We start from the raw sequence: 144,179 nt of genomic DNA, 5'->3' as shown, positions 1-144,179 counted from the left end.
TTGTGTAGGAAGTTGCAATTTTACAATCTTCAAGATTTTAAAGCAGTTTTGGGATGTATATATCTGCTAAACGTTTGCTCCTCTGGCAAAATATCTGCATGTGCATATGTTTGACACGTGGCCTGTTTTCAGAAGTGTGAGGACCCTGTTGCCCATCCTTGACTTCATGGTTTGGTGAGGGAAGAGCAACACATTCTTTAGCATCTGTGCGGCTGGTGCTGCAAATGGGAGCACTGTACGATGTAAGCCTTCTTTTCTTCTTCTTTACATTTTCACAGCATGCAACAACTTGCATGCATAACAACAAATTGGAGGAAGCCAATGCCTGCAAACTTTGATAGAACTAAAGAACTTCAGACCAATAAGGCTGCTTAAGTTACATCCTTGATGATATAGTACAAGACAAGAACACAGGAAGCGTGGTCTATGGCATTGGTGCTAATAAATCCAGTCCTTTACACTTGGTCGTTTGAAAGTGCCACTGCATTGGTTAGAGACATGAAATTTATAGTCAGGCATTATATAGGGATACTTAAGTACTTGTCTCTAAAGAGCTTGAGATAGCGTTGATGTATTTTCTCAAAAATGCTCTTTTATAAACAACAAAATAATTATGCTAGAATTTGTAGCATTTGGAACACTGGTTTTACTTTTTGGAAGACTTTCTAATCTTTTGTGCTGGCATGGTGACATGAACTTGTCTGGAGTTTCCGGGACTTTCTTGCTTTGTCTGGAATGAGCTTTTGTCCTCCAGCACATGGTCTGAGAATAATGGAGTGGAGTGGGGAGAGACAGAGCCCAACGTGGAGCCATACTTTCGTGACTTTCCAGCACACGGGCAATCTGCGATGCTTCCCCTGCCCGCATATTGAAATTCTGAAGGACTCCACATTTCTATCTGCACTTTGTACGCTAAATTTGAGATCATTAAACATATTTCTTCAGTTTCACTCTTTGGAGAACCTGTCTACTAAACAAAGTACAACAGGACCATGAAAGCTAATAAAAGAAAGTGACTTCGGGACTCCATAGTTAATTTTAGAAATAAGATATTTAAAAATATTCCACTACGTCTTTCTTAGAAAGGCCTGTCTTTTTTCCAATGACAGTACATTTTACACAAATAAATTAAAATAATTGCATTTAAAAATTTTTTTCCAAAGTGAAGCTTCTGGAAATGACAACATTCAGGCACTAATTTTGATAATGTGCAATTTAAACAACATATGGTAGCATTTACAAAAGTGTATAAGTAAATGATCCAAATTAGTGCAGTAGACATTTATATTTCTGTCATCTTCTTGCCTAAGTGTTCTCTTATTCTGTGAGGCCAGTGGTTTTTTTGGTGACATACTGTGTAGCAGATGGAAAACATTAACTACTATTTTCCATACTTGTCAGAAATATTTTGCAATCATTACCCCAATTTTTAATATATATAAACATTTTGTACTAAATCCTAGTGAGGCAAATAGCTATAATAGATAAACCATTGGTGTGAAATAAAGTAAACTTTAAAACAAAATAAACATGCATTTTTTTCTCTCTCCTGGATATTTATAAGGCAATTCTATATATTTTTAGCATTTAACAAGTGTAAGTTATTTCTTATAAGGCTACCTCTGAGAGCTGGTAACAATTTATCCTTGACACATACTTGTTAGCTAACCAATAAGGAACGTTCTAAAGTGGGTCACTCTGATTGTATCATTGGAACTAAGTCAACCTTAAGACTTCCGTTTTTGACAGTTAAGTTCAATAGGAAAATAACTTTGGTCATAGTTTCAGAACTTAAAAAAACTGTGAATAAATTGATATTTCTTAACATTAGGATGTGATGGGGGCTGGACCTCCTAGGTTCTGCTAGCTGTATGCTTGTACCTTGGGGGACTAGCTCAAGTTTGACTAAATAGCAGTTGAGTATTGCTTCCATTTTGAGTCTGACATTAAAAATCAGGTTCCTGAACAAGATGTACATTTGGGTTCCATTTCCCTTCCAATGTTAAAGAGACTCCTCATTTAGAAACATTTGATCAAGAAAAATGATCATTATGTCCCACAATATTTTTATTTCTATAATCACAGTTTAAAAGAATAAATCAATCTACAGTTTTCAATTTTTCTTTCTTAGAAAGGCTGTTTTTTTTTTTTTTTCTGAGATGATGTACTTTCCATTTTGGGGGGAAGAGTTCCCTTCCTCTTATGAAATTATTTAAAAGTCCCTTACAGTTTTCAAGGAACTGTTCTAGGTCCTAAGCAGTTAGCTGTGAAGAAAGTACCGAAAATCTTCAGCTACAGAGCAAAGTCTAGGAGACAAAGGAACAAGCACGTAATGCCATACAGGGATAGTAGGCACTACGGAGAGACATGGGTCAGGATCAGAAGTGCAGATTGTGGGGTCCTGCCTTAGGTCAACACTGAAAATTCCTCAGAGATTTGAAATCCTTGGTCTCCCCTGGAAAGATACTGCTTTAGTCGGTCTGGAGTACCACTTGAGTGTCTGGAATTTTAAATACCTATTGTGGGTCTAAAGTGCACCTCAGTTGAGGACCACAATCTTGGAGTGACAATGAATGCTATTTGAAATGAATGTTAAGAAAATGCCTTTTTAGGGCCGGGGATGTAGCTCAGTGGCACAAGGCTATAAGTCTGATTCCCAGTACCAAAAACAAAAGAAAAAATAAAACCAAGAAAAGGCCTTTTAAATTAGATTACTTGTAAGGAGATCTAAGTGATACTTGGGCCCAGAGCAGGCCCCAAGTGGCTTTCAGGTAGACTGGCCACACAGGCCAGCTGAGTCCTAGGATGAGTGGACGCTTGCTTTGTGCTGGACGTGGGAAGTAGATAGGTTTGGTGAAGCAGAGAGAGAGTAAAATAACACAGGGTTGGAGAGGCAGAAGAGAGATGACAGAGAGCCCAGTAAGGTCTGGAAGGATTGTGGCTTATTACAGTGCAATAACCACAATAGAACTCTGAGCAAGGAGGTGAGACAATCTAATCTGTATTTAAAGGATTACTCTTGTAGGTGTGTGGAATGCAACATGAGATGTCAGGTGCAGACACAGAGGCAGGGGCCAGCTTGGAACATCCTGCTGACAGTCAAGCTAGAGAAAACAGTGGTTCAGACTGTTAGCAGGATGTTAGCAGACTGAGTGAGGTCACAGGCAAAGGCTGACGATAATTAGGAAAGGAAGATCCAAAAATTCAATTGAATGTTGGCTGTCTGAGAAATAAAGGAGTCTGGGGTTAACTTCCTCTGTTTAGGATTGAGCAGACATTTCAGCAGATGCTCCATTTACTAAGCTGAGTGATACCAGAGGAAAACCTTTGTTCAGGCAGGAAGGTACCATGACTGTTATCTTGGGGCACATTAACGTTTGAACTGAAAAGATGTTGCAATGATAAATGATAGGTTTAGGTTTTTAAAAATAACCTCAATTGACAAACAGTTGGTAATGTTGGTACCTTAATATTAATTTAATTTTATTAATTTACTTCTTTGGTGCTGGGGACTGAACGCAATGCTTCTTGTGCACTAAACACACGCTCTACCACTAAGCTATACCCCCAGTTAATTTTAAATGTTTTCATAATCCTAAATAATTTTAGGCTGTGGATTCACGCTACATAGCATGATTGGAAAATATATTAATGTTTGTAATATCTCCTGGTAAAAGATGTGTGGAACAAGTTGAAACACTGACAGTTGCAAGAAATTAATGATATTTCTCCAACCAGGTGTTTGAAGTCAAAAGTTCTTGGCCTTAGTGATTCCCTGAAGTAAGTATATTACTGTAGAATTAAAACATGAGTTTAATGTTAGATCTGAGGGATTTATATACAATAAGTTCTCATAGTGGCTTGACCAAATGCTTTTAATTTCATGCCATGACCTCCAGTAAGATATTTAGAATAGTATAAGACTACTTCATCAGCATCTCAGAAGATGAAAATTAAGGTTTTTGTAAATCAAAAAGAATACTTCCCTTCAGCATCATGGCTGGTACCAGTATATAATGTGTTATAAATATATAGATATTTGTTAATATTTAGTAATCATATTTACTGTCTGAGATTTTACCCACTACTTGACCAGTAGAATAATAAAATACTTCCATATAGTTGTTATTTATTTTTATTTTATTGTATTTTTTTTTTTTTTTGTGGTACCAGGGATCAAACTCAGGACCTCGTGCTTGCCACACACAGGCACTTATGCCACTGAGCTAAATCCCCAGCCCTAGTTTTTCTTATAGAAAAAAGGAAATATTAAAGAACAAACAAGTTATAATTTCTAAGAACGTGGATATCTTTTAAGGAAACCCATTTCCTAATATCCAATGATTTATTTAATCATTTTAACGAGGTATACTATTTTGTACATTGAAAATACACCTGGCAAAACTGATGCAAAAGCAATAAAACTGCTCCTTGGGGCAGCAACCACATTTTATAATTTCACAGGTTGCTAATTTATGTGAAAGTAAGTTAGAGTGCTATATGGACGTTAATGAATTTACAAACATGTTCCTATTTGAGTTACCTTTCAAGTGATTTCACATGTCTTTTATAAGCATAACTCATGCAAGCAGGCAAACATTAGTGAAGTCCCTGTGATTTTTACTGTTATTTCTTTGTAGCTTTATAATATGTCTCCCCGAACAAAGCAGAGTGTCTTTGTTGAGAAACTTTGGAAAAATGCAAAAAAGCTTAATCCCTTAGAGGTCACCCAAGAGTGTTTTCTCCTGGACTAATAAAGAGTTCTTGGTGATTATTGGAGCTAGGAACGCATAGGGAGCAGCAATGCCAGCGCATTCTTCCTTTCTCTCTGCTACTTTTTTTGCAACAATTATGTAAGGAGTCTAAAAACATGACATTTCCAACTCCAGCCAACAATGAAATTCTGCTGACACACAATAAAACTGATCTAAATGCAGTTTTACACGAATTAGACAGAAAGACATCTGATAATAATGCCTAACACGTGTTTAGCATTTACTTTGTGTTTCTGTCTCTCTCGTATGTATATATGAGCTATATACGTATATCTCATATATATGTATGCCGTTTAAAACCTTACAAAAAGCTCTATGATGCAGTTTGTTACTGTCAGCTCCATCTTACAGATGAGGAATTAGGCCTTCCAGAGTAAGTAACTTGCCCCTATTTATCCAGACCAACCAGCCACAACAACTGGAAACTCTATTGTGTCTAAGCAGTCCTGTCCATTATACCTCCACGGTGTCACCTGCGTGTTCTCCAGGGCCTCTGGGTTTGTGATGAAGCCCAGAGAAGACCCATAACACCTCCTCTCCACCTCTGTAGGAAACCCACCACATTGCTAGGCCCTTGGGTTAGGGACTCGATACGTATCATTAATAAACAGTATGTTAGAGTCCTGAGAACTAATACTTAAAGCTGTGAAGACTTAGCCAGCTGACACTGTTTATTCACCTGGCAAAATTAAGCTGATTGGAAAAAGGAAAAAACAGTAACTGTCTAATAAAACTTATCCTTCCTTTTCTTGCAAGATGATTTGAAAAAGGATTGAACTTTTGGTGCGATAAAAGCCTAGACTTGAAGGCAATCTGTAAAAGCAAACAACACATCAATACTGTTTTCATTTTGTTTCAAGTAAATTCTTGAACATGAATCTTTGTTTTAACATTTTTTTTTACATATTGAAAAGTTTTATAATAACCAAATAGGGCTGGATTCCAGGTCTTAAGCTTCTCCAGTAGGAAAAGTCTTGTCTTGAAAGCATTTCTAGTTAAAAAGCCTCTGCAAACTCTGGCAAGAGTTTGGAATCATGAACAACCTTGTTCTTTCTCAAACTGTTCCACTTGAAAGTCATTTCTGCTTACTCCTTGCCAAATGGCTGGGCTTCTCTAAACCCCGCTGCCTCCCAGAATTCATCTCCAGTCACTTTTGCCATGTCACCTATCCCGATTAATATGGGCTCCCTGCACCCGAGCAGGGGTAGAGGCAGAGGATGGTAATCCAGTGGGGCAGTATTTTCCCTTTGGACTGCCAGCCCGAGGCAGGCCCAGGTGGGTTGTGATTCAAGCTGAAACTCACTTTGCTCTGGCCCAGCTTTTGGTTTTGATCTGTAGGAACACTTCCTTGTAATGTGTGCCAGAGAAATGCAATTTAAAAAAATAATAACACACAGGGAATTGTTATGTAAGGGTAAGATTGCACTGTGGTTCCTCGGCTGAGAGGTTTCAAATGCTGTGTTACAAGAAGAAAATGGAAAATAGGAAAACAGGACAACCAAGGTTTACATATGAAACAGCCTTACTAAGGAGACTGGAATTTAAGTGCTTCTATTAAAGGACTTTGAGGCCATCTTTGTGCTTCTTAAGAAGTAGATCCACTCCCCGCTGCCTCTGCTTTTGTTCTTTCCTCCCAAATCATGAAAATATTTGAAAATGATGAATCACAAGACCAAGAACAATTTTCCATTGTTGTTTTTATCCTCAGGCATGAGACTATATGACTATATAATATTCTTTAAAAATTAGCTGCAAGAGCTCTGGAGGAACAGCAGGGTGGTAGTGTTTACCTACCACTGGGTTCAGTCCTTGACCTGGAAGAAAATCCTACCAAAAGAGTTCTTGAATTTTTTTTTTTGAGTCCTTGTATTGTAAGATGGAATTATATTTTAGGTAAATTTTACATGGGAAGCTATAGTCCCCAACTGACACCAGGTCACTTTACTTTCTTTTATACCTCCCAGGACTAATTTTTATCAATGGAACCAAGAGGCTAGTTGTAAAAAGTTACTCAATGTTGCTGTCACATGTTTTATTTTAAACATGAGTTACTAAAATGAACAGTTCAGTTTTCCATTAATTAGTATAGTGCAGACATTTCCCATTTACATGTTACCCTGTTTTTATTTCTCTTGGACTATTTTTTATTTTGAATATTTTAGAGCATGTCTAATGGCTGTAGGTTGTAGGTTGTATGTATAGGAACAACCTGCTTAAATTAAACAACAATCTATTCTAATGAGTCTCTAAAAATTAAAATATATCATTGAAAACAATACTTTTGGTAGAATTGATTTGTAGGATATACTGTGAAATTTTTAAAACTTTCCTACCTATATGAAAATTATGTAATAAACAGGAAAAAAATTCAGACTAGACTCACCTGATATGATCTTACTAACTTTTCCATTAAAATTCCCAAGAAAGAAAAACAGAAATAAAAAACTGGAAACAATATTGGAAACTAGAGGGGAGAAAAGACTGCAAAATTGAACACAAGTCCTGCAATTTTCCTTATCATACTAAATATTATTTAAAAATATGTTATTTACACTAAGAAAATTATTGCAAGGGCCATTAATCCCCTCCCCCGCGAAAATGCCCTCCCTTTGAACGCCCTTCTCCCGTCTTTCACGACCTTACTTACGCTGTTGTTGCTGCCTCCATGTCCTGAGCTGACTCACAATATTTACCTTTCATAGTCATCTTTGTCTTCAGTGAAGGTTCAGGACTCAGATGGTCTCATGCCTGGTAAATAGGTGAATATGGACGCATCGTCATGTTTTTATAAGCCTGAGCCTCACTGGATGGCACTCCACAGCGGCATTCACTGAATTTTTATGAATCACACTTGGTAAAATATGTGAGAAGGCTTCCAGAACTTCCTCAGAAAGTGCCAAGAACGACAGGGTGAGTGTGTGAAAGGGAGGAGTCCTTGAGGGGAGCTCATGCAGTGTGTCTTTTACTGCCGCTTTTTATGCAAACATTCACCTCTATGTTTGATCACCCCCTGTATCAGCAGGGTAGGTGAAGGCACTCTGTGCTCTGAATTCTAAACCAGAGCAGCAGGCACAACAGCAATAAGGAAAGAGGCCTTGAGTCACCTCTGTAGCCCGCCCTGGCAGGGGCTCCTGTTGGGCTCCATCACCCCATAAGCATTCACCCTCTCCCTTCTGCAAGGAGGCTCTGCTGTGAGCCCTTTGGAGCCAGTCCTCCACCACCTACCCACTCCCGGTCCCACTGTAACTGTTCCCTTTCTAAGTCTATGTAGACACTAAAAGTCCTAGCACAGTGGCCAGTAGCCTTGGCACAAGCTTGTAATCTCAGGACTCGGAGGAGGAGCCCTGTGAGATCAAAGCCAGCTTGGTCTGCGCGGTGAGGGCTTAGTTTCAAGGTGAAGTGATTTTTACAAAAGAACTGCAGTTGAAAGAGCAGTATGTCTAGTAAGTAGTCTTTAAAATATTAAAGGAGGAGTTTGCACCTGCTTTTTATCTGCTTCAGGTCTTCAACGGTGCTCTGGTGTTTTTTGGCTTCCACTGCTTTTTGCGGGGAATTCAGCCGTCTTTCTCACCATTGCTTCCCTGAATGCACATTTTTCTCCTTGGATCCTACCCCAATCTGCTGTTTGTCTTTGTTTTTTAGCAGTTGTTGTGTCTGGACATTTTTTTAAATCTTGCTTGCAGTTGAGTAATATTCTTTTTTTTTTTTTTTTTTTTTTAAATTTAAGAGGAAAAAGAGAAAAACACAAAACAAACCAAAGCGGCGTAAGGGTACACGCAATACAGAACTACAAAACAAAACAAAACAAAGCAAAACAAAACAAAAAAACATAACAGTAAGAAATTACCTGCTAGTAGATTACACACTATCTTCTTGAAAATAGTTCCTCAAATCACAGTATCAAAGAACACAAGGTGGACATTCAAACAGGGAGACTGCAAACAGCTGTGTTCAATGTTCCAAAAACATTGATAAAGTCAGCTATTTAACACCCCCAAACACACTTGCTGTTATATCCGTTAGAGCTCTTTTTCTTTTTTTTTTTTCCCTCTCTTTTTTACAACAAAATTTACACATCTTGGATTTTATTACTCCTTAGTGCTTATTACTTTCTTTGGGGGGGGGGAAGAATACAGTCAAATATGGCAAAACAAAGCTGTCAGTCAATACCAAGGATAGACATAGCACATGGTGTAGAACAGAGTACAAGTTTATCAACAATGGTTATCAACGTTGTCCCTTGTTTCCTTAAAAAGAATTGTCTATCTTATTAGATATTATAAAGTTGGACAAAACAGTAGAGAACAAGACCAATAAAACTTAGGCATTGTAAACATTACAGGACTTCCAAAGAAGACAATAGTCAAACCAGAATGGGTATCTTAGTGAATCTTATTGTCTTCAAAGTAGTTGCCTATGTCTTCAAACTTGATACTATCATATAGAATGGAACAGAGTCTAATCAGTCAAAACAAGATCGTGGGAGTACTACAGGACTTCAAAACAAGTTAATAGGAAATCGAAAAGAGTTACTATTTATATATCCTAATTTTTTTGAATTTTTTCTTTAATTAAGACAAACATAAGAAATGACTAAATAATTTTTTTTGAAACAATAAGGGGGAGATTGAGATAAAACAGGACATAACAATATAACAATAGAGGTCACAGCATGACTGTTTCAACAACCTAGTACTTCACCACCTTATAACCTGACTTAATAGTAGTTACCATAGTGTCTTTTTCCTTGAAATATTTGGGTAAAACTTCATATACTCTAGCTTCAAATATTTTCATATCAAGAAGCCCAGAATAAAGCCTTTCTAATTAATGAGTGAAAACTTTATAAGGCTTCAAGGCCACCTAATGGGGAATCATGATTACCACATATTTTTATATATTTGAATCATTATTTACATTAGGGAAACTATTCAGTATTCACACATGCGAGATTGATTTATTTCACTAATGAGTATGGTCTCAAGCTGCGCCCATTTATTGATAAATATCTCAATGTGATCCTTCTTTATAGCTGAATAATACTCCATTGTATAGAAATACCACAACTTTTTTATCCATTCCTCAGTTGATGGGCACTTGGGTTGTTTCCAAGATCTGGCGATTACAAATTGTGCTGCTATAAACATAGGTGCACATATATCACTGTGGTATGATGCTTTCAGTTCTTCTGGGAATATGCCTAGAAGTGGAATAGCTGGAATAAATGGGATTTCCAGTCCCAACTTTTTGAGAAATCTCCAGACAGATCTCCACAAAGGCTGTACCAGTCTACACTCCCACCAGCAGTGCAGGAGAGTTCCTTTTTCCCCACAGCCTCTCCAGCATTTGTTGTCGGTTTTCTTGATCCTGGCCATTCTTTCAGGAGTGAGATGGTATCTCAGTGTGGTTTTAATTTGCATTTCTCTAATGACCAATGATGATGAGCATTTTTTCATGTATTTATTTGCCATTTGCATTTCTTCATCTGAGAATTGCATATTCATCTCAGATGCCCATTTTTGGATTGGATCTTTGAATTTCGGAGGTCTGAGTTTCTTTAATTCTTTATATGTTTTAGACAAGAGGCCCTTGTCTGAGAGAGAGTTCACTAAAATCTTTTCCCAGTTTGTGGGTTTTCTTTTCACTATGCTGGAGATTTCTTTTGACATGCAGAAACTTTTTAATAAGAAGTGGTCCCAGTTATTGATTCTGGGAAGTATTTCCCGTGCGGTTTGAGTCCTGTTCATGAATTCTTTACCTACTCCTATGTCTCCAAGGTTTCTACCTATTTTGTCTTCCAATAGATTTAGTGTTTCTGTTTTAATATTCAGATCTTTGACCCATTTAGATTTTAATTTAGTACATGGTGATAGACATGGGTCTAGCTTTAGTTTTCGGCAAATGGAGAGCCAGTTTTTCCAGCACCATTTATTAAAGAGACTGTCGTTCTTCCAGTGAACCTGCTTGGCTCCTTTATCAAAAATAAGGTGGTTGAGTGTGTTCGTAGTTGTGGTTGTATCTTCTAATCTATTCCACTGATCTTCGGCTCTGTTTTGATTCCAATACCATGTTGATTTTACTACTGTTGCTTTGTAGTATAACTTCAAGTCAGGGATTGTGATGCCTCCTGCTTTGTCTTTGCTGCTTAGAATTGCCTTTGCGATTCTAGGTCTCTTCTGGTTCCAGATGAAATTTAGGAGTGATTTCTCTAGATCTATAAGGTATGTTGATGGTATTTCTATTGGGATTGCATTGAATCTGTATAACAGTTTTGGGAGAATGGCCATTTTCACAATGTTTGTTCTTCCTATCCATGAGCAAGGGATGTCTTTCCATTTTCTGAGATCATCTTCAATTTCCTTTTTCAGTGTATTATAATTTTCACTGTATAAGTCTTTCACTTCTTTCGTAAGAGTAATTCCTAAATATTTCATTTTTTTGCTTGCTAATGTGAATAGTCCAGTTTCTCTTATTTCCCTCTCTGTAATTTTGTTGTTCGTGTATAGGAATGCTATTGATTTCTGAGTATTGATTTTGTATCCAGCCACATTACTGAATTTATTTATTGTATCTAAGAGTATTTCAATGGAGTTTAGGGGGTCTTCTATGTAGAGTATCATGTCATCTGCAAACAATGATAATTTAACTTCTTCTTTTCCTATCTTTACCCCTTTTATTTCTCTTTCTTGCCTAATTGCTCTGGCTAGTACTTCCAGTACTATATTAAATAGGAGTGGTGATAAAGGACATCCTTGTCTTGTACCCGATTTTAAAGTAAAGGCTTTCAATTTTTGGCCATTTAGTATGATGCTGGCTGTTGGTTTGTCATAAATGGCCTTTATTATATTGAGGTAAAGACCATTTATTCCAATTTTCTGTAAAGTTCTTATCATGAATAAGTGTTGGACCTTATCAAAGGCTTTTTCTGCATCTATAGAGATGATCATGTGATTCTTATTTTTGGCTTTATTGATATGGTGGATTACATTTATTGATTTGCGTATGTTGACCCATCCTTGCATTCCTGGGATGAATCCCACTTGGTCATGGTGTATAATCTTCTTGATGATTTGCTGGATCCTATTTGCCAATATTTTATTGAGGATTTTTGCATCTGTGTTCATTAGGGAGATCGGTCTAAAGTTCTCTTTTATAGTTGGGTCTTTCTCAGGTTTTGGTACTAGAGTAATATTTGCTTCCAGGAATGACTTAGGAAGGATTGCTTCCCTTTCAATTTCATTGAATAGTTTGAGGAGTGTCGGCATTAGGTCTTCTTTATATTTCTTGTAGAATTCTGCAGTGAATCCATCTGGGCCTGGGCTCTTCTTGGTGGGCAAGGACCCAATTACATTTTCAATTTCATTAGCAGAGATTGGGTTAGTCAACAGTTTTATATCCTCTTGATCTAGCTTTGGTACTTCATATGCTTCTAAGAATCTGTCTATTTCTTCTGTGTTATCAAACTTTTGAGAGTAGAGGTTTTCGAAATAGGTGTTGATGATCCTCTGTATTTCTATTGGGTCTGTAGTGATTTCTCCTTTTTCATTTCTTATTGCATGAATTTGAGCTTTTTCTTTCCTTTTTTTAATAAGGTTGGCTAGGGGCTTATCGATTTTATTTATTCTTTCAAAGAACCAACTCTTTGATTCGTTGATTCTTTGGATTGTTTTCTTAGTCTCTATTGCATTGATTTCTGCTCTGATTTTTATAATTTCCTCTCTTCTTTTGGCTTTGGGCTTGACTTGCTCTTCTTTTTCTAGCTGTTTGAGGTGTAGCATCAAGTTATTTATTTGTATTCGTTCTGTTTTCCTGATGTGGGAACTCAGTGCAATAAATTTTCCTCTCAGAACGGCTTTCATTGCATCCCACAGATTCCGGTAAGTTGTATCTGCATTTTCATTTTCTTTTAGGTATTGTTTAATTTCTTCTTTAATTTCTTCTGTGACCCAGTGATTACTCAAGAGTGTGTTATTTAGTTTCCATGTGTTTGCGGAATTTTTGCAGTATCCTTTGTCATTAATTTCTAATTTCAGAGCGCTATGATCCGATAATATGCAAGGGATGATTTCAACTCTTTTGCATTTGCTTAAATATGTTCTGTGAGCTAATATATGGTCTATTTTAGAAAATGATCCATGTACTGCTGAGAAGAATGTGTATTCTGATGTTGTTGGGTGGAACATTCTGTATATGTCTATCAAACCCATTTGTTCACAGGTGTGATTCAGTTCTGTTATTTCTTTGCTCATTTTCTGTCTGGTTGATCTGTCCCTTGGTGTCAGTGGTGTATTAAGGTCTCCTGTTACAATTGTGTTACTGATAATTTGAGTTTTCATTTCTGTTAATAATTGTTTTATATAACTGGGTGCTCTGGAGTTTGGTGCATATATATTTAAGATAGTTATCTCTTCCTCTTGGAGTTTTCCCCTTACGAGTATGTAGTGACCTTCTTTGTCCTTTATGGTCATTGTTGGTTTAAAGTTCACGTTGTCTGCAAACAGAATGGCTACTCCTGCCTTTTTTTGGACTCCTGCTGCATGAAGAATTGTTTTCCATCCTTTGACTTTCAGTCTGTGAGTATCTTTCTGGGTTAGATGGGTTTCCTGTAAACAGCATATGGTTGGATTTTGTTTCTTGATCCATTCTGCTAGTCTGTTTCTTTCGATTGGTGCATTGAGACCATTTACATTAATGGTTATTACTGTTAAATGCTGGTTAATTGTAGGAATGTTATCTCTCTGCTGTTGCATCTTTATCTTTCGGTTCTGTTTAATTATTTGCTTTGCTTAGTGGTTTTTTCCTTTGTGTATCTAAACTGTCTTTCAATATTTTTTGCAGGGTTGGTTTGGTGTTCATGAAGTTCTTCAGCTGTTCTTTGTCATGGAAGTATCGTATTGCACCATCTATTTTGAATGATAGTTTTGCAGGATATATCAGTCTTGGTTGGAAATCATTTTGCTTTAGGATCTGGAATACTTCACTCCATGCTCTTCTTGACTTTATCGTTTGTGCTGAGAAGTCTGCTGTGATTCTGATAGGTTTTCCTTTATAAGTGATTTGTCTTTTCTCTCTGACAGCTTTTAATAATCTATTCTTGTGTTGGATTTCTGGGATGGTGACTATTATATGTCTGGGTGTAGTTTTATTTTGGTTATGACTGTTTGGAGTTCTATATGCTTCACTGATCCTGATGTCAGTTTCTGATCTCATGCTTGGGAAATTTTCAGCTATTACTTCTCTAAATATCCTCCTGACATCCTTCATGTTGTCTCCCTCTCTTTCATTAATCCCTATCATTCTTATGTTATTCTTCTTTGCATCGTCTTGCAGTTGTTGAATTGTTGTTTCCTGGTTCCTTGTTATTTTCAAAAGATCTTTCCTTTCCTGTTCACTAGCTGCAATCCTGTCTTCAAGGTCTGAAATTCTATCTTCACTTTCATTAAGGCAGTTTTTACAACTTTCAGTGGAGTTTTTTATTTCCTGTATATCTCTGTGCATCTGCATTATGTATTCTGTTTGTTTCTTATATTGCTCGTCTAGGGATTCTATCTTTTTGTTTAGTTCCTCCAATTTTTTATCTGTGTTTTCTTTAGATATATTTAGAATCTCTTTCATTTCTTTTATCATTTCTTCTTTTATCTGGGAGATTATTTCGAGTTTGAATTTCTTTAAAGCTTCCTGGAGTTGCTTGTCAATTTCAGTGGCTATTGTGTCCGATATATGAGGTGGATGGGATATATTTTCTTCTATATACATCGCTCCTAGGGTTTCTTGAGATGGGCTGGAGGTTTGAGGTTGTAATTTGGTCTTTCGTTTTGTCATTTTCCTATATTTCTGTGTTTCAAGTGTTATTTGAAAGCTTCCTCAGGATTTGTTGAAAATCCCCTTCTATGTTTGGAGCTACTGAGACTCTGGCGCCGCGCTACCCCAAGCCATTAGGCCTACAGAACCAGTGGCCCTCCTCTGCCTGCTCAGAACTCTGCAGTTCCAGACAAGCTGGGCCTCAGGGACACTGTGCGCCCGCCTGCCCCTTGGAAGCTCCACAGTTCTTCAATCGCAGCCGGGTTAGGGTACTGACCACAGGCCGCAGTGCTTCAGGAACCTGTGGACCCTCCCTGGTTGCAGAGATATCCACAGTCCTCCAGACACATGGAGAGGCCGATGCAGGCACCCCAAATCTGCCCAGCTCCTCCTCTGCAGACCAATGGCCAGGCGCGGCAGCTAAACAGGCTGGGCTAGGCTGGTAGTGTGGGCCAGCCCACCTATCGGGAGTTCAGCAGGTCTCCAAATGAAGCCGGAATGGGGAGGCTGATGTGGAAGCCTCAAACCCACCTCTCCCCTTCACTGCACCTGGAAGCCTGAGGGAACTCCAGCAGTCTGGGTGCAGATATCCAGAGTCCTCCAGACACGCAGAGAGGCCGGTGAGGGCACCCCAGATCTGCCCAGCTCCTCCTCTGCAGGCGTATGGCCAGGCGTGGCAGCTAAACAGGCTGGGCTAGGCTGGTAGTGTGGGCCAGCCCACCTATGGGGAGCTCAGCAGGTCTCCAAGTGAAGCCGGGAATGGGGAGGCTGATGTGGAAGCCTCAAACCCACCTCTCTCCTTCACTGCACCTGGAAGCCTGAGGGAACTCCAGCAGTCTGGGCGCAGATATCCAGAGTCCTCCAGACACGCAGAGAGGCCAGTGAGGGCACCCCAGATCTGTCCAGCTCCTCCTCTGCCAGTTCAGTAATATTCTTGAGTCAGTGGGTTGATATTACCAATTTCTCAACCATGATATCTTAGAAATTTTCACATTCTCAACTCTGTCATTTACTTTTGGAAGTCAGTTTACATAGACAGTGTTATACCATTACTGCAGTTACAACACAGAACTCAGATTCTGTTTTAAAAGCCCACCTGTCTTAGTTACTTTTTACTTGTCACTGAGACAAAATACCTGATGCACCAAGTTGGGAAAGGAAAGGTTTGTTTCTTACAGTTTTTGGAGGTCTCAGTCCATACTCAGTTGGCTGCAAGGCAGGGTGGAATGGCAGGGCGCAGTTCATGGCGGCTGCAAACAGCAAGGCAGAAACAGGCAAAAAAGAGCAAGACACACCTTCCTGCCATTACATTACATCATGGCTCCACCACTATGTGGGTGTAGCACTGACACCATTAATCCAAGCACTAGACAGTGAACCAATCACAAATGCGCAATGCAAAGGCATGAGGCCTGGGGGCCACCCACATAACCCATGACACCACCCCATTTAGTTTAAGTTGGGTATCAGTTGTCTACAAACTCACCAGTTTTCTTCCTTTGGACTGTCCAGTCTGCTAAATTCTCTGAATGATTCTCATATCTATTACTGTATTTTTAATTTTTAATATTTCTATTCATTTTTTTCTTAATTTTTTTGCCATCAGTCTGTGAATAGTTCCCATCTGTTTTATACATGTTGCTCATTTTTAGTCTTTGATTCTTTAATAATTATTATAGCTATTTTAAGTTCTTGTTTGATAAATCCAATATTAAGTCATTCTGATTTGTTATAATGAATAGTTACTTTTTAACTTGTCAATTTTTACTGTTTTCTCACCCCTTGAGAAAGAATATATTATATATCATATTTTATAATGTCATTTTGCCTATATAATTTTTTTAATATCTTAGATATTTTACATTTCCATTATTGATGTCATTTCTTTACCTCCTCAGTTGCTGTTTCCAGAGATTTATAAATTTAAACCTTTTTTAAAGACTCAAGTTTGGAAAGAGGACCACGAGATGGAGGGAGGGTAAGGAAGGAAGTGAGAGGAGATATAAAATGAATTAAGTGTCTTACTTACATGTAGAAATGTTGTATGCCGACTGTAGTCACTATGCACTGCAAGAAATACTAATAATAAAAATAACAAAAAATTCCAGTATTTTAAAATGTTCTCTTTCATTTTATTAACCAGAATCAAAAAGATCTTTATTATCTGTTCACAATCCATTTTATGAATTTTACTTTGTTTTGAGACAAGGTCTCACTATGCAACTTAGGATGGCATTGAACCCACTGTGGAACCCAGACTGGCCTCAAACTCCTGGAAATACTCTTGCCTTAGCCCCCTGAGTGCTGGGATTACAAGCTTGTGCCACTACACCCAGGATATTTCATTAATTTCTACATACTTATTTTTCCTTGTTTAGCCTTATTTTGATGTTCTTTTCCAATCTTCTTTAGACATAAGCTTGTATAATTGATGCTCAGCATTTCTGCTTCTCTATATCTTAGGGCTGCATATGACCCTGTAAGACTACTTCAGGTGCGTTCCATGATTTTAATGATTTATATGTGCTACTAGGAAAGTTCATAATCCCTACAAGTCTTATTCATAGGTAAGTGTACATCCATCCATCAGCTCTACCCTCTAATCTTTCACTGAGGGCACAGAGTTTCATAAGACAAAGCCTGAGCACTGATAAGGTGAACTGAGAGAAATCTTCTCTAGTAGCTCACCCAATGTAAGGGGTTAACTTGCAAATGCTTATAACTAGAGGGGAAAAAAAGGATGTGACAAATCCCCTGTGCTCTCTGGGCCTTTACTGGATGTGTCAGTCCATTTTCTGTTGTAACAGAATACCCAAGGCAGGTTATCATTTTGAGGCAGATTTCTATATAAAGATGTATATACAGCTCACAGTTCTGGAGGATAAACTCTCCTCTGGTGAAGTCTCAAGCTGGATGGCATCACCACAGCAAGAGTAAGTGTGGGAGGAAGATATCATATTTCCCAATAGGAAGCAGAGAGAGATGGACAGCCTATATTTCCTTCTGAATGCAAACCCACGAGCACCTTCCACCATGCTGCACCTGTTGCTCTGCCAGGCTTCAGACTAGCCCTCTGATAATGAACGTGGTGGGTGGAGGGACTGAAACCATGACACTGGGTACCCAAAAGTGGCTTTCCAAACCCTGAAGAAGACTGCAGAGAGCTCTTCTGAAGCCCGCTAAGTCGGGGCTAGAATTGAAAACCAAAAAGCATTTATCAATAACCCAAGAGAAACAAGGTAATCTGTAAAGTAGAAACTCAATATTCTAGTATAGAGGGCCAACAATCAATGGATTACAGATAAATTTAAACAATACCTATAGTTCATTGAAGAAGCAGATACAACATATCAAAACCTGTGGGATGCAATGAAAGCAGTCCTAAGAGGGAAATATATAGCAATGAATTGTCACATTAGGAAAACAGAATAAGAATGAATAACCTCAAGCTTCTAGAAAAAGAAGAGCAAGTCAATCCCAAACCTCAGAGAAGAGATGAAATTAATGCATTTGAGACTAAGAACACAATACAAAGAATTAATCAAACAAAGAGTTGGTTTTTTGAAAGAATAAACAAAATTGATAAATCTCTAGCCAATCTTACCAAGAAAAAGAAAACTCAAATTCATGCAACAAGGAATGAAAAATGTGAAATGACTAAAGATCCCATGAAAATTCAGAAGATCATGAATATCTACTTTGAAAATCTTTACTCACATAGAGAAACACACAGGAAATGGTCATATTTCTAGAAATGTATGAATTACCAAAGTTGAATCAAGAAGCTATAACAATTTTGAATAACCCAATATCAGCTACTAAAATTAAAAATGTGATTAAAAACTTACTAACAAAGAAAAGCCCAGGCCCTGATGGACTCACAGTTAAATTTGACACCAATGCTCCTCAAACTTGTCAATGAAATTGAAAGAGAAGCAAGTCTCCCTAACTCATTCTTGAACTCATTGCTCTGATACCAAAACCTGAGAAAGACCTTACCAAAAGGGAGAACTGTAGGCCAGTCTCTGTAATGAACATCAATGCAAAAATTCTCAATAAAATACTGTCAACAGCCTGGGGATTTAGCTCAACAGCATAAGCGCATGCCTGGCAAGTGCGGTCATGAGTTAGATCCCCGGTACCAAAAAAAAAAAAAAAAAGGAAAAAAATACTGACAAATAGAATGCAGCAAGCCATCAGGACCAAGTGGCATTTATTCCAGGAATGCAGGGAAGGTTTAACATACTCAAAACAATAAATAAAATACACCACATTAACAGAGTCAAAGACAAAAATCACATGATCCTCTCAATAGATCCTGAAAAAGCTTTTGTTAAAGTCCAATATTTGTTTATGATAAAAAAAAAAAAAAACCCCTGCAGAAACTTGGAATAGATGATATCCACCTCAATCTATGAAAAACTAACAGCCAACATTATCCTAAACGAAAAAAACTCAAAGCTTTCACTCTGTAATCAGGAACAAGACAAGGATATCCACTATCACCACTCCTATTTAATATAGCTCTGGAAACCTTATCCAGAGGAATTAGACAAGAGAGAGAAATAATAGGAATAAGGACAGGAAAAGAAGAAATTAGATGATCACTATTTGCGCATGACATGATATTCTACATAGAAGACCCCAGAAATTCTATCAAAAGACTACTAGAGTTAATAAACAAATTCAGCAATGTAGCTGGATACAAATTCAACACTCAAAAGTCATTAGCATTCCTATACAGAAACAAAAAACTCACTGAGAGAAATTATGGAAATATCACCATTCAGAATAGCATCTAAAAAAGATGAAAAACTTAGGAATCAATCTAACAAAGGATGTAAGAGACTTATATGTTGAAAACCACAGTAGTCTTAAAAAGAAGATTGAAGAGAATGTCAGAAAATGGAAGGCTATTCCTTGCTCTAGGTTAGGAAGAACCAACATTGTGAAAATGGCCATACTCCCCAAACTGTTATATAGATTTAATGCAATCCCAATCAAAGTACCATTAACATATCTTAAAGATCTAAAGAAAACACTGTTAAAATTCATTTAAAAACAGAAGGAACCTAGAATAGCCAAGGTGATTCTGGGCAACAAAGGCAGGGCAGGAGGCATCACAATCCCTGACTTGAAGTTACTTTGTAGCTACAGTGATAAACTCAGCATGGTACTGGCAACAAAACAGACCTAAGGGTCAATGGAACAGATTAGAAGATGCAGACTAAACTACAAAGGCATTCAGCCACTTTATCTTTGACAAAGAGTCTAAACATGTTCACTGCAAGAAAGAGCCTCTTTAATAAATGGTGCTGGAAAAATTGGCACTCCACATGCCAAAGACTGAAACTAGACCCATGTCTATCATCATGCACTAAACTAAAGTCAAAATAGATCAAAGATCTAACTATTAAAATAAACTAGCCAGGGATTTAGCTCAGCAGCTAAGCATTTGCCTGATAAGCCTGAGGTTGAGTTCAATCCCTTGTACCAAATAAATAAGTAAATAAATAAAATAGAAGCACTAAACCTAATGAAGGACAAAGTAAGTAGAAACCTTGGAGACCTAGGGCTAGGCAAAGAGTTCATGAACAAAATGCAAACCACACAGGAAGTTATTCAAAGAATCAACAACTGGAATCTCTTCTTATTAAAAGGTTTTTGTACTTCAAAAGAAATCATCAACAGAATGAAGAGAAAACCCATAGAATGGGAAAGAATTTTAACCAGCTGTCCCTCAGGACTTATATCTAGAACATATGAAGAATTGAAAAAAATCAGTTCCCACATATTCAAAGACCCACTTCAAAAATGAGCATCTAAGATAAACACACACTTCTCGATGAAGAAATACAAATGGCAAATAAGACATGTTCAACATCACTGGACATTTGAGAAATACAAATTAAAACAACGAGATTTGATCTCCAGAAAAAATGGCTGCCATCAAGAAATAAAGTGAAAACAAATGTTGGTGGGGCTGTGGGGAAAAAGAAACATTTCTCCACTGTTGGTGGGAGTGCAGACTGGTGTAACCACTGTGGAAATCAATGTGAAGGTTTCTCAAATAACTAGGAATGGAAGTTTCATTCAATCCAGCTATTCCTTTCTGTGTATTGCCCCAGAAAAATTGAAAATGTCATGCCACATATATGTGCTCCCAAATTTATAGCAGCACAATTTGTAAAGCTAAATCTTTTTTTTTTTTTGGTACTGGGGATTAAACTCACAACTGCATGCTTGTAAGGCAGGTGTATATGCTGCTAAGCTAAATCCCCAGCCCTGTAAAGCTAAATCTTGGAAACAACCCAAATGCCCATCAACTGAAGAATGCATAAAAAGATACAATATTTTTATACAATGGAGTATCACTCAGCTGTAAAAAATGATAATGTTGAGGATTTTATAGGTAAATGGGGGTAACTTGAGACCATACTCATAAGTGAAATAAATCAAACTCACATTTGTAAATATCATATTGTCTCCCTTGTATAAAAATAGTAAAAAATAAAAAACTGAAACAGTAATCAGATCCAATATGTACTACAGATCCTGTATTAAAGAAAGGAAAGGAAAGTGCTCAAAAGGAAAAAAACAAATGAGACAGGGAAAGCATAAAAGGAATAAAGGAAAAAATTATATGTATGTAGGTATACATATAACCGTGTGTATATGTGTGTATGCAAGATAGATAACTACTAATAGTTCATTGAAATGAATGGCTGTGCTGTCACTGTCTGATTGTTTGATGATTTTTCTGCATAAATCTTGTAACCTGAACAACCAGTTCTAAGATAATATGTAATATATTAACTAATGCTAATTTCCTACTTTTAAAAAAAATTCTGAATCATTTGTATCCTTTTTTTTTTTTTTTTTGGTTTGTTTTTTTGTTTTGCTTTTTAGATGAGACTAGGCACATTCAGGGTAGTATGGCCATAGACTGTTTTGTTTCAAAAAAAAAAAAAATTCCTAAAGAACTTTTTTAAAGACACAATAAGCCTGCATACCAGGGCTCTTGGCTTGTCCTTTTCACCTGTAAATAACACTTTCTCAGGTGCTAGGGATTTAGCTCAGCAGCACAGGTGCCTGATTTAGCTCAGCAGCACAGGTGCCTGCCTGGCATTCGCAAGGTCATGAGTTCAATCCCCAGTACCAAAAGAAAGAGAAAAAAAAGAAAAAAACTACTGTAGTAAACACTTTCTCCACCATCCAGGAATTAACAATATTGCTGGACAGCAGATCTCAACTTGGTGCAAATGTAGACAGGCTTGCACTGGGATATAATCTATCAGACTGGTAAACCAACCCACAGTTTATGTCACTCATCTTGAAGCCACTCCTTAAACATACACAGCTCTGGCTTATAATAGGACCCATCTCTAAACTCTATTCAATAAACCCTCCTGTTTTCTCTTAAAAATTTATTTAATAAAACTTAATTCTTGCATTGTTTGATCAACCTTGCAGGCCTAAAGCCAGTAGTCTCAGCTCTGTTTAGAGCATAACAATATACAATATGGCAACCATGGGGTTTTCCTACTGTCTTCTTTTTGAAATCCAATATTGCTCACCGTTTTTTTTTTCTGTTTATTTAGTTTTATTACCTTTAAAATAGAAAATTTTAAATATTAAGGTAAAATAAAATAAAACCTGACAAAGACAAGGGAAAGGCAAAATTATTTCAAGCAAACCAAATTGAGTACTAAGAAAAAGATAATTTATCACTACCAAGGGCTTAGGAGGAAAATGCAAATTCAACATTAGCAAGTTAATACATGCAACTTATCAGCAAAGTATATAAATCCTACAATAACTACAACTTAACAAAAAATTCTAAGGAAGAATTTAATAAAAGTGTTACCACTTAAAACTGAAAACGTTCAGCAATTGTGGCATAGAAGGAAAAGTGTATATAGTCTACCAAAAATTTTCCATATCGTCACATGAAAAAATGAATCAGTGAAAGCTTTCCTTGGCCTTCAATCAAAGGCAAGAATGTTCATCATCACCTCTTCGGTCCAGTATTTTAGTAGTGACCCCAGGTAGTGCGATAAAGCCATGAAGAGACCTAACTTTTGTTATTGTGTGGAAAGAAATAAACTGCCAGAATTCATACATGATGTCAGTGTGCTTGTCGATGAAGTGAAACAATATACTGGTAAAATATTAGAATTAAAGACAGTTTTGCAGGAAACCAGAAAAAAGGTTAGAAAAAACATTCTTAAAAACATATGCTTTAATACAGCATCAATGATAATTATACAGGCATGAATCTTACTAAAAATACCAAATTGTTTTTGTAAAAAATTTCCAAAAAATATGAGGATAAAATTGCAAAATTTAAGTGAAGCATTTACAAAAAATAATTGAAGAGAACACTGCGTTCTGTATTAAAAGGCTCAAAAACACAAAGATGAAATTTTCAAAGATATGTATACAATAAAAATCTCAAAAACATATTTTTTCAGTGAAATAGCAAGAATAATTTCAAAAGATGTATTGCGTACTTTTGAAACTAGAAAAAACAGATTCCAAAATTTTTGTAGAAAAGAAGACTAAATTTTAAACTGATATGAAATTTTTAAAGACCCAAAGTAGCCGAGGTATTCTGAGAGAAGAAATGCAAGGGGTAGGATTTTTTCTATTACTGAGATAATTTCTAAAGCTCTAGTGGTCAGGAGAGCATTAGTACAGCAATAAATGAATGGTAAATGGGTCAAGGAACAAAGTTTATAAAGGGCTCTCGCATATATGGACCTTACTATGGGATGAAATAATAAAACAGTAGGAAAAGAAGACTCATTCGGTAAAAGTGCTGAGATAACTGGATGTGCAGATAGCATGAAATAAATTAATTTACTTGTTTCACATGCAGAAATTGATTCTAATCAGATTAAGATCAAAACAGGAAAGAAAAATTATAAAATTTTAGATGATAATAAAGGCAACTGCTTACATTGCTTCAGCAAAGAGAATATTTGACCAAAAAGCCAAAACTTACACACAAGTACAAAACTCAATTATATTGAAATTATTAGTCTCATTTTTAAAACCTCAAAAGCATTGGAAATATATTTTCAACTAGATAGCTGACAGAGGACTAGTACTCAGGATATTCAGAGAACCCTAGAACGAGAAAGAAAAATGTTAAAAATGGGCAAGGACTCTAAATAAGAACTTCAGAAAGGGGGCGTCCTGATGGCCAGTTGTATCGGTTACCTTTCCATTGCTGGGACAAAACGCTTGATTCCAACAAACAAAAGGAAAAGTTTATTTCGGCTCACAGTGTGTGTTCACTCCACGGCAGAAACAGCTTCGTGAGAGGGCAGGCTGATGGAAGCTGTGTGTCACGGCGAGGCAGCAGAGAGCAAAGGGGGAGCTGGTGAGAAGACATCCCCCAGGGCCCCAGTGACCAGCCTCCTCCGACTGGGCTTTACCTCCAACAGGAGCCCTCCTGGGGACATTTCAGATCTCACCTATAACAAAAACAGATATCAAAATATTTTCTATCTCACGGGGACAGGAAACTGCAAGTTAAAATCATAGAGATACTACCACATGATCAAATTGCCTATTTTGAACTTTGCTACTTGGCTACTTGGTGGGTTCATATACTTTCAATATGTAACCATATGATAGGTACAGCTTACTTTTCTGGAAATGCTAGCTAAGACTGAGGACATAGGACTATTCTGGCAAATAGTTCTCAATTTACAGAAAAGTTAAAAGTATGGTACCTAGAACTTTGGTTTCTCTTGGGTCATTTAGTTACCATATCTAAATTTCTGCATGATTTAAAAATATCATAAGATCTCAGCATGTTGAGAGTTGACAGGGAACAAGAACTAACATGAATACATTATGAGAGTTTAAGCTGGTACAACTACTTTGGAAAATGTTTTAACACTGTATGATAAAGTTCAAGATGTGTCTATCTGTGACCGAGAGGATTCATTCCTAGGCAGTACACGAGATAAGTATGTAGCAATGTTCACTGGAAATTTGTTGATAAAATTGGCCCAACCAGAGAGAAATTTGTCATCAGCAGAAAGGACAACACAGTATAGTAGTTTTTTATAAAGTTGAATCTTACACAGCAATAAACTTGGATGAATTAAATCTTCAATATCGCAGATTCATTTTACAAGCAAGTTAAGAACAAGTACATAAAACTACAAAACTATACAATACATACATCTACCTATCTGTCTGTTTATCTATGCAAAAATGATTAGTCTCAAAAGTTGGGCTAGCAATGACTTTTAATGGAGGGGCAGGAGCTAAGTACAGGAAAAAAAAAACTCACGCGAGTTGCTGTACTGCTAGAAAATGTCAGTTTTGTGATGACCTATTTTTAGATGATTTGTTAACTATATATATATATATACATTTTATATGTGAGTAATGCTTCACAATAAAACATGCATGTTTGTGTGTAATGGTGGGGATGATTTTTAGTTTCATTTGTGTGGTCTCAATTTGTCTACCAAAACAGGAATCTTTGGGCCAGGAATATAGCTCGGCAGCACAGTGCCTGCCTGGCAAATGTCAGGTTGTAACCTCAACTCCTGGTACCAAAAAGAAAAAAATAAGGACTCTTCTAGCAATGATAAAATTTTTTACCATCTTTCAAAAAGAGATCAAAGATCAGAAAATAAGCATTTTATTACAAGAAGCCTTAATTTATTGTGCAAATATAGACAAGGAATGAAATGCGGAGGGCTGGTAAGCACGAGCAAATCAGCTTCAACCAGTGACAGCTCTGTGCTTCTCTATGTGTGCTGAATCTTCATAAATTAATCCCGGCTCCTAAAATAACTGTCTTTTTGTATTCTCCTAGAAGATGACATAACAGAAAAATATTTTTCTAACTGAACCTTTATTTATTATGAAGTAAAGAATGATTCACATGTACTTATTTAGTTAATGCTATGTATTTGAAGTTATGAATTTCCATAGTACAATAGCAAAAGAAATAATAACATAACTTTGGGTTATGTTTTAAGAAGTTAAAAGATATACATTTTAATTAAAGTGTATTTAATTTAATTATACATTGTCATAGGAATACTGTGTTTTAGTTTTATCCGTCATGGTTACAAAGACAAGCTACAATTCTGTAACTGACTATTTAAAAGTTCCCAACTATAAATAGTACCAGGAGTTAGTTGTGAAACGTTTAACTCCTCCAAACATAAACAAAAGTAAAATTAAAGTAATGCACATAAATTCAAGTGACACATATCAAACCCTCTTCAGAATTACTTCTTATAACTGGAGCAAGCATAAGTCCATTCTCAGAAAGAGAAAGAAGTGTTTTGTGTTTTTCATGAAAACAGCTATAGAGAATATTCAAGTATAGGGAATTCAAAATCCTTTGAGGGAAGAATGAATAACTAAGACAGTTAATGCAAGGAATAATGATACTTGTCTTGTCTACATCACTGGGTTTTAGAAAGTTCAAATAAGTAACACCTAAAAACATCAAGTAAATCAGAGAATAAATATGACTCTCAGATGATGGTTTTACCCTGCTTTCCAGTGTCCTTTGCCACAGACCCAAGTCTGAACTTCTTACTGGACCTCAGGGCCCCATCATAGAGCAGTGATGGAATAGCAGGAGCAGGAGAAAAAATACGAGGAAATGATTAAATTGAGCAGAGCATGCCATGGCCCCAGGGTCTCAGGTCACCAGCCATACCCTCTGATTCATAGCTAGGAAGAACATTTCTAAAAGTTACTGTGCGGTAACAGAAGTGTTTCTAAGCAGACTTTTCAGTAGCTCTGAATCCTCTCGTTCTGATTTCTTTCAATTAAAATTTAGGACTGATCTGAAAGAGGGCTCTGACTCTAAAACAATCCCCTTCTCCATCAGAAAGTGCTCTGTCAATGATGTTGAGTCATGGAAGGAGTTGGGCAGAGTAGAGTCTGGTTTACTAAATACCGCTTGAGACAGGCAGGACTGTTCAAGTCTTCCAAATGGTAGCACTTTTCAAAATATACTGCATCTCTTTACGGGGTGTGGACAAGGTTACTTCAAAGTGCAGAGAAAACCATGCAAAGGGTGATCTTTTTTAGCAGTGCTGGACATCAAACCCAGCTACTCCGGAAGCTGAGGTGGGAGGATCACTTGAACCTACAAGTTCAAGACCAATGTGGGCAATACCCCCAAAAAACTCATTTCCAAAAATAAAATGCTATTACTGGGTATCCTTTATATCCAAATGAGTTCAAAGGAAGTACTCAAACAAATATTTATATATGTATGTTCACAGTAGCACTTTTCATAAGTCAAAAGAGGGGCAACATCCAGATGTCTTCTGACAGGTGAGTGGGTAAAAAAGATGTGGATATACACCCAAAGGAACATGACTCAGCTTCAAAGAGAAATGAAATACAGGCCCAGGTGGCAGTATGCACACACTTTAAGCACAGTGCTAATTGAATCATATTACAAAAGGACAAATATGGAACAATCCCACCTCTGTGAGGTACCCAGAGGAGCTGAACCAACAGGGACAGGAGCTGAGGAATGCAGAGTTGTTTAATGCATGCTAAGTTTCACTTATGCTAGATGAACGATGTCCTGGAGAAAGGTTATGCAATCCTGTGAATGTTGTGTATAGCTGTTGTTAAGATGATGACTTTTATGTGTATTTTATTACAATTAAAAAGCAGAGGCAGAGCCGGGCATGGTGGCTTATGCCTGTAATCCTAGCACTCGGAAGGCTGAGGCAGGAGGATCATTGTGAGTTCGAGACAATCCTGGGTACAAAGTGTGCTCAAGGCCAGTGTGAGCTGCATAGCGAGACCCTGTCTCAAAAAAGACAGGAAAAAAAAAAAAGCAGAGGCAGGGCTATATCTAAGAGGTGTAGTGTCTGCCCAGTGTGTGTGAGACCTTGGATTCTATCCATAGCACCAAATAATAACAATGATAATAACTAGGGGGAAAAAAGCAGAAATTCTCCCACTCAGTGACACTAGGCAGGTCTCAGGTGCTCAGTGGACCCTGTATCCTACAGTACAGCTTCACACTTAGAAAAAGGAAGGCAGGATATGGCGGTGCACACCAGGAGGGCTACATGAGTTTGTGGTCAGTCAGGGTTACACAATGAGCACAAGGCTAGCCTGTACTACATAGCAAAACCTGGTCTCAAAAGAAGAGGAAGAGGAAGAAGAAAAGATACCTATAATTCCAGCACTTGGGAGGTTGAGGCAGTAAGATCACTTACAAGTTTGAGACCAGCCTGGGCTATATAGTGAGACTCTGTCTCAAAAACTCAAAAACAAAACAAAATAATAATAATTATAATAATAGAGGATATGGAAAGAATGTCTATTGAGCAGAACACAAGGTTTGCACTGATGGAACAGGCACATTCTTTATGCATTTGATGTAAGCACGGGGTCACCTTAGAAGTGAATCTGCTCATTTTTGTTGAGGATTCACAGGCTAAGGAGGGAATGCTTTCATGTGAAAGAACGTTAATATGTCCATGGGGACTCAACACAACTGAGACCAAGGCTAACTAGACTAACTTGTCCCACCACCAAAACAAGGTCCCTTCCTTCCCCAGTGCCAGTGCTCTTGCTTGTGAGTTGGAGTCATTCTTTGACGTGGAAGCCTGGCCTCTGCAGTGCAGAACGTTTAGCAGCAACCTAGTCTCTGCTCACAGTTGCCAGCCGCATTCCTCAAAAATGTCTGTCGACTTTGCCAATGATCCTAGAAGGCAAGATTGTTCCTGTTTGTGAATCACTGCACTGAAATTACTAAACTTATTGAACAAAAATTCTAAGATTTGTCATTAAGAAGAAATGTAATTTGCAAATAATCAGTCAACAAATTTTAAGTATACTTTTCCAACAATTATCGTAACGTTACTTTACAATGTATAGAGTATTTGTATGTATGATAGGTATACCTTCCACTAAAAGACTTACCTGAAATGTATTTCATTTAGACCCAGGAGAATTTCTGCAGGAAAGTATCTCTCTGATTTTATACGGGAGGGGTAAGCTGGAGATGTTAAGCTGCTTTCCCCAGGCTCACAGTTATCCCCCAACTTGGTTTTGCTACCCTTTAACCCCACATCGCAGCTGTCATGAGACACTGACTTTTACACTTGAAGGTGAAAGTAGTAATTATAATCCATGTGTCATAATTAGCCGCATCGTAAGGGTCCAGCTCATTTTTATGGTGCTGATGTATTTATTCATTTCATAGTTTAGTAAGAGTCTATCCTGAATCCCCAGTCACCATTCCAGGCATTTACTATGGTTTGAATGTCTCCTCCCTGGGCCCTGTGAACTGAGACTCAGTCTTCAGGGTGGCAGTGTTGGAATTTGGTGGTAACCTTTAAGAGGTAGTGTATGGCAGGAAGTAGTTAGGTCTTAAAGGAAGGAAGGAACAAAGGAAGGAAGGAACGAAGGAAGGAAGAAGTTGATACAGTTCTCATGGGGCCCTTGTGAGCTGCTATGAGAAGAAGAAAGGGCAAATCTGGCCCCTTCCGGCTCTGTCTGTGGCTTCCTGTCTTTTCCTGCTGTCCTTCCTCCTGGCCTGTCCTCCCAGCAGGGATGCCATCTAGCACAAAGTCCTTACCAGAGCTGAGCCACTGCTGGCTCTGTGAACCTGCAGAACTGCAAGCTAAATAAACCTCTTTTCCTGTAAAGTACCCAACCTCGGGTACTCATTGGAGTATTGGAAAGCAGACTAGTATATCACTAATCACTAGTAAAGGAAATTTAACTCAGTGTTCTGTGAGAGGCAGTATAAAATCAGAAATTCATTTCATACTTTTTCTGACAACTTTAAGTATCCTTCCATCAATCTCGTTTGAATTGAGGAATAATATAGGGAAAATATTATGGGTATCAGAATATGTAGGGTAGTAGTTGATGTTATAGGATATTTGGAGCAAATTTGAAATTAAATATTAGATGACCATTTTCTTAAAAGTTCTTTGGCTACCACATCTTGGGAATGCATTACACAGATCTTTCTGTACATTTTATTCCCGGCCTGCAGCCTGCCATCACACAGCATAATCCATCCTCTCCCCAGGTAACCCCACTTCTTCTCTGATTCCTTAGGTCCTTCACCTTTAGCTCTCCCTCAGTCATTTGCAAACTAGAAAAGTTAGTTCACCATTCCTTCCTCGTGTCAGAATCTACTTTTTCATGTTTGATGGCATATTTGCCACTTTGCCACACCAAAGGGCACCGGCTCACGCTGTGTAGCACTGAAACTTTACAATTTCTGTCTTCTGTAATAACCTCCATCTACAGGGATAACTACCCTGAAGCTGTGGAAGTAGAACTCAATATAGACATTTTACTTTCCGTTGGTAACAACTACCGAGACCTCCCACACACATACACACATACGCCTGCAGTGAAGCAATGGTTAGTCAGTTTTTAACTTTTTAAATACTTTATATTTAAGTATAAAATACATGATGAAAAGTGTACAATGCAAAGTGTATATCTCTATTAATTTTTATGAACTGAGCATGCTCACGTCAACAGTATCCAGAATGAGAAATAGACCATTACAAGCATTCCAGAAGCTCCTTTGTTCCCTTTACTTGTCAGTGTAATTTTGTTGAGGACAAAGAGTTCATAGATATCAGTGTATGTTCTCTAGCCAGAGCTTTACAATGAGTAACATGTTTTATTACTGTTTCATCCAATCAGAAGTTTATATACTAGCCACAATTACTTATATGTGTGTACACAACTCATTTAAAAAGTAGTGATTATATTACTACTTGCTTCAGGGGCTCAAGAGGGAAGAAAGAAATCTCATCATTATTTATGTTGAGATTTCTGAGAATCCACCAGTCCTTCCTAGATGGGGTTCTGTCCCACCTAAGGATCCCTGGTCTTCCGTAGGGGTTAGTGTATTTTCCATCACTGTGACAAAATATCTGAGCTAGTCAACTTAGAAAGAAGAAAGGTTTATTTTTGCTTATGGTCTGTTTGTTTGTTTGTGCAAGTTCATCCCTGCACCAGCTTTCCATCTTCCTGGAAGACAGAGGTTATCCCACTCCTCATTTCTGAGAAGTTTCTGTGTTTAGTCAGAAAAGGCAGCCTCTGACCAGGATTCTTTCTGCATCTGTTGCATGCCAAATGCCTTCTGCTCAAAATAATCCTTATGCAGAAGGGTTATGTTCCAGGGTGATGTATTTTTATTTCCCTACAGAAGCATCAAGGAGAGAGAGAAGTGATGAGCATAAAACTTTATGCATACAGAACAAGCACTTTAGGAGCTGGGGGTTTAGCTCAGTGGCATATGTGCCTGCCTTGCAAGTGCGCGATCGTGTGTTCGATCCCTAGTACCGATTTAAAAAGAAAGAACATAGCACTTTAAATGAGCTAACTGCTGCCTATCAACACAGATAAAATCCCAAACCCTAACACGAGGTCAAAAACCAGGTTGCAGGAGTATCTGTCTAGTTTGACAAAAGGACAAAGTTTAAAAGATTTTGTAGGATAGATGTATGGATATATAAGCAGGAAGTAAAATTTAACACCATGTGTAGACACAATAAATACTGAATTTATGGCTGTAACTTTGTATGGGTGAAGGGAGAATCTGTGTGGAGCTTACAGGGCTCCTCACACTCCTGATAAATGCTTCATGCTTCATATTAAAACTAATGTATGATGCTTAATACATTTGTAAAATAGTGTTCATCAATCCAGTGGTTCATGTCACAGAAAGACCTGAGTATAGCTGTCTGATCAGCTCAGAGCACTGTCAGGAGAGCTCTGTCTTCATGGCCTGGTTATACTGTCTAGTCTCCAGGTTCGGTGCTTTATTTAGATTCTTCATTTGTGGTAGCGTCTGGGCTTCTAGTACCTCTAGGCCTGTGTCTTAAGGTTTCAGTCTCTTTTGTAAAATTAATTTTTTGTTTCTTACAAAAAACAAACCAAAATTTCATAACAAAATAGTAGGAAAATGATAACAGTTAACATAGCATTGTCTTCAAAAATAGAGTACAAGACATAAACCAAAAAGATACTTACAAAGAAGAAACATAATGACACAAAACTTTGTTTTCTTTTCAATGAAATGAGATAAACTAGTAGTATAAATGAAATAATATATATTAAAGTATTTTTGAAATAACAAAATAGATGACCTGGAGCGGCATTAGAGCTTTTCTCTACTTCCTATTTATAGTTTCTCTATTTTGCTATGTATTTGTGTGTGTCTGTATAATGTCACTTAAGAAAAACAATGCCATATTTAAGCTTGAGTACCTCTGTTATTTTGCTTAACATTACATTTGCAAATTGTGTGCTTTTACCTACAGATGCCTCAAGTTTATCTTTCTTCATGGCAATGCAATACTCCATTGCATACAAATACATTTTCCTTACTTTTTCATCTGTTGATGGACATAAATGCTCTTTCCAAATATAGCTATTATAAATTATGCTATTATAAACACGGGTATATAGTACATATATTTTTTAATATGACGATTTTTAACTATTTTGGAAAGAGTTATAAGGATGGGGTCAAGAACTCTCTTCTAACAGTGATAGTAAGAGTTCTAGAATTTCTGTCCATTGACTCATGTTCCCAATGTTGGATTAAAATCAGCTTTAATAGGAGCATGAACTGGGAAGGTGGCCTGTGTTACATGCTGCCCCAGAAGTTGGTGATCCAGGATACGTTTCCCTCAAATGCCATTAAAGGGGAAGTTTTCCAAGAAAAATAAGACAGTTCTAACTTCAAAAAGAAATAGATTAAGAGCAATAAGAAACAACCGAAATGTACCACGATGAGTTCCTCTACGAAGACGGGCTGTGTACTCTACCTGTGGCTAAATGGAACAATGCCTGCTTTGTTCTGCCATCTCAGAGACAGTGATTGATAGGGAAATATGGTTTAGACTCTTCAGAAACCCTCAATAAATACAAATTCATAAATAAAATGCCAGAAAATATAATGTTATATCATATATAAAGAGTTAACCTAGTCAGGCTTGGTGGCTCACACCTGTAATCCCAGCACTCAGAAGGCTGACGCAGGAGGATTGCTGAGAGTTCGAGACCAGCCTGGGGCTACAACGTGAGCTCCAGGCCAGCTGAATTGCGTAGCGAGACCCTGTCTTAAAAAGACAAACAAACAAACAAACAAAAGAGTTAATCTACCAAGATCAATTAAAAATCTACCTAAAGATAATAAAATCTGATATAATACATTGTTTTAATAGATTATAAGAAATAACAAACCATAGGTGAAACTCTATTTCTATTCCCATTCAAATTAGGATTTAAGTACTGAGCCTTGGTGGCAAGCACCCAATCTCAGCTACTGGGGTAGCTGCGGCAGGAGAATCTCCTGAGCCCAGGAGTTGGAAGCCGGCCTGGGAAACACAGTGAGAAGCCTGAGGCTTATTTCCTCAAAAACAAAAAAATAAAAAGTGAAACAAGGCAAAAGTGAGGCTCACACTGTTACTATTATTGAACATTTTCTTCTAAAATGCTGCTCAGTGTTTTAAAGGAGAAAGTTTGTTTTTAAAGTACCATAAATAGAAAGTAGGAGAGTTACCCCAGAAATCAAATACTCAAAGTAACAGGCATGGACAATTCACTCCAGCTTATCAGTGAAGAGACCTTGACCTAAAAGACAAGCACATGGATTTTCTTGAGAACAAGGAAGCAGGAGGGCTAGGTACAGAGCCAGGTTATTCTAAGAATTATCTCAGAACTGGAGAAGAACAGGACACAGCCCCCAGGCGAGGGGCTGGTGAGAATGACCTGCAAGTATGAGCCAGCCAGCAGGCTTGAACTGCTGGGACTGCACTCCTAGCAGCAGGAGCTGGGCAGCCCTGAGTCCCTAGACAGGAAAGCAGGAGGTCCAAAATGTGTTCTGTGTTTGCCAACACTTTCTGGTGCACCAGCTACACACAGTGCAACACAAGCATGGTGAGAGCAGCAAGACAAGAGATTTTGATGTGGCGCTGGACTGACCCCTTCCTGATTCAGGGGAGCCAGCTTATTCCCACCGGATTCTCCTTGGACCACATAGCAATACTGAGGATAGGATGAGGCAGACTTGATGAAATCTGGCATGTGCATCAAAGATTGCAAATACTACATGTTTTAGATGTATTAATAAAAGTCATTCTGTTCACATTTGAAATTTTGACATCGTGGATGATTATAACTCAATGAAAATAGCCCTGTGAATGGACTAGAATTGGGTAAGAAGAAACAATACTGTCCGCTGTGTCTCCTCCACTAGCTGAAGCTATAAATTGTACAAAGAAAGCTGCGGGTGGTGAATGATACCCGAGACACAGAGCAGAGCTGGGCTACATAGTGAAATTCTGTTCCAAAAACCTAGGGGAGAAAACATGGAAAGACCTATTTGAGGATTCAGAAACCTGCTTGTGTTTTTATGTGACTGGTGCATGCTTTGAATCATCTGCCATCGTGGGTGCTTCCATGTTTTATTTCAAGAGTCCTCTTGCTCGCCAGAAAATCTTACCCTTGTTGAAAGGAAGTGAGCTTCCAATTATAAGAAAGGTGCAGGCTTCCTCCCTACTTTCTTTTCAATTAGATTATGTACCTTCTTCTAACAAAACACAGATAATCTAAACTGCCTGATGGCCTAAGCAGAACAGCAATGAAACAAACAAACAAACATAAAACAAAAAAAACTCTGTCAAATTTAACTCAAGTGACTATGGATCATTCTTAAACTGTTAAATTTTTTGTTATAAAAGAAGTTTCCATTTTTACTACATTAAACAAAATACTGAATTTTTACTATCACGGTAAATACAAGACGTGTTATTTGTAAAATGGCTCCACTCCACCTAAGTAGAACCATCAGTGACTCAAAATGCCTAAGAAAGTCCTCAGATACCTTTTCTCAAGTGACTCCACCCTGCTTGAATCGAGCTGTCAGGTGACTTAGTGTGGCTAAAGCAATTCTGGTGGGGAAGGAAAATTCACCCAGAGGTCCCAGGAGTTTCAAAGGACTAGGTAGAGCCATCCTCTTCTGAATAAGTTGTTAATGGGCCCCAGTATGGAAAGAAAAAGCCCTCAAGAGGGTCAGTGAAAGTGAGCTTCTGTGACAGATGCCAGCATTATCCTGTCTTTGGATAGAGATGTTTATAAGTACTTGAGTCTCACAAAGGACATTTTGTGGGTTCATCAGGTCTCTTCATTTTGCACAGGACACCATCTTAAGTACCAGAGCCGTAGTTACCTCTCTCCATAGGCTCAAAGGCAAGCCATGTGAAACTTCGTGGACCACACTCCACAGATCCACTGACTTTGCCATATGATCAGTGAGATGTGTTTGACCCTGCCAGTTTGAAAAAGGAACAGTTTATCTACCCCTACAATACAATACATGAACCCAATGGCAAGTGTAGGGTGCAGGAAGGCAGTTTAAACTATGAGATTAATTTCTAGTTAAATTGTTTCTGCTTAAAACACAGAAGGCTACATGACATCTCTTATGTTCAGGATTTTGTGACCCTTCAGAAAAAGCTCAGACACTAGTATTTAGAGTGGGCCCTGAAGAAGAGATGTCTTTGATGATCTTGTCCTCAGACCCCCAACTGTCTTTCAAGGGAAAATGGGTCTGTCATCTATTTAATGAAGAAACTCCAAATGGGACCTTAACAGAGGCACCCTGACAGTTGTCACTCAGTTATTAGATGTGCCCTTTTCTGTATTCAACAACTGGGTTCTGCAGTTGTTCTCTTACTCCTTACCCTGCTGCATCTTGGAATGGTTCCTATGCGTACAGCCATGCCCGGAGGAAAGACTGGTGACCTCAGGCAAGGCTGATGTGACCCTCAGAGTTGTCCTGCACTCAGACCTGCAAGTTCCATCTAGCTGCAGCTCTAGGGAGCAAGGCTGGCAGAAGCAGCACGCAGCCATTGCTGTCATCAAGACTGAAGTAATAGAGTCAGGGCAGGGCAGGAGTGTGGGGGTGGGGCAGATTCCTCTGCAGCCTCCATCAGGCAGAGCAGGAGATCACAAGACCAATGCGGCTTTTACCCATCAAGAGGCCCAAGAGAAACAAGTTGTAACACCTTTGAACCCAGGGCCACCACACCACCTACCCAACATTTCTGTGCCCACACTGTCACATGTGAAGGTACTGGGCTTTTCCTTGTTGATGTCTGTAATGACAGAACGATAAACATTGAGGTCCAGGAGGGAAGTGAGGGTGTGGGTGTGCCCTCAATGCCACTGTCATCTCTCTGCAGGCCAAGTCCCTTCGGGGAGATCTGCTGAAGAGGAGCAGAGGCTGATTCGTTCCATGCCCCAGGAGAACAAAGACAGAAGCCACCACATTCACTGAGGGAAAGTATGTATTAGGAAGTAATAGATGCTTCATCAGGTAAGGCCATTAGCACAGAATCTGTGCTTCCAGAAGACACACCTTATCTGTATTCAAATTGTTATAGAAAACGGTTTCTTATAAGTTATGGTGTGAGAAAATGTACCTGAATGGCTGGATAAGGCATCTTGTGAAGACAGCAGGCAGTGTGATGGCAAAGATGACCTTTCATTCCTGGCTTCCACTTAAAGCAACTGATGGAGGAGGAGCTATCTCTTCAGGAACCAGACCGTTTTGCAGGGCTCACTGCTGATAGGACTGTGGTACTTAGCACTGGCTTGTTGATCATCAACCGCCTCTCTCATCTCTCTCTTTTTGTCTAGCCTGGAAGTAATTCTGTTATAGCAGGACCTCTTACTCACAGGTTTCTGCCTCTGTAGGTTTGATGGACGACTTGTAGGGCAGGCCCCTAGCTTATCCATGAGCATCTCTTCCTCAATTGTCCTGATTTGGACTGCATCCTTCTCACCTTCTATGAATCCCTGGTTTTTGATGAGCTCCTCACAATGTTCAGTAATGGATAGGATCCTATTTTGCTTCAACTCTTCCAGCTTCTTATCTTTGTTCTTGGATTTATGAAAGTTAAAGAGATTCTTCCTGCTTTTCTTCTGTTTGCAGGGTGGAGGAGCCTGTTTCTTCTTAGGCAGATGTAAGGAAGAACTTCTTATCAAGGGTGTCATTTTCAACAATCTCGGTGGGAGGGCTTGGCTCAAAACCATGGGAAGCCCGCTTCCCCTCATCTCTCTCTTCCTGCTCTTCTTTTTTGGGCTTACCACAGTATACTGTCTTCTCAGGTGGATCAGACATGTTGACTATTGAGAGTTTGCACCCTACTGTGGCCTCCTGCATTGCCACACTATGGCAAGTTTCTTCTGAGAGCATAGCTTTGCTGTCTTTCTGTGGCTTATTGCTGGCCATTGTTGAGTTTGGAGTGGAACCCATGGTGCCTTGTCTGGTCCTTAAGGCACTTCTGTTTGACCAGATTTTGCCCAGGCCCTTAGGGAGGATGCTGGGAGAACGATGGCCAGCTTGCTGTGTAGTTGGTAGGGCCATCGAGGGCTCCCAGTTGTAACAAGCTAGGCTCTCACTGAAGGTGCTCTGCATGTCCTCATGTGTATCTGACAAAGCAGGGAGGAGACTGTCTAGGGTATCCAGTGGGATTTCTATGAACTCCTGTTCTTGAATTTTCTGAGGATAATCTTCAACAGCAGTTCCAATTTTAGCAATTAAGTTGGTCCTGGAGTCCCAGGAGGCTGTGCTGATAAAGGTAGGCAGATCAGGAAGTGAGTCTAGGGCCTTACCTTTGTGGACCTTTGTGGGTGTGGGAGCCTGTGAGTGTTGCTCCCACCTGTGCCTTCTCCAAGATCTTTTAATGTGTGCTTGAAGTAACAGCTAGTTTTGTTGTCCAGGAAGAGAAGCTCCTGAGAAGTATCCATGGGGTTTCCTGGCCCTTGGAAAGTGCTGGGTTTCTGGACTTCGTACGCTTATTGCACATGGGCAAGATGTGAGTGGCTTCAAGTCAGGATTTTTGCACATAAATAGGCACTAGACCCTCACGCAGTTGCCTCAACTTCCTGACCAGATGTTCTTGCAGGCGTTCTTGGTCAAGACTACTAATCTTGTAAATTCCTAAGTCATTCTTCTCAGGGCTCTTGAAGTCACTTTCTGAATACATGCTATCATCTTTCTGAACATTGTGGGAGGTCTTTCCTAAACACTGCAATTGATCTTTTGATTCTTGCTCTAGAGCATCACTTACATCTTGTAGCTGAAGGAAATCAAGCCTTTCTTTGAAAGACTGTCAGAGCACCAGGACTTTGTCTCCTGCACACTTCTGCTGCCTATAGAAGTAGGTGTTGAGGGCTGTGTGGGCACTAGCTTCTTCCCTGTCTGGCTCTTAAAGTACTCAGGAAAGCCAGCAGCTAACTTAGGGGTCTGGATGGCCTGGCTGCTCTGAGGAAGGTTGCCAGGGGGTTGACCAGTGGTTTTTATGAGCCTTTCAGGGTAGGAAAGGTAAACCTATCCTCTGTTTCAATAAGGACCATTCCAGATACTTATTTTCCTTTGGGATAACATACTGTTGCCTCAGCTGCACATTTGTTGTGCACACCCTAATGCGGGATGGGGAACAACATGATGGCTTTTGGAAAGAGCATGGAATTTGGGCTTGAATCTGGCCCTGAGACAGAGATGGAGACACAAAGTGTGTCAAAAGTTGGTGTTGGTTTTCACTGAACAAAAAGGTCAAATTTGGAGGTAACTGTGGAAGTGCATCAGCCTGAAATTGTGGCAGGAATTTGGTATAAACCACATGAAATTCAAAATATTGAGGCTGTGAGGAAAAAGGCCTATTAGATACTGTGGTAGTAGCCTCTAGGTAGTAGCCTCTAGATGGAGACATGCTCTGGGTGAAATGTCATTGTGGGTTGTCATTGAACAATATGGTCATTTTTTGAGGTAGCTGTAGAAGTGCATCAGCCTGAAACTGTGGCAGGAATTTGGTATGAACCTCATGAAATTCAAAATATTGACATTGTGAGGAGAAAGGCCTATTAGAGGCCCAGGTAGTAGCCTCTAGGAACTCCCTATACACACACAGGAGACTCCAACAGAGTTGGCTATATCGTTGATCTAAATGATTCTCTGAGTCCAGGCAATGATAGAGCTGCTGAGAGCCTACAAGCCATTGTTGGTTCCAGAAGGATTGTGTCATGGTGCCCTGCATGTTGTCAGTGATCTGAATATGACTCCCCGCAATTTTAGAGAGTATCCTAGACTCACTAGTTATTTTCAATTTGAAAGTGACTGTCCTCAATAGGAAATTGTTGATGTCAAAACTGGGTAAGGCTCAGGCTCTGACACTCTCCTGGGGAGCCACAATCTCCCCAGCAAAAACACTGTGGTAGACTGTGTATATAATGTCCTTCCTGAAATTTTCCATGTGCCCAAATGAAGAAAAATAAGGTGTTATTCGTTGTACCTGACCAACAGAAGAACAAAATGAGAAATTGGTAGTGGTCAGGGCCAGAGGTGGCCCTGATGGAAGATGACAAGTAGGAGTTCTCAAGTTGTCCAAGACAGGAAGTCTGTGAGACAGTGCCTAGTAGGAATCTCATTAAGTCGTTGTGAGCTCCTACTGTTAGGGTTGAAGCCAGAGGCAGAAGATTCAGGGTCCCAGAGCCAGGAAAGCCTGCAGGCACATGGTACTAGGAGATGGATCTTCCATGCAGTGCCTGGACGGTTGGTGGAGTCTAGCAAGCTCAGGTGTCAACAGCTCACCTAAGATGGTTCCACTTGAGTATTGCTGAAATCTGGCCTTGACACACAACTCCTGTAGCTGGCTGTAGGAAACAGGAGGCACAGGCTTTAACCATAAGCAGACTGAGCCAGGAGGCTGGGAAGGATGGGCAGAAGTAGGCATTTGTGTCCCACAGCCATCCCTCTGTTCCCCCAACTTCAGAAAGCCCTCCCCCAAGAGTTTTAATCACACGCCACTGTAGCCGGGCGTCTTCCCTTTGCCCATGAACCCAGTCCCTTTGGTGCCATGTGATAGGAAGGAGGACCCAGAAGTAGAAAGTCTCTCACCATCGTAGAAGTACACCTGGGTTCTGAGGTGCCATGATTTCATTCAGGCTATCCCAGCCACGAATAGGAAATTGGTCATGACACAGGCAAGAGATTCTTGAATAAGATGTTCCTAAGAGGACATCACAGAAGATTAGAACTAGAGACCAATCCAATGTCCAAGGCCACATGTCCCCTGAGAAAAGGCACAGGAGGGGCTCCACATCCACCAACCCCAAGGGCCCCAGAGCCCGCTTTGGGAAGAAGAAAGGAAAAGTCCACTCTAGTGAAGGGAGGCAGCTGTCCACACTTGGAACAGGAGGTCCCCCCCCAAATTCAGGCAGTACTGCTGCATCGCCACTTACACTGTCTCCTGTCATACATCCCCAACCCTCTGGCCAGTCACAACTTCATTACAAGCCTGAGAAATATTCTCCATTCACATTTCCTTCCCATGAGCCCCCCTCTCAGGCCCCTCACAGCCCCCATCGTCCCCCACCCCACCCCGTCGTCAGAGATGTGACTCTGATAGCTCAGGACAGGTCAGCGCAAGCACAGAGTCTTACCTTTCAGAGCACAGCTCTGCTTTGTGCTCTTAATCCATCTCTTCTGCCTGTGTTGCTGTGAGACAAAGAAGCAAGAGCAGCTTTGGCCCCGTTCCCCTGTTCGGTTCCCTAGACCCTTCAGACCAATTCCTGAACAGTGTGGTTTTCTACTTTTCGCAAACAGCTCATTTCTAAAGTGGATAACAATGTTTTCTGTTTCCTTCCTAAAACTTTCTCTGTGAGGTCTACCAGTGGGTGTCTTCAGTCCCAGGTCCTCTGCTAGGGAAGCACAAGCTGTTCCTTGTGCCTCTCTGTCAGGTATGATTCTGCCCCTGAAGCCAGAGCCAAATCCAGTGCTTGGTAGAGTCCCTCAGGGGCTCACTTTGCCTCTCAGATCAGAGTGGCCGGCCCAGAGGCACCTGCTATGGAGCAGGAACAGATCAACAGGTGTGAGCCTGTCCTTTCTACGGGTCCTCAGCTCTCCCGGGAATCCACCCTCAACCACAAGTCACAGTGTTTGACTTTAACTCAGCACCTTCTGTATACACACAGGGGATCTGAGAGTCTCACCCCTCTGTGATCTGTCCCAAAAGAATGGGGTCCTAATCTTTCCTGAGTTTCCCCCATCATAAGTTTCTCTATTCGATTTAGAAAAGTGGAAAGAATAGAAAAAAAATGACAGAATCACTGGCTATTTGGTTAACCACGTGTTTCTTACTTCTTTGATGTTCTTTTTCCCAGTTAATGGAGTAGACTGAATAATCTGGATATGAGAAATTAGTAGGCTGAAGTGCAAGAGTAAGATCTGTTGCCCAGGTAGTGGAAATGGGGCTCTTCCATGTGTCTTGAAAATATTTTAAAATAAAGAGAAATTTCATCGTCGTCTGAACTGTACTGTACCCAAAGGCAACTGATCTCTAAGGGTTCCCGGGGAGACCAGGGGGCAGGGCCAAGGTCCCTGATAGAACTCTAGACTCCTCATCCAAAGGGCTCCTGGGGTGGGGGAGGGCAACTGTCAAATTGGCTCAGCCACATTGCCCCCCCCCCAGCCTCAACAGAATCTGTACCTGCCAGGGGGGTCAGACCCCTCCTTCCACCTGCATCCATGTAACCTGGCAGGGTCTCCTCTTGAACTCAGGCATTGCTGCTTCCTGGAGGATGTCTGCCTGAGCTGTACTGCTTTCATAGATACGGAAAATGTGGAATTGTCTCTGACATTCTGGTATTTCCTAGAAATTACCACACTCAGGAACTACTGTTTCTGCAATTCCAACTTTCTCTCTTGCCTTGCATAAACTCGGATAGAACTGAAATTTTGTTTATCATTTTGAGTTTTGAATAGTATTTTTATATCATTTTTAAATTCATTATCCAGCCTTTACGTGGTGATTCTTGACCCTTTCTCAGAAAACAACTAAATTAGTGCATTATTGCAAATTTATAAGATGAAATAAGTATAAGAATGAAATCATAATTTTCTATGGTTCTAGTGTTTTTGTTACTGAAATCAATGAAAAATACATTGTAGAAATTCAGGGACATTTTACACATGTATATACACACACACACACATATATATGTGTGTGTGTATATATATATATATATATATATATATATATATATGTTCTTCTGTAAATCTAATAATGAACATTTTGCTTGCCATTCAAATGCTTTCATTTCAAATATTTGCCACTCAAAGGTAAAGTGTTACTGCTGGCAGCAAATTATCTCAGGTGTGTTGGTCTGAATATGTTTACTGTGTCCTCATTATTAAAAGACAGAATTTCTGGAGATGGAGCTAGTTGTTGAAATTATTTTTCCATTAACCTCTTTGAGTAATGTTACCTGATCACTGTTTTTGAATACAAGGCAGTAATTAATCTAGTTCAGTCTCCTAGAATACAAAGAAAACATTTTCTCTGCTGCTTTTAAGATTTTCTGACTTTACACCAGTTTGATTGCTCTGTGTCTGGGAATTAATGCCTTTTTATTTTAAGAGAGGAAATTTGTAAATTAATACTTTACATCAGATGTGTGCGTTTGCAACCATTATTTCCTTTAGTATTTTTGTTTCTCCTTTTCGCTCCTTTCTGAGTCTGTTTATCCTTCTGTGTTTGGTCTGTTGGGGAGGGTATTTGGGTGTTACAGCATCATTTGTTCACTGTATTACTTTCTTTTCTCTCTAGTACGAAGCAGCCGGTCATGTTATGTGGGTCCATTTCCCTTCCATGGATGTACTTGTCTGTTTTCTCCATCATCTCTGTGTCTTGATCCCCATTGCTTTATGGAGACTCCTGAAGAGGTGTACTGTTAGTTCTCCTACTATATTCTTCTATTTTGTGTCCTTGACTTACGAACTTTCAAAGCAGATTTCTGGTACTTACTGGGCAAATTGTTGGGAATTTGTTGGGCTATCACTGAGTTTAAATAGCAAGTTGAAAGAGTTTAAAATTAATTTAAGTATAAATAAGTCCCAAACTATATTTCTTCTTGATTCATTCACGTTCAGTGTGGAGAGTAAAGTTGTCCAGGGAAGTCATGAAAAGGATTCAGATAAGAAAACAAGAAGAGCCAGGACTCTGGTGCTAGAGAACCAGTGGCTCTTGGGCTCCACTTCTGTGTCTGGCAGGCCCAAGGCCCCTTCCTGCTTCTGGTCCTCATCTGTTAAATGGGCGCTGTGACAGGATCTACATGTGGGCTGTGGTGAGAAATGAATGAGTCAGTCTATATAAAGCTTACAGAAGGTCCCTGGCACAATATTAATTGATACTAATACTCATTATGAGCTATAACTACTGCGAGATAGAATTATCAGTTGTTAATGTTACTTGGGGTATAGTTGTGATAGTTTGTGTTTCTAACATGTCTCAGATAAAATAAATCTACGTGATACAGAACAGATGAAGCTCTGAAGGGAAAATGCTGTGTGTGTGTGTGTGTGTGTGTGAGAGAGAGAGAGAGAGAGAGAGAGAGAGAGTGAGGGAGAGACGCAGTTTGGCAGAAGGCCAGCGTCCCATTTGTAGCTTATTTCTGTAACATTTCCATAAACTTCCCCGGAGTACAGTGACAAACTGTGTAAAGTGATCCTGCTGGCTTTGAATGAGTCCATAGCACAAGGGAATTCTCACAGGGAAATTGACAAGACTGACTAAGAATGTATGGCTACTTTTCTCCCATAAAGATGAATGCAGAAACATGTGGGGAGATCATTTTTAGCATATCTTACAATCGTTCTCACACATTAAGCAAATTTGCTAAACATTTGCGCGGGGGTGGGGGTGGGGGGGTGGCAAGCATGGCTGTGCTTCACATTGTATTGGGAAAGTCTGGCCAAGACTCTTTAATTCTGTCACACACACACACACACACACACACACACACACACACAGAGAGAGAGAGAGAGAGAGAGAGAGAGACAGAGAGAGAGACAGAGAGAGAGACAGAGAGACAGAGAGACAGAGAGACAGAGAGACAAAGAGACAGAGAGAGACAGAGATCGAGAGACAGAGGCAGAGAGAGACAAAAATAGAGAGAGGGTCAGAGAGAGACAAAGAGGGACAGCGACATGGCAGGGAGGAATTTGAAGAGTATATTTACTGGGTGTGTGCCTCAGAGGTACAATTTGATGCACTAAAGCAGGCATTAATGAAGAGATAGCACATGTTTTGACTCAGTGGCCATCTATATTCTTAATATGTTGAAGTATAATTCCATTTTGGTGTGTGAAAAAGGTATCATTTGAACGTAGAAAATAAACTGGAAAACAATATATTCAGTGCAAAGACAATGAAAATATTTTGAGGAAACTTCTAATGTATATGCTTCAATTTATAACATTATGCAGCTTTTAAAATACTAAAATCTAGAAATATTTTCTTACTTTTCATATCAGACACATGTTAGTTAATTTCTTATTGCTGGGACAAAATACCTGACACTCATGCATTAAAAGAGGAAAGATTTAAGCCGGGCACAGTGGCTCACGCCTGTAATGAAAGAGTTTAAAATTAATTTAAGTATAAATAAGTCCCAAACTATATTTCTTCTTGATTCATTCACATTCAGTGTGGAGAGTCAAGTTGTGCAGGCCAGCACTTGGGAGGCTGATGTGGGAGGATTGTTGCGAGTTCGAGACCAGCCTGGGCTACAAAGTGAGGTCAAGCCCAGCCTGAAGTGCATAGCGAGACCCCCTCGCAAAAAAAAAAAAAAAAGAGGAAAGGTTTATCTCGGCTCTCAGTTTGTGGAGGTTTCAGTCCATAGTCAGCTGGCTTCAAGGCAGGGTGGCATGGCAGAGGGGAGTCACAGAGGAGTCCATGGTAGGCTGGAAAACAGCAATCGCTCCTTTGCTTTTTATCCCCTCCCATTCTAGGGTTGTTTCAATGCCGATCAGAATCTTCTCCAGCCTTTTAGATTTAAAGGATGAATTAGGGACCCCCTCAATCATTCCACCCTATCTTTTCTGGCATCTTGTGCACCAGATTTCACTATCAAATGGAAAAACTTTACTCGTGAAACTTCTGGTAAGTGAACTTGTGCTTTCAAAGAGCAATTTCAAAAGCACAATGATTTTTTCAAGCATGCCAACAGAAAAACTTTCTCAATAACTATATATGATTTTTAGGGAAAAAATATGACTTCATTGTTTCAAAAACCATTCAAAGTCTATAGCTTGCAAATAAAATTGAACTAAATATGACTGAATATAAGTGAGTAATAAGTCTTCTCCTGTCATATAATCAAGTGTAAGAAGACTTTCACTGGGTGTTACTTTATCAGTTATTACATAATGATTATGTGAAGTCTAAAAATAAAACTTTGTTTTGTTAATTTCATGCAGCTTGCCTTTCAATAATTATTTCTAATTATTCATTATGCCTAGAAAATCCCAACTTTAATTAAAAACTTTACCAAGTTTAGAGTTAGCTCCATTATCTTATGAAGACTGAATTAATACGAGTCACTTTGCTTCATCTTTTGTGTAATTTAAATTCTTGCAACCATTTAGGTGGTTCTGGAACCAGTGAAGAAGCGTCTTGGAAATGCAGGATTTGAGCCCAACCCTGATTTTCTGAATCAGAATCTGTGTTTTGACAAGGTCAACAGTGAAGTTTAACAGGTGAGGCTTTTTGGTGGCCAGCACCTACATGAGTATCTGGTTCAATAAATACTCAAACTTCTCGACTGACTGCAAACATAAATGATTCTGTCGGAAGGTGATCATCAAGGAAATTTAGAACAAAAATTAACAACAAAATGTTTTAACAAAAAATTCCATTCAATGCAGAAAACTTAGTATTTTAAGTTAGGGAGTCCAGTGGTTACAATGTAATTTCCAAGGACAAGGTTAAATATCGTGGTCTGTTTTACAGAGTCTGAGATTCATGGTGGGGAAGGGCTGCAGAATGAATATACCCATGGTAACTCTAAGAGATATGTCTAAGAATGTCCTTGAGGGCTGGGAATTTAGCTCAGCAGTACAAGCACACCTGCCTGGCAAGTGTGAGGTTGTGAGTTCAATCCTCAGTTCAAAACAAAAGGATGTCTTCGTGAATTTTCGTCCTTATGTTGATAAGACTTCATATGTTATTTAGCATAGTTTTTTCTCACATTACTGGATATACATTTTTTAAATGGGCTACTTGGTAATGAGCAAATCTGTATTTGAATCTTGCATGCTGTAGTGGGTATACTTGGAAATGACCCTCCCACATCTCCAGCAGGATGCATCCTCTAGAGCTTCTTTTGCTACATGCAGAAACTGTGCATAGATACCACTTATTCCTCCACTCAGCCTCTTTTGACACACAGTCTGCCTGCAGATGAGCACAGCGCACATCGGAAACAGAGCCCGGGCTGGGCTGGCTGGCCCAGCACTCCGTACCCAGCTCTTGTGCAGTGTGTGCCAGAAGAGGATCTGGTCTGCTGAACAAAGGCAAGGAACATGACCAGTGTGTGATATGGGGAGCGGAAAAGAGCTCCCACAATGAAACAGCCTGATCATGAGCACTGTAATTCTCTGAATGGTTATCAGAGTCTACTATGAAAGAGGATGATTGGAAGTTGGTGAATAGATACAAAGTGACAGTTGAATAGAAGAGTGGATTCCAGTGTTCTGTAGGGTGACTCTAGCTAACGAAAAATTTCATATTTTAAAATAGCAAGAATAAAGTATTTTTAATGTTTTATCACAAATAATATACATTTAAGATGGTAGATATGCTAGGTACCCTAATTTTATCATTATACAATGTTATACTTGAATAGAATCATCACACTGAACCGTGTAAATTTGTAGCATAATTATGTTTTTCAATTTAAAAATACAGATTATTGTGAAAATCAAGTCAAGTAATTATATAAATTTGCTATGACTTGCCTTAGACTGGTTGGCCAAAATTATTAGTGTTTACAGAGAAGAGTCAAAATGTCTCTGATTGTCATTAAGCAAATAAAAATGAAATACACAAAGCATGTAGCCTAGACATTCCCCACATGTAGGCACAAAGTAAAATGATATGTTTAGTTTTGAATTTGATTTTCAAAAGAAGATGTTTGAATATAAAACATGTCATAATCAACACTATTTCTCTTTCATATATATTTTTTGTTTTCAAAGATATTCACACTTAAAAGCTTTTCATTTCCATAACATATCTGTAATGATATGTCATTACTATTCCAAATTTTCTGATGTGCTAAATAATGCTTAGAATTTTCATAATAACCAGATGAATCCCTTACCTGCAGGATTATGCACATCCTTTAAAAAAAGTGTTTGGTTTTCCTTTGAATAATTATATATTTACTTGAAAATAAATATACTAAAATTTACTCTTTGTTTCAACTCTACTGAGAATAATTAAAAATTATATTTGTAAATTATCCAGCAATCTAAAATCCATATGATCAGTGGAAAAATCCATATTGTAATTTCCTCTCTGTGACTGTAGTAGCAAAATGTACATTTAGGAAACTATTCATTTTGGGCAATGAAATCTTGAGGGTTGATGACTTGCTTTTCTTAGTTCATAGTTGTCCATGCACAACCATGCGTGGATCATCTTATTAGTGGTACACAATTTTTATCTCTGAGCTTTTCCCACACCAAGTACCCTCAGCCCACAGCCAACTGCTGGAGGAGCAGCGGTTTTAGGAGCTGCTGGTAGGTGAACTTGTACGCTCTCTGAAACTCTGGTGTTGAAACTCAATGGCTGGTGTGACAGTATCAGGATGTGGTTCCTCTAGGAGGAAATTTGTTCATGAGGCTCCTCTCTGATCTGTGGGATTAAGTTAAGCCCCTTATTTGACGGGCTTCACACAGTAGCTGGCCTTCTTGCTCTTCTGCTCTACACCGTGTGAAGATACCTCCTTCCTCCTTTCTAGAGGATGAAGAAGTAAGACGCCATCTTGGAGGCAGAGGGCAGCCATTCCCACCCGGAATCTTCCAGAGCAGGGGCTCTGATAGCTCAGACCCCAGAATAAAATCCAAGGAAGCAGGAAATTAAAATTTATGGAGCAAAGGCTTTATTTTAGGCCAGGCCTGGTGACGCAGCCTCCGAGAGCCAATATGGAAGACTGCACGCCTTACACCTAAAAGGGTTGGCTTTTTAAAGCCGAAAAACCACAGGATTGTTGCGAACTTGGACACAGTTTGATAGCATTTGGGCTTCTTGGTATTTCCTGTAACTTCCTTGTAGTTAAACATTTTTTAAGGAACAGCACATTTTACCACAGATAGGCTGAAGAGGGTAGGCGGATTACAAGAAACTGAAACTTAAGGCTTTTACGGGAAATGGAGACTTAACCTAAAAAGAATGTGGAGGGGTGGGGGATTTACAAGGAGCTGAAACTTAAGTCTTTACTGGAAGTGGAAGTGTAACCTCTATTGAAACGACGCATACAGAACAGGAAGGAGGCACATTGGTTAGAACTAGGCTACAACAACCCAATAAGTTTAATTGTTCGAGAAAAACTGACCAACTCAGGGACAAATGGGGGAATGAATCATGTAGCAAGTGAGCACTCCTATGGATCATTGACTCTACTGTAGGGTATTGGGAAGGTGATTCTTGGCTTCTCAGGGTGATCCATACCTAATCTCTAAAATTTGTACTTAAGGGTGGGGTTGCATTTGTTTTGACTTCTGTTTTGAGATCTGGCCCACAGCAAGAAGTGTGTTTCTTCTCCATGGTCACCAGACATCAGGTCCTCTCTCCAGCTTCTTCAAGGGCCTAGCCCTGTCTGACTGCCTCTAATATTTCTAACAAGCTCAGCTGTCTGTAACAATATTGCAATTCCAGCACTTGGGAGCTGAAGCAGGGTAATTGCTGAATTTGAAGTCAACCTGGGCTACAAAGTGAGCTCAAGGGAGACCAAAATGCATATTGAATCTGTCTCAAAAAGACAAAAAAAAAAGTATTACAATGGTCGTAAAATTTCCACGTTCATTTTTTAGGAGTACTTCTATTGATGAATTATTTATTTTAAATTTTTGAATCTTATTTTATTAAACAGTATGTACTTAATGGGAAAATAAAATATCAATAAAATATTAAATTTTCAATACATTTCAAGTGTTTAGAATGAACATCAACATTTTCAACATCAACAGTTTACTTGGTTATAAAGTCTAAAAAATAACAATAGAAATAAATTTCTATGTGAACTGCAGTGAAACTACAAATAAAACTTTACCATGGAAATAATCTTTACTTGATTTATCATCCTTAAGGCAGTCTTCACACATGACAATGGCATGTTTCATACATAACGGTAACGGGGATCAAACTCTAGATCACGCAGCACTCGCAAGGCAGGTGCTTATGCTGCTGAGCTAAATCCACAGCCCTCTGTTCTTTTCTCTTTTGGTTTAACACTCTTGACATCTTGCTGGACTTCCTGCTTTCTTGCTGTGTTTCCCCTGCCCACCAGTCTGCTCCAGAATTCTTTTGCAGTTACTTGGGCAGATACATACTCTTCTTCTCCTTTGTAACCGATCATTTATTAATCCCAGTTCCAATCCTGTAGGAAAATTTCCGTGTGATGTTTTATGCTTGTTATTTTGTTTGTAAGCTGAAAAACTATTTATGCCTGACATGTTTAGGATACAGTAAAACATAACCACTGGCAACGCTTTGTGTTTCGAGTGATAGCATAATTGTTGCATAACTCAACATCTCTGTCTTGTTTTTGTTGTAGCTTGGCATAACTGATACCATCTTGAGCCCTGCATTTAACTAGTGCCCTGTATTTGACCCAGGAAAATGGAAAGTTACTCAGGGTACAAGTCCCATGAGAAAAGCAGAATGAGCTGTACCCACAAGATAAAAACTAACCTGCTCAACAAAAGAAGCAGGATATAGGTGTCAACCAAAAATTAATGTAAGATTCTAGCTAAATTGTTTCCAACAGGATGTCTTTTGTGGTTTTCTGTTTTAAAAGCTCTGTAACTTTCCAGTTCAGGGCCACTTGGTGAGACTCTGAAAAGGGCAGGGTAGGGGGTCCTGTATACCACTGGCCGCTGAGCTCAGCTAATTAAATTTCAATTTGGCTGCTTGGATCCCTATATTATTGTTCATGAATCCACCTCATTTTGGAAGTTTTATTTGTCATATATTGTTGAAAGCTGCAAGACTCACAAAATGATGCAAATTGTCAGCTGTCATGTGTTTTGTCAAAACACAGTTTTCAAAAAATGAGCAAATAGCAGCCAAACTCTCAGATATTTTTTTATCTTTTGGTGGGTCTTTTGTCATCAAAATATAGGTAAGTTTTGATATAGGGGAATGAAATTTCCAACCTACTGTATGTCCGGTATGAGTTCGTGTTCTCTAAAATCGAAGAATGAATTTTAGGAACAATGGAGATTAAGAACAGAAATATTTATTGAGAAAGAAAACTTTGTCTGAAAGAGACAGAAGGAATCCCAAGTGACTTTCCAAAGATTCTGTATTTTCTAGGGATTTTTATAGAATAAAATCAGGAGGTGAGGCGGGTTTAAAGTGGAGAAAAATGGGAACTTACAAAGTAGACAGGAAAGAGCGGGACAGAGCTATGGTCAAACAATAAGTTTAATTTTTGAGGTAAAATTGACCAAATCAGGGGCAAATGGGGAAACTAGTCTTGCAGTAAGGAGCATTCTTTATGGATCAGTGAGTCCTTCTTTAGGGGCTTGGAATGCTGACTCCTGGCTTAAGTGATCCATACTTAATCCCTAAGGGTTATACTTAAGGGTGTGGCTGCATTTGTTTTGCCTTCTGTCTTGAGATCTGGCCCACAGCAAGAGGTGTGTGTCTCCTCCAAGTTCACCGGACATCTGGTTCTCTGTCCAGCTTCCTAGAGGGCCTAGCCCTGTCTCACTGCCTATAATATTTCTAACTAGCTCAGCTGCCTGTAACAGTTTGAAGGACATCAAATCTCCTGAGTGTCATTATGGTTGTAAAATCTCAACATCACAACTCTCTCTTCTCCATAAATCATTTAGATTCTGATGACTATGATGATAAAGTCCTGTTATGAAAGCTTCTAGTTCAGATAGTGAGGTGTCATGATAAACGTGTTTTTGAGTATTATTGTTACAGCTGAGTGACTAAAAGTAGTCAGGTTCTTGTGTCTGACAAGGAAAGACTTGCCAAGTGTACACCTCGTAGAATGTAGTAACTACTGTGTTTATTGAAGATCACAGGATAGCAGCAGAAATGGGTAGAAGAGAAGCAAGGTGAAGGGAAAGAGGGACTTGGTGCAAAGGGAAAAGGGGTTTGAATGTGAAATGGAGGAAAAGGGCTCGATAACTGAAGTGTCTGGTATTTAGAGGTTCTGCCACCACTGATCCTTCAAGGTGCCTTTCAATGTCTCTCAAAGGATGTCAGAAACTGGTGAGACTTCCTAAGCCAAGGCCTGGGTAATCATGAGAGTGGCCCTAAATTTAACCCCAGATAATCATTAGCGTAGTGTGGCCTTTATCGTTGTAAAACATTTACTTGTATTTCATTATTGATGTATTTCATCACATCTTGCAGTATACTGTCTGCTATAACTTCCAGCATTTTTTTGAGCTGTAGTATTGCCATTCCGTCCAACAGGTTTGACTCCTGGCAGAACCCAGTAACATTTTCCCATCCAGTTAGATATATATGACTATTTTGCAGCATTTTAACTGGTCAAACATTTATTTATCTTCCTGTTGTCTTCTCCAACAGAATCAAGGTCTCCATTTCCTACTCTTGCATCTGTTACATCTTGGTCCTCTCACCTTTGCGACGGCTTTGGCTTAGGTGGCCCAAGTCACCATCTGCAGCCGATCACTCACGTTCAGCTCCTTCCAAAGTTGTAAGAACAGATTTTCGTGTGACCTTGTACTGAACTGAGGTAGTTATTCTACAAGAAATTTCAAAGCATTTAATAAAACAAATTATAAATACACGGAAATGTAACATGGTGCACAGTGTGGGTAAAACTCACCTCTTGACACTTTCACACACACATCCCTTGCCATTTGTCTTCCAAGTGGGTGAACACAAAGATTGCTTCCTGTTTCCCCACTACAGCTACTGAGATGCACAGCCAGCAACTGTTAGGCTAAAATACACATTTTCACTAGAAAATTTGCTATGGGCATCTGCTATCCGGTATGTACCAAAAGTAGTATGTGTATATACTCCATGTCAATGAGTCTGTATTTTCTATATATTTATATATCATAAAATTATCACGCACATGTCTTATAAACTCCAAAGAATAAGCAATGTATAACAAATCATAGATGATAATGTTATAATATCTATGCATGTATGTATTGTATAAACTAAAAAAAAAAAAAAACGAAAAAATCTTGAAGGCAGCCATAGAAAAGTGGCTAGAGAAGGACAATTAACATGGCTCCAAATTTCTCCTCAGGAACTATAAAAGCCAGAAATCCAGACATAAGATGTGTTGAAAGAAAGCACTGTTAACCCTGTATCTGCTAGGTATGTGTACTCCAGGAATAAACATTCCCTGGACCGCACAGCTCTGCCCTGTTGAGAATGACTCTCAGTGCTCCAGAGCAGGATTAGTGGTGTAACTGGCTCATCTAGATCTTCACCAGGCCGGGAGTACAGACAGCCCTCAGTGCGCAAGGGGATAACCTAACTTTTAGAGTTCTTGTTGTCTCCTCTGTAGGTTAATTGGACTTGTAGCTTTTTTTTCAGTCTCTATGATTCTTCGTTCTTGGGCTGTGTTACTGACAACTGTAAAAACACAATTTATTCTTTCAGACCACTCTTAGGGTCACAACACAATGGACAGTTTCAGAGGTGTGCTATAGACCTCCTGCCCCTATCCAGGAATAGAAAGAAAAAAAATTAGAAATTTTTTCAGGTTTTTTTTTAAAGAGTGCATTATTTATTTATTTTTCTTCTGTCTTTTCCTTTTTCTTCTTGAAATAAAATGAGTTTGGAAAAGAAGAAGAAAAAAGAAAAGAAAACAGAAAAAGAAATCAGAATTTGGCTCAAATGATTTAACTGGCTTGTTGTTGTTGTTTTTCTTTTTGTGGGACTTAGTTTTTTTTTTATTTAAAGAAAGAAGAAAAAAAAAGAAAGGATATAAAGAAAACAATGCAGTTAAAGGGTACAAATAATACAGTATTTCTAGAAAAAAATATATACAGTACGAAATCACCAGTTAACAGGCTACACATTATCTTCCCAGAAACAGTTGTCCATATCACTAAATTAAAGCATATACTTAGTTTTATTTTTAATTCTAGAATTGGGCAACACTCCTTCTTCCTTCCTTCTTTTGATAGGTTAAGCAGAAGCAGTTGGCCATGGCACAGAAGAAACAAGAAGCAGATTGATCACTGGCCAGTTGATTTCCTTGCGATGGGGAAACAGGAGACTGAATAATGGAAATACAACTGGCTTGAGGCTACTTCGAGTCATTTTTTTGGTGTAACGGTTAAGGCAGAGACAACTTCACTATGACCAGTGAAACTAGCCTATGTGAGAAATTTGGCTATTGTCTCTCTAGTCTGGATTTCTCAAAATGCCACACCTTAACTCACATTTGGTTTTTATTATTATTTTATTTTATTTTATTTTATTTTAAAGAGACTGAAGCCCAACAAAACAGAACAAAGCCAATCAAAACAAAGCAGTGAAAGTGGTATGGAACTTCAAAACACAGTAACAGGAAATCAACAATGGCTACCGTAATATATCCTACTGTCTTCACAGTAGGTGTCCATAACATCAGACATAGCAAAATCAAACAAACAAAACAGATTAACACCAATCAAAACATAACACTGACTAAAACAAAACAATAAATCAGAACAAATAAAGAGTGAGAACCATACTGCACATTGTCTTCAAAATAGTTGCTCAGGTTACAAGACACAGGGATAAAACAAAACTGTAAAATGGAACAAAGCTTCGCATTTCAAAAACAAGACAGGAGGAAATCCCCCACAGATGACACAGTGCACACTGCTATCCTCCAAGTAGATGCCCAGACCACCAGGCCCAGGCCTGCAGAGTCAACCAAACAATACAAAAATCAAGCTCTTCCTTCACCACAGGTGCTACCATCTCACCCCGAGTCCTCTGAATCAGCCGCGGGAAAGAGGTGTGGGGGACGCTCTTCTGGTTTTTCATGCACCAGTTGGCTCAGGGAAAGGTGTGGTTTCTCTTCCAGCTGAGGCTCTTACCCAGCATGGTGGAGCCTGCTTCACGGGAAGGATTGTTTTTCTTCAGGTTGAGGCTCTTACCCATCAGCATGACAGAGCCCGCTTCACAGGGAGATGTAGTTTCTCTCATGGCTGAGGCTCCTTCCAATCAGCATGATGGGGTTTGCTTCATGGGAAGGCCTTCGTTTAGGCTTTTAACATGAAACTTTAGTATGGGATACTCTATTTTGGTTTAGTCTGGTCTGTTAGGACCCAGTGTATGTTAGTTCAAAACAGTGGCCTCCTATATGTTTATTTAATACTCTGAATTTTAGAGCCACTGCTCTATAAGAGCTCTGAAGATTTTTTTCCTTCAAGACCCACCTTCACATAAACCTAACAATTTTCTTCCTTGCTTTTGTCTTGGATCTTCTTTCTTATTGGTGGTGCTAAGGTTTCAGATGCAGGAGAAATGCTTGATGTTTCTGACCTTTGTGTTCTTCTGTCTCTCCTTCACCACACATGGGACAATTATTCTGGTATCTTTTGTACACAACCCTTTATCACTAGGCCCCTCATCCCTACAACATTCAAGTCTTTAGAAATTTCCTATGAGGTCCCATGCTTCTATTTCTACCCTTTCCCTTATATTTCCGATGTGTAGACATTGATCCATTAAAATATATTGTACATGCGCTCTCATGCCTAAGGACCTATTCCATTAGCCCTAAAGTACAGAACAAAGTCCACAGATTAGCAGTGGGAGCTGTGCTCAATCTATTGCTCTCATTTGATCGCTGTGTAAATCCTCCATGGCTGGCAGGTGGTTCTCTCAGGCCATGCCTGTCTTCATTCCTAACAATACAAGTTCCTTCCCATTGTGCTTGCCTATAGTATACCTTTCCTTCAAGTGTTGCTTCCTTCACGAAGACTCTTTTGGTTCCCCTAAACTTCAGTTACCAATTACTGTATCTTTGTGCTCCACATTGGCAGATTTGTCCAGTTGGGTACTGAAAATTTTTGAAAAACTTCCATCTATATTTAATATGTTCAGATTTTTCTTATTCCACTCCCTAAAAATACAGTATAACAATCACTTATGTATTATATACATTGTATTAGGTATTATAAGTAATCTAGAGATGTCATTTACATAAGAAACCTGAGCATTCCAGGATGCTAGTATCTACAGATGGTCCCGAAAAGCATCTTTCATGGACAGTGAAGGATTACTATATTCTTGACTGACTTTCTGGAGGATTTATTATCTATATCACTCATTTGGTGTGTAAAACACTACCTTGTCTTATCTGGGCATGAAAGAATGTTTCCTTTCTGTCCAGTGGAATCTGATAATGGTTGTGCCCTAGAAGTTATTTAAGGTGTCTTTTTCCCAGTCCTGATGTTCAAGATGGAGACTTATATCTGTCTTGATTTTTATAAACCAAAGTAAACAATAAAATAAACAAGCACACTACCCTGTTCCAAATCCATTAGGTTGATTTGGGGTTTTTGTATCAAAAAATATTTTTGAGTAAGTACTCTAGGGTAGGCATTGTATGAAATGCTGCAGACAAAACAAGAATAGGACCTTTGTTTTGCTATCAGGAAGTGTATATTCTGGTGTGGGAACAGACAGACACATGGTTATAATACTGTGGGATATGTATCACAACACAAGCATAGGACACTAGCAGAATATAAGAGGAGCAGTAACACTGTCCAGGGAAACCAGGGAAGTTGTGCAGAGTTAGACCACCAAGAGCTGGAATGCGGGGATGAATAGGAGCTGCCCAAGCAAATGTGTGTGAATATGTGTAAGAGGGATGGGACTAGAACTTCAGACACAAGGAACATGGAGAGAAGCAAAATGTGGTCTGCTAAAGAACAAAAATAGTTTACGTTGGCTGTAACAGAGGCAGCAAGGCATGGCATGACAAAAGTTAAGGTTAGAAGAATAATCAGGGGTTACAATAAATGAGCAAGCATCCAAAAAGGCAATGAGGAGAATACAGATAGATCAAACTAGCATTTTTAAAAACGTCACTTTAGCAATAGTGCTACAGTGTGAGGGGAGGGGCTGGAGGGCAGTTGATAGCTCATATGGGAATCCAGCAAGCAGATGATGGTGGGAGTAGCACAGGAGCACAGCAGTGGTAGTAGAGATGAAAAAGCCGGTATGTTTTAGACCTGCTGAAGGAGGAAGGTGAGGACCAAGAGTGCCTAGGGAGGGAGAAAAAAAAAAAAAAAACAAGTGACAGAAAAGCTAATATTGAAGATGTACCAGTCAGTTCTGTGTCCAGTGAAAAAGCACTTGACATAAGCAACTTGCAAAGAGGACAGATTTATTTTGGTTCACAGTTTCAGAAGCTGGAAACCCACAGTCAGCTGACTCCACTGTTGTGGGCTCGAGGTGAGACAGGACACTGTGCTATGAGGCAAAGATGCTCCTCTCACAACAAGCACGAAGTAGACACAGAGGGAGCCAAGTCAAGAGAGGAAGGAGCGGGGCCAGAAATGGTACCCGAGGTCATGCATCTCTGACCTACTTTCTGTTACCATTGCTCTGGATAATGCCATCCAAGTATGATCTCATCCGTGGATGAAGCTACTGATGAACTTAAAACCTCAGGCTCCACCCACTTCTCCAGGCCTCCTTTCTGAACAGTGCTTCACTGGGGAGCAGAGCTTCAAGACACGAGTTTTTGGGGAACACCTCATACTTAAACCATAAGAGACGGGAGCTAATGTGCTCAATGTCAGCCATGTTTAGCTTGGCATACTCCACCTGGGAACACTAGGCAGCAGTGTCTTGGGGATCGGTTGTTTATACTGACCTGAACTTGAGGAGAAAAATTTCTACCTGAGATTTGTAACTTTAGGACTCCCTGAGTTAAACGAGAAGAATCCATGTAAGTTGAGAAAGACCAAGGAGCAGTTTGCATAGACTAAGATGCTAAAATCAGGCTAAAACTCAAAGAATCAAAATGTTTAAATAATAGTCTAGAAGGTTGCACAAAAAACTGAGCCCAATAATATTGTGATCCCTCAAGTAAGGTCTTTCATGCCATAAGATAGGCAAAAGGAAATGGAAAAGAAAATAGTGTAACATGGGTGAGCAACAGTGTTACATGTTGCAAGAGACAGGTTTGGATTCGACTAGACATTTTCTGTTTTTACTTTTGTATTTATCTAGTTGTGATTGGTACAACATAACAGTTCTCAAGCTCTTTGTGGATCCACAGGATTTTTTAACTGGGTGGTTACACATGAATATTTACTATACCAGAAATTAAACAAAATTTTAAACATTTGTATTGACTCACTTAAAATAATAGCTCTATTATTGTTGTAATGGAAATGTTTATGAAAGTAGATTTTATTTTAATTTTTTTTCCGGTACCAGGAATCGAACTCACGACCATGCACTTGCAAGGCAGGCGCTTAAGCCGCTGAGCTAAATCCCCAGTCCCAAAAGTTGCTTTTAAAAAAAAATAACTAAGCTGGGGATTTAGCTCAGCGGCATAAGCACCTGCCTTGCAAGCAGGCTGTCCTGAGTTCGATCCCTGGTACCGATAAAAAAAGAAAAAGAGAAAAAAAAAATAAAATAAAATAAAATAAAATAAAAAAATAAAAAAATAACTACTTTAAAACAAAAATTAATGAGAAGAGTGACTGCTAGGCATTTTATCAAATCTGATATGTAGCTTAATAGAAAACAGCTGAATTTGCATATTGTTTCTTCAGTCTGTTTTGATACCACATATAATGTACCCTCTGGAAGCCTGCAGGGTTATTATGAGCTGGTAAGCTGTTTAACAGTAACCTTTTAAATAATTACACAAAAAGTTGATTTGAGGACACCCTCTCCCCAAGACCTCTAGGAATCTGGGGACTCTACTTTTAGAATCACTGCCCTAGACCACAGACAAACTTCACAGCAGTTAAAACCCTAACTAAAATCCTGATGTTATGGCCAAATGTAAACTATAGACTTGATCGAGATTTCAAGGACTGTTTTCTGAGGTTGAAGTTGACTCACAACATCATTCTTCAAGGTTAGGAACAGACTCTAGAACATTTAGTCAATTTAATTAATTCACCAGATATTTATAAAGCATATATTATGTGGTAAGGATGCACTAGTACTGAGGCAGATACATCAGTCAACAAAGAAGTAAAAAAAATCTCCTTGTTCTGAAGGGACTTCTCTTTGGGGAGGATTAGACAATGAACAAATTAAACAATAAAAAATAATTTCAAAAAGTGATGAAGTGTTATGCAGAAAAATAGTGCCAAGAGATATAGGGAATGCCACAGGGATCTGGACATTTTAGAAGTCTAGACAGGAAAGTAATTTCATTAAGAAATCAAAATTTATGTAAAGACCTGAAGGAAGCATTTGGTTACCTGATGAAGAGCTATTCCTCAACTTATTCTAAGTTATATATCATATATATATATATATATATATGCATATATATTGAAATGTTTGTTGCATAGGGCTTAGCTTCAAGCATAGGAAAATAAGACATAAGAACTAATGTTTCTCTAGTGCCTGCCACATATCAGGAACTTGGCTAGGTATTATATATAAAGTTTGGTACCTTTACTAAGATTTATTTACAATTTAGTGAAAGAGACAAGGTACATACGTAGAATTCTTGTAATCATGTTGTCCAAGTTCTTTTGAGCAGGAATATTTGGTTTGAAGTTGCACCTGATTTAAGTCTACATCTCCCTTTCAAGATGAATTAACATGGAAGGATAATTTTCAGTCTAATCTTAGAAGGTAACACTTAAACACCTGTTCATATGTTTTGTAAAGCACTTTAGTTAACTTAGTCTTTATAGTTTTAGTTAACTATAGTCTTTATAAGAGATGGGGAAACAGTCTGGGGAACTAGTGTACTGAGCAAAACAAGACGGTATTACGACACATACAATGGTTCCCTACCTGTTACATGTCAAATGTGACAAATTCGTGGCAACATCTAGAAATGAAATCCCAAACCAAAGGAGGGGGTTAGGAGAGGTTTTTTTTTCTCTGTCTTTTTTTGAGATGGGGTCTCACCATGCAGTTCAGGCTGGCCTTGAGCTCACTTTGTAGCCCAGGGTGGTCTCAAACTTGCAAGGATCCTCCCACTTCAGCCTCTAGTGCTGGGATTACAGGCTTGAGCCACCATACCCGGCTTTTTTTTCTGTCTTTCTGAGATGGGGTCTCTCTGTGCAGTTTAGGCTGGCCTTGAGTTTACTTTGTAGCCTAAGCTGGTTTCGAACTCTCAAGGATCCTCTTGCCTCAGCCTCCAGAGTGCTGGATTTACAGGCGTGAGCCACCAGGCCCGGCTTCAATTGGAAACTCTTGGTTTCTAGTAGGGGTTCCCTAGCCTCCCCATCCAGGGCTAATGCTAGACAAGCAGAGCACTTTAGTTGCTAAATTGTTTAGTGGCCACCTATCTCAGATGGCTCTGTGGATGTGAAAGGACCAATTGGAACTCAGGCTTCTAGCCCAGTTCTTAAACATACAGGGTTTAAGGGAAACAAATTTTAAGAGGAAAAAGCCAGTAATCTTGCATTTTAAATTCCTCAAAGCTCAGATCTTAGTAGAGAGTCGTTGTACCACTCTTTAGCAGGCAGTGGCCCGCATTTCATATTGCCTGCGAGAGTTCATTCTTTGTCCAAAGTCCCTGTTCCATCTATTGTATTTTAATACTTATCAAGATGGCTGGTCACTCAACTCAGTAAGATAAACTTTTTTACAGAGGAGTTGAACCTATATTTCAAACAATCTGCTTCCAAAAACAATGCACCGCGAAGCAGCTGTCAGGAGTAGCTGCTGAAACAAGAGAACTTCCTACTCACTCCCCAAACTCCGTAATTTTAGGATTACTCAGCATAAACCTCAGCACTTGCAATAACACCAGCCAACTCATGAACAGCGAACCCTAAAAGCGCATGCGCCCGAAGACGCCTTTGTACCGGAAACACTCCTGAGCCCCTGGGTGTGCGCAGGCGCAGAGTTGCCTGGAGGCGGAACTGGGTCGTCGCGGCGTCCGCGATCTAAACACTCCGCATACTAGGAAAGTGGTGTTGCGCATGCGCGGCTTGCTCTGGGCGAGAAGGGTTGAGAGGCGCACACAGTGGCCGGCCGCGCTTAGGGCTGAGACCGTACAGGATGGACGAGGACGTGCTGACCACTCTGAAGATCCTTATCATCGGCGAGAGTGGGGTGGGCAAGTCCAGGTGAGGCGCGTGTGTGGGCAGGGGAGAGGACGGCTGGGCTCCTGCAGTTTTCAGACCCCGGGCGGAGCCGGGGCCCGGGCCGGGCGTACCCCGCTGACGCTGTTCTCAGCCCCCGTCGCCGTCCGCGCTGGCCCCGGCCCTGCTCCCGCGCCCGCTGGCCCGGCCTAGCTCTCGGACAGCCGTCTTTCCTGTCACACGTAAAAAAGCCCAAGGCCTAACCCCGGCCGGCCGGTCAGCTGCCGCGGAGCCAGGGCGTGGCGGCGGCGGCGGCCGTCCCGGGGCGGTGTGGCGCGGGGTGGCTGGGGCGCCTCTCCCGGGCCCGAGGCGCCCCGTCCGTAGTTAGTAGTTGTGACTGTGCGTTTTGGGGGCTTCCGGTGGACATCTCTAAATACGTGGGGAGCGATGTGCTCCGCAAGTTTCAAGACGCCTTGGATCACATTCCTGGCCTGTTGGGGCCCGGCCGGTTGTTGCGTCTTTGTGTTTTTAATTAGTCAGCTGTGAAAACTCGTCTGTCTGGAGACAGCCAGAAAAAGTCGCTCTGAAGCACGAGGTGCGAGTGCTTTGAAAAAGCGAAGTCTTGTCTTTTTGCCACTTTGTCGTAGGGAGATGAACAGACACAGTGGCATTGTCTTGTACTCTTCGACTGTTTAATTGGGGATTGACAGTAGTTAGAGCTGAGCTCTGGGTGGAGTGGGGGCGGTCAAGGACATGTTGACCACTCTGAAGATCCGTTTTATGGGCAAGAGCGTGTTAGGTAAAATACGGAACTAGGTGAGTGTTGCCAGAGGCTTGTGATTTCTTCCATGTCTTCGAACAAAGTTCTCCAGGTGGAATCACCTTTGCCATCTGATTTTTGTTTTTTGTTTTTTTTATGAGGACTTTCGCTATGTAGTTCAGGCTGGCCTTGACCTCACTTTGTAGCCCAGGCTGGCCTTGAACTCTCGGTGATCCTCTTGCCTCAGCCTCCCATGTGCTGAGTTGACAGGTGTGTACCAGCACTGCGGCTGCCATCTGATTATGAGTGGGTTAGGTTCTGGATTGTCTTGACCTTTTAAAGTAATATTTAAAGTTCCAGTCTGCAAGCAGTTTCATGTTTAACTGTGCCTCCTGATACCCATACCTTTTTCTTTTCTTTTTTTCTTTTTGTCTTTTTGAGACGGTCTCGCTATGTAGTTCAGGCTGGCCTTGAGCTCACTTTGTAGCCTAGGCTGATCTCGAACTTGCAACAGTTCTCCTGCCTCAGCCTCCTGAGTGCTGGGATTACATATTTTTGTCTTTTTTCTTTTACCTATGTTTTCCAAAGAACTTTTTAAGTCATAAAGTCTTACTTCTTAAGATACTTAAAACATTTGAAAGTTTATTCTGTAGTGAATTCTAAAACTTTACATATTTTTAAAGCATTTGTTCAGTCGTTTTCATTTTTCTCATTTGATGTGCTGTTTGTACACTAGTCTGAAAGATTTGCCTATTCCCGGTAAAAGACTAATGAAACACTATGGTGAATGTACCCGTATGATTTGTATGTATATGTATGTTAAAGGAATGAATAAAGTCATTTTTTTCATCATTAACCCTTTTTGTACATATTTGAAGGTTGATACATTAATTAATATCTTCAATATTGTTTTACTAGCAGTTCCGTAGTGTGGTGCTTTTTTTTTCTCCATCTTTCCTTGAGAAAGCACCATCTCCAGCTTTTCTAGCTCCTTTCTCCATCTTTCCTAGCTTAAGGGATATCAGAATGCTGTTTTTGAAATCAAGAATAATTGGTTGTCATTTCAGGTGATTCATCCCAATGCATGACTAGTTGAGAGCAGTATGTTCAGTGGATAATGAATAAGTGTATTAAACTTTTCTGGAAGATTAACTGGAGGTACAGTGAGCTGGAGTAGATAATCGAAGTCTTCCTTTTAGAGTAAAATTAGATAAGTGAATTTCTTTTCTTTTTTCTTTTCTTTCCTCTTTTTGAGATAGGTTTTCACTATGCTGTTCAGCCTGACCTTGGGCTCACTTTGTAGCCCAGGCTGGTCTCCACCCTGCCTCAGTGAGTGCTGGGATTATAGGCATGCCCCAGCACTCCAGCTTGATAAGTGGATTTTTTACTCTCCCTCCTTAATTTGCCAAACAGTTGTCTTTTTTTTTTTTTTTTTTTTCGTTTGAGCAAGGGTCTTGCTATGTAGTTAGTTAAGGCTGGCCTTGAACTCACTATGTAGAACAAGCTTATGGCTGTCCTGTCTCAGCCTCGTGGTATGCCACCATGCCTGGCCCTGGCAATTTTATTTGGACCTGATTCACATTAAACTTTTCTCAGTGCTCTATTGTGAACTGATCACTGCAGAATTTTAACTACCTTTCAAGAAAGGATTGCATGTTGGGAGAAAATTCTTATTTTTCTGGTTAGATATACAGTTTATGTCTATGTATGTACATATGTAGCATACGTAACATGCTTCAGAAAACAACCTTGAAGATTTATCTTTGTGGATAAGATGAGAATAAATTACTTCACTAAAGTGGAAGCTTACTCTTTAGGACAAGTTAGGACTAAAACATTTGTCATAGATACAATCTTAGTGGATTGTTCCAGCCAGTGGTTTATTTCCTTCCAGAGTTAGAGGCAGTGGAAGTAAGCTGGCATTGGGTTGTAAGCGGTTACTGCACAGCAAAGGCTCTTTTTTCCAAATTGGTAGATTTTTTTCAGGTTTATCTCATAATGCCAGAGTGTGAAGAGTTTGTGATAGTAGCTAGGAAAACAGGATTATGAAACTAGTGCTGCCTCTTGTGTAACCTTGTGTGCTACTTGAACACTCTAGCTTCCATTGGAAGAGGGAGGGATTTCACAGAAACTCTCGAACAGCGTCAAATATCCAATGCAATATCCAATGCACGGTTTAAAATCTGATTTGGTGGCTGGGCCTGGTGAGGTAAAAATAACACTGGGAAGGGGATAGAGAAACTTTTTATTATCTGAAGTACAATCCCTATCGTACACCTTTCCATCCCATTCTTTTAGGTGAATTTGTTTTTAAATTGAGAAATACAGGTTAGTTATAACCCTACTTTCTTTATTATAATTGGTTTTATCTGAGTGGTATATGTAGTGGTACTTACTTCTCAATTATGTAGGGAGAATATTGTGCTCCTTTAACTTTGAAAATATGAAATCTTAAGTATGAGTATTAAGAATAGGGTTCATAATCATTTGGGGGGTATGAATTTCAGAGTCTAGAGAAATGTGTATGTAAAATTTTGAATACATTTTGGTCTAACGGTATCCCCTAATTTGTTGCCTTTTACCATACCAATTCCATGTCTTTTCTGACAAAGTATTATTAGCTACGGGGTTAATACTTACTGAAGAAAACTCACTAGCTCAATATCAGGCACACTTATATATTTAATAAGTAATAGTAAAAATTATTGCTTGTATTATGATATTGGTATCGTTAATATTGCTGCACACAGTTATGTTCACCTATGGTTTTGTCGTAGTATTTATTGTGGTGGCCAAGTATAGATATGTATCTTTTCAAATCTTAAATTATGGGTAATTATATTGGGCAAGAAGAGGAACAGTTTTATTAGTTGTCATTAACAGTCTTATTGATGTTATCACCTAATGCATGTTGGTAAGTAAAAAGTTATGGTCAAGAGGTTAAGCAGAAAAATCTAGAATTGAATCTTCTGTGTTACTCTGATCCTATGGTGCCTGCCTTAAGGGCAGACAAAGGAAAATAAAACCAAAAAAGGGAGAGTTAATTCTTTAAATATAATTATTTAATGTTACTGTGTTTTGGAACTATCATGAGATCACTATTCCCTTCTACCCCAAGCACTGGGAATTGAATTCAAGACCCTGTGTTTGCTAGACAGGTGCTTATGCCACTGAGTTATAGCCCCAGCCCCAGAGGCCACTATGTTTACTATATATCACTAGTAGTGGTAAATTTACTATGTATCTCTAGAGTGGTAATCACAACCTGTAGAAATGTTCATGAAAACGTTTCTGATACTACTTTATCACTGTAAACAGGACAGTAGGACAGTTTTAAGTCAGTAAGAAATCTGATTAATTTTGTAAATATAGGTCTTTATCAGAAGCTAATGTTTTGAAGAGACTCTACTTAAACACCGTTGCTTTGTATTACGTGAAGTGATGGGGAGAGGGGAAATGTCTCGGGGGAGTCCTCCTAATCTGGTGTCTTTTGCTTTCATTCCTTGTTTGCAGTTAGACATTTGCAAGATTTAATCCTTCCTTCCCCCTCACCATAACCATGGTTTCTGTGGATTTTTTTCCTCCATGTTTTCTGGTGTTAACTGCTGAAAACAGAACAGCTCTTGTCACTCCGTTCTTTAAAAGCCGGCTTAAGCTTCCACTTGCTGGTTTCCATACCTGCCCAGCACCTGCTGGAGAACATCTGTTTTCTTCCTGCCCTCCCTTTTCATGTACCTTTCCTTCCCACTTAGGTAATAGTCTACTACTTGTTACAAAGTATATGCTTTAATGCCTTTTTCTTTTTTACTTGAATGCAAGGTGAATTACACAACAGGTTTTTTTTCAGAGTGCCTGTGTTGCCTTCCAAGAAGGCTATTTCTGGTTTCATTTTTATCAATTAAAATATGACATGTTGCATATATTTTCTCAGATGAGTATACTGCTGATTTTTTAAAAAGTTAAAAAACCTACCTTTTTGTACCTGAAAATTATGAGGTATGTATAAATTTATAGTAAACTGTTTTGTCCTTGAGACTTTTAAATTGTGTTTCTAATAATGTGATTTCCCTATATAAATACTGAAGCAGTCTTCCTGGGAGCAGGCCTACACCAACTTTTCTTACCTGCATCTAATACTGTATGACAGAATTACAGTCATGGATACATGTATCATAGGGTTAGACATCAGTGTTAACTTGCTGGTCTTTTTCTCTCTTTTAGCCTGCTCTTGAGGTTCACAGATGACACTTTTGATCCAGAACTTGCAGCCACGATAGGTAAGCATAAGCTTAAAAATTCAGTAGAGATGCTATGTATTTTCTTGCTTTTGGGCTGTTTTGTCAATATCCCACTACCTTTGTTCACGATCCCACTGCTTTCAGGTCTGTTAAAATCTTACTTGTCTTTCTAGATCTCACCTGAAAAACACAGCTTCCTTACTGCATATCTTGTGGTACTTTATTGATCTCGCTGATACAAATCCCACATATATACCATTCCTGCCTTTTATTTTGTAGCCTAGAACAGTAATTTCAGTATTTATTGCGTGTCAAGCACTGTCCTGAGTGGTGCGGCTGTAATGATTAATAATGCAAACTTGGTCTGTACCATTGTGGGCCTCATGGTGCATTACCTTAATTTTGTTATTCTTAATGTGTGGTAGAATATTTGACTGGTATTCAAAACATGGATATTTGTTCATATTTGTTGTTAAAGATTGTCAGAGCTGGTCATCGTGGTACACACCTTTAATCCCAGCTCTCTGAGACTCTGAGGCAGGAAGATGGCACGATGGAGCCTTGCCTGGGCAATATATATCTATGTATCTAAGTATAGATATATATAGATGGAAATGCAGTGCTGCTTAGAGTGACTACCCTAAGTTCAATCCCATTACATTAAAAAACAAAAAGATGCCTAGTAGCAATGATACTCAGATGGTTTTTTAAAAAAATAAAATCTAGATATTTTAGAAGTGTTTATCATAGCATGTGAGTAATATCTTGGTATGACATGGTTGTTGTTTTTTTTTTGTCCTTTTTGAGACGGGGTCTCGCTACGCAGTTCAGGCTGGCCTTGAGCTCGCTTTGTAGCCTAGGCTGGTTTCGAACTCTCTATGATCCTTTTGCCTCAGCCTCCTGAGTGCTGGGATTACAGGTGTGAGCCACCACGCCAGGCTCAGTATGACATGTTTTAAAACAGCATAAAGATAAGACATTTTGAGAAGGATAAAGTTGAGTTAGGCCTGGATAATCCTCTTGGTTTTGACTCAAAAGAGGTGCAATACTTAAGTCGTTTGATTTCATTGTTTTCTTTTGTAAATTTGAGAGATTTGGGGGAGAGATAATATACTTTTATACTAATGCTAAAATTTCATGAATTCCAGAGAAAGGATGCAGTGATGATCCTAGTATTATTATTAAGGAAAATAGAAACTTTGTCTTAATTGGCATTGTTTTTATTTACTGAGATAATTTTAGACTTAAAGGTAGATTGTAAAAAATCAGAGAATCCTTATATATCTTACTCACATTTCCCCAATGTTAGTTTGTTATATTTGCTTTATCACTTTTTTCTCTACATAATGAGCACAATATTCTTTCTAATAAGTTGAGAATAAATTGTAAACATGATGTCTTTTATACCTGAATAATTTAATGTGTATTTCTTAAAGGAACACAAATAAGATTCTGTCTGCAGACAGATTTTGCCAGTTATCCCATTTATAGTCTGTGTAACAAAAGGAAACTATTCCTGGACTAGAATCTTGTCCAGAATCAAATATTAAGATTAGTTGTCATTTTGAAGTGGGTTTGTAAACAGTATAGGAATCCAAGCAGCCAAATTGATAAATTTGGGATTTTATTAGCTGAGCTCGGTGACCACCATGAACCCCTGTTTCAGAATCCCACCAAGTGACCCTGAACTGGAAACTGAGTTTTTAAAACAGACAACCACAAAAAGACATCTTGCTGGAAACAGTTTAGCTAGAATCTCACATTAATTTTTGGTTGACACCTGTATCTTGCGTCTTTTGTTGAGCAGGTTAATTTTTCTCTTGTGGATGCAGTTCATTCTACTTTTCTCATGGGACTTGTACCCTGAGTGATTTTCCATTTTCCTGGGTCAAATACAGGACACTGGCTAAATGCAGGGCTAAGATGGCGTCAGTTATGCCAAGCTACAACAATTTCTCTTTAGTCTTTTTAAATGTAAGTGGTTCTTCAGTCTGTCTTGTATGGCTTTGACAGTTTTAAGAGTACAGGGCAGTAATTTCTGTCGTCCCTATGTTTGTCTTGTCCAGGGTGTTCTCATGGTTGCATTCGAGGGTACATTTTTGGCAGGAATTCCACACTAAGTGCTTCCTATGCCCAGGTACACTGTACGTGTTGGTCTCAATACTGTTGATGGAGCTTGATCACTTAGGGGATATATACTCGGTTTCTCTTTTGCCAAGTTATTATTTTTCCCTTACTAACTACAAGATTTCTTAAGGAAAGATACTTTTTGTGTGTGACAGGGTCTTACTATGTAGTGAGGCTGGCCTTAAACTCACACCTGCCTCAGCATCCCAAGTACTGGGATTCCAAGCATGCTATGGAAAGAAACTTTTGAGACTGTGGATATCCTGGTGCTTACTGTACTTTTTGTTGTGTTGTTTTAACGTATGTTGATAAGTCTTACCTGCAGCAGGTAGTAATAGTTGACTGGTTGTCAAAAATAATTTTTTCAAATTTTTTTTTTTTTTGTCTTTTTGAGACAGAGTCTCTCACTATGCATTTTAGGCTGGCCTTGAACTCATAGAGACCTCCTGCCTCAGCTTTCCAAGTGCTGGGATTATAGGCATAGATCACCAGGCCCAGCCTCAAATGCTTTCTTTCTATGTGTATTTGTTATTTGAAATTTTGTAAGGAAGACTATTCTTTGTCTCTATCCATGTGAGCTCACTATATCAAGCATTATTTGGCTTTTATATGACATAAGAGAATCACTTAAAACACTAGTAATTGAAAATCCATTTTAATTTGGCATTCATGTGCTTGCTTCTGTGAAAAATTGTTAGTGATAGGAATACTAACTGCTAGGAAAATTCACATCTGTAGAGTTAAAATTCTACTGAAGAAAGAAACCTAATATAAAGTGTCCTCATTTTAAACTCAAATGAAATGTGGGGACTTACAGAGTGACAAATCATGGATGGTCCTTATTATGGAAAGGATTTGTCTTTTGCCAAAACATACTAAAATTATTGCATGCTGATGAGAGTATATATATAATTTGTTCCTCAAGTGAGTTCTGGGTCTTGAATATCTTTTTAAAAATTACTTACTTACTTTTTTTGTTGTTGTTTTTTTTGGGATAGTGTTTCACTAGGCAAGTCAGGCTGGCCTTGAACTCACTTTGTAGCCCAGGCTGGCCTCAAACTTGCAACAGTCCTCCAGCCTCAGCCTCCTGAGTGCTGGAATGACAGGTGTGGGCCACACTTGGCCTTTGAATATCTTTTAAAAAGTATCTTTTATATCAGAGTACATTCTGCCTCTCATTAAAATCAGTGAGCACATGGGCTTTAGAAATAAAAACAAGTAGCACAATTGTTAATGGCCTTGTGAAAATTAGTGTTATGTAAAAAAATAGTTTTTTACTCTTAATAAAATAGTAAAGAATCCAATTATTTTTCAGTAAAACAGTTAAGTTATTCGCTAGTATAAAAAACTAAGCTAATTCTTAGATTTTGTGTTGATGATGATACTGTAAAGTTGGTGTTGTGTTTTGCGGCATTTAGCTAAAACAACAAACAACAGAAGGAGCAAAAACTAAAACAAGAAACCCAGTAGTTGTCTAAACTAGAAAACAACTAAAATGCCAGGACACTACGTGGTGGAGTCACCGCCAACCTCAGGGAGTTTAACTGTGTCACCGTGGAAGAAGCAGGGCGGGGTTCCCTTACTGGGGACAGAGCTCAGGCTGGGCCTGAAAGGCCTTTGGCAGCTGAGGCGCTGTGGAGGTGGAAAGTCTAAATCCTTGGCTTACAGAAGCAACAGGAACTCCTGGATAAGGGCAGGAGCTGCCCTAGGCTGGTTTGATTCTAAGAAGATGGGGAGATGCAGCCAAGAAGTCACGCCAGGGAAGCATTTTCCCAGGAAGCGCTCTCTGTCCACAGGGCAGTGGGGCAGGAGGTGGCTGTGCATTGTGATAACCCCAGAATCCTGTCTCCTGTGGCTGATGAGAAGTGAAGCACAGTGCCTCTGCAGTAGCAGTCATGGGCAGTTCTGAAAAAAAGAACTCATTATTGTAAAAGCCTGTGGGTTGGCTTTGCAGCATCAGTCTCGGATTTGGTAAGAAAGTAAATTGTAAGTTGAAAAGTAGAAATTTTGTAATATAGAGTCTCTGATAATTTATTTTTGTTGCTTATTTTGACCCATTATGTTCCTGGCTGTGAATTGACAGAACTTACTTCAAATTATCATGCGTTTAAAAATGAAGGCTTTTTGGGGTAGTCAGTTTTTTCAGTATTGATATGATGTATTGAAATGTTCATATAATCTCATAATGGACGCAGTAGTCAGGATGCCAGACACTTCCATCATCCCCAAACTACCTTCCTCACACCTTAGTCCCTCAGGGCACGGAGAGGCAGTTCCCACCTGGACCTGCCTCCTTTTACCCCTCAGCCCCTCTGAACCCCAGCATAAGGCCTTCTGAAGCCGCTGGCGACACTGACAGTTAGCTCTGGTTTCCTCTTTTTGATATCAGTGGGTACTCAGCCCAGGGCCTTGTGCTTCCTAGACAAGAGTTTTGCACTGAGCTATAATTGTAGCCTTTTTTCTTTTGTTGGAATTTTGAAGCAGAATCTTGCTAAAGTTGTTCAGACTGACCTTGAGTTTTTAATCCTCTTGTCTCAACTTCCCTAGTAGCTGGGAATATAGACATGTGGCATAATTTTGTCTTTTTTGAGAATATCACATGAGTGGAATTATGTAGTTAATGTAATCTTTTTAAACTGATGTTTTTTTCCATTTTGTTTTCTTTCTTTCTTTCTTTCTTTCTTTCTTTCTTTTTTTTTTTTTTTTTGGTACGGTTACTTTAATTCAGGACCTTGTGCTCATGCCACTGAACTATATTCTTGGCCCCCCCAAACTGGTTTCTTTTACTTAGGCTGGTGCCTTTGTGCTTCTCCAAGTTGTTAAGTCATTTGTTACTTTTTATTGTTGAATTGAATTCTATTGTGTGGATGTACCACAGTTGGTTTATCCATTTACTAGTTGTAGAACATATGAGTTCTAATTCTTTTTGCGATTATGGATAGATTTAACGTAAACAGTTGCAGGATTTTTGTATAAATATTATCTTTCCTTTGTAATACATTAGCAGTTGTGAGATTGCTGAATTATGGTAAATTTGTATCTAATTTTGGAAAACAGTTGACCATATTTTTATAAAGTAGTTATATCAATTTACATCCTCACTAGAACATAGGAGAATTTCTGTTCTTCTGTGTCCCTTATTTATTTATTTATTTAGTCTTTCTGAAACAAGGTCTTGCTATGTAGTTCTGGCTGGCCTGGGGCTCACTTTGTAGTGCAGGCTCCTGTTGAACTCTGATCCTGTTGCCTCAGCCTCCCGAGTGTGGAATTATACATGTATGCAATCACTCTCACTTATATTTAGTTATGAGAAGCCTTTAGAATTTTAACCATGTTGGTGGGGATTTAGCTCAGCAGCATAAGTGCCTGCCTGGCTAGCAAGAGGTTGAGTTCAATACCTGGTCCCCCCCACCAAAAAAAAATATATATAAAAGTAAGACCAGGGAGTCCTTTATTGAGAAGCACAAAGAAAAGGAGCTCAAGACAAATGTTAAGGAATTTTAACTATGCTGAATAGTTGTGAGAGATGTCAGTTTCATCTTGATTATCCAATTTGTTGTAGTATAGTTGCTCAATACTGTTTTATAATCCTTTTTTCTGTAAAATCATTAATACAGTTTGAGCATCCCTTGTCTAAAATCCAAAATCTGAAATGATCTGAAGTCTGAAACTTTTTGAGGGCATGTGATGTCAAAGTCTATGCAAAAATTCCAAAACTTCAAAATTTGAAATGTGTCTGGTCCCATCCATTTCGGATAAGGTATACTTAGGAAAGGCCCTGCTTCCTTACCTGATTTTTATAGTTTTAGTCATCTTTTTTTTTTTTCAAATTCAATCTAGTATACAGGTTTTTTGGTTTTGTTGAACTTGTAAAAATCCTTTGGTCGTTAGTTTTCTCTATTGTACTTTCTGATTTATTTGTTTTGTTCTAACCTTTATTATTTTATCTTGCTAACTTTACACTTGATTTGCTTTTCTAGTTATTCAATGTGTAGTGAGGTTACTTATTTAAGATGTCTCTTTCTTTATAAAACGTGTTTATAGTCATATATTCCTCAGCATTGTTTTTGTTGTTTTACAAGTTTTGCTGTGTAGTGCCTTTGTCTTAATTTTTTCTATGACTTCTTTGATCTACAGTTATTTAAAAAGATTCCTTTAATGTCCACTTATTTGTGAATTTTTCTAGTCTTCTGTCGTTAATTTCTGTTTTCATATCATTTTCCTTCAGAAAAGTTTTTTGTACAGTTTCAGTCTGTTGAACGTTAAGCCTTCTGTAGCCAGTGTATCCTGGAGAATGTCATTGCATACTTGAGAACATTTGTAGTTGAGTGGGTTGTTCTGTTTTGCCTGATTGCCCTGTAGTGTCACTCAAATCTTTTTCTCCTTTTTGATCTTATTGCTCTATTCAATATTGGAATGTTATGTTAAAATCTCCAATTATTGTGATACAGTTTTTCCTTTCAGTTCTGTCAGTGTTTGCTTCCTGTTTATTGGGCCTCTATTTGCAGTGCACGCATAATTGTTGTCTTCACCATATTTTGTCTTTGTCACTGTATCAGCTTTTAACTTAAAGCCCATTTTATCTGATATTATTAGTATAATCACCCCTTTATTTTCCAGTTACTATTTACATGGAACATTTTTTCTTCCCTCTACTTTGAAACCTATGTTTGTACATTTGAAGTAAGTCTTTTGTACATAGATGTACTTAGAATTTTTTTTTTGGCAATCTTTGCCTTTTTATGGGAGAATTTATTTACATTTAGTATGATTATCAGGAAGAAAGATTTGTGCCATTTTGCTTTTTGTGTGTTTTGTTTTTTGTGACAGGGTCTCCCTGTATAGTTCAGGCTGCTCTGAACTGTGTAGCTGAGGCTGGCATAATCCTCCTGCCTCATGGTCCTAAGAGCTGGAATTACAGACATGCACGACCATGCGGGGCTTGCTATTTGTGTTCTTAAACCGTTTTTGTTTTTATTTTGTCTATTAACTCCTTACTTACCTTTTATTTATTTATTTATTTTGTCTTTTTCTTTTTTTATTGGTACCGGGGATCGAACTCACAACTGCCTGCTTGCAAGGCAGGCACTTATGCCGCTGAGCTAAATCCCCAGCCCTATTTCTTGGACTTTTAATGTCAGTTTTTATCTTCTTTTTCTTGGTGGAGTTTGGCTAGAAGTTTGTTTTATTGATTTTATAAAGGTAGGTTTTGGCATTACTGTCTTTAGAAGTTCTTTGGTTTTATTTCTAATACTAACTTTTTTCTTTCTTGTATTTTCTGCTTTTTCTTTTGTATGATAATGTAGATTTAACCAGGGTTTTAACTGTGTTAAGCACACACTCCTGAGAGTGTAACAAGTTGTACACTTGTAACAAGTTGTTAAGTTGAACAAACTGTAACAAGAGTCAAGTTGAACAAACTAACAAGTTGTAAACTCTGGGTGGTGGTGTTCTGCTCTTGACCACTCTGCTTTAGCTGTTCTCTTCGTTTGGAAGCTCTAGTCATTATTGATCATTTCTCTTCTAATGTGGGCATTTAATACTATAGAAAGTTTCCCATAAGTGCCACAAATTCTGTGGGGTATGTTTTTCTTTTCATTCAACATATCTCATTGAAAATACTTTTTTGAGCAGTTTGATAATGATGCCCCTTAATTTAGTTTCCTTCTTATTTCTGTGTTTCGGGATCATTCAGCCTCTTTCAACTGAAGATTAATATTTTACACCAAGTTTGAAAAGGTTTGGCCATTGTCTTTTAAATACAAATTTATTCCCCTTTTTCTCTTTTTCATCAACTTTAGCTGCTTGCTTAGCTGCTTGCTTATTCGGCTGCTTAAAATCCTACCTCAGATAATTGATGCTTTCTCATTTCTTTGTTATGGAAATTGACAATAATAATCACATGTAATGGGGTACAGTGTGGCAGCTCAGTAGAAATATATATTGTGTAAAGGTCAAATTGGAGTTTTCTGTTAAAGATTTGTAATTTCTTTGTATTGGAAACTTTGAACTCCTCTCTTACAGTGTTTTACAAACTGTAACAAGTTGTAAACTCTGGGTGGTGGTGTTTGCAAGTTGGTGCTGCCTTGCAGCCCCTCTATGGAGGGAAGGACATAAGCTGGGCCGGGCCTTTTCTGCCAGGGAGGACATTGCAGTGACATGGATTCTGTAGCAGCTTCCCATACGGTCTTAGGACCTGTGGGGGCTGCAGTCTTCTCCAGCAGCAGTGCTTTGGGTTACATGGCATTTGTGGGTACTTCTCGGAGCCTGCTACTTACCGTTTTTCCACTGCATGAAGTCCTTAGCTTAGGACACGGGTGGCACACTTTTGAGATGGATGCCCAGATTGTCACCTAAAACCCAGTTATGTATCCCACAGTGCTGACACTGCAATTCAGCTAGAATACTGAGGTCTTAGTTGAAACAACTTTTACATTAATTGGCATCTTTCTTTTGAAAGAAGAATGACAAGCAGGGCTTGTCACCACTGGCTTAGGATGTCCTGAATTGAAGTGTGTGGAGGATGCTTTGGGTACAGTTCCTTGTCAAGTCTGTCTTGGGTCTCCACGCTCTGTGACCTCAGCCAGATGCCACTGCTCTCACATACGCCAGTGTAACAGCAGTGTTTTCTGTTTGGTTCTGCTGTGTGGAGAGGCACTGGCCAGGCACCCCTTGTCAGCTGTCTGCAGCCATCTTGCCGCCATCACAGCTTCCCCATTGTCTCCACTGTTTCCTTCGGGTGGTTTCTGCGGCTGTGTCCGCATTCACTGGTGTCTTCTCAGTGTTCAGTCTGCCATTGATCCCGTGCTGGGTTTTCCTCATCTCAGACATGGCCATTTTGACCTAGAAATCTAATTTTATTCTCTTTTTTTTGTACCATTATCTTTTCTTCGCTTTTTAAACATATGGTATACAGTTGTAATTGTTTCAGTGTATGGGTTTGCTGTTTCTAACATTGTGTCAGCTCTGAGTCATTTTCTTTTTTCTTTTTTTGAGACAGTGTCTGGCTATGTAGTGCAGGCTAACCTTGACCTCACTGTGTAGCCCAGGTCGGCCTTGAACTCATGGCCATCCCCCTCCCAGGCAGGCATTAGCATGCCTGCCTCCTGAGTCATTTTCCATTGAATAATTTTTCTCTTCCTTGACTAGAAAAACGCCTCAGTTGATAATATTCTGGTGTCCCATTCACAAGTGTTATGTTGAGTTTATTCTCTCATAAATGTACATATTCGACTTACTGCTTGTTTCAAAGGCTTTCTTGAATATAGTATCTAGTTTTAACTAAAACCTCAAGAAAGAGTCCTGCAAAGAAAGGGAATTAAAAGGTCATACTATAACAGTGCATACACAGGTGAGGGGCAGAGGATCCACCTCAGTGGTGGAAGTGCCTCCTGGCAAGTGCAGGGTCATGGGTTGGATTCCCGTTAAAAAAAAAAAAAAAAAAATGAAAAAAGCTAAAATGACAGGTTTGCTTCTGTCACGAACCCTACACAAAGAGGTTGAAAGGGTGATTTAAGCAAATTTACTAAGTTGGTGTCTTTATTTTTTTTGTTGCTGAGACAAAATAAAGTCTCAAAATTAAAGGAGGAAAAGTTTATTTTGGCTCACAGTTTGTGGAGGTTTCAGTCTGTAGTTTGCTGACCCCAAACCAGGGTGGGTAGGAAGGGCACCACAGAGAAGAAACAGTTCATGGCAAGCAAAAACACAGCCAGGCAGCAGACAGCAGCAGATGAGCCAGCCTGCCTTCTGTCTGTCTTTTTTCTCCCTTCTGGGCTATCCGTCTTTTGAGTAGCACTACCTGCACTCAGGGTGAGGCGCTTTTTTTTTTTTTTTTGTCTTTTTTCTTTTTATCAGTACTGGAGATCGAACTCATGACTGCCTGCTTGCAAGGCAGACGCTTATGCCGCTGAGCTAAATCCCCAGCCCTGGGTGAGGCGTTTTTAATCCCAGCATTACATCCTTGCTTGATCCACTCACCTCCCAAAAGCACCACCTGTGGGTGCATAAGGTTTTTGGGGAGTGATGAACATCTAGATACAAGCTATCATAATTTACAAAATCATATTTATCAAAAAGACTTACTGCTGCCACCAGTAAAAACAAATTATCAGCTGCTTAATAAGAGACAGTTATAAAGAAGCAGTTTTAGCATGAGCTAAAAGCTTTAGCTTCTCACAGGAGAAACAATGAAGAATGGAGATTGTAGGGGCATGGATCAAGTTGAGGTGCCCTTCCTTTTACCCTGCTATTGTCTGGTAGGATTCCAGGGGCAGTATCTCCTGTGGGTGTTATTGGTATGTTACAGATAATGTCAAAAGAAAATGTTGTTAGTTATCCACATGCAGATTTTACCTGTGACACAGACAGGCATTAATTAGACTGTTGGTCAAGACACACACAAAACTAACACAAAAGAAATGATAAGGGAGGGGAAAACACAAACATGGAAAAAGTGAGGTTTTTTTTATATGGTTAATTAGGAAAGAGGCTGTTCTGCATAGAATATGCAACTGTGGATAAAAAGGGGGAGAAGTTGTAGATAGTGCTTTCTAAAACTATATTCTTAAGGGGTGGTGACCAGTTATCTCTATGTAGTGTCTACCAGGGCCCCTGATTTAGTCCCTGCAAGGGCTTAGAGCCATTTCCTTGCTCTGAATTTCTTTGGAAGCATAATAATTCCATGCTATTTACATGGATGCTTCTACTTTAAGGTGGTACAGTGGTTCTTTATCTGGAACTGGTGCATATAAGATTATTTAGTAAGTGGTATTTCATTGCAAAGAAATTTTATACTTAAGGTTTCCTTGGACTACATAATCAGCCCTGTTTTTTAACTAATGGCATGGTGTTACCTTCCTACCCCAATATGAACTGACAGTTACTTGTATCTGTGTGTCTTTGTCATACAGAGACTAAGCATAATACACATCTTGAATATTGGTTTTTGTTACCTTACTTGTACGTTAGGAGTCTTCCAAAAATTACTAATATATTTCCATAATGTTGACAAGTGTTCTGTTAAGCATTTAATATGTGAGGATGCTGCTCATGTTAGTTGGAACTGCTCTGAATTAATTGTGACAAGCTAATAAGATCTTCTTTGCAAACTTCTTGAGTTAATGTTTTCTTTGTGGCCAGTGGGGTAGACTATACATTATTTTTGATGTCCTTTTAAAGACATGTGGGCAGTTACTATTCATTTAAGCCAGATGGCCTATATCAGCTCTTTTCCCTGGAGAAATGGTGGTGGGGCAGGGGCCTTAATAAAGCTTTCTGTGATTTCTTATGAGGTTCTCCTCTACACATATTAGGATTCATGTAAATTTTTCGTAGATCTTCCAGCATCCTTCTCTCACTTGTGAAGATTTTTACAGTATTTGATATAGGGATTTTTTTTAATTATGCGGTTATAGGTGATCACTGACTAGGTTATATAAAATTAATATTATTTTTCAGGATAAGTTGAGCACAATGCATAGGCAAGGAGTTCCCTTTTATATTAAGTGGCTTACATTCAGGATCTGAGTCCATGACAATGAGTACTCTAAATAATAATGTGCTAAGAGAACCTCTGAAAACAGTCATGATCCCCAGGCAGAAAAGAAGGTTCTTTTCTGGGGCTGGAGATTTAGCTCAGCGGCATAAGTGCCTGTCTTGCAAGCAGGCAGTCGTGAGTTCAATCCCCGGTACCGATAAAAAGGAAAAAGACCAAAAAAAAAAAAAAAAAACTCTTTTCTCTGTGTGTTTTTTTTTCTATTATTTCAGTATTTATTTTTAATTTTTTTTTTAAATTTTATTTAAGGAGAAAAAAGAAAAAACAAAAAAGGTACAGGTTATACAGAATTTTGGAAAAAAATAGTAGGAAATCACTAGTTAATTACATATTGTCATCTTAGAAATAGTTCAAGTTACAAAATTAAAGCATATAGAGGGGACTTTCAAACTGTGAGACTGGAAACAGTTTTGTTCAATGATCCAATAAAACTCAGTAATACGGTTATCTATCTTATACACTTAAATATATATGCAGTTATATCCTTTAGAGCACTTTCTTTTCCTTTCTTTTGTACAATGACAATTATACATTTTGTGTTTTATTACTCCCACAGTTCTTATTACTTTTTTTTTTTTTTGAAGAAAGTAAAACTAAATGTGACATAGCAGGACAGAGTCAGTCAAATCAAAAGGCTGGACATAATACATAATATAAAAACAAAATGCAAGATGATCAACAATGGTTACCATAATGCCTCTTGTTATCTTAAAAAGAACTGCCTATATCATCAGTTATAATAAAATTGAACAAAACAGTAAAGAATAAGACCAATAAAACCAAAACATTGGAGACCTTAGAGGACTTCAAAAGAAGATAATAGTCAACCAGAATGAGTGTCATAATGAATCTTATTGTCTTCATAGTTGTTGCCTATACTTTTGAACTCGGTACTATCAAGCAAAACAGAATAGAGGAAAATCAGTCAAAACAAGATGGTGAGAGCAATACAGGATTTCAAATCAAGTTAATAGGAAATCACAGTGGGTTACTATAACATATCCTGCTATTTTTTATTTATTTTTCCCTTAATTAAAAGGATAAAAATGAAAAAGTAGATAATAAAAAGGAGATAGAGATAAAAAAAGAGGGCATAACAACAAAACAGCACAGGTCAAAACGTAGCCATTTAAGCAAAATAGTGTTTTACCACAAGATAATCTCGACATAAAAGTAGTTATCATAGTGTCTCTTCCTTTAAAATCTTTGGGTATAACTTCGTATACTGTAGCATCAAACATATTATGACAATGTAAAACCATTCAAGAGAATGATAGTATTACAGGGTATTTAGAATCAACTAACAGAAAATGAACAATGGTTTCTGTATAATCTCCTTGTCTATAAAAGTTTTTGTTTATATTATCACATATAATAAAATCCAATAAGATACAATAGGTTAAAACCAATGGAGACCGAAGAACAAAAGCTTGATGGGACTTCAAAACAAGAGAATATTAAATTAGCACTACCTATTATGATGTCTTGTTTTCTCCAAATGGGTGTTCCTACCATCCAACCTTCTCTGCCTCATTTCTGTTGAGCTCTTTTTCTGTCATTAGTTGTCAGTTTGTCTTCTTCATTTCATTTTCTGCTCCATTCATTGTGGCCTCTCTGCCACTGTTTCTGGAATCTTGATATTTTTCATTTTTAGAATATCCTGTAGTAATCTCTGTAGAGTTGAATTGGTGTTTGCAAATTCCCCTAGTTCCTCTTTATCCTGAAAGCACCGTGTTTTTCCATCAATTTCTAGGGACAGTTGTGCAGACTATATCAATCTTGGCTGGAGGTTATTATCTTTCAAAGCTTGAATTATTTCCCCCCACGTTCTTCGTGATTTGATGATTTGTGCTGAGAAGTCTGCTGTAATTCTGATGGGTGTTTCCTTGTAAGTGATCTGTTTCTTGTCTCTGACGGCTTTTAATATTCTGTTCTTATATTGGATTTCTGGAATTTTGATTATTATATACCTGGGTGTAGCTCTGTTTGGGTTGTAGGTGGTTGGGGTCCTGTATGCCTCATACATCTGAGTATCTTTACCTTTTGCTAAATTAGAAAAATTCTCCTGGATTATTTCTGTGAATAGCTTTTGTAGTTCATTTGTTTGTGTCCCTACTTCTTCTTTTATGTTCTTAATTCTTAAGTTATAGATCCTCTTATCCTCTTCTAGCCTTTGTATTATTGCTGTTTGTTTTCTTGTTATTTTTAAGAAGTTTTTCATTTCATGCTCTCACCTTACAAATCTGTCCTCCAGTTCTAATAATCTATCCTTAGTTTCTTTCAAGCTGTTATGCCAACTTTCGATAAAGTTTTTAGTTTCCTGGTAATCTCTTTGAACCTGCTTCACATATTCTGTTTTCTCCATTTTCTCCATCAAACAATTCTCCCCTCTTTTTCTGTTCTTCCATTCCACCATCTGCCAGTCCCGCTCTCAACGCCGTTTGGTTTGCAGATTCCCACTCTCAGAGCTTTCGCGCATCTCTCTCCCTGCCGTGCCGATTGGGACGCAGCAGCGGCAGCAGGAAATTCAAATCGCAGCTTCCAATGGCGTGGGCTCCAGCTTCCTCAATGAGATTTTATCTGTACGTGTTATAGCATCAGGATTGCATTTCCAGTTGGTTTCTCTCAGCTTAGTTCGTTCCTGGGTCGGCAGGGTACATCTTGCGTCAGTTAGGACTCCTCACACGGCACTGCTTCTGGATTCTAAGCTGGTAATCTCAGAGAGCCTCTGTGGCTGCTGTTATTTTTCTGCCATGTTCTCCCGGCACTCTTTTCTGTGTTAGCACCATAATTTGAGCTTTGATTTTTAGTATGTACATCATCACCTTAAATTGAGTTTTACTTTTTCTTTTTGTAAGAAGTAGAGGTATTTGTTTAAATTCCAAACCATTTGATTTTCCTTTTACCTGATTAAATCCTGAGCTACGGATATTAGGTGGTACTTTTTCTTTTATCTGCCAGAATTCCAAGGATTTGGGTTGTGAATTTTGAGTATTTGATAAACTAGCTTTTCTGTTTTTTGGTTTTCTTGATAATGAATTTTAAAAATACTGGATGACTTATCAAAATTTTCATTTCTTCAAGGTGTTGACTTCAAAGTGAAAACAATTTCAGTGGATGGAAATAAGGCTAAACTTGCAATATGGGTAAGCGTTTCATAAGCATTAAACTTGTACTTTTTATGAAAGTAGAAAGTGATTTATTTAGTGTTGCAGATGTGAACAAAGAACTTGTATTAAATACTTTTGGGATACTTGATGCCTGTTAAGAGACACATTATATGGTTATACATGTCTTTGAGTGGGTAAATAGGCAAAACTTGTTTAACTTTTTGAAATGTATTTTGTTTTATTTAAGTTTTTGAAATGTATTTTCCTTTCAGAATATTTTTAAAACTAGAGAATTAAAAAATATCACAGTCTGCTAGAGAGAATAATTGGTGGTAGATATGTTTGTTCTATTAGAGTTTTACAAAGACCATCTGAACCAATACTGAATTGTTGAGGAAACAGAAAGGAAGTGATGATTAGGGAAAGAATGATTTTTCTGCTTTGTTAGTATAAATATTTATGCAATTTGAGTTTGCCAACTTTGGATTTGTTTTTTAGTACTTTGTCTTGTCTTATTGCTTTTTATTTCCTTGCAAATCCTACAGTTCTGATCTACGTTACTCTGCAAACTACACTTAAATCATGCTGGTACTGAATAAGGTGGCATCAAATGTCAACATCAAGGGGCTGGGGATTTAGCTCAGCGGCATAAGCACCTGCCTTGCAAGCAGGTGGTCGTGAGTTCGATCCCCGGTACCGATAAAAATGAAAAAGACAAAAAAAAAAAAAAGGTTTCAAATGTCAACATCAAGAGGCTTAGTGTCTGTCTCTGAGTTCCTCTAAATATGATCGCTAATGTATAAATATTTATAAAAATATATACCTAATTTTTGCATGTGCTGTGATTAGATATGTATCTTTTTTTTAATTGGTACCGGGGATCGAACTCATGACCACACACTTGCAAGGCAGGTGCTTATGTCGCTGATCTAAATCCCCAGTCCCTAAATATATATCTCATAATATGATAAATATTAGAACTGTTCAGCAGTCATCAAATGAAGATATACTTCTGCATGGTGGCTAAATGCTAGATGCTTCCTGTTCATCAGTAAGTGGAAGCCATAGTGTCCATGAATTATATAATGATAATTCCCAAGTTGTTCGAGCTAAGTTTAAACTTGTGATCATCCTCCTGAGCCTCCTAGAGTGCTTGGATTATGGGCTTAGGCTAGCATGCCTACCTAACGTGTCATGTTTTAAATGATTATTAATTTACTTGCCCCTCCCACTTAACATCAACCAGAATAGTAATATCAGAAAACAGTTTGGAAAATGTTGGACTAGGCAATAGTAAAATATATTGAACAGTTTAAGAATGTCAGGTTTTGTACCAAAGCGGAGGCCTGGTTTTCCTCACTTTCCTTGTTACTGCTTTGTGAAATACACAAATTAGAGTAGGAACTGAGGTTTAATGGTTGCAGTGACATTTTTCTTTTAAGTTTACTCGTTAACTGCTTGCCTGTTGAAAATTCTGGTGGGTACTAGTGATGAGCCATCTGTACCCTAAGCTTACATTTTTCCCAAAAGAAAGGTTTCCTTGAACTATAAGAATAATACTGGCTTATTCTGTAAAGGATAATTGAGACAGAAAGAAAGCAGTGGAGAAAACATTTGTCTTTAAGAAGTGTCTGTTTGCAGTCTCTCTGTTTGAATGTCCACTTTGTATTCTTTGATACTGTGATTTGAGCAACTATTTTCAAGATGATAATATGTAAGCTATTAACAGGTGATTTCTTACTGCTTTTTTTTTTGTAGTTCTGTATTATGTGTACCCTTACACCGCTTTGTTTTGTTCTGTGTTTTTCTCTTTTTCCTCTTAAATAAAATTTAAAAAAAAAAGTGTCTGCTTTTTAGTAAATATTCTTTAAGATGTTTAGGTGCATGATACATACTGTTAGACATAGGTGTGTGTATATATACAGTCTTCTGAAACTGGGATCAATTCACAAAATGTGCACATTTTTTGGTGTCAATGACTAACAGATATTATCAGTTTAAATGGCTACCTGGTATTCCTTTTATGACTGTATGGTAATTGAATCAACTCTTGGAGAAAGAAACTTAAATTGATACTAGTTTTTCACAAAACTAAGCAGTACTCCAGTGAGCATCCTGATTGTACACCTGTGGACAATTGTGTAATTCCCTAGGATGTAAACCCAGAAGTAAAGAATGAGGATTAATATTGATACACATCCAGAAGCCTTGTTTTTCAGTTTTTACTTCCACCAGATATTTTTCATATTCTCTTTTATTTTTCGGAGAGGGTATTGGGAATCCAGTCCAGGACCTCACCTTGCAGTACAGGTGCTGTGCTGCTGAACTGTGTCCCTGGCCCTCATATTCTCTTACACATTTTAATTGGTGTAGAAGTTAGTGTTACATGTCGTTTCCATTGTTACCTTCTGAGTGACACTTTTTTACTTATACTGTGTACATATCTTTGTTCATTTTGTTTATTTGAAACTGGGAATGAAACACAGGACCTTGTGTTTTCCAGGCAGGTGCTTATGCCTCTGAGCTCTATCTCTGGTTCCTGTGTGCATATCTTTTTAGTTTTTATCATGTATTTATTGATCACATTAAAATTATTTTTAATATATTTTGCTTATTAATATATTAACATGCATCTTTTTCATGAGTAAAGTCTATAATAAAAATACCAGCTTTGTCATATGCTACATTTTCCCACACCTACATTCATCTTTAAAATCATTAGTCTTGGGATCATCTATGTAGAGAATCATGTCATCTGCAAATAATGATAGTTATATATATCTTCCTTTCCTATATTTATTCCTTTTCCTTCTTTTGTCTAATTGCTCTGGCTAATGTTTCTAAAACTGTATTGAATAGGAATGTGATAGTAGACATTTTTGTGTTATTCCTGTTTTAGAGTGTAGGCTTTGAGGTTTTTTTTTTTTTTTTTTTTTTTTTTTTTTTTGGTACCTGGGTTTGAACTCATGATCTCTTACTAACCAGTCAAGTGCTTAAGCCACTGAGTCAAATCCCTGTCCCCTAAGCTTTGAGTTTTTGTTCATTTAATATGATGTTGGCTGTTGGTTGGTCATAGATGGCTTTAATCAGATTGAAATAAAGACCTTCTATTCTAAGTTTCTGTAGAGTTTCTATCATGAATGGGTGTTGGACTTTGTCAAATGCTTTTTCTGCATTGGGATGATTTTTGTCCGTGGCTGTGTTGATATGGTGTAATTACATTTATTGATTTACATGTGTGGAACCATCCCTGCATTCCTGGGATGAATTCTACTTTTTCATGGTGTATATAATCTTGTTGATAATTTGCTGCCATTCTTTTTGCCAGTATCTTATTGAGGATTTTGTATATATTTTCATTAGAGAGATTGGCTTGTGGTTCTCTTTCTTGGATGGACCCTTCTCTGGTTTTGGTGTCAAGAGTAATACAGGGAATAAGGTTGCTTTCAATTTCATTAAAAATTTTAAAGAGTAATGGCATTAGATCTTCTCTAAATTTCTTAGAGAATTCAGCCATGAATCCGTCAAGTCCAGGGCCTTTCTTTGTTGGTTTTAATTACATCTGAAGTTTCATTGACTAATACTGGTTTATTTAGAATTTTCATGTCTTCTTGATTCATCTTCAGTAATTCATATGTATCCAGGAATCTGTCCATTTCTTCTGTGTCTTCCATCTTATTAGAATAAAGGTTTTTGAAATAGGTATTAATAATCTTACAGGTGTCTGTAGGATCTGTTGTTAGTTCACTGTTTTCATTGTTAATTGCATTATTTGAGTCCTTTTTTGTTAAGATTGGCTGAGGGTTTATCAATTTTATTTAGTCTTTCAAAGAACTAACTCTTCAATTCATTAATTCTTTATATTGTTCTCTTAGTCTCAATTGCATTAATTTCTGCTCAGATCTTTATAATTTCCTCCCTCATAGAAACAGACTTGTTCTTCTCTTTCAGAAGACTCAAAATCTAATAATCAAATTCAGTTATATGAAGTCAACACTCAAAAATCAGTAGCATTCCTATATACAAGTAACAGACTTATTGAGAGAGAAATTAAGGAAACCATGTCTTTCACAATAACATCAAAAAAGAGAAATACTTAAGAATCAATCTAACAAAGGAAGTAAAAGTTCTTTACATTGAAAATATCCTAAAAAAGGAGATCAGGGCTGGTGATTTAGCTCAGCAGCAAAGGCGCCTGCCTTGCAAGCAGGCAGTCCTGAGTTTGGTCCCCAGTACCAGTTAAAAAAAAAAAAAGAGAGAGAGATCAAAGGCAAAATCAGAAAGTAGAAAGCTATCCCTTGCTCTTGAGTCAGAAGGACCAAGCTACGAAAAATGTCCATATTCTCAACATTGTTACAATTTAATGCAATTTCAATTAAAATATCATTAGCATCCTTCACAGAACTAGAAAAATCATTCCTAAAATTCATTTGGAACCAAAAGAGACATAAAATAGTAAAGCATTTCTGGGCAACAAAGACTAGGTAGAGGACATCACAGGCCCTGACTTGAAATTACACTACAGTGTGGTTTGAGGTTGGCTTACCGTTAAGGTGGCTATATGCATTTGCTGTGTTTTCCTGATATATGAGTATTTACTGCTGTAAATTTTCCTCTGAAGACTGCTTTCATTATGTCCCACAAGTTCTGGTGTGTTGTATTGTCATTATCATTCAACTATAAAAACTGTTTGGTTTCTTCTTTAATTTCATCTGTGACTCATTGGTTGTTCAGTAGGGTGCTATTTAATTTCCATGTGTTTATGAAGTTCTTGTGTTTTCTTTTGCCATGGATTTCCAGTTTCATTGCTCTGTGGTCTGATAGTATGCATGGGAAAATTTCAGTTCCTTTGCATTTAATTAAGCATGTTGGGTGAGCCAGTATATGATCTGTTTTGGAGAATGTTCTGCTGTCCCATGTGCTGCTGAGAAGAATATGTATTCTGATATTGTAAGTGGAACTCTCTATAGACATTTACTAGGTCCTTTTGTTCTAAAGCTTGATTTAGTTCTAATATTTTATTATTGATTTTTTTTGTGTAACTAATACTATCTTTTTGTGACTGTGGGGTTAAGTTTAGGGCTTATTTGATTTTTCATGTCCGCTAGTAATTATTTTATATAGTGGGTTACACTGATATTGCTGCATGTATGTTTATGATTGTTTTCTCAAGACTGCTGTAGATTGTTCTCTTTAGGAAGTTGTAATGACCTTCTTTATCTCTCTTAATCAGTCTTGGCTTATAATTCACTTTGTCTGCAATTAGAATAGTTTTTTCCTGCTTTTATCGGGGTTCCTGTTGCATGGAGTATTGTTTTCCATCCTTTGATTTTCAGTCTGTAAATTTCTTTTTTAATTAAATGTGTTTCCAGTATGCAGATTATTGTTGGATCTTGGGTCTTGATCCATTCTGTCAGTCTGTGTCTAATTGATGAATTGAGATCATTAACATTGATGATTATAACTGATACGTATTGACTTATCCTTGTCATGTTATTTTCCTGTGGCTCCCTCTAATTATTTGCCTTCCCTGGTGGATTCTTTCTGTTGGGGTTTGTGGAGCTGTAGTCTTTATTATCTCTTTCTAGAATGTCCTTCAGAGCATCTTATAGCGCTGATTTGGTGATCATAAATTTCCTCAGGTGTTCTGTCATGAAAGTATCTTATTTCTCCATCAGATCCATCAGTTTTGAAAGATGGTTTTGCAAGGTACATCAGTCTGTGTTGAAAGCTGTTTTCCTGTAGAACTTGAAATACTTCACTCTGTGCAGTCCTTGACTTGAGAGTTTGTGGTGAGAAGTCAGCCCTGATTCTGGTGGGCTTTCCTTTATAGGTGTTTTGTTTCTTTTTTTTACAGCTTTTAGGAGTCTGTTCTTGTATGGAATTTTAGGAATGTTGAGTCTGGTGTGCCTGGCTGTAGATTTTTTTTTTTTTTTTTTTTTTTTTTTTTTTTTTTTGGTGTCAGGGATAGAACTCAAGACCTTGCGCTTGCTAGGCAGGCACTCACACCACAAAGCTATATCCCCAGCCCCTGTAGATTTTTTTTGGATCATGGCTAATTGGAGTACTATATGTCTTGTTTATCAGTGTGTCAGATTCTTTTTCTTTACCAGGAAAGGTTTCTGCTATGATGTTTGAACATTTTTAATGTCATTTGTGGGATCTTCTGCTTTTTCATTGATTCCAAACAACCTTCAATTACTCGCCTCATCTAGCCGCTGCTGGGTTGATTTCTCATGGTCCCTTGCTGCTTTTGAGAAATCTTTCTTTTCCTGGTCTTGTCCTCATGTTGGCCTAATCTGCTTCAAATATTTTCAGCAAAGTTTTTATTCTCCTGGATATCTGCTTGAATCTGCTTTATGGATTCCATTTCTCTCCTATGCTGTGCTTCCATAATTTTCTGAAACTTGCCTGTGTTTTGTGTGTATCTACTCTAACATTGGTATATTTTAGTGGTCTCTGTGGTTGTCTGAGGGATTATTTCTGATTCCTTTTTTCCCATGTCCTTATTTAAGTGCTTTGTTGTTACCACTCAGAGAGTCCTGTTAATCACCTTTTGGGTTGTCCCACCTCATTGTCCCTGGATTTGCCTGTGGTGGGCTGGATTTCTGGGATTGCATTTTGCTTAGATGTCTTATTTTATTTCCTCTCTTTATTTAGTTTAATTCCTGGAGTGATGCTTGGAAGTTCCCTATGGTGGGTTGCCTTATTGCTAGTATTTAGGATCCTTAGGTGATAACTACTTCTCTGAGGTATCTTCCTGGTGTTGCTGAATTTTGGATTTTGAGTCTGTTGGAAGATCTTACCTCTTCAGTTTGTTGGAGATGAGAATTTGTTGCTTGTTTGCCCAGTTCATGGTTCTTTGGTATGGTGGCACAGTGTTTTTTGTGACCCTTGTCAATCTCAGTCAGTCATGAAATACCAGGACCAACAGCTGTTTTGAACAGTTATGTCAATTTTGACTATGAGAGGTACCAATAGCATCAAACACATCCTAGAAAACAACAAACTGAGCTAAGCCTTGATTTTCTACTTTTAACTGTATGAGTAGATTTGTGATTATATAACAGAATATAAAACAAACCAGAAAATTATATGCAGACTATAAGTCCTTAGTGTCAATTTTGCCCTCGGGGTTAAAATTTAAAATAGATTAAAGACAACATAGAGAAATGGAAGAAGAGGAAGAGATTAGAAGTAAGGTTGGAAGACAAAGGAGAATCACACCAATTTTGGGAAACTGCTGCAGAAGACTGAAGGAAAGAGAGATGGAAGAGATAAAAGGAAGAACAGAACAGAACCACACCCACAAAGAGTCTAGGAACCACATTCACACTCATACAGAAACAGTGAAGGAAGAAGAGAAAAAGAGTAACTGTCCACTTTGAAGGTTCTCTCTGATTTTACTAGTAGACACCTTATGAAGACAAGAGTCCCACATTGTGCTGCTCTATCTCAGCAAGCCAGCAGTTGCTTTTTGGCGGGATAGTGCATAACCTCAGCAGGCTGCCCTGAGAGCAGGCACTTTGGGCTCACCATTGCCCGAGCAGCTTTGCTGGTCTTAGCCCAGCAGGAACCTCTGCTAGATGGAGCCGGCAGCAGTTCTGGTTTCTGAGCTCAGCTAGCCTGTCTCCAAGATGGCTCCTGGCCAATTGCTCTCTCCTACTGGAGGACTAATGTCCACTGCTGCCCTCTACTGCTGTATCTCTCTGCAGGGGCCTCTGGAGTCACCAGCCATCAGTGTGACCATGACTGTGCGTTCACAGATTTGAACCTCTCCTGTCGTGCATGAGTCCCATCTTAGGGAGAAGGTGCCATTGGCTACCACTGACTTCTGCATTCAAGTTTTTTTTTTTTCACACTCTCTCTGGGCTTCATTTTGCACATCAAACCCTTCTGGGTCCAGGGGACCCACTTTATTTCCCATTGTCTCTTCCTTACAATGTTATATTCCAGTATCTGGATGGCGACTCTCTGAGAGACTGTTTTCTCTGCTGCTATCTTTGGTCTCAGTTGAGACCATATTCTTACGTGAAATACATCAGACACACACATTTAAATATGACAGTCTCTGATGTGAGAACAATGCAAGTTAAATAAGGACCAGACTGGAGGATAGATACTGTGAAATAGTATAGAAACGTTCAAATGTGAAGAGGCACAAGGGAGGTGTGGCGGGGAAAGGAAGAAAGGGAAAAGAAGAAGAACATAAAGATAAAATGGAAAGAAATCTTTGTAAATAAAGGGAAGGAGGCAGAAGGGCGGGGAGGGGAATGGGAAAAAATAAGAACTGTGTATATTGTGTCCAGGTACGAGTTCCACAAGAGTGCGATCATTGCTGTATCTAAAACTGTACCAGTAAAAACTGCATTAAGGATAAAAATCATGAATCTTAATATTGGGTTATATTCTTAGGCATAAGTGTGATACTGACTCTGTCATATGACCTGGATTCTTTCTTTCTCCCAGCTTGTTACATACACTCAAATCTTACTAAAGATGAAAGACAGGATGTTTTTGCCATACCAAGACTTTAGTAGGTATATGGTCAAATAATTTATTTTCTTCATGACTGATAGTTTATTTTCTTCACACCCTATTTTAGGAATGCCTTTCCATTGACTATTAGAAATATATGAATCTATAGTTCTCCAATCCCATGGTTTTATTTACAGATATACAGTGAGTTCTCACCTTGCAGCTTCAGGGATCAATCAAATAGTTACATGTACTTCCGCCTCCACTGTGTACGCTAAGTGCGTGCTCCTGATGTCTGAGGTTTTTGTTGGATTGCCTCCCCTTACACCATTGTCTTACTTGCACTCCTTTCGTTTTATTTAGCCTTTCAAGATCTTAGCCTTTGATTTATCCATTGTGTCTTTAATAACTTTTCCTGTCTTTACCTCATCAGAAGATAAAAACACAGCTTAGAGACAAAGGTGTGCTTCATTGGTCTTACAAAGATACTATAACACTTACATATCCCTGATTTTAAAAACAGACAAGCAAAAGCTCGGCTTCTGACTGTTCAGTATGTAGTTAGATAAATCCTGATCCAGTGCTTTTGTAACAGGGTCTTGTCCTTTGCCCAAGTATTATTTTAACATTTTTGTTAGTAAACGGAAGATGTCAAGACTGTCTTGTAAATAGTCACATGTAAGATGTCAGAGTCATGTGTAATGTTTGAACATTGGAACATTTCATGGTATTGTCTTTACTTTTAAAATATTAGGTTATATGGCTATCTTAATTGGAAATGCAGTTCTAATTTTTATTTTGTGTTTCTTCATGGCAGTTTTTGAAGTTGATCTCAGTGAAGACTTGATAAAGTTCATTCAACAGTTCATTCAAATATTCACTTTCTGCCACTGGAAGTCCATTCACTAGAGAGTTATGGACAGAATTCCTTACATCAAAAGAGTGGCTCTTTTCCTATCATAACAAAAAGATTTTAGAACTGCATTATTTTCATACTTGCTTCTTGCCTAAAATTATTTATTAGGAAAATGAAACTTCCATTTATGGAAAAATAGCTAAGTTTTAAATTTCCAAATTTTCTGTTCCAAAACCGAGTCTTATCTTTTAAATACAGCCTTTTCTTTCTCTTAAGATTGTAGTACTGATTTAAATGGTTAGCATGATGGAATTCCAAGAGTTACAGTGTATACTGAGTACAGTGAATGTTGTTAACTTATGATGTTTGCATATAAGTAAATTTCTGAGGTATATAGCCTTTTAGAACATAATTTTTATTTAGGTTTTTTGTTTGTTTTTTGCTTTTTTGCAGTAGGGTCTTGCTAGGTAGTTCAAGGTAGCCTTAGTCTCACTATGTACTGCAGGCTGACCTCAACCATACAATGACCATCCAACTTCAGCCTCCTGAGTACTGGTATTACATGTGTGTGCCCCCACACCCAGCTGTTTAGTTTTTATGAATGAGATTTTCTCAAGTAGCTACTAAACTGAGGCTGTGAACACTTGGAGTGTGTATATGTAACTATACCTCTCTCTGTATATAACCCAAGTGCATGCACTCCCAATTGTTTTCTAAAGTGACGGTATAAACATAGAAATTGCATCATTATGATTTGCCTTGAATTTTTCCTATAAAATTAAGTTTTGGTCCCTTGATCATAGTGATAAAAAAAAACTGTTGGGGATCCATGTGAGATTTTATTAGTGATTATTAAATCAAAATATCAACGTGTATCATGTCATCAAAATTATGGTTGGCTTAGATGATAAGTCTGCTTTATGTAGTTTTATTTTATTGTTCCTGAAAATGTGGGTAAATATGCACATTGAATAACTTTAATATCAGAAGCAGGTTTTATAAGAAAATTTTTGTAAACAGAGAAACCATTTTTATGTTGTATATGTATCTGTTTAGAAAGTTTAATCTTAACTGTTATTTTACTTAATCATGGTAACCAAGAGAACTAGTTTCTACAGAGATGAGGATCTGGAAGCAAAACAATTGGCATTTATAACTTTACTTGTATGAGAAACTCACAGTACTGTATAACTAAGGAGAAAAATGGGACAGAGATATTAGGAAGTAGAATTTGTTCAAATGGGAAGAGAAAAAAGAGACGGCAGAGGAGGAAAGAGAAAGGGTATTGAAAGAAAAAAGAATGAAAAAAAATAAAAGTAGAGCTTTTGTAAATTTGGAAGGAAAGAAGCGTTGGAGGGAGGAGGAGAGAGAAAGAGGATATAAGATTTAAGAATGTGATCATTATGTACTGAAAAATTAAAATGATGTTTTTAAAAATGAAATAAAAACATGCTTCTCCAAAGAGTTAAAAAAAAAAAAACTCTGCATTCATGGAAGTTTATCTGTGGAAGAGTGGATGATGTTTAAAGTGGTTTATGTGGAAAGTTATTTGCTAAGAATATAGCTCAGCAGCAAACTGAGCTTGGATATAGCCGCCTGGCAAGTGCAAGATTGTGAGTTTGATCCCTGGTGAAAAAGAAAAAAAAAGAAAGAAAATATTTTCCTTTTGTTTCTGGGACTGTAAATTTCCTCAAATATTCTGTTGTCTTATAACAGTCTCTCTTTCAGCCAGCCAAAGACATTCTGTTACTGAAACCGCCTCCAGTCTTAAAACTCTCTTAGGTTTATATATTTCACTGCTTGTCCTGTAGCAAAACTCAAATTTATCACAGTGAGACCCAATAACTAACTTGCGGTTTGATATGTGTCTTTACTTTCTTTCAGATTATTTTCAGCCAACTGCAAGCTTTTTCTTTTTTCTTTAAGAGAAAGTCTTGCTGTGTAGTTCAGTGGGCTTGAATTTACCATGTAGCTCAGGTGATCCTCTTGCCTCAGCTGTCTGAGTTCTGGGATTATAAGCATGGGCTGCCATGGCAGCATTGCAAAGTTTTTCTTAAAGTGCCACATGGTAATGAAAGTCCAACCCTACATCAAGCCATAGGGTAATATGTAAATGGGCCAGACTTTGTTTAATACATTCTTACATAATAAAAGAGATGGTGAGCTAAGGTTGGCAGCTCACCACCTGCTGCTTTGTATAACCTCAGGGACTCTGAAGCTGCAGCCCAATAGTGAGGTAGAAAGCCCACAGAAGGAAATAGGCCTGGAAGATTGGGTTTGAGAGATTAGTTCTTCCTTCCCGGTCAGGTTTGGAACAACTATCATATAGCAAGAATTGCTCTGTGGACCAGAGTTCAGAACAGTGAGACCCCGTCTCCTGTCAAATTTGTGTTTCTAATGTAGTACATCCTTTGTAATTCATGATCCCTACTACAAGTCAGAAAAATATAAGGAGTGGTTTACTACTACTCATTTTCCTTTAAAAAAAAAAAAAAAACATGAAAATCCTTATACAAACCCAATCTAAAAGTTCCTTACTTGAAATAAGATACCTCTGTATGTTTCTCTTTAAATCTGTGGTTCCCAGCTTTGATTCAACATTAGAATAATTTGGAAAGTTATTTTAATTTGCATTTTTGGCTGGGATGTGGTGACTCACACCTGTAGTCCCAGCACTCCACTAGGTTGAGGCAGTAGGATCATTTCGAGTGTGAGGCCAGCCTGGGCTACAAAATGAGTTCAAGGCCAGCCTGAACTGCACAGTGAAACTCTGCCTCAAAAATGAATAAACACATACATACATACATACATACATACATACATACATAAATAAATAAATAAATAAAATACATTTATTTGCATTCTGTTAAGTCATAGTCTTGGGGGGTTGGACACAAAGATGCCCAAAGGGTTTGGTTTTGCAACAAGAGAACTATGGCTTTCAATGAAGTTTTGTGTTTGATAAATTGTTAATCCAAAATGCCAGAAAACCTTAACAATCACTGTATTTTATAGAGCTAAGTCAGTATTTATTTATTGTGCTTCATTGTAATATTTGTCTGAGCTGTTTAATTAGCTTGTGCATTGATAGTATATTTAATAATGCTGTTTGGCTTTCTAAGTCCATCATTTTATGTCTTTTTTTAAAAATAATTGTCCCTTCTAGGATACTGCTGGTCAAGAGAGGTTTCGAACATTAACTCCCAGCTACTATAGAGGTGCACAGGGTGTTATATTAGGTAAGTTTTTACTTACATATGCTGTATTCTACAGTAGTATTTATTGGGGTTTGCTTTTTATTTCCCTAGTCTAGGGAAGATAATAATTTTTTTTTTTTAAATTCTCCTTTACGAGTTGAGCATGGTAGCACATTCCATTTGGGAGGCTGAGGCAAGAGAATCATTTGCAAATTCGAGACCATCCTGGGCTACAAAGTAAGCTCAAGGGTAGCCTGAACTGCATAGTGAGACCTTGTCTTGAAAAGACAAAAATAAAAAGATAAATAAATTCTCCTTTATAGGTCTTTTATATAACTTACAGTTATATTGAATTCATTTTTTCTTAATAGATACTAAAACTTTTAAAATTTTGTTCAAGTCTTTGCATAGCAATTAAAAAATAAGATAAAATCACATTCTTTGACTAAAAGTACATGTTAATGAGGATGTAACTGACATTGTGCCCATATGTGTTGGTCTGCCTTGGATTATTCCCAAGCACTGATCTGTATACATCAGTGAATTAACATTGGCTTCCATGTTTAAAGGGAGGATATTTGTTGCTTAGTAGAACATGTTCTATCAGTTGTGATTATGAAAGAAAGCACAGAGCTGGGGAGAGAGCTCAGTGGCACAGCGCCTGCCTGGCAAAAACCTGGTAAGTACAAGGTCCTGAGTTCATTTCCTGGTACCAAAAAAAGAGAAGACAACAATGATGATAAAGGTGTGAGGGGAGGGATGATGAAGACGAAGAAGAGGAGGAGCAAGAGGAGAAGAAAGCACACACCTGCCTATAATCTCAATACTTGGGAGGCTGAGGCAGGAGGATAACCTCAAATTTGAGGCCATCCTGGACTACATAGTTGGAGGTCAGCACAGCAAGACACTGTCTCAAAACCAAAAACAAACAGAAAAAGCACAAGGGCTGGAGATACTAGCTCAGTGGCAAGAGTACCTGCCTGGAAAGTGCAAAGTCATGAGTTTGATCCCCAGTACCAAAAAAAAAAAAAAAATGTACAACACACTTAACAGTTATAGTCAAACAAAATTGAAGACTGCATATGGGTTCTCAGTGTGATTTGGGAAAAAGTTCTTAGCTACATGTTCCTGGGAAACTGTTATCTTTAGTTACTTTTCCCATTTTTGAGACAAAATACTCAACACCCAAGATGGAGTAAAGGTTAATCTAGCTCACAGTTTGTAGAGGTTTCATTCTGTAATCAGCTGATTGCAAGGCAGGGTGGCACATGGCAGAGGGGCAGCAGGTCGTGGTGGCAAAGGACAAAAAGCAACGAGAGGGGCAAGCCCCCTCTGTCCCTTATACTGTGTGCGGCTGCCTGCCCCAGGGTGAGTATGGCACTCACAGCCTTCGTCCCAGTACTGGACCATGAATCAGTCGCAAGCTGTGGATTCAGCCGTCTCTGAAAAGCCCACCCCTCACGACTGCATGAGGCTTTGGGGGGACATCTAGACACAAACTGTAACAACTGTTAGAAAACGATTTAAATTAGTAGCCTTCTGTGTAAAATTAATAAGGTGAAAGAGATAATAGAGAAGGCACTCAAGATCCCATTCACTGACTGTACTGTACTTTTATCAAAGTGTGTTTAGGTTTATATAAAAGAATTGGACCTAAACGCTCATATTTAGACAGAGTTCCTTTAATTATTATGAACAGGAACACTATTGTTTTGGGAAATTGGTTTCAGTTGCCAGACAAGTATATAATTTCATTTCAATTACCACATGTGTTAATGAGATTGAAATGTGTTACATGTGCCTTTTGAACCCTTGTTTCATCCATATGCATCCGTATGGTCATTATTAGGCACTGAAGACCTAACAGGAAAGATTTGGCAATGGTGGTGTTAGCTTCCAGCTACATGTCAGAAATATGATGTTATTGCCTCTTTTTAGTGCTTAATGAATGACTGCTTGTGTTTCAGTTTATGATGTCACAAGAAGAGACACCTTTGTTAAGCTGGATAATTGGTTGAATGAGTTGGAAACATACTGTACAAGAAATGACATAGTAAACATGCTAGTTGGAAATAAAATCGATAAGGTAAGAAGGCAGACACTTGGAATTTTTATTCTGTATTTTAGTAGCTTTTCTTCATCATGTTTATCATCATGTTTATCTTTTAGGAAAATCGTGAAGTTGATAGAAATGAAGGCCTGAAATTTGCACGAAAACATTCCATGTTATTTATAGGTAAGCATGTTACTGAATGTCTGTCCTTTCATTATTAATAAGGATTCATTTATTTATTTAGAGACAATCTTGATCAAATGTAAGCCGAGGCTGCCTGAAACTCAGCAATCCTCCTACCTCAGCCTCCTGAGTGCTGGGCTTACAAGTTTGTACCACCATGCCCAGCTTAACAGGAATTTTTGAAAAGAGTGTTTTTAAAATTTTGAGGTGTGATTTTGTTTCTTTGTTTTGGTACCAGGAATCAAACTCAGGACCTTGCACTTGCCAGGCTGGCACTTGTGCCACTGAGCTGTGTCCCTGATGACGAGCTGTGATTGAAAAGAACAGTGCATGCTTAAAAATTGATTCCAGTAAAAGATACGTTGCCTTTAATTACCCTTGTAATGCTGCCCCTCACTTGAGGAGCACTAATCCCTTTTGTTTTTGCTACTTTCTGAGGTAGTCTGGACACACTCTTTCATGTTTCAAGCTGCACATTTGTGGCTGCCTTGATGTGCAGTATGTCCAGTATGTTTACTTTCATGGTCATTTTGACTCGGAAGGAGAACCAGAAATGAGTGGCGTGCCAGACCCGGGCTGCTTGGAGGAGGACTTGCCATCGCGTTTTACGCATCTGCCTCTCCGCAGATGGCACTCAGCAGCAGCATTTGCAGTTTGTGATCCACCTTGTAAAAGACTTACAGAACAGCTTCAGAAAGTGACAGAATTATAGGATAAGTATGTTCAGAGTAAGCAGGAATATGTTGAAGGAGATTAATGCCAATATGTTTTCCACTGTAAAACATTTAAAATTTAAACATTCACTGTGTATTTTGATCATGCTTTATTATATTTATGATGCAGGACATACTTGTGTTCAATTGATAGTTCTCTTATGCTGCAAAAGACTATAAAATGAGATCTCTTTCTTCCTGTGAAAATGGGATCTTATTCCCTGGAAGTATATAGAGCCATTAAATCATCCCTCTCGGAATAGGTGGCATTTGGTAAAGTTGGCTTCTGATGCTACAGCTCTGCCATGCCTGGCTGTTTGTTGGAAATGCTTCACCTTAGGCCCTGCCCTGCATTTTCTGAGTTAGAGAATCAACAGTTTTGAAAAGAACTTGCTCATGAACACTGATGGAGATGGTGGAGTAGGGGTTGGCAGCCTGAATCAGATCTGGCTTCCTGTTCATTCAAACTGCTGTGTCCACTCATTTATGCTCATTTATCACAGAGGCCCTGTGTCCCTCAAGTATTTGTTAGCTGGCCCTTTACAGAGAAAGTTTGCAAACCCCTCATCTAGAAAAGTGAGCTAGTTGTATCAAAATCATTTGGGAGCTTTTAAAAATTACAAGTCATTACGCCTTATCATGGATCTGAAATGCAGTATATTAGAAGTAAGTAGTGCTGTGGAGAAAAGAAAGCCTTGTAAGGGAGAGGGAGTCCCTGGACAGGAGCCAAGAACAAAGGTTCTTTAAGGCAGTGCCACTCAGGCAGCCCTCAGGCCTGTAAGGCATAAAGGAATTAGGCCTCCTTTACACCCTTTCCAGGGCGAGGGAATAGCAAACATGATGGAAGGACAAGATTAATGTCTAAGGAATGAAAAGAAAGCTTGTGGACTAGACACAGTGCATGTCGGGAGGAGAAGGCCGGTGATGGCGGGAGATGGGACCTCACAGGAGTGTGTAAAGAGGTGGCTTTGTTCTGGGTGAGGTGGAGAGCAGTGGTGATGCGATCTGGTCTGCTGTGAAAGTCCATTTGTGCAGAATATGCTGTTGAGAAGTGGGAGCAAGAGACCAGTTCTGTCTTCTCTCTCTTCTCTTTCCCTCCATTCCCTTTCTTTCCTCCCCTCTCCTTTTCCTTTCTCTGTCTTGCTCCTTCTTTAGCTGTCTCCCACTGGTGAGATCCTGTCCCAGAATACAAAAAAGGTCTGAGAGGTAGCTTAGTGCAGAGGCCCTGGGTTCGATTCCCAGTGTAGTTACTGTCAAAGAAAGTGCGCATCAGCAGCTGAGATGGAAGAGTAGTGAGACAGAGAAGTACAATTAAGTCACTTCTGACAGGGAGAGGACACTGAAGAGATGGGGGGGGCGAAGCTGTGCTCACGAAGTGAGGTCACCATTGTATTCTTTTTATTGAGCCACCTCTAGATAATTGTTTGTGCACACAGAATAATCAGGTTAATCATTTAAGTTGGAGTGTGAATATCATTATTGTATTTCACCATTTTAAAATGAAAAAGTATCTGTTTCAGGAGCTCATTTTAAGAGTTAAAGCCTAAAGAAATAACTTTGACATACCATTTGAGTATGGTTTTACAGGTTACAATTCTCTTCCCAAATGTTTGGCTCCCATGGTAGCACTCTAATGGATGAGATTTAAATAGCTCAATTTTAAGAGTTGAGAAATTAATATTCAACTTCTGAGAAGAAATCGCTGATACAGCTCTCAGCATATCATAGGCTGATATTTATACCATGAAAGTTTCTCAGGAAAACAGAGGAGTATGGTTGAAAAGTAATATTCTATGATCTTTTTCCTTGAATTTCAGAGGCAAGTGCAAAAACCTGTGATGGTGTACAATGTGCCTTTGAGGAACTTGTTGAAAAGATCATTCAGACCCCTGGACTGTGGGAGAGTGAGAACCAGAATAAAGGAGTCAAACTGTCACACATGGAAGAGAGCCACGGAGGAGGGGCCTGTGGTGGTTACTGTTCTGTGTTATAAACTCTGGGAAGCTCCATTTCTTGCGTATTTGATGAGATAGTGACATCTTTCTGTATATAAACTCCAACTGCTATTTTAGGGACCTTGCAGTTTGCACATAATTGTTTTGTATCATGGCAGTAAATACTTGCGAGAAATCCCACTCATCGGCTTTCCCAGGTAAAATGTTATGGTAAGCATGCGCAGTTTGTAGTCTGCAGTTTTTTATGTAACGTAAAATAGGTGTACCTTTATGAGTACATTTGATTTTATGATTTACATTTATCATGTAATTTTTTAAAAACACCCATAAAGCCTGCTTTTGGTCTCTTTTGCTTAAATACTCCTATTAATTACTGAATTACTTGGTATGTAGAATTCCTGGAACCTTTGGGAAATAAAGAGATACCACCAAGCCTGTCAGATTTCCTTTGAGGAGTAACAAAGAGCATGACTTCACCACTTTCTTCCTAGGATGTCTGAGATTCTCTTTTACTGCTAAGCAAAATCTCAGTACAGACTGTAGCTCAGGCCAATTCATAATTCACTTCCTCTTTGTTAAGATGATGCTTCCAAAATAGTGTTGGTATATTAAAGAAGTTTGGTATTACTTTTTAACTTATCTCATTGATTAGGTTGGTCGTTCGTAGTTTCAATCCTGTGATAAATATGTTGGATTCATGTTCCTTTGCGCAGTGTTTTTTAGTTACATGGTGTTTGGCAGGATGGCAATAAGATTTTTCCTCATTTTGGTTTCAGAACATGAGTAGTGCTGATTAAAACTCCTTTAGTACCTACCACTTCAAAAACCAACATCTTTTTCATGAATGTTGGTTGTGTATGTCCAGATCCCTTCATTGTAATTTGTGTGATGTTTATGAATATCTGTATCTTATGGCTTTCATAAATGGCTAGTTGATATTCAAAAACCTATTTCTGTGTTTTGAGGAGTGGGGAAAAAACACTAAATGGCAATTTGAGAAAGACATAGTCCTTCTGGATTCTAAGTGTGGGAAAATACTGTTGCAATGAAAATGTTGATAATTTACTGTAACAAGCAATCATTAGTTTCTCAAAACTAATAAATCTTTGCCACAGTATTGTTTTCTAACTTATTGCTATTGTACATGTGTGTTTTTTCATTCTTGTTATTTAATTTACTTTGGTTTCTGCTATTTTAAGTCTGTTTGTAAGTAATTGATCCTTCGAAGATGTCACCCACTCTTCAGTAAAAATAATTTCTTGGCACTTTATTTTCTATGTATAATTGCAAGTGATAAACATTTTTGTAGTCCTTTGCAGTATGTGTGTTAATAATTTTACTTGAAGTTGTTTTCTTTACAAAATACACATCTTCACATATGAAAACCTTACGCTCTACTGGGTTTATATTTGCTAGTCTACATTACATGTGAGTAAAGATTTTATCCATTGTGTATTTTGCAGTATTACCGAAAGGTAGCTAACATGTGCTTATGATTTGGTCCTGTTGCATTAAGCTTTAGATTGGTGTATTTATGTAGAGTTGTTTTGACAAAACTTTGCCATTACTTTTTGCTCCTTTGGTTATGTAGTAATCTTTGTGTACTTCGAATTATTGCTTGATTTGGTAGGATTTGGATACATACAGATCACTTGAATATAATTTCAAGAACTTTGTTTGGTTTATGTTGCAAACATTCATAGTTTTTGAATAAATATAGCTTGCTTTCCCAAGCTGCATTTGTGCATGGAAGTACTGTACATTTTCCTGTTACTGTCATCAGTTGAGGAACATTTAAGTGTCATGTTACTCAAATTATATTATGTGTCTTTCATTTTACTATTCTGTTGAAGCTTAGTGGAGGCTTTGTAAGCATTATATTTGTAATATCTAAAATCAGGTACTACCTACATTCCCGAGTGATTTTTAATTGTTTTCAGAATTATTTCAAGTATTCATAAAGAACCTTTTGTAAGTGTACAAGTAGAACAATTAGAGTATAGTATTTGAATATCAATGTAGATGTAAACAAATGATTTTTCAACTGATGAGTGCTGGTTAGCATTTATTGAAAGCTTCCTTGGTGCTAGGTACCATTCTGTGTACTAAATTACCACATTAAATATTACAGTAACTTAAAGACATTGGCACTCTGTTATGCTTATTTTAATGAAAAGGATAATGAAACAAGTATTTTAGGTAACTTCTCCAAGGTCATGTAACTAATCATTGTCTTAAGGTCAAGGCATTTACAGTCCTGGAGGCATACTCTTAATCATCCCCCCTTTACTTTTCAAATCTGTTTTATTTTAAAGAGAAAAATAAAGCAAAATGTTAAAACAATAATTAGGGGGTAACAATGGTATATGCATTGCACATTGTTATCTTCAGATCAGTTACTCAGAGTACATGATGTTTGCATGTAATCATCTGAACAGTACTAGCACAAATTCTTCTCTTTAATACAGTTAGCACTAGCTTCTTTCAACACAGCAAGAGTTCCCCTATTTCTTTATCACTCTTTTCTCCTGTGTAAGAGTATTTCAGATTTATTGATAGTAGGGTAACACCTGTTGATGTGAACCTACTGTGCAAGTCTTTTGGAGTAGATGCTTCTCTCAATTCTCAGAGAGGCATAAAAATCTCTGACATAGTAAAGGATCCACAGGGGCCTTGCAGCAACATACCTCCCTAATTGCTTTTGGATTGAAAACAGTCTACTTGAAATCAAAATCTGGGGAGCCTGTCTTACTTCAAATATTTTAATGTCATTCACAAGCTCATACTTCATTGACATTTCTGGTTGTAGTTTGTATATTCAAGAAATACACATGATTCTCTACCATGTGTGAGAGAAGACAGTCGTTCTTAACACTGGTTCTCTACCAAGTGTGCTTACAGGACAGTCGTTCTTAACACTGGTGCTTTAAAAAGCCCCAGTGTTTTAAAGCACAGCATGTGTGTGTGTGTGTGTCTGTGTGTGTCTGTGTGTGTCTGTGTATAGTATTTTACAAGTGACGTGGGACAGCTGGGTTTCTCAGTATTAAAGCATTACACTTCTAGTCATTGTGGTCCATTTCACCAATAAAACCGTAAGAACTTTTTATCCACATTTGTAGTTGGATAGTAGAATAACATTGAGTTACCTGAAGGCACTTGGTTGGTTCAACTCCAGTTCTGCCATGAGTAGTCAGCTGTCACCTTCACCCTGAGTTTTGTCTGAAGTATTGAGAGAACAGAATACATAGAATGAGACTAACTCAAAACTTGAAATAAGTAGTTATGTCTTTTCATTTTAGATGAGAGTATCTGTTAGTCAACTTTGATGTGGTTTTTAAAATTGTGTTTTTGTTGTAAGCTTACTGTGGTACTTAAGAACCAATAATACTTCTGTGTATGTCATCGTTTGCTTACCTGACGTTTGGTTGAGGCTGTTCAATGCACGTGCTTTAAAGCAGCAGTGAGAGCCTGCTCTGGCTTGCCTCCTTCCACTTCACATGTATATAGGTTCTTTTTTTTTTAACCTGATAAGCAGCAGACTCTAGTTTTATTTGTATTTCAACTACCAGTGAAATTGAGCCTTTGTGATGTCTTATTGGGCATTTGTATTTTAATCCCTGTTCATTTCCATTGTGGTAACTGTTAGCCTCTGTTTCTTTCTGTCACCAGGAGCCCACTACCCTTGTTGCCTTCTCATAGTCCCTTTTGCATCCCTGCAAAAGGGATGCAAAACATGCCTGTGCTCTGGTGGCATTGTTCTGCCCACCGCAGTCTGCATTGGCCAGGTTGCCTCTAGTAGTGTCTCCTTCCACAAGAGTAAGTGGTCAGTGAAGGGCAGCTAACGCAGTGTGCCAGTGAGATACGATCAGGTGTTTGCTGAGGATGTGTTGGGTGTAGAAAATCACCTTGCACATGGTATGTTTGAAGAGTAAGATTTCTTGCTGAAGCTAATTTTTCTAATAAAAAGAAATCAGCCTGAGGTTGTACCAAGCAAGAGGAGGTCTAAACTGGAAAACCCACTGCAGTCTGGAACCCCTGGATCAAATGAGAACCGAAGCGACACACATATCTGGATCTTCACTTATATAAACCAACAAGTTCATATTTTGTTCTGGCAATTTTAACCTGGAAGTGGGGAGGGGCTAAATCTACAGCATTTGTGAGTATATGTGTTCCGTTAACATTTTAGTAGGATTACTTCCATATATTTATGAATATATAGAAATTTGTGAGTCTCTATATGCTACTTTAAGACTCCTCAATTTTAGGGTCTTGTGTTCAGTTGTTTAAATCTCTTTTTCATTCAGTTGCTCCTGTCCTCCCCCCTGCCTAAAATGTCAGTCTCACAATCTGGCACCTGTACCCTCTCTCTCCATAGCCTCTAAGTATATGTGTGTAGATCCAGATGGATATATATTTATTTCACGTATAGTTAGAATTTTCATATTTTTAAAATTTTATTAAGTAATACATATTTGTCTGCATATTGCTTTTTTTTTTTTGCCTAATAATAAATTGTGAAACTCCCTCCAAAGACACTTACTATATACATGTAACATTTCTTTCTATAATATATTGTTAATATTCCATGATATGGGCCCGGGGTTTAGCTTAGCAGGACAAGTGCCTGCCTGGCAAGTATAAGATCATGAGTTCAATCACTGGTACCAAAAAAAATAAAAAAATTCCATTATATGAGTATACCATAGTTTATTTGCCATTTCTAGTAACTGATACTATCTTGTTACCATTTTTTGTCATTGCAGATAGTACCATAGTAAGTGTCCTTGTATGTGTTAGATCTCCATTGTAACTTGATATCTACGAGTGGGATCCATGGCTCAAAGAAAACGTGTTTTTAAATTTTGAGCTGGTGGCCATTGCCTGGGAGGCTGAGGTAGGAGGTAGGAGGATTACCCCAAATTCAAGACTGACCTAAGCTACTTAGTTTAAGACCAGCCTGAGCTACGTGGTAAGGCCGACTCACAAAAACAGAAAAATTTTTCTATTAGCTTTCCAAAAGTCTGTAACACTTCTAATTTTCTCTTGGAATGTCATTTTCCCTATATTTTTCTACCAACTTCAAGAGACCTTCCTGTTTTAATTTAACTTAATAATTTGTGAAGTGTAACTTTTTGTTATATTTAGAGTTTATGATACATTTGGGGTTACCTTTTTTGAAGTGATTGTTCATACCCATTGACAGTTTTTTGTGTGTAATATTAGTTACTTGAGCTGCTCTCAAACCTGAAGTGACCCTTCTGTCTCAGCCTTTGCAGTGCTAGGGTCACAAGTGTGTGCCACCATACTGGGCTCAGAAAATATTCTTAGAATACTCTACAGGTTTCACTGTCAGACTGTCTCAGAAGCCTGGTAAAGCAAAAATGTTCCTGATTGTGTCTTTATAATGTTTTGGGGGCTTGCAGGGCAAGTGCTTTTGCATTTTTTGGTGATTGTTTTGTTTTTGTGACAGCTTGGGCAACTTTGTGACTTAGACTCTGTCGCAAGTTTTTCTCATAAAAAGGCCACATCTCATCCCGGGCTCAGCCCCGTCTCCACCCTCCCAAACAAAACAAAACCTGTAAACCCCTAAACACTGTTTTGTCTTTGCCCAATTTTCCTTTTGGTGTATCCTTTAAAAAATAAGCTCACACAAAAGAGTTTTATCTAAAATAGGAATGCTAGTTGTGCTCACTGACAATCTTTACCCAGTCACTTACTAGTCTCTATTTGAGATAGTGTGCACTGAAACATTTTAAACAGAAAAGCAATCATTTTAGATCCGTTTTGAAAGTTGATGTTCAAACTGAAATCACATTTCTCCGTTCAGTACAAAAACTGGTAACAGCAACCCTTCATTAGTATACATGGAGTAGCACTCAAATTCTTTTTAAATCATAATTTTCCTCACATAGGTCCTATGCCTTTATTAAAATGTTCAGATGTGTCTATCATTTTGAATAGAATATGGGCTTTCTCACTTCCGAACCAGTAAAGTTTTCACTGATAAAAGCTGATGACTTTTCTAGGTCTTTTGACCCACCTCACCAATTTCTTTGATTTTTTTGGCTTAAAGTAAGGTAGCTTTATCTGCTATGTAAAATAGAAAAGCATAACTTGTTTTTAAAGTGTGTTTATATAAAGGAAGTTGCAGGTTGTTTTGCCCACTTATTTTGTCTGTTCTCTGCCCGTCCTTTGGAAGACCCTCCTGTGGACCACCTGCTCCCAAGCCTGCAGCTTGTGGCAGCAGGGCCACAGCTCTCAGCCACCTCAAGAACAGCTCTTTTGGGTTTTCAGAGGCCACACTTTCCTTAGCAGGTAGAACTTTCTGGCTTTCTTATGCGGGAGTGGACTTGACCTGTTGTGTTTCTGCTCTAACTTTATGGCTAGATTCACAGAGTTGTGATGGAGTCTCTCTGAACTAGAATATGTAACTTTTAAAAATGGACAGCTGGCTCTTGCACATTATAGAAGTCAGTATAACATAGTGGTTTAAGTGTGGCTTTTTAGAATCAGACTGGGATCATATTCCAGGCACATTTACTATTTTATCATCTTGGACCAGTAGCTTAATCTTGCGACATTTGGGCTTCAATTTCTTCATAGTGAAGACAAGGCAGCAATAGTCTCCTTAATATTGTAGGGTGGTTGTATTAAATGTGTTAGGAAAAGACAGTGTCTAAGATAATCATTAATGCATTAGCATATTTTGGTGATTTATCTTAGCTCTTCTAGTCTCAAGTCCGTTTCTAAAATTCACTGAGGTGAAACCCGATTTTTTTTTTTACTGGATTCAAAATTTTTCTGTTAAAATCACATTGTTTAGCATTATTTTTGTGAGGGTATTGTTTCTTTTGCAAGCAGTTTATGCATTTTTAAAATGTCAGAAAGGTCTTTTTTGGCTCGTTGGGTACCACATCCTGGAAAGTGAGCTGGAAAGAATGGTGAGTAGGTGAATGCAGATGACATGCACGAGGAGAGCACCACAACTTCCTGCCCGGGCAGAGGCCTGGTGCAGTGGGATCCCACGGATCAGCGCACTGAGTCCACACCCAGAACAAAACCACACTGGCCCCTGATCACAGGACTTGTGTCCTTTGTAGATACCTGTTCCTTTGTCCGTATTTTCTTCATTAGGAATCTGAAGCTCGTTAGATATTCCTAGGTGTCACACTACTATGTAACACAACAACCAAAGTTCTCTAAAACAACCCTGGGAAGTCTTATACCTGGTAGAGACTATAACCATGTGTGTTTATAAATACAGCTGTTCACATTCTTGCATGGTTCACTTTTAACAGTAACATGTTTAAATCACGAAGGAATCTTTGAAAGTTTTCAGAATTATACCAATACTCTAAAAATATGTAAAACTTTGCTTATGTTTTCCTTGTCCTTAGTTATTACCTGTAGTTATTATCTGTGTCCTTAGTTCTGACCTCACTATGGATGTGCAGTCAGGTGTTCACATTACTTGAATAAATTCTCTTTGTGGTTTTAGTCTCTTTTCTTGATGCAGCACTTCAGCACTAACTTTATGGCTAGTTTTAGTTTTTAATCAGGGTTTCATACAATCTTTTGAATTAATAATGAACCAATAATACAGCTCAAAAGTCAGTGCATATGAAAAGCTGTGTCTGAGAGGCCATGTGCCCACCTTTCTCTGACCTCCACAGGTGCAATCATTGGTACACACTTCTAATTCTTCCTGTGTCATCTTTTCTTTTTCAAAAGTGCATCCCCCCATCTTGCACAAAAAGTATCTGTATACTTAATGTAACCTGAAAAGTCACTTCATAAAATTATAGAGTTTTCTTTACTATGATTGTACAAACTGCAGTGCACAACAAACTATGAATTAGTTTACTCAACCAGCTGTGAATGTTTCCATTATTTTCAACTATAAATAGAACTACAATGAGTAACCATGTGTATAGGTTATGTGTCTGTGTAGGATAAGTTCCTAATTTAAAAAATCGTTACATTTTACCTAAGATACTGCCATTTTAAGACATTTGGATGGATATGTAGAAACATACAGACCATGCCTGTTATCAAAAAGTTCTGTATGTTGTTGGGTCCCCGGTTTTCCTCCCACTGTGGCTATGCCTGATGACCACAGTCATCTGGAATTTTCCTACATAAACCTTGCAAGTTTCAAAGGCCATTGTCTTGACACTGTTAGATACAATGTAAGCTATTCCTAAATCAGGCTGGCTTTGCCCATGTTGGCAGCCTCCACCTATGTCATCCACACTTCCTTTTTGCTCTCTTATCTCTACTTTGTAGAAGTCTGTGGAAACAGCTCAGTGTGATTTTCTTCACTGACTTTGCTACCATGATTTGTTCTTCAGTCCCTTTAGTAATTTTTAACATTCTTAGGAGACCATAAGAACCAACTTGTACTTGGTGTGTCCTTCTAAGTCAGAATAGTTCATTTTAAAAAATTATTTCACTTTTACATAGCTCATTTCATGATAGGGTTTCTGCATGTTCCTTTTAGTTAAGGTAGCACCTTATGTAAATATTCTTAAACATTTTCACCTGTTGCTGCTTGGTTTTGTTATTGCTTGTTTCTGTCTTTTATCTTTCATGGCATGGATCCATTTGGAGGTTGTGTTTATGATGTTTTATAAGGTTTCTCCCTTGCTCAGTGTGTATGCACACGCGCGCGTGTCTGTGTCTACATACGTGTGTGTTTCACTGGAGATTGAACATGGTCTCCACACTGAGCTATATTCTGCAATCCCCTTTCTCAAAATTTTGAGTCATCGTCTCATTAAGTTGCTCAGTTGCCTAAGCTGGGCTCAGACTTGTAATCCTGCCTTAGCCCCCCAGAGTTATGATTATTTCCTTCTGGGCTGATAACAAATCATGTCAACACAGTTTATTAAGTAAACCATTTCCCTCCTGAGTTGAAAGTCCATAACTCATTGATTTATTCAGCACAAATTTATTTCTTACTTCCTATTTGCCAAACGCTGTTGTAAGTCCTAGGAATAGAGTGGTGAATAAATCTGAACCAGTGCCTTCATGTAGTTTAAATAGAGTAAGAAACAGGGTGAACAAATAAATTACATGAGTTTGAAATAACAGGGTTAGGAAGAAAATAATTATAGTAAGAGGATAGAAAGTATAGTTGGGCTTAAGTCACTGAGCAAGTGGCATTCACATTGAGACCTTAGACACAGGAAAGATCCTTGAATACATGTGAGAAGAGGACTTGTTACTGAGGGTGTAACTAGCGTGAAGAGGCAGCATATCAGCCGAGTGAGCGCAGATACGGGCTGCAGGTAAGGAGCCCAGAAAGTGAGATTCAGACCACACAGGACCTGGTAGATGCCGGTGGACTTCTCTTAGAATCTTAGGAAGCCAGCGGTAAGCTTTTAAGAGGAATTTTCTGATTTAGGAATAGCTTACATTGTATCTAACAGTGTCAAGACAATGGCCTTTGAAACTTGCAAGGTTTATGTAGGAAAATTCCAGAAATGATTTTTCTAGACTGTCGATAGTGGCTCCATTGGCCGTTCCCATCTTCGTGCTTCCACCCCAACACTACCTCATGGTTCAGACTGTACTCAGGCTGTTTTATACCCATATTTCAAGGAGCGGAGAGAGAGACGAAAGGGCGTACTTCCCTACTGGTCTAGGACCCTTAGGAGGCCTCTTATAACACAGTACTTATGTTACTATTTATTTCACGGTCTGGAGTAGATCTGGCCACATCTAATTATATAGACAGCTAGAAAATGCAATCTGTTAGGCACCTGGCTATTCACAGAAGTCTAACAGTTCTATAAAAGAAGGAAGTGTAGAATTGTTAGGCATAAGCCGGCCGTGGTGGCTCATTCCTGCAATCCCAGCACTCGGGAGGCTTAGGTGGGAGGATCATTGTGAGATTGAGACCAGCCTGGGCTACAAAGTGAGCTCAAGGCCAGCCTGAACTGCATAGCGAGACCCTGTCTCAAAAAGACAAAAAAAAAAAAAAAAAAAAAAAAAAAGAATTGTTAGGCAGATAATTCACCAACTTTGCCATGGAAGGGCAGTAAATGTTTGCACAACATTCTTAGGATGTAGCCCTATCGTTAAGCAATACATGACTGTATTCTGAAGTGCATGCAGTAAGAGTTGCTAATTGGCAGAAGATGTGGAGAAGAGTGAAAGGGTGAGTCCTGAGGTTTAGTGTCAGACTTTATAGGACTTTATATTCTTATAAAAGGAAAGTGTTAGTCTGTGTAAAGGTATTCCATTATACAAGGGGAAGTACAGAGACAGAAACGGATTTCAGAAGGACAATGACTTGCAGTTACTAAATTTGATTTGTTTACTGGGTATTGTTGTGGTTTGGTTCAATCATGTCTCTCCAAGGCCTTCTGTGCTAACAGGCAGGGCTTTTGGCAGGTTATTGCATCCGAGGGCTCTGGCTGATTTGCTGTAAGGAGACAGGGTCTGATTGGAGGAGGAGGGTTACTGGGAGCCTGGCTTGGGATGGTGTATCTGCTTTCTGGCTCCGCCCCTCTCCTTTTTGGCCACCATAATTCGGGTAGCTTTTTCTCTGCTGTGCCCTTCTGCCACGCTGTTTTCTGCTTTGGAACAGAAATCTCTAGAAGGTATACACTGAAATAAACTCCTTTCAGTTGTTAAAAAAAGAGGAGTATCTAAGCCCCAGACCGAGTAGTGATCTGAGTACAAGAGTCTTGTCTCGGGAGAGGAGAAAGCTGCAAATGGGTAATTTGAGGATCAACAGCCCATAGAAGAGACCAAACCAGTGACGGAAATGGATACATAGGAGGACCCTGAGGGAGGATACAGCTATCTAGTGAGAAGAAAGCCCTAAAAAATCCTCTGACCTTTCACTCTTTCTACACTAGGAAAAGATGACTGAGAAGGAGTTGCTAGAAAACTCAGAAGTCCATGTTACCCTAAAAGTCAGCAGCAAAAAATCATTTCAAGAAGGTAACAGCAGTAATCATAGCCAACACTGCCTGAATGCTGATGGTTCTTCAGAGTGCTTTACATAATCAGAATTCTTCCCAAACCCCGTAACATTAGAATAGTATTGTCAACCTCTTTTCAAAAATGAAACCTAGGCACTGGAAACCACATTCCCTCATGTTCACAGCTGGTTTAAGACCAGCAATCTGGCTCCAGAGCCTGTGTCATCCTGTGGATTTGGTGTTTTAAACATTCTTCTGTGCTGCTGAGAGTGGAGATAGACTTCATATTTGAATTTGGTGATATAGAGGCCATTGAAGACCTTGATAGAATTTGGAGGTGAGGTGAGATGAAGGCCTGGTGGGAGTGACTGAAAAACTGGGGGAGCAGAGAACAGAGGAACAGGATAAACATTTTGTTGGAATGGGATTTTGAATGAGTCACAGGAGAACTAGGATGGGAGATGCATGTTGATGGGAATGATGTACTAGAGTGTGGCAAAATAATAGACACAAGAACCCAACTTATGGGAAGAAAATTATTGAGTAGGTGCTGAAGGATAAGACCCACTGCTGGGGTAGAGCACAGCTCTATATGGGAAAGAACAGCATATAGGCCTGGGGCCCGCGTATTGTTAACCTGTGTAAAAGCAGTCATCGCAGAGATGAACAGCTGAGAGGAAAGAGAAGAGAGGGTGATCATATATTTTTCTTATTTTTTAAAATTTTATTTAAAGAAAGACTAAACAAAACAGAAAATAGTTAAAAATAATATATACATTCAGAGAAAAAAATAAACAGAAATCACTAGTTGATGATTACAGATTGTCTTCTTACAAATAGTTATTCAAGATACTAAAGTGAAACATATAAACTGGGGGTTCAAACAGTGAGATAGCAACCAGTTCTGTTCAACTATCCAACAAAAACTTAGAAATATGGTTATCAATTCTATACACTTAAACATACATGCAGTTATCCATATCTTCAATTATGTTGAGATTGAACAAACCCAAGCAGGCTAATATCACTCTGAACATAGAATAATACTATTGTGGGGTTTCACATTATGATACTCCAGGATCAGCACTGGGTATTTTAGTGTCTCTTTTTCTTCAAAGTATCTGTTCATTTCATTATATGAGATCAGTTCTCATAAACTGTTTATAGATTCTACACATCCATGAGTCTTAACATGTATTTCTATCTTTTTTATATTAGAGGGAGAAACAAAACAAAGCAAGACAAAACAAAACATATTCCTATAAATGCATGAAATGAAAAAAATATATAAGACCATTGTGCAAAGAGTTCTACCATGGTTCCTGTGTTGTCTCTTGTTATCTCCAATAGAATTGGCTATACCATCACACATAGTATAATTGAATATATCAGTACATAACAGTATTAATAAAAACACCACTTTGTATATAGTATAGAGCTTAAAAAACCGGCAGTTATCAAACCAGAATGTGTATCGTGGAGTCTTGTCATCTTCAGTGTAGTTGCCTATACTCTCAGACTTGATACTATCATATCAGTTTTGAATACAATCTTCTCTGCCTCATTTCTGTTATGCTCTTTTTTTGCCACCAGTTGTCTGCTTATTTTCATTCTGTTTTCTGCTCCATACATTGAGGCCTCTCTGCCACTGTTCCTGGAATCCTAGTACTTTTTTCTCTCTCTAGAATGTCCTGCAGTATTCTCTGTAGAGCTGGATTGGAGTTGCGAATTTCCCAAGTTTCTCTTTGTCTTGGAAGCATTTTGTTTCTCCATTAATTTCTAGAGACAGTTTATCAGGGTATATCAATCTGGGATGGAGGTTATTTTCTTTCAGGGCTTGGAATATTTCGCTCCAGGCTCTTCTTGACTTGATGGATTGTGTCAAGAAGTCTGCCCTTATTCTGATGGACCTTCTTCTATAGATTATCTGTTTCTTGTCTCTAACAGCTTTTAATATTCTGCTCTTATATTGAATTTCTGGGATCTTGATTATTATATTCCTGGATGTAGCTCTGTTTTGGTTGTAGGTGGCTGGAGTTCTGCATGCCTCATACATCAGAATATCATTTCCTTTTCCTTTGTTTGGGAAGTTTTCCTTGATTATTTCTGTGAATAGTCTTTGTAGTTCCTTTGTTTATACCCCTGCTTCTTCATTCACATTCTTTATTCTCAAATTATAGATCCTCTTGTCATCTTCTAGCCTTTGTATTGTTACTGCGTGTTTCCTTGTTATTTTTGAAGTTTTCCCTTTCATAATTCCATATTGCAAAATTGTCCTCCAGCTTGGATAATCTATCCTTAGTTTCTTTCAAGCTGATTTTCCATCTTTCCATAGAGTTTTTAATTTCCTGGTAATCTCTTTGAATCTGCTTCATGTATTCTATATATTTTTTTATATTCTTCATCAAATTGTTCTCTCCTTTGTTTGAGTTCCTCCTTTTTTCTGTCTGTGTCTGCTTGAGGGGTACTTAGTATCTCTTATTAATCTTCTTATATCTTGCTTTGCTTGGCTAAATAATTCACTTTTGAAGTCATCTATGAGGTCCCAAATATATCTCTTTATGTCCACTGGCACCATGTCTGATGTTGCATGTTTGCTCTTCTCATTCTCCTTTGTATTTACCTGTCCTGGGTCAATGTTCTCAGGGTTGGGACCTGGGGACTTTTTGTTGTTACTTCCTCTTCCCATCTTTTTTGCTTCTCCCAGGAGTCCCCAGTTTCTTTCTTTGTTGGTTACAGTTCTTCTGAAATGCACTGGCTAGATGACCCTTCCCACTTTCATGTGCTAGTGAGTTGCAGACAGAGACAGCATATATTGGGTCCACCCCTCTGGATCAGTCAAGCTGCTGTGGTGTGCACTGTATTACTATGCACCACCTACCCTCTGGGTGAGTCAAACTTCTGAACCTTCACTGGGTTAGTGTGGTTAGTGTGTGCAACCGTTGTAGGGACTTGATTTCAAATAACCTATTGGGTCTCAGCCAGTCACGTGACCCAGGCCTAGCTTACTCCACTAATCCCGTTCAGGAAGGGAACAACTGACTGAAGTCACTGCTGCCCCTTGTACTTGCCAGCAATGCCTGGTCCCAGAATGCCGTCCACCTGAGCCCCCCGTTCTGTGGAATGGCTCCACTCCCGTCACTCACCATAGGTTGATGCAGGCACCCCACTAACTCAGCTCTCCATTTGGCTTGTCAACCCCCGAACTCAATGTAATTGTGCCTCCAGTGAGTTGAAGCTGTAGGACCTCAGACGTCTTAGCAAGTCATGGCGGGACCTCAGATGGTCGGCAAGTCACCTGCTGCAGCAGGAACACTGAACCTTTAGCTGTTCCAATAATTGCACCGGGACTGTATGTTTGGTTTGTTCTTCTCACCTTAGTTTCTTCTTGAGATGAGAGAATTCATCTCCCTCTGTTTGGGGCTCCCCACTCTGTATTATGTTGAATTCTAAGTTGACTATCTCAGGGAACCTCTGTAGCCAGTTGTTATCTATCCACCCTCTTTGCTCCTCCCCAAGTGGATGATCATTTAGAGAGTAAGGGAAAACTTTAGTAGCAAACAACAGAGCTGACAAGCACTACAACCAGTCAAAGTCTCTGGTCAAATATAGAAGCTAATTTAGTTAATTGTGTATTTTTCTTAATTGTGTACTTTTTATTCAGTGAGGGGCACAGAATAACTAGAAGTTAAGTTTGACCAGGGCTGTGATTTTCTCAAGGGAGTGAAGTGGGACATACATACATAGATTATTTGAAAATAAATAGAAGAGACCAATATTGTAATGATGCATAATGATTATACAATCATTATGGAAAGTGAGGTCAATAAAAACTTGATGAGAGATAACAAATAGAATCAAAGGATGCCTGTTCCTAGTGGAGTGAAATATTTTGGTATATATATACAAAGCAATTGTATATATTGGAAGGATAGGCAATGTGGAGATAGGTCTGGGCTATAACAAGTATACATGCTCGAGGTGTTGGGAGAAAAAAGATAATGGAAATGAGGCTAAAGGCAGAGACAGACCATGTGCATTTATTCATTTAAAGGAAGAGTTCCCATATACAGTCCAGTCTGCTTTTAGAATATTTTCTGTTCCACCAAGGTAGTTCTATGCTAACTTCATAACCTCTATAGTTTATGATATCTCTATAAAGAAAATTCTTCTCAGTTTTTAACTTTGACACTCGTTCTACCCAATTACAAAATAAATGCTAAAGAATTCTGGCAGGGATTCTGCATTTAATTTATATATTAACTCATAAAAGTGACATTTTAAAGTCTTCCCTGTAGAAATGTGGCATATTTTTCCATTTATCGACTTTTAACTTTATGTCCTTTAATACAATTTTCATCTCCTTCATATCCAGGGGAGGCATTCATTTTGCGGTGAGCTCTTTGTTATCATTGAAAGCTGATCTGCCTTAAGCACCTACCAGGAGCTCAGTTTCTACAGTTTCTCCACCTACAGGCTTCTAGGGGTTCCATTGTGTTGTGAGAAAACAGTGTCTCTAGAGACTACATGAACAAAAATCATGGCCATGCAGACAGGCACTTCCTGGGAATTGCCTGGCCCATTGTATCTCCATTTACCCTACATTTTAAGGTCCTTTCCATTGAATTTTATATACAATGTCACTTAGCTTATCTAGTTGGAGTTATATATTATTTTTTATTCCTAGTTGTGTATTTTCATTTTCTCTTCCTGCCAAACTTGATCAGACTTTGTGTGAGTTTAATCTCCTTTTCTTGTATTTTCAGATAACAATATTTTCACTTCTTATTTTAAAACCTCATCTTTCACTTTTTAAAGCTTTTTATTTTGAAATAATTATGAATTTTTAAGCAGTTGTAAAGATGCTACAGAGAGGTCCACTGTGCCTTGAACTAGTTCCTCTAGCTCTGTGGTAGGAAACCTGTGGCACAGGTGCCCCAGCAAGCTGTTCATATCACTGAGAGGTCTAAAAGGTTCACCATCATTGCTCTAGATGATTATAGTTTCCAAACCTCATTACAGCATCAATACCAAGAGATTAACTTGCTGTAATGTATATGTATAGTTCTGTGCCATTTTGTCACCTAAAGGTGGTGTAACTACCACCACAATCAAGATGCAAGACAGCTCCATCCCCACAAAATCTCTCTTGTTGTGTCCTTTTATAATTATTCTCTACCATTGTTAATCCTAAGCAACTACTAATTTGTTCACTAACCATATAATTTTTATTATTTAAAGAATGGGTATTGTTAGGTCCTCCATGGCATGAGAAAAAAAAGAAAGAGAAGATGGGGGTGGAGAGAGAAAGAGAGAGAGAGAGAGAGAGAGAGAGAGAGAGAGAGAGAGCAGAAGAGAAAAGGATGCTGAAAAAACACAGGCAGCCTCTGGAAGCTTTGGGAAAAAAACTGCAGGCTTTTATTTTATTTGGAATATGACAGGGGCAGAACTAAAGGAGCAGGTGGAATAATGTAATGACAGCTGATTGGAGGAACATTTGCACTTGTGTAAAAAGTGGGTGGGTTTACCAGGAGAACACAGAGAATCACTTTCTCAGAAAAACCTGTCATCCTCATCTTTTGGTTGTTAAGGGGTGATTTGCCCCTTTGGCTACTTCCTGATGAACAGGGGCATAGTGTTGGAGATTGGGTGGGTTGACGGGATAACAGGCAGGCTTTGTACAAACTCACACAGTCTGGAGATGTCACTGAGGAGGAGGAGTTCTTTGGCAGTGAATGCATGGATCCTAAAATGAATGAACCTTAAAAGAAGTTTAAAGACCGAAGGAGCTATGAGCAAAACAAAAGAGATAATGATAATGAGGGGGGTTAGGACAATTGGGTGAACTGGCATAACTGCATTACTGATGGCCCTGAGATCTGGTACTAATTGGTAGGCACCATCTGGTTTGAGTACCGTAAGAATTGGTGTATTATATAGTAAATGTGTAACTTTAAGAATCCATTAGATAGCAGATAGTGGATAAGAGGGTTGAGTCCCCATAGGTGTTTTGGGGCTGTCTGATATTGTGGGACACAAGGAAAACAGAAGAAATCCTTGAGACAAATTAAAACCAGTGTAGCATGAGTGGCACATACAGGGTTCGAAGTGTCCCAGGCTACTGGATCAGTGAGGGAGGAGGGAAGAGGAAGGGCAGGGGCAGTGATGAAGTATGAGGGCTGTGGGAAGAGTGAAGATATAAGAAAAGTTGAGTTTTTGAAGTAAGTCTCTGCCTAAAAGAGGTACAGAACAGGTTGGGATGACTAAACAGTTGTGTGGAGAAATAAGTCTTGAAATTGACAGGGAATGAGGACCATCTGTAGAGGCTGTGTTGACTTACCATCAATCCCCGCAACAGAAACATGTGACTGAGAGCCTTGGCCTAAAAACTCAGGTATCACACTATATTTAGGCCCCATGTCGATAAGCAAAGAAAGTGTTTTACCTGAGATGTCCAATGAGACTCAGGGTTCTGAGAGTCACTTTGGTGGGTGCCATGGACCCTGAGCCTGGTCGATCTTCTCCAGTGATGAATCCAAGCTAATTGCTCAATGATGGATCCATGGGCAGGGGTGGCAATGTTGTTGGCTCTTGTAGGGGCAGGAAAGTTGATGACTTACTCGCTCTCTGGTGGACAGAGCAGTTGGCTTTCCAGTGGCCTTCTTAATTATAGAGGGGACATGATCTTGGAGGAAGCCTCAGATCAGGGCAAGCCCATGCCCAGTGTCCTTCCTTGTTGCATTTGAAGCATAGTCCAGGAGGGGCTCAGGGTTTGGAGGTGATATTGGCAATTTCACCAGTTGATATGTCTCTCAGAGCTCTGAGTGCTGCAGTGAAAAATTGATCCTGGAGTTTGGCTAGAAGTCTAATTTTTTCTAAATCCTGTTTGGCTTATAATTTGAGTTCTTCTACATTGTCCTGTTTTAGTGTTGCTCTCTATTGTTAAAAACATGGAAGACCACATCTCAGAGATCCTTTGTGGGGCGCAAGGGCCTAGATTAGACTTTTAAAATTTGATTTGTATATCTAGCACCACCTGGGAAATGAAGTGAGAACTAAGTAGAATAATTCCCTCAGGTGTTGCAGGGTCTACATCAGTACATTTAGTAAGGGTCTCTGTAAGCCGCGTCATAAATGCCACCAGGTTTTCATCTGCCTGTTGGTTTTGCTGTCTTAATTTTTGATAGTAGACCTGTTTGCAAGAAATTTTGCAGACACCCTGAATAAGACATTCAGTCATTTGGGCTATATGTTTGGAGTCATCAGAACCGCATTGATAGCTCCTTGTAGGGTCTTGCTTGGGAACATCTGTCACCCCTACAGGAAACTCTTGGCTGAATTCATGTCTCTTGTCTGCAACCACCTGAACCCTTGCCATAGCTGTGATTTTTGAGCAGGAGAGAAGTGACAGAAAGAATAATATGAATATCTTCATAAGTTAATTTATATGCCTGAAAAATGAATTTGAGTTGTTTTGTGAAATGCACAGGGTCTTCATTGAAAGAGCTGCATGGTCCAAAATATGTGAGAGATCAGCTATAGAAAAAGGAACATGAACATGGACAACACCTTCAGTACTGGCAACCTCACAACTACTGGAGGGTTTGAGGGTGGAGGCAGAGGAGTTGAAGAGGTAAAAGATGGCATCTGGTTGGTGAGGACAGAGGAAGGTGGGGAGAGGGCCCTATGAGAATGTGTACAATGGAGAGGAGGAGAGGAGGAGGATAAGAGGAGCTAGCAGGGTAGGAGTGAGTGTGAGAGGGGAGGATGAGAGGGGTATGTGAAAGGTGGAGGGGGTGGTGAGATGGAAAAAGATGGCAGAGATGACAGAGGAAGGGGAGAAGGGAAGGATAAAGTGATGGTGGAGAGTCGTGAGAGACGGAGAGTCTCAACTGTTGTGGGAGGCTGACAGAATTGAGAAGAGTGTTCGGTGGAGGTGAGAGGAGGGGGAGGAGGGTGCTGACAAAGGAGGAGGAGAGTTGAGAATCGGCCCTAGAGGGGGAATGTGATGAAGGAGGACTGAGGGCTCACATGGGTATGCAGGAGGAAGGACAGAAGGGACCTCATCAATAAGAAGGGGGTGGGCTGGTAACAGTGTTGAGCAGAAAGGGGAGGAGCACCTGTGGAGTGAGCCAAGAGGATGAGTCACTTTATAGGACTGGGTAAGGTCAGTATGTGCCCAGAGCTCAGAATGGGCCTGAAGATAGGGAGTATCTCCCCCTTGCTGTTATGATAGCAGTAGTTATGCAGCTCCCTAATGGTATCATAATCAAAAGTACCTTCCTCTGGTCAGAGCTCGGCATCATTGAGAAGTTACATAGGCTAAGCAGTTTGACAGACGAAAATATGATGTTTTGGTATAATTACTTTGTTTAGGCCCAAAGGGTCCAGTTGGCATAAGAGGAGTATGTTTTTGGTAGGGAATGAGTATTTTTCATAATGAGCCAAAGTTGGATACCCTCCCTCTCTGAGAGACTCTCTGCCATCTCTTTATCTTTCCCTTCTCCACTTCCTCTCTCATCTCCGCCATCTTTTCCCATCTCATGGCCTCCTCCAACTTTCGGCTTCACCAGGGGAGACAAAAGGGGAAGTGAAGTCGTGGGGGATAAGCAAGGGAGTGTGCTGGCATAGGCCTATGATTTAAGAGATAGGCACCCTGAGCAAGAGTTGCTCACCTGTGAGAATCTGGAGAGATGAGGCTGGGCCAGTGTTGGGTGGGTGGCAGCTAATAACAGCAGTGGAAGGGATTCCCCACAAGAGAGAAAAGGAAGCGTGAACGAGAGTGCCTCGTAGGCCAGGGGGAGCTTGGACCAGGGGATAGACCCCCTAGGAGCAATGGCCCCTGACCAACCTGTGTCTATCATGGCACCAAATATATTTGCTCTTCCATGGTGTGAGAGAGGAGAGACAGAGAGAGAGCAGAAAATGAAAGGCCGTTACTGAGGGCACGAGAGGCTGCTGAAGATAGATGGGCACCCTCTGGAAGCTTCAGGAAAAAACTCTGGAATTTTATTTGGAATGTGACAGGGTGCAGCAAAGGGGGCAGGCAGAATGATGTATTGACAGCTGATTGGAGGAGCAGGTGGGCTCTCGAGAAGAGCATGGGGAGGCACTTTCTAGGAAAAAGCTGTCAGATATATTTATGGGATAGTCACATAGTATGTGGCCTTTTGGGTTTAGTTTTTCCTCATGCAGCATAAAGCCCTTAAGGAGATAAACAAGTTGTATGTATCAAAAGGTGTTTCATTTTTATTGCTCAGTAGTATTTCATGGTGTTGATATACCACAGTGAGGTTTACTTATTCACTTGGAACATGTCTTAGTTACTTTTTACTCATTGCTGAGACAAAATACAAGTTTGGAAAGGAAAGGTTTATTTCTTACAGTTTTTGGAGGTTTCAGTCCATACTCAGTTAGCTCCAAAGCAGGACGGCATGGCAGGGCCGCAGTTCATGGCTGCAAACAGCAAGCAGAAACTGGCGAGGGGGGACGGAGAGAGAGACAGAGGCCACTGTATGCTGGCTCCACCCCCTATGTGAGTGTAGCACTGACACCATCAATCCAAGCTCTAGACAGTGAACCAATCACAAATGCACAATGCAAATGCATAAGGTCTGGGGGCCACCGACATAAGCCATAAAATTCCACCCCTGGCCCCCAGGACTCATGTACATCTTTTATACAAAAGACATTTAGTCCATCTCCAAGAGTTGCCAAAGTCCTAATAGTTTCAGCATTGCTGAGAAGTCAAAGTCCCAAGTCTCCTCCAAGATCTATGACAAATTCTTAACTGTAACCCCCATGCAAATGAAACAAGGTTAAACATTTCTGAAATGCAAAGGCACAAGATAAACTTTACCATTCCCAAAGTTACAAACAAGGGAATATAAGGCATTGGAAACAAAGCAAGTCCAGCATCCAGTAGGGCGAACATTAAATCCTAGAGTTCCATGCTCAGCATTTGAAGTAATCTGGTTGCAAGCTACAAAAGGCTTGGGTGATTCCACCCCCATGGCACTTCCAGGGATTTTAGCCCCCGCAGCTTCTCTTTTAAACCCTCTTTGCTTGCTTTTTGCAGCTTTTCCCTCTGAGCAAATTCTTTCACTTTTGCAGATTTGAGGCTGCAAAGGGTGGAGACCTGCTGCTTACTGGGATGGGGGGGGGCATCTTTCTTATCTCTTTGTTTCTCCTCAGCAATCAAAGTCTCAACTCTGTCTTTACAATCCACAGCTTTCCTGGAGTTTTCCTTCTGGCCAAACTCACAGCTTTGTAAATTATCCTGCTGGGCTCTTTGTTCTTGATTTGCAACATAAAGCAGGCTAAAAGCCCCCAACAATAGACACGCCACAGCCTCAACATTCAGCTGCCTTGAAATTTCCTTTTCCAGATTACTCAGTCCATTGCCTTTAGTTTCAGTCTCATGGAAAGTTTCTGGGCATGAGCAAAATGCAGACAAACTTTCTGCCAAGCCATAACACTCATGGTGGGGAGTCCAACAACTAATGCAGTCCTTCTTCCCAGCAGAAACCTCACAAGCCTTGTCTTTAGCATCAGGCTATTAGCCTTCTGGTCTCCTGAGCTCTGACCAGAACCTCCTCTACAGAACAGCCTAAGCTGCTCCAACTCTATGCATCCAGGTGACATGTCCAAACCTTTCCAAACTCTGCCTGCAAGCCATTTCCAAAGCCTCTCATAAAACATAGTCAGGTATAGTCATAGCAATGATCCCACTCCTTGGTACCAAATTCTGCCTTAGTTACTTTTTATTTGTTGCTGAGACAAAATACCTGATGCTCAAAGTTGGGAAAAGAAAGGTTTATTTCTTACAGTTTTTGGAGATTTTAATCCATACTCAGTTGGCTCCAAGGCAGGGTGGCATGGCAGGGCTGCAGTTCATGGCAGCTGCAAACAGCAAGCAGAAACTGGCGAGAGAGAAAGAGAGACACACCTTCTTCCTGCCATTACATTGTTTGCTGGCTCCACCCCTAGGTGGGTGTAGCATTGACACCATCAATTCAAGCACTTAGACAATAAGCCAATCACAAATGCATAATGCAAATGCATGAGGCCTGGGGACCACCCACATAAACCATGACAGAACACATCATGTTTATTTTCAATTTTTGTCTATAACTGGTAAGACAGATTGTGTGCAGACATTGCGTGGACATACATATGGTTGTGAAGTTATCAGCCTTGATTATTAATTCTCTATGACTTCCTTTTAATGTATCACAATTTCTAAGTACCCTTTGGTTGATTATTTAATGTGCCTCTTCCTTTTTTAGCAATGGTAGCATTTAAGCTATTTTCTATTGTACACATTTTAGTTATGTTCACATAAGGCTGGTCTTGAAAATCCCGAACTCAAGTAATCCTCCACCATTAGCCTTCTAAGGAGCTAGGGCTACAAGTGCATTCCATCATGCCTGGCTCTAATACAAATGTTTTGTTTTGTGTTTTGTGAGGCAAGATCTCATTATGTAGTGCAGGTTGGCCTCGGACTTGCTTATAGAGCCAAGCTGGCTGTGAACTCATGGCAATTCTCTTGCCTCAGCTTCCTGAGTACTGGGGTCACAATTGTATGCCACTACATTTGGCTGTGGCTCTAAATATTTTTATACCTAGTATTCTTTTTATTTGTAGTGTTAGCTTTAATTACATCTTGGGTAGGACTCAAAATTATTTTGAGGATTGTGTCCTTATCTTCTTGTATTAAAAGGACTTATCTCCTCTTGAAGATATTTTTCTTGTAAACTTCTCATTTATAATTCCATCATGGTTACCAGATATGAAGCAGAATATCTCTACTTTTTGTAACCATTAAAGTTTTCTAGGCCAAGACTTTGATCTGGCTTTTTTCTTTCTGCTTTGTTCACATGTTATGGCCACTTGTTTTAGGCTTACAATGCATCACACGCTGCAGCCAGCAGCATGAGATGTTGTTCATTTAGCAAGCACCTTTGTAGGACTTCTGGTCTGAGTCTCATCTGCAAAGAGCTGTGGAGTTTCGTAGAGCCCAGTTTGGAGCATCTCACTCTCCCCGGCAGTATGAAGTTGGAGCAAAAGGATACAGTACTCAAAGTGGGGAAGATAAAGACCAAGAAAAATATGACTGCGGGAAGAAAGAATACTACTAGTTTCTACTTTGCAAATGCCAGAGCCTGTGTGTGGCTTTCACTCATAGTGATCATTAAACTTTTATCCTAACTCACAGGGTATGCGTGACAGGCTTTTGTACAGATTAGGAAAAAGAAACTCAGAAAGAGTAAGTAATTTCCTTAAGGTTGCAAATCTAACCCATAATGGAATTGAGGCCTGAATTTTTAAAAAATTACTTCACAGAAATAAGAAATTTAATATGTGTTATTCATAAAATGTTTTATGCAAATACATCTAGTAAGTAAAATGTTCACATCTGTAACATTATTTTGTATATGTGAACTGTCAAATTCTGAAAGAGTCATTAAAGATGTTAAGAAAGGAGTTTATTGCACTGGAAATTTTAGCTTTATGTTATTTAGTTCATGAAGAAATACAATGTATAAATTCTCTGCCATTGGATCTTTTATCATTGCATAATACTTCCTTTGTCTTATTTAGTTAGAGCCTTGAATTTTACTTAACCTGATGATAATGTTCATCACGTGTTATTTTGTTTTATTTCATTTTGAATTTTTAAAAAAGAATGTAGATGTTGAAGAATAATATGATAAACACCTATTGAAATCCTACCCCATGTGTATTTATTCACATAAATACAGTGTATATTATTTTGTGCAGGTCTTAAATTTATATATAAACTAGCATTGTTGATAAAATTTAGGTTTCCTTTTACAACTTTTAAGAAACTTGAAGGGCATGCAGAAAATTCAGGAATTCAGATTTATTTTCAAAGTTTATTGAGGTTTATGTTTGAGCCTAGAGTAAGAGAAGTCTCAAAGGTAGCTAAATAAAATGATAAAAACCTTAGTTTTGCATATAAATTTTATGAGAAGACCTAGTTGAAGAAGTCAAAAGGAAGAACATGGAAATGGCAAAATGCACCACATTCCAAATGACCAAGTTGTAACGATTTAGAAACCCATTCCAGTGTTCATTGAAGAATATCATCTGCAAAAATTGCATCTTGTACTTCAAGGTCTTTATTTTCTGGATCACAGACATATACTATGCACTTCTGCAGAAAATAGGACCTTGTTTAGCTCTGTAAATAAGATGTTAAAGCATCTTGGAAGTTGCATTTTAGCTCTTGAATTTGCACATTTCCAATGCTAAGATCACTTGGCTTGGGAAAGGACTTACCATCTGAGAGACAATGGTACAGAAAATAAGGAGGAATTTTTTTCTTTTTTTGTACCAGGGATCAAACTCACGACTTTGTACTTACCAGGCAGGTGCTTCAGCCAATGAGCTAAATCCCTGACCCTTCTTTTGATTTTTATTTCAGAATGTTGCAGAGAAAAATACACAGAGTATCAAAGTCAGCTTCAAATTTGCTCTTCTCCAAATTTTGAAACTTAGCCGAAGACTTTGTAAGGCATATGTTCAGGGCAGAGTTACAGACTGTCAGTCCAGCTGCATGGTCATGTTTGACAGACAGCAATCTAAATCCAAATCATAACCACCTAAAGTGAAATTGTAGCTCACTCTTCTTATGTTCTATGTAATATTGTGCTTACCAAGGGCTGAATTATTTAAATTTAAATTTGTTTTTATTTTTGATATAAACATTACACATATTAACAGAATGTAAGGCCTGAATCAGTTATTTTATTTTATTTATTATTTTTGCCTTTTTTGAGACAGGGTCTCACCATGTACTGCAGGCTGGCCTTGAATTAGAGACAACCCTCCTGCTTCAATCTCCTGAGTGCCGGGATTACAGGTGTGCACCACCACACCAGGATGAATCAGTTATTTTAAATGAAAATTGCATATCAAGAAGCATAGCTCCTCTCTAAATAAACATATGTAGTTGCGACGTTATTTTGTTTTTAATTGTCCAACAAAAGAGAACTGGCCAGATGTGAACCGGCTGATAGCAGGATTCACGCTTCTAAGTGAGATCTTCCAGTTCTCCACGATGGGGCAGCAGCTCTTCAGTAACACGAGCCAAGCTAAGGTGAAGGTCAAGTCCTCTGTCCAACTGAGAATTCTTTCCAGACTGCTTTCCTTTGCTGGATTGCTTTGGTGACTTTCTTTTTCTCCCTCCTTTCTCCTCCCCTCCCCTGCTTTTTACTCGCTCTTTTCCACTTCCTCCCTCCGTCTCTCTCTTTCTTTCCTTCTTTTGTCAAAGTCTAGCCACAGATCACCTTATATAGATCTCAGCTTTCTGCTTTTGAAGTGGCTTAGGCTGAAGACAGCAGACAGGCTACACAACCATCCAGGAGCCAAATACCAGTTCTGCATTGACCTTGCATTTTGGAGCAGAGAAATGCTTCCTTTTGATGCTATACCTTTATCTTTTAAAGAAAAATTTAGGGGGCTCCACAGAAGTATATAAGAACAGAGGCTCAGTATTTCAGAAAACTGAGTTAATTTAACTGCTCAGGATTATTTACTTATTACTATATTCTGGCATGAAAACCATTTTGGAGATTAAAGACGAGATTATTGCCAGATTTCTTTTTGTCAAAAGAGACACTGTTTTCTGGAAATACTCAGTTAAAAAAGAAAGAATTTTAAATTGCACTTCGTTTTCCACCAAAGTTTAAAAATGAAATTCCTCAGTGATTCTGACTCCCAAACACTGAATACCTTTGATTCTAGTAGGCTTCCTTCTCCAAATGTTTCAAATTATAAGACAATTCTGTGGTTGTATTCTTCATCAGAGTCTGGCTCTGACCTCTTTCTTGTCCTTCTCTGCGTAAATGATGCTGTTTCTGGGTGAGCAGGGACGGGCATTTCTGAGCTAAGTGTGTATGTAGTGGTAGAGGCATGTTAGACGTTTCGGAGTCTTCCTGTGGCTAACATTTTTGATCACACTATAGTTTACATTTTTATTGCTGATATTTCTTTGCTTTTTCTCTTCTCTCCTCTTCCTTTTCTTGGGGGGTGGGGTGGGGTATTAGGAAGTATACCTAGGATCATTGTACTCAGTTCTGCCCCCAGGCCTTTTTTATATTGAGAAAACATCTCATTAAATCACTCCATTGCCCAGGCTGGGTTTGAATTTTTCACTCCTCCTACCTCGGCCTCCAGAGTGCTGGGATCATAGTGCCCAGTCTGCCGCTGGTGTTTCTATTTCCTTAGACTTTATTTCTACGCCAATTAGTTTTCTCTGCTTTATTTTAGCAAACTCATTTTCACACTATTTTTTAAAGAACAATTTCCATATCCCTCTGCCATCACACATTGTAAATTCCATGGTACCCTTGTCATAACTCATGACCCATGTCATAACTATGTTGCTACGTCATTATAAATCTACGTCTACAGTTTACACTAAGCTTCACTCTTGGTGCTATATGGTCTGTGAGTCTGTGTACTTGATGATATGCACCTTACAAAGTAATATCATACAGAATGATTTCACTGCCCTAAAATTTCTCTACACCTGTTTATTCCACTCTTCCTCTTAACCTCTGGTAAACACTGATACTTTTACTGTCTCCATAGTTTTTCCTTTTTAGAATATCTGATTAGTTGAATTACTATGGTATGTAATGCTTTCTGGTTGACTTCTTTCTCTTGGTAAAATGTATATAAATTTCTTCCATGTCTTTCCACAGCTTTATAGATACATTTCTTTTTAGCACTGAAGAATAATTCGTTCTCAGGTTGTACCAATTTATGTACTGCTAGCTGCTTAAGAACATCTTGGTTGCTTCCAGATTTTACCAAGAATAAAGCTGATATTAACATCAATATGCAGGTTTTTCTTTGGATTCATTTAGCGGAATGCTAGAAACTGCCAAACCATCTGCCCGCATGGCTGCACTGTTGTGCTTCTACCACCAATGAATGAGCTCTGTTCCTTTTGTTTTGGTTTTTGTTTTGGTACCAGGGATTGAACTCATGGCCTCAGGCTGGCCAGACAGGCTCCCGTGCCACGGAACTATATTCCCAGTTCAGTGAATGCATTCTCAGGTTTTCATATCTTCATGAACGTGTGGTGTCATTAATGCTTTGGATACTTGCCATGCTGATAGGTATGCAGCGCCATATTATTGTTGATATAACTTTCAGTTTTTCAGTGACATCTTGATAGTCTTTTGAATTGCTGTTTACCATCTATATATTTTGTGGGGAGGTGTCTATTAAGTTGTTTGGCCTGATTTTTAATTGAGATTTTTTGTTTTCTTACCTATGAACTTCAAGATCTGTTTATCTATTTTAAATAAAACTCCTTCATCTGATTTTTTTTTGTGGGGGGGGGGACCAGGGGTTGAACTCGTGACCTAGTGCTTGGCAGCCAGGCACTTATGCCACTGAGCTAAATCCCCAGCCCTGATGTATTTTTTTACATACATTTTCTCCTGTTCTGTGGTTTATCTGTTCATTTTCTTGAAAGTGTCTTTTGCAGAGAAAAAATTACTTTTAAATAAGTCTAGCTTATTAATTCTTTCACAGATCATGGTTTTGGTGTTATATCGTAAAAGTCATTGTCAAACCTCAAGTCATCTTATTTTCTCCTATGGTATCTTCTAGTTTTATAACTAGTAGGTCTGTAATGTACTTTAAGTTGCCTTGTATTAATGAGGTTAGTTCTATGTCCACGTTCAATTTTTGCAAGTGGATATCCACTTTGACCAATATATTTCTAGAGAAGGCTATCCGTTTCCATTGTGTTACCTTTGTTCCTTTGTCAAAGATCAGCTGGATATTTGTGTATTTCTAAGCTCTACGTTCTATTCCACTGATATATGTCTTGAGTGCTATAGCATTAGAATGAGTCTTGAAGACAGGCAGGCTCTAGCCTGACTTCAATGTTGAGTAGGTTATTCAGGATATTTTGCCTAATCATGTAAACTTTAGAATTAATATATATACATGTCCACAAAATAACTTACTGTTTGGCTGAAATTATGTTGGACCTATAAATTAAGAATAACTGACATTTTGAAAATTTTCATTGTTTTACATGCATGAACATGAGTTATCTCTCCATTTACTTAGTTTTGATTTGTTTCATAGAGTTTTGTCATTTTCCTTGTCTTAGGTTGCTTTTCTTTTTGCTGAGACAAAATATCCAACACCCAAAGTTAAAAGAGGAAAGGTTTATTGTAGCTGACAGTCTGTAGAAGTGTCAGTCCACGACTGGCTGGGTCCAAGGCAGAGTGGCTGGCGAAGGGCACCCCAGAGGAGAAACGATCCATGGTGGGCAGAAGGCAGCAGAGCAACACAGTAGCCAGGAAGCAGAGCTACCAAGCAGCAACCTCAGCCCTCTGTTTGTTCCTTACACTCTACCCTGAATCCCAGTATCGCATTCTTAACCCCAGCACCACACACTCTGGATCCAGTTACCTCCGAAAAGCCCACCTATGACTGCTTGAGGCTTTAGGGGGACATCTAGACCCAAACCATAAAATTCTTCATATTAGTATTATTTTGTTAGGTTTTTACCTAAGTATTTTATTTTGTTATATTTACATGTAGGTACTTTAATTTTGGGTGCTAACTCTATATGGTAATGTGTTTCAGTTTAAAATTCTATTTGCTCATTGCTGGCATATAGGACAGTGACAGACATTTGTATATTAATGTTGTATCCTGTGGCTTTGGTGTATGTAATTTCTTGTTAGTTCTAGGAGTGTGTTTTGTCAGGTTTTTAGATTTTCTGCACAATCATGTCAGCTGTGAATAAAGATAGTTTTAGATTTTCTTTCCTAATCCGTATACGTTTTGTTTCCTTTTCTGATCTTACTGCATGCATTAGCCTTCCAATATGATGGTGAAACAGACGAAAGCCTTGCCTCGGTCTTAGAGGGAAAGCATCTAGTTTTTGCCACTAAGTTTGATGTTGGCTACAGATTTTTGGAGATGGATTTTATTAACTTTCAGTCCCTAGTGTGCTTGCAGATTTTTCATGAATGAGTGTTGGATTTCATCAAATGATTTCATGCACCTGTTGATATTGTGTATATTTTCTCTGTTGATGTGATAGATTACATTAATTTTTGAATGTTGGAATTACCTTGCATACCTGAGATAAGTCCCATTTGACCAGAGTATGTAATTCAGAACAGGATACTGTAGTCTGGGTAAGTTATAATGTACCGAAATTCATTGACTCATAGTTCTAGGGGCTGAAAAGTCCAGTATCAAGGTGCTGGAATCTGGTGAGACCTTTTTGCTACGTCATAATGTGGAACCAGATAGCACAGGTGAGAGGAAGCAGATAGAGGCCACAGTCACTTTGAGGAACTCACTTCTATGATAATGGCATTAAATCATTCATGAGGACTGAACCCACATGACCTAAACACTCTTTAAAAGTCCCACCTTTTAATACCTGTATACTGAGGATCAAAACGCTAGTACACAAACTCAGGATCACCTGGGTAGGGAGCACATTTGGACCATCATAGAGTGACTCTTTATACAATTAAAATTTACTAGAAAAGTGAACAGTCAAGAACATGCATCCATAGTAAAGAACAACCAACCATGGGATGATCTAAAGGTTAAAATTAGCTGACAAGGACTCAAAAGAATCTATGATGACTATATTCAAAGACTTAAAGGAAAATAGTCATGATGAGTAAAGAGACAGGTAACTTCACCAGAAAAAGATAAAATGATTAAAATGAAACTCAGGAGTGAGAAATACTGTCTGAAATGACATGTTTTCTGAATGGGCTAACCTGTGGATTAGAAATAGCAGCAGAAGCAGTCATGAACCGAGGATAAGTCAACAGAAAACAGTCACTCTGAGGAACAAGAAAAGTAATAAATGAGAAAAACATCAGGGTGTATAAGACAATTCTAAGTCTAATATATGTGTAATAAAATAACAAGAAAACTTCTAGAGAATGCCCAACTTCCTGAAAATTAGATGGTATATTTGTTTTTTAAAATTTATTTTAAAGTGAATAATACCAAACAAAATAAAACAGAATAAAGGCAATCAAAACAAAACAATGAAAGTGATACAGGACTTTAAAACAGAATAATAGGAAATCAACAATGGCTACCATAATGCCCCTTGTTATCTTCAAAATTGCTGCCCAAACCATTGGATAATAATAAAATCCAACAAAACAGAACAGAATAAAACCAGCTGAAACACAACATTGAATCAAACAAAACAATAAAATGAAACAAAGCGAAACAGTGATAACAATATTGGATTTCAAAACCAAGACAGGAAAATGCTCCATAGTTGTTATCTGCATGTTGTAATCCTCTAAATAGATGCTCAGACTACCAGCTTCGGGCCTATAAAGTCAGTCAAACTATACAAGCGTTGAGTTGTGTTTGTACCTCGGTTGCCATCAACTCAAGCCTGAGTCCCCCCAAACCAGCCTCCCGACTGAGCCTGCTTTTCTTCTTGCCTGTTCCTTCACACTGTTAACTCCAGGTTGTCTGACAGAATGATGCAGAAAGAAGCCATGCTCACTAACACCGCTAATGCAACTCCCTGGATAAACACCAACATTTATACAAAGTCTCTCCAGGAAGGATATAAAAAAAGAAGGTAGGTTTCTTTATGGATCCTGTACAAATCCAATCTAGGTAGCAGACATGGCCTCCATGAAACCCTGAAATGCGTGTGTGCTGACCTGCGTGTACTCCAGAGTGTTGTCCTGCGTGAGGGTGTAGACGCCCTGCTGAGGTCCGCGGTGGGCGGCCAGCCCTCGAGGTCAGTGGAGGCCTCTGTTCTCTGCAAGCACCCGCAGTTGCTCGGTCTCAGGCATCGGAGTCTGATGAGAGAGGCTGCGTTTCCTCGACTAACCTGAGCTGTGGTGTAATTAAAAGCTTATCAGCCGACGATATCATCCTTGCAGGACACTTAGCACACAGGTTTTTCTGTTACTGCTCATCATCACGATGTCCTTTCCCTGCAGCTGAGCTCTGAAGAAAGCAGAGACTAGCAGGACAGATAAACAGGGCAGTGATGTGAGTCCTGGAGGACTCATTAAACATGCCGTTTATAATTTACTTATTTTTGCAGTTCTGGGGATGGACCCCAGTACCTCATGCACGCTAAGTGAATGCTTTATCACTCATTAATACTCCCAGGCCAATTTAGACAAAAGCTGGACCATATTTAAGTTTGGCATACTCAGGAGGATCATGTGCTGCAGAGTAAACATCACTGCCCGGCTTGCGTGGTTCCTGGACTTCCCTGGGTGATGCTGGGGAGGCCAGAAGGTGAGGAAGTGAAGACAAGAAATGGAAAGCTGGGGTCAGGCCGAGTCCTCTCTCCAGGCAGGCGGGAAGGAACGGCTCCACCTCCAGCCTGTTTATTGCACGCATTCGGCAGGCTGAGGTCACGTGACATTTCCTTTGCCTAGCAACCCGTTGCTCGCATTGACTTCGGGCTTGGTGGTTTCTGCACGGGTTTGGCTTGTTGACTTGGCTTGCGGTGGGCGCTGTTCATTTTCCAGGCGGTCTTCTGCCCCACACATGTGATAGATCTCTAGTTTCACCTGCTCCCCATATATTATTTCACGTATGTTCCTGATCAAAATAAAATTTTTTTACATTAAGGAGACAACACGATGTTTACATATGTAATTCTGATTAATTTCACTTATGAGTATGGTCTCAAGTTCCATCCATTTACCTATAAAAGACTCAAGTGTGTCTTTCTTTATAGCTGGGTGGTACTCCATTGCGTAAAAGTACATCTTTTTTATTCATTCGGTAGTCAATGGGGATTTGGGTTGTTTCCAAAATTTAACTATTACAAATTGTGCTGCTATAAACACGGGTGCACATGTTATCACGTGTTGTCTCCCTGGTGTAAAAAACTGAAAGAACATATAAGATGCAAAATATACAATAGCTATGGAGGGAAAGAGAAAGAAACTACTCAAAAGGAAAGAACAATTGTGATGGGAGAAAGGAGAAGAAAGAAAGGGGCCGGGGATATACCTCAGTGGCATAAACACCTGCCTGGCAAGAACAAGGTCCTGAGTTCAAGTCCTGATATCAAAACCAAATCAAAACAAACAAAAAACAGAGAAGGGGAAAGATTTATATGTATGATAGATAACTATACTACTAATATCTATTAGTTCATCAAAAAGAACAGTTTGTGCTTTCATTGTTTGATGATTTTTTGTGTCTGTATCTTGTAATCTGAGCAACTGCTTTGAAGATAACAGTGCACAATATGTTAACTGTTAATCTCCTATTATTTTGCTTTGAAATTCTGTATCATTGTTTTTATTTTCTTTGTTTTAAAACAAAACGGTTTATTGATCTATATTTTTTAAATTACAAAATACTTAAGACATACAGAAAACACGTGGCAAGCCACTTAATGAATTTTAACACTTGTTTGTTTCTGATGTTAGGGAGGGAAAAGAGAACAGATATAATTAAAGTCCCCTTTGCAGCCTTCCATGATAGAATCAGCCAAAGTTTGAGCCATTCTTCACCAAGTCCAAGCTTTCTCCTCTAAACTTCTGTCTCTTAACAAGCCTCTGTGAAGTCAAAGCCTGGTGTGGTGGCACGCACCTTTAAAGGTCCCTGCATCTGGGAGCCTGAGGCAAGAGGCTGGCTGTGAGTTCAAGGCCAGACTGGGATACAAAGTGAGTTCAAGGCCCGCCTGAACTGCATAGTGAGACCTGTCTCCAAAAGACCAAACAGAGCAAAACAAAACAAACAAAGAAATAAAAAACAAGAGTCTTTGACGTCGTAAAATTATACATTGTTATTTGGTGTGTTTGAAAATTTATATAGATGGTATTATTTTGCATCTCTTGCTTTACAACTTATGTAATCTGTCAACACTGCTTATGAGATTTATTCCTAAGGACATATGTGCCTGCAGCTCATTCATTTAAATAACACCATTCTGTCTCATTATATTAACACACTATATTTTATTTGTCTGTTTGCTGTCTGATACTGAAATTGAAATGCTTTTTTAGTGTTTAGCTGTTTTTTAAAAGTCATACAAATTCTTTCTTTCCTTGTATTTGTGTTTCCTAGTTTACTAATTTCTGCAAAAATTTTCAACTTGTTTTTAATCATATTTACTCCATCAATTTTTTAAAAAAAATTTTATTTAAGGAGAAAAAAACTAAAAAGGGTCAAGTTATACAGAATTTCAAAAAAATAAATAGTAGTAAATCACTAGTTAATAGATTACATATTGTCATCTTAGAAAAAGTTGTTCAAGTTACAAAAATTAAAGCACATAAAGTGGACATTCAAACAGTGGGACTGCAAACAGTTCTGTTCAATGATTCAACAAAACTCGGTAATATGGTTATTTATCTTATCTGCTTACATATACATGCAGTTATATCCTTTAGAGCACTTTTTTTTTGTCTTTTTCCTTTTTACCAGTACCAGGGATCAAACTCACGACTGCCTGCTTGCAAGGCAGGCGCTTATGCCACTGAGCTAAATCCCCAGCCCTTAGAGCAACTTTCTTTTACTCTCTTTTTTATAATGACAATTACACATTTTGGTTTTTATTACTTCCACAGTTTTTATTATTTTTTTTGAAGAGAATAAAACCAAATGTGACATAACAAAACAGAGTCAGTCAAATCAAAAGGACGGACATAGTACGTAATGTAAAAACAGAATACAAGGTGATCAACAATGGTTACCATAATGCCTCTTTCTATCTTAAAAAGAATTGCCTGTATCATCAGTTATAATAAAATTGAACAAAACAGTAAAGAACAAAGCCAATAGAACCAAAACATTGGAAACATTACAAGACTTCAAAAGAAGATAATAGTCAAACCAGAATGGGCGTCATACTGAATCTTATTGTCTTCACAGTTGTTGCCTATACTCTCGAACTTGGTACTATCAAGCAAATCAGAATAGAGGAAAATCAGTCAAAACAAGATGGTGAGAGGCAATACAGGGTTTCAAATCAAGTTAATAGGAAATCAAAGTGGGTTACTATAGTATATCCTGCTATTTTTTATTTGTTTTTCCCTTAATTAAAAAGATAAAAATAAAAAAATAATAAAAAAGGAGATTGCGATAAAAGAGGACATAACAACAAAACAGAACAGGTCAGAACATAACCATAGTTATGTGTTTCACCACAATATATCCTGACATAAAAGTAGTTACCAGAGTGTCTCTTTCCTTGAAATCTTTGAGTATAACTTCATATACTGTAGCATCAAACATATCAAGACACTATAAAACCATTCAAGAGAATGACATTATTACAGAGTATTTAGAACCAACTAACAGAAAATGAACAATGGTTTCTGTATAATCTCCTTGTCTATAAAAGCTTTTGTTTATATTATCACATATAATAAAATCCAATAAGATACAACATGTTAAGATCGATAGAGACAGAAGAACAAAAGCTTGATGGGACTTCAAAACAAGATGATATTAAATCAGCACTAGCTACTATGATGTCTTGTTTTCTCCAAAATAGCTGTTCATGCCATCCAACCTTCTCTGCCTCATTTCTGTTGAGCTCTTTTTCTGTCATTAGTTGTCAATTTGTTTTCTTCATTTTGCTTTTTGCTCCATTCATTGTGGCCTCTTTGCCACTGTTTCTAGAATCTTGGTATTTTTCTTTTTTTAGAATGTCCTGCAGTATTCTCTGTAGATTGAATTGATGGTTGCAAATTCCCCTACTTTCTCTTTATCCTGGAAGCACCTTGTTTTTCCATCATTTTCTAGGGACAGTGGTGCAGGATATATCAATCTTGGCTGGAGGTTATTATCTTTCAAAGCTTGAATTATTTTCCCCCACATTCTTCGTGATTTGATAGTTTGTGCCAGAAGTCTGCTGTAATTCTGATGGGTATTCCCTTGTAAGTGATCTGTTTCTTGTCTCTGATGGCTTTTAATATTCTGTTCTTATATTGGACTTCTGGAATTTTGATGTTATATGCCTGGATGTAGCTCTGTTTGGGTTGTAGGTAGCTGGGGTCCTGTATGCCTCATACATCTGAGTATCTTTACCTTTTGCTAAATTAGGGAAATTCTCCTGGATTATTTCTCTGAACAGCCTTTGTAGTTCATTTGTTTGTGTCCCTACTTCTTCTTTTATGTTCTTAATTCTTAAGTTATAGATCCTCTTATCATATTCTAGCCTTTGTATTATTGCTGTTTGTTCCTTGTTATTTTTAAGAAGTTTTTCATTTCATTCTCCCACATTAAAAATCTGTCCTCCAGTTCAGATAATCTATCCTTAGTTCCTTTCAAGCTGTTATGCCAGCTTTTAATAGAGCTTTTAGTTTCCTGGTAATCTCTTTAAACTGCTTCACCTATTCTATGTTTTCTCTATTTTCTCCATCAAACAATTCTCCCTTTTTTTTTCTGTTCTTTCATTCCACCATCTGTTTTTTCTTGGGTGGTGCATAGCATTTGTCTAACTATTCTACTTATATCTTGCTTTACTTCGTTAAATACTTCACTTTTGAACTTGTCTATGAGGTTCCGGAGACATTGCTTTATGTCTATTGGTACCCTGACTAATATTGCATGTTTTCTGTCCTCATTCTCCTTTGTATTTACCTTTCCTGGATCAGTGTTCTCAGGATTGGGGGCTGAGGACCCTTTCTTGTTGCTCCCTCTTCCCATACTTTTTGTTCCTTCCATACAAGTGCATATAGGACACTCCCCACACTGTACCAAATATCTTTCTTTGTGGGTTACAGTTTTTTTGAATCATAAAGGCTAGGTGTTCCCACTCACTGCAGTGTACTATGGAGACACAGACATGGGCAGCCTATGCTGGGTCTGCCCCTCCAGGTCAGTCAACCTGCTGAAGGCTTCACTGCACTAGGGTGCACTGCCAGGCACAGGAACCTGGTTTGGGCTACCTACTGGGTCTTAGTCCGCAGCGTCACCCAGGTAAAGCACTCCTCACCAATCCTTCTTGTGAGGGGAATGTGTGACTGAAGTCACTGCAGTGTCCTGTTCCAGCTAATCTGCCTGGTCCCAGAATGTCCTCTGTTGGAGCCTCCTAGTCTATGGAAGGGTCCCCATTCCTCTCAGTCACTGCAGGCCGATTCAGGGCTTCCCACCAGCTCTGCTCTCAATTTGGTTCACCGATTCCCACTCTCAGAGCTTTCACATCTCTATCCCTGATGTGCTGATTCAGATGCAGCAGCAGCAGTAGGAAATTTGAGCTGCGGTTTCCAGAGGCGCGGGTTCCAGCTTCGGCACTGAGACTTTAGCTGTTCCAGTCATAGCACCGGGATTGCATTTCCAGTTGGTTTCTCTCAGTTTAGTTTGTTCCTGGGTCAGCAGGGTATATCTCCCCCTGTTTAGGACTCCCCACACTGCACCATTCCTGGAGTCTAAGCTGGCTATCTCAAAGAGCCTCCATAGCTGCTGTTATCTATCCACCATGTTTTCCTGGAAGCCCAAATTCTTTTTTTTTTTTTAATTTTATTTAAAGAAAGACTAAACAAAACAGAAAATAGGTAGAAATAATACATAAGTTCAGAGAAAAATATAAACAGTAAGAAATCACTAGTTGATGGTTACATATTGTCATTTTACAAATAGTTGTTCAAGGTACAAGAATGTAACATGTAACATGGCAATTCAAACAGCAAGACTGCAAATAGTTCTCTTCAACTATCCAACAAAAACTTAGTAACAGGGTTGTAAATCCTATACACTTAAACATACATGCAGTTATCCATGTCTTTATTTATGTTTAGATTAAACAAACTAAAGTGGGTTAAAGTCATTCTGAACAAAGAGTAATAGTATTGATGGATTTCACATCATGACATTCCATGATCAGCACTGGGTACTGTAGTGCTTTTTAAAAAAATTTTATTTAAAGAAAGACTAAACAAAACAGAAAATGGATTGAAATAACACATACTTTCAAAAAATAATAAACAGTAAGAAATCACTAGTTGGTGATTACAGATTGTCCTCTTATAAATAGTTATTCAAGGTACTAAAGTGGAGCATATAAACTGGGGATTCAAACAGTGAGACTGCAACCAGTTCTGTTCAACTATCCAACAAGAATTTAGAAATATGGTTATCAATCCTATACACTTAAACATACATGCAATTATCCACATCTTCAATTACGTTGAGATTGAACAAACTCAAGCAGGCTAATATCACTCTGACCCTCCAGAATCAGCACTGGGTACTTTAGTGTCTCTTTTTCTTCAAAGTATTTGTTCATCATGTGTCATAAGATCAGTTCTCATAAACTGTTTATACATTCTACACATTCATGAGTCTTAACATGTATTTCTATTCTTTCTATATTAGAGGGAGAAACAAAACAAGGCAAGGCAAAATAAAATATATTCCTATAAACACATGAAATGAAATAAATATATAAGACCATTGTACAAAGAGTTCTACCATAGTTCCTGTGTTGTCTCTTGTTATATCCAATATAATTGGCTATATCATCAGACACAGTATAATCGAATATATCAGTACATAATAGTATTAATAAAAACAACACTTTGTATATAGTATAGAGCTTCAAAAACCGGCATTAGGGTTATCAAACCAGAATGTATATCGTGGAGTCTTGTCATCTTCAGTGTAGTTGCCTATACTCTCAGACTTGATACTATCAATCATATCCATTTTGAATAAAATCTTCTCTGCCCCATTTCTGTTATGCTCTTTTTTTGCCATCTGTTGTCTGCTTATCTTCTTCATTCTGTTTTCTGCTCCATCATTGAGGCCTCTTTGCCACTGTTCCTGGAATCCTAGTACTTTTCTCTCTCTCTAGAATGCCCTGCAGAATTCTCTGTAGAGTTGGATTGGTAGTTGTGAATTTCCCAAGTTCCTCTTTGTCTTGGAAGCATCTTGTTTCTCCATTAATTTCTAGAGACAGTTTGTCAGGGTATGTCAATCGGGATGGAGGTTATTTTCTTTTAGGGCTTGGAATATTTCGCTCTAGACTCTTCTTGACTTGATGGTTTGTGTCAAGAAGTCTGCCATTATTCTGGTGGGCATTCCTCTATAGGTGATCTGTTTCTTGTCTCTGACAGCTTTTAATATTCTATTCTTATATTGAATTTCTGGGATCTTGATTATTATATGCCTGGGTGTAGCTCTGTTTTGGTTGTAGATAGCTGGAGTTCTGTATGCCTCATATATCAGAATATTATTTCCTTTTCCTTTGTTGGGGAAGCTTTCCTTAATTATTTCTGTGAATAGTCTTTGTAGTTCCTTTGTTTGTACCCCAGCTTCTTCATTCACATTCTTTATTCTCAAGTTATAGATCCTTTTGTCATCTTCTAGCCTTTGTATTGTTATTGCTTATTTCCTTGTTATTTTTAAAAAGTTATCCTTTTCATACTCCCACATTGCAAAATTGTCCTCCAGTTATTAAATAATTATTAATAATAATAATTTATTAATTATAATAAATTAATATAATTATAATTATAATTATTAATAATAATAATAATAATAAATATTATTAAATAATCTATCCTTAGTTTCTTTCAAGCAGATTTGCCATCTTTCCATAGAGTTTTTAATTTCCTGGTAATCTCTTTGAATCCACTTCACGTATTCTATATTTTTTTCATATTCTTCATCAAATGGTTCTCTCCTTTGTTTGAGTTCCTCCCTCCTTCCATCTGTGTCTTCTTGAGGGGTGCTTAGTATCTCTTTTATTAATCTTCTCATATCTTGCTTTATTTAGCTAAATATTTCACTTTTGAACTCGTCTATGAGGCGCTGAATGTATCTCTTTATGTCCACTCACACTGTGTCTGATATTGCATGTTTGCTCTTCTCATTCTCCTTTGTATTTACCTGTCCTGGGTCAATGTTCTCAGAGTTGGTACCTGTGGACTTTTTGTTGTTGCTTCCTCTTCCTATTTTTTTTTTTTTTGCTTCTTCTGGGAGGCCCCAGTTTCTTTCTTTGTTGGTTACAAATCTTCTGATGCACACTGGCTAGATGACCCTTCACACTGCAGTGTGCTAGTGAGTTGCAGATAGGGACAGCATATGCTGGCCCCTCCCCTCTAGATCAATCAAGCTGTGGCCTGCACTGTATTACTTTGTACCACCTCCATTCTGGGTGGTGGCAACTGGAGCACGGTGGTGGTAGTGGTGGTGGTGACAGCAGTGGACTTTTGCTACCTCCTGTCTGGATCAGTGGTAGTGTTGGGAGCCGCGGCCGAGCCCGGTCGCCTTACTTGGCGGACGTGAGGCCTGTAAGTAAGAGCAAAGCCTGAGCTAGATTACCCCTCCCATCGAGTGAGCCAAGTTGGCGCCTGCTTCCTGCCCCCTGATTGCCCTGGCGACTTAAACAACCCGCTCTGTAAGATAGTCTGCCTAGCAACAACTGATGTTAGCCAATCAGCCCGCATCGCGCGCTTTGAATTGATTGGCCACTGTTACCCTATAAAAGTGAGTGCCTCTCCCGCCACGAGAGAGAAGCACAGAGAGAGATAGAGAAAGTCCACCGGTAAGAAAGGACTGGTGGCAGAGCAGAGGCCTCGCGGGGCCCACGCGGAGACAAATAAAGACAAGGTTGTACACCGTTAGAATCTGTCATGTGTTTTTCCTGCCAGCCGGGAGCGACACCGACATCTGGTGGCCCGTACGGGGACTGATCAACCCCGAGACGCGGCGGTGGTGTGCAACGCTCCAGCGTGGTGCTGCCGGACAGGTGAGTGGGGGATAAGCCTGGGCTCTGGGTGGCGCGCACCTACAGGGCTTTTAGACTCCCCTCAGGCTCACGCGTAGGTGACGGGTTCTCTAAGTCACATGCGGTGAGTTACAGCCCTTAGAGGTTAAAGATGGGTAATTTACCGAGCGCGGAGGCGCGGCCCTTGGTAAAGGCCCTTAAGAAGCTTTTAAAATCTAGGGACCTCAGGGTAGGTCAAAAAATACTGGAACTATTCATAGCGGAGGTAGATAGGGTGGCTCCCTGGTTTTTACCCACAGGGCATTTAAACCTGCCGTCATGGGAGAAGTTAGGCGGGGACCTCGCCTCAGTGGAATTGGGAGGCGATATTTCGCCGGCTATTCACCCCCTGTGGGAAATGATACATGCGTGTCTTGAAGGGGAGGGGAAAGGGTTCCTGTCGGCAGTAAGAGACACGGAAATCATGGAGGCACGCAAGGCTTTTGAGCAGGCAAAATCGGAGTGCTCTCGGGAGGGGTCTATCCAGGGGGAGAAGATCCAGGGAAAGATAGAGAACACCCAAGCTCTGGAGTCCTCCGACTCAGATAGCGAGGAGGAACTAGAAGGTGGGGCAGGAAGCCGAGAGGCCCGAAACCCCTATGCCGAGTTGCGCCGCGAATTGTGTGCGTGCACCACCCGAGAAAAGCAAAGAGAGGAGAAAGGACCCCCGAGCGCCCCCGGGCGGGGAGGAGATAGAGAGCCATCCGCTCCGCCCTGGAGTTCATTTCCAAAAGCGGTTCCCCGCCGAGAGGCCTCTACAGGGGACCCCCCCTTTTCTCAGCCGGCACAGGAAGTGACGCCCCATTCCACTCTGTCGCGGCCGCCATCCTATGACGTCGCGCCGCAGGGTGGACGGTATTTTCATGGGCGGCTACTCTGCCGAGCAGGCTGAGAAAAACGCTGGTCGAGGAAACAGGGGCTGGGGATTTAGCTCAGCGGCATAAGCGCCTGCCTTGTAAGCAGGCAATCGCGAGTTCGATCCCTGGTACCGATAAAAGATAAAAAAATAAAAAATAAAATAAAATAAAAAACAAAAAGGGGGAGTAAGCCAAGGCCTGCCTCCAAAGGTGCGGTTATCTATGGCATTATTCACATACAATTTTTTAAACTTAAACAGTGAAAATTGCTCCCCAGCTATGGCACATTGTACCCCATCTCAAAAAAATAAAGGATGGGTTAGATGGAAAAATGTCCTGACGGGACAATGGATGGGCCCGGATCCGGTGGTTAGCTGGAACCGAGGCGCGGTTTGTGTCTTTCCGCAGGGACCAGGACGAGAACCACTGTGGGTCCCAGAGAGGTTGACGCGTGCGACTGAAGATCAGGCCTGTTCCACCAGAGGCCAACCGCAGACCCAACAACAAGATGAGCCCTAAAAGAACTGCAGGACAATCCCTTTTTGGGGGCCTGGAACGGCTTGCTCCCCTATGTGCTACCCTTGTTAGGCCCTCTATGCTCCTTGTTCTTGCTCCTGCGTATAGGACCATTCTTGCTCCGATGGGTTACATCATTTATTAATGGGCGCCTTGCGGTGGCCCGGCGTCAAGTACGCCTGGTTGCCCGTGCGGCCCTGGCAGCAGCCCGTGATGGGCACAATGACCCCCAGGCTTACGCATGGCTCGCTCGACTGGCCTACGACCGGGTCTAGATGTGGCGGGTCTTCCGCACTCCTTCCCTATTGACACCACACAGCAGGGTAGGTGAGTCAATGACGGGTAAGAGCGTGCCTCCCCAGCACGACTCGACCTAAGCCAGGCCCTACCCCATACTGCACGAAAGCCGCTGGATTACTAGAATCTGCCCAGATCTAGATGTCTCTCCGAGGGGATCGCACGGAGGGGCATGAGTGCATGCCTATGTGCATCCGGGTTCCGTCCAGTTCACTCCTGGCCCTGGAAAAAGGACGAGGGTCTCAAGGCCTTGGTGGACCTGGGGACGGCCGACCAGGGTCCAAGCCAAGGGCCTACGGTGGGCCTCAACACAGGGCATAAGCCTCTGCACTCGATCCAGGGCAGGCTGCGATGCATACATTCATTCAAAATAAATAAAATAGGGGGAGATGTTGGGAGCCGCGGCCGAGCCCGGTCGCCTTACTTGGCGGACGTGAGGCCTGTAAGTAAGAGCAAAGCCTGAGCTAGATTACCCCTCCCATCGAGTGAGCCAAGTTGGCGCCTGCTTCCTGCCCCCTGATTGCCCTGGCGACTTAAACAACCCGCTCTGTAAGATAGTCTGCCTAGCAACAACTGATGTTAGCCAATCAGCCCGCATCGCGCGCTTTGAATTGATTGGCCACTGTTACCCTATAAAAGTGAGTGCCTCTCCCGCCACGAGAGAGAAGCACAGAGAGAGATAGAGAAAGTCCACCGGTAAGAAAGGACTGGTGGCAGAGCAGAGGCCTCACGGGGCCCACGCGGAGACAAATAAAGACAAGGTTGCACACCGTCAGAATCTGTCATGTGTTTTTCCTGCCGGCTGGGAGCGACACCGACATGGTAGCAGCGGTGGGGGCAGGTACAGGGGCAGCCAGTGGGCGCTGAGTCACTCTGCTCCCCCAGCCTCTGGCTGCCCGCCCACGACAGGTCTTGCCAGTGTCCCAGAGGTGCCAAAGGCAGCAGCTGGAGTGCAGCGGTGCAGAGATCAGTCAAGCTGCTGATCAGCTGTGGCGTGCACTGTATTTCATTGCACTGCCTCCCCTCTGGGTCAGTCAAGTTGCTGTCGCCTGCACTGTCAGTCAGACTTCTCTACTCCATCAAATTCTTCCAAGCCCTTTAAATTGTTAGAACTTTAGGCAAAAAAATTTATCATTACATTAAATCTTAGTAATGTTGCCATAGGTTCTGACATTGATGTATATTTCATATCCTTTGGTCTGAAACTTCCAAATTTACTTTGTGCTTTATCTTACAATATTCAGTTACTTTTTTCTGTGCTTTTTATTTTTCTATACTTTGGCTATAATTTTTTTTGAGGGAAAGCTGCTATTTCTTCCCATTAACTTCTAAGTAACATTATGATAAAGAATGTCCCATAGCCTGCAGGTCATGTGCAAAGTAACTGTAATCCCAGGCTATACGGCTGTTTCATTGAAACTGTTTTGTCCCTTTTCATGCTTGTGTGTCCCCAGTGTGCACAACACGCTATTCAGCTGTGGTTAGTATGTGTGTGCACACATGTATGGAACTGTACCATTAAAACCTTTGTCACCCTGAATAACTTTGTCTCACCATCAAGGAGGGAAGTGTATTTAAATCTCCCACCTTTGATTTAAATTTGTTTCATATCTCCAATCTTGCTTTCTAACCTTGAACTCAACTCCTGGACCCCAGTGCATACATCTTGTCTCTAAGGAAACACCTGTCTGGTCTCAAGCACGATGTATCCAGACTGAGTTCTTGATTTTCTCCTTGCAAACAGCTCCTCACTCAGAGCTCTACCTGTGTCCAACTGATCACAGCCCAGCTCCTATAATTATCCTGAGACCTTTTTTTCTCTCACACGGAAGTTGGTTCATTAAATCAGTAAACACATCCTCAGAATGACCACCCCAGTCCCATCAGTTCTTTATACCGGCACTCAAGACCAAATGACCATCCTCTCCCTCACTTGGCTGGATGAGCTCTTTAATTTTCTTGACGCTTTCATCCTAATTCCTACACTTAATCACAGTTGCTTGATAATGCAGATAATTTATAATAATTTCACTTTGAAATTGGAGAAATTTCCCCTTTCTAAAGGCTTTCCATTAACCTGACAATGAGATATAAAGTCCTTCTCAAAACTGTATTATGTAGGATTCAGGGCGAACAATGATAGCCAGGTTACTTCTCTCGCATTGCAGCTCTCTCCGTGCACCGCTGAAGTCCTTCAGTTTTGTCTTTTACTCTTCCTCTGTGGGCACAGGAAGCTCTGCAATACATGATTATTGCTTCATAGAATCAGTATTAGAGATTCACATACATCAATTTTTGTTCTCTAGCCTTTAATATAGTTTAAGCTTTTCTTTTGCTATGAGTCCAAAATAAGCCTAAATTCTGTAAAAGATCTTTTGATGAGAGTCTTTTGGGGACAAATCTTTTACATTGTATTTAAATAGTCTTGAGTTTACCCTTGTTCTTATGAACTTGGATTTTTTGGGGGGGTAGGTGATAGAACATGTTTCTTATTAAGTAGAACAGTAAATAAAGATGTTATTCCGTTGTATCCTGGAATCTAAAATCTTGAAAAGCCAACTTTCACTGAATTGTCTGTTTGGAAATAAATTCTTTATGGTCAAATTTAAGTTCCTTGATTTTTTTTGAACTCTTTTCCCTATGTGTGTCAAAGTATGAGTTACTTTTTATTTATGCCACTTGGAGTTCATGATGGGGCACTGCCAGGATTATACTTTAATATTGATCATTTTTCTAGTTTTTTTAGGGGGGCATTATTCAGTAGTCTGATGTAAGTGGTTAATTTTTAAAGATTTTTTCATTCTCTAGGTGGTGTCAGTTTCAAAGTAGGTGACTTTTATCCCTGTCTGGATCTGTAGACTGGGATTTTTCCTGACATCCTTTTAAATGGGCCCCAGTGCTACAGATTCTCCCTAGAACCCCAACCTTGGAGGGCACTGAACTTGGTCTTTTCTCTCCTGATCACTTGGTGGCCATTAGGACGAAAATTTTAGGCTATTGGAGGGTGCTTTCAGGAATGTGGTCATATTTATGTGCAGGAATTGGTTCATTTTCCTTCCTGAAATTCAATATGGACTTACCCTAAGTAAGCAATTCAGAAAAACATTAATTTCCAATCAAAAAACTTTGTGGGTAATTATGAAATCTTTGAAAGTCTCTCCCCTGTTTACCTTCCTTTATCAGAATTTTGTAGTCTATATTTTTGCCTTCAATATTTTTTTTTACTTGCACATGTAAGGGAAAGTTAGATTATAGATGTTCTTAATCTGAAAGTATGTCAGATACATATGTAACTATGCTAGATAACATGAACGCGTTTTACATAAGGGAGAAACAAGAAATCAGTAACACCAGTTACTTAACTGCAAATACATGTAAGTTTCTTATTTTCAAAAACATATTTACATTTCAGACTACTGCAGGCTTGAAAGGCAATTTAGGCCTATTATCTATGAAAGCTTTGCCAAACAATAAGCTCTGCCCCGCAATATTATTGATTTCAACAGCAACAGGCACCCTCACAGCATCTCCTGGGACTGAATTTAGTAATGGTTTACACACCATGGATTGAACTACCTCGCTTTTATTGACAAGCTGTTCTCTAGAAAGGAGGGTAGCATTCTGGAAACAAGGCAAGATAACAACTCTAACCTACACTTTGCATTCCATCTGTAATGAAGAATTGAACTAGAGTTTTCCTCTCAAGCTAAATGGAAGAATTAATATAAAAAATGATGCATATGTAGTTAAGAACCAAGGACTTCATTATCTTAGGTTTGCAATAAGAAATGCAGAATTCACTCCCAAATGCAATGGCAGAAACAGGGTTGGTGCCACGACAGGAGATGAGCCCCTCAGGCTGAGAGGAAGTGAACACACCAGCTACACGCTTGCTGACGCACATCGGGGAGCGGCTCAAGGCCCCACTACAGAGTGAGCAGTGGTGTCTAGGGAGAGAAACTGGAAATGCACATTCATTTCATATGTTGGTCCTTTTGGGAACCCAGTCTCTCAGCCTGCTCCAGTAAGAGTTTTAAAACTTTCTTATGGCAATACTCTTCCAGGAGTACATGTATTTTAAATATGAGCTCTATATGCCCATATGTCATTGGTTAGAGTACCAAATGGTAAAATTTTAAAGAGGTGAGGTAGAATTTTTCAATCACATTTTGAAATACACATATTCTTTGATTCCAGAAATTCTGCCTTTTCACAGTAGTAAAACATTGGAAACAAACTAAATGGCTCTATTTAATGTATTTCAGTCATATGTTTCAACAAAGGAGGCATCTGTGAACATAGAAAGACTTCCAAATGACTTATTAAGTGAAGGAAGCATTTGTTGTACAACAAAGGTTATACATATATTTTTGCAAATGCATAGACTATCCATAGACAAATATGTGACAAATTTGCAACAGTGATTTTCTCACAAAAATATGCATTGCAGCAAGGTGGAGGAAGAAGGGAGACTCATTTATTTTTAACCTGTAAATAATTCAAATATATATGCATTTGGAAATTTCTGAAGAAATTCTAGATGTATTTTTATTGATTTCTAATTCAGTTCTTTTGTGGTCAGAAAATACCATATGAGATTTCAATCTTTTGAAATTTATTGAGCATTCTTTTCTATCCCAGTACTGTATATATAATGAATTTTAGGGAATATTTTATTTACTGGAGGCTGTGCTTTGTCTATATCAATTTAGGTAGAAGTGATTAACAGTGTAGTTCTCATATCTTCTGTACCTCTGCTGGTATTTTTATATAGCTGCTCTGTTGATCACTGAGAGTGGGTGTTAAGTGTGGATTTATTTATTTATCCTTTAGTTCTATATGTTTTGCTTCACACATTTTGAATTTAAGCGTGTCTGCCTTTAGAGTTTTGTCTTCTTAGTTAATTGCCTATTTTTCATTATGGAAAAAAGAATCCCAAGAGAAAAATATCTACTTTGTTATCACAGACACAGGGGTTTTTCTATTGCATGGAATAGTTTTCTTTTTCTTTTTTGAAAGTAGTAAAATACAACAGAACAAGACAGAATAAAGCCAACTGAGGTCGTGTAGTGAAATTGGTACAGAACTTCTGAGCAGGTTACTGGGATAACAGTAATAGGCATCACAGTATATTTCATTATCTTTACGATAGTTGTTTTTCAATCACATATATCAAAATAAAATGAAATACAGAACATTATAGAACTTATCAAAACAGAATATTGAACAGAGCAGTACCCTTAATCAGAATAAAGCAAAACAGTAATAGAAATATTTGTCTTCAAAGAGATGGTAGAAGGAAGTCCCCCTTATTTGCTCTGGTCAACCTTCTAAGAGATACTTAGATTTCTGGTTCCCATTTGCTAGCCAGAGGACAGGGGAAGGGGCTAGGGGAAGTAGGATGTTTGACTCTAGGCTGTGCACCAGTAAGTTCACTATTGCTTAGCAGGGAGGCAGGCTGGTTGCGTGGTTTCCCAGTGTCCTAAGTTCCTACATGGTGTAGATCTCAGAAGACACTGGTGGTTTTCCCCCTGGAGGGGCTGCAGTCTGCCACACTGCAGCCACTTACCAGGGAGGGGAGTTACTTGCTTGGTTTCCCAGTGTCCTAAGTTCCAAAATGGCATGGATCTCAGGAGCTGCTGGTGGTTCTCCCCCTGGAAGGGCCGCAGTC

The 144,179-nt window shown here is 39.0% G+C and overlaps 1 protein-coding gene across 2 annotated transcripts; it reads left to right on the top strand.

Annotated features, from left to right (window-relative positions):
• Window positions 1-59,753: 59,753 nt before the first annotated feature.
• Rab18 (RAB18, member RAS oncogene family) lies at window positions 59,754-98,271 on the top strand. Of its 2 annotated transcripts, XM_005003229.4 has the most exons (7): window positions 59,755-59,961; window positions 64,898-64,953; window positions 79,679-79,740; window positions 92,205-92,277; window positions 94,203-94,321; window positions 94,405-94,471; window positions 97,002-98,271. In XM_005003229.4, the coding sequence occupies exons 1-7, from the start codon at window positions 59,894-59,896 to the stop codon at window positions 97,175-97,177; spliced, it is 621 nt and encodes a 206-aa protein (XP_005003286.1). In that variant the 5' UTR covers window positions 59,755-59,893; the 3' UTR covers window positions 97,178-98,271. The 2 variants fall into 2 exon arrangements, with proteins under 2 accessions (XP_005003287.1, XP_005003286.1); XM_005003230.4 differs by lacking the exon at window positions 94,405-94,471 and having other exon boundaries at window positions 59,754-59,961.
• The last annotated feature ends 45,908 nt before the right edge of the window (window positions 98,272-144,179 follow it).

The sequence above is a fragment of the Cavia porcellus genome, unplaced genomic scaffold, assembly GCF_034190915.1.
Source record: "Cavia porcellus strain 051 isolate PalLab524CR breed Dunkin Hartley unplaced genomic scaffold, mCavPor4.1 scaffold_7, whole genome shotgun sequence".
NCBI classification, from domain to species: domain Eukaryota; kingdom Metazoa; phylum Chordata; class Mammalia; order Rodentia; family Caviidae; genus Cavia; species Cavia porcellus.
Note: the sequence above shows the minus strand (reverse complement) of the source record. Positions and strands in the feature narration are given on the sequence as shown.

What these genes read in the sequence shown, in the direction of transcription:
- Rab18 (XM_005003229.4), top strand. Translation starts at nt 59,894, where the DNA reads ATGGACGAGGACGTGCTGACCACTCTGAAGATCCTTATCATCGGCGAG. An exon ending in TTGGAAATAAAATCGATAAG is followed by an intron (nt 94,322 to 94,404) that starts GTAAGAAGGCAG and finishes TTTATCTTTTAG; the next exon opens with GAAAATCGTGAAGTTGATAG. An exon ending in ACATTCCATGTTATTTATAG is followed by an intron (nt 94,472 to 97,001) that starts GTAAGCATGTTA and finishes CTTGAATTTCAG; the next exon opens with AGGCAAGTGCAAAAACCTGT.